This window comes from Tenrec ecaudatus, chromosome 10 (genome assembly GCF_050624435.1).
Source record: "Tenrec ecaudatus isolate mTenEca1 chromosome 10, mTenEca1.hap1, whole genome shotgun sequence".
Taxonomy (NCBI): Eukaryota; Metazoa; Chordata; class Mammalia; order Afrosoricida; family Tenrecidae; genus Tenrec; species Tenrec ecaudatus.
Window position 1 is genome coordinate 84,920,007 of NC_134539.1, and position 138,157 is coordinate 85,058,163.

Here is a 138,157-nt window from a genome sequence, read left to right on the forward strand (position 1 = left end):
GCACAAATCAAAATGTGTATAAACTGCCGATGGGAAACTAACTTGCTCCGTAAGCTTCTTTTTGTGAATGCTCACCTAAACCAATCGATCGATTTGAGGTTGGGGGGAAATGGGGAGCTAATAAATAGGAAAACAAGAATGAAGAAAATGTTCTAAAACTGATTGTAGTGGTGACTGTACACCTCTTCTTGATGTGATTGAACTACTGAATTGCACGGTATGTTAATTATATGCCAGTAAAACATCGGAAAAAGCAGAATCAAAATCCAAACCCAAACCAATCAATCTGCCGTTGGCAGTTCTGTAGTACAGTTGTTATTGGTGATAACAGTTATACACCTGACCAGCAGTTTCATTTTTCATTCCTTTAAAATTCTAGCACCTCCCCTTGATTTAAAAGTTGTGTAGTGGGCAGTAGAAAGAACATCAGACTGGAAACTGGAAGATATTAGTTCAAATGCTCTTCCTGCTCCTAATTATTGCTTAATCTTAAGCAATCCTTTTACCATCTTGGTTTCTGTCCCGGTTTCTGTACCTATAAAGCAGAATTATCTGGAAGCTTTCCACAATCTAGTACTGATACCACTGAAAGCAAGCAGGATGCTTTTCTTTATAATAATTATTGATATTTTAAATGAGGGAAGATATAATTGCCATATCAAATCATGTATTTCTGGATATTACTTCCTACTATTATAAAACTTACTTTCTTCAGAGACATTCGTGTCCATTGCAGGAGAAGTCACAGAAAAACATGGTGCATATGACACAGGTGGCAGAGAGATAAACTAAATCATGAGTATGAAAGATGAAGGGCTCCAGCGCTCTCTCAAAAACCCTTCAACTTGGTTCTGAGCGGCAGATCTTACTTCAGACAGAGAGGGAATGTAAAATGTCAACAACAAATGGGAGTGGCCCACAGCAGGGTGTTGACTTCCTACTGTGCCAAGGATGGGTGGTAAGGGCAACAACGGCGGCGCACACATGGGCATCTCCCCATCAGTGCATTTCGTTAGGATAAAGCGGCGCATGTGTGTTGAGATTTCCAACTGCACACAGGAGGAGGAGGCGCTCTCTCTTCCAACCCTTTGCGCATTTCCTCCCACAGATCTAGTCAAGTTTGCAAAAGAGGTCAAAAAAGTCCATGACGCTAAAGCACATAAACAATTTTCACTTCACATTGATTACATTCATCATGGTCTTCAACCATTACCACTATTACTTCCCCTATCATTCTATCATTCTTAACGGAAGCTCAGTGCTTCCTAAGCAATGACTTCCATTTTCCCTTCCTCCTTACCCCTGGGAGCCCGTAAGCTTAGGCCTCGTCATTTGCCTACTTCATCAAAGTGGGATCCGACAGTATGTGTTTTATAAGCGGCTTATTTCACTAGGAATGGCACTTTAAAGTATGTTGTTAAATAAATATGAACATGATTATTATACATACACATAAAATCTATAATCTCAGAATAAAAGGACAGGTAGCAACCATAATTTCACTAAGCCATATGGAAACCACTGGTTTAGATGATTTTCCACCCTTCAAATTCCATGATTAGATCTAAGACATCCTGAACATTTATGCTTTTCGTTCCTCACTAACCTATTCACATTTCAAGATGACTAGGAAGCTCTTTAGCAGAGACTGCACCGCCTCTTTGCAGCCCTCCAGTCTGCTTGCTGCGTGCAGCCAGGTTTGTGCTTCATCCATCACGCTCAGTGGGCTCTCTCCAAGGGTCTCAAACTAGGGTCCATAGGGCTAGGTTCATATCATGAAAACAAACACATGTGATATTTTGGGTATATACTTTGCTCCTGGGAATGGATTTCTAGCTTCCTATGGTGCAAAGTAAGTTAGAAATGCTTGCTTTAGTAAAGTGTCTTGCTTTTGTTTGAAACAGTCTCTTTTTTAGCGAGCTTTCAGTCCCTCTGTGTTTTGTTTTGCGGGGGTGGGGCGTCTAATTTCTGGCTCGCACCGCACAGCTGCATCTCTTATCTGCACCTGAAGTCTTATGGAAAGAATATTGTGAAAAGGCACTCTCCACAGCCAATTAGTCAGATGGGCTTTGAATTTCTTATTTCATTTCTGTGTCGAAGCACAGAAAGGCAGAAAAAGACAGAGAGTTATATCTACATGGAAGGTGACAGGCAGGTAGACAAGAAGCTGGAGACACTGAGCTACCGTGGCACAGATAGAAGACCTGTGGATACAGAGTCAGGCAAAAGATACAGAGAGAAACCTGGGAACAGGGAAGGAGAGATCCCAAGGACAGAGCAGAGAAGGATAGCAGGAAAACAGACAGATTGCCAGGGAGAGAGAATGACTGAAGGAGAAGCAGGCAAGCTCTCAAAAAGGTACAAAGACAAGCCAATAGAAATCGGCAGAGAGAGCGGTCGGCAGCCAAAGGCGGAAAACAACAAGAAGGAAGACAGTGATGATGTTTTATACTACACAGTGCTCTATAAAGTACTATCACATACATTATTGCAGGCAGATGGGGTGATGAAGGGATACAGGCCAATCAGACGGAGAGAAGGGAAGTGGCCAATCAGAAAGGGAGGCACGAATGAAGCCCAAGATAGATGCATCTGAGGATAGAACCAAGGAAAGGGAAGGAAAGGGCACGAGACTGGCAGAAACAAAGGCGACAGCAGTTACATATAGGAACACAGACACTGCCCCGGGGAGACAAGTTTTATTCTTACTCTTCCTGAAAGCGATCTGGATAGAGGCTGGGGCTGTTTGACCCACCAAGAGGTTGTAAAATCACTAAGGTAGGATGGGAGAGGGGCTAAAAGGAGGCATGAGAATGGAGACCAGTAGTTGTCAGCAGCAAAAGCTGTAGCCGAGGAGAAAGACAAGCTTCTGGGGCAGGCCTAACTCCCTGTGCCTTGAACAGGGAATACGCGTAGACTAAGAGAAGCAAGGACGGCCTCGATCCACTGCGTGTTCATGGTAACGTGTCTTGAGAGCGCCCAAGTCTTTTCTCGATGAACACAAATGTCCACGACGAAGAGATCCACATTAAGACAACTGACTGCAAGGAATAGAACAGGTCAGGAGAAAGCAAGCCTTCTGACATTCTCTTCAAGGGCTGGAGGTAAATGCACAAACTAGCAGCATGGAAACCAAAGTTAAACGCAATCGACTCACGACGCCCCAGGAGTTACAGCGCAGAACTGCTCCACCGCGTGCTTTTTTAGGTGCATTCTTGCCGGCAGCAGACTGTCAGGATCTCCGTCCACGGCACTGCTGGGGGGATCAGAAGCACCATCCTTTAGGCTAGCAGCCGAGCACAAAAATATCTGTGCCAGAAATTAGCACCCCGCTAAGTGTCATAATGTGAAGTCAAAAAGACAGGAGGCAAGGAGGGCAGCCTCCTAATGTAGGAGGCTTCTGACCAAGAACTACGCATCCAAACTGGGAGGAGGGTGGCCAGAAGCAAGGCAACTTTTGTTTGGCATTGTGTCCATTTCTCTGGAACCATGTCCAAGAACTGTGGGCCAGGGGCTGCCTTTGGGGCGAGAGAGGGATAAGTGAGAGTCTTACTCTTCGCTGTCAACCTTTTAAAAATCTAACACTTTTCTGTCATGTGCATTTGCCACCTATTCAAGGGTTGGCTGGGGACAAAAAGAAAAGAAGAGAAAAGGCGCAGGATGTAGACAGCAAGGGCCTGCCAGACAAACAGACAGTCAAAGGTGGGAAGGCAGGGAAGATGACAGGAGATTGGCAAAAAGGTGCATTGAGGCACCAACTGTCTGAACAGTCAAAGGAAAAAAAACCAGACAGACAGAAACAACTGAGAGTGAAGGGAGGTGGCTGGAAAACGGCAGGGTAGGGGATATGGCAAGATGATAGATCGATCAAGAGTTTTGGGCAAAGGGGAACAAGATACAATAAGAAAAAAAAACCAAGATTAAGAGATTAAATAGTGGGGTAGCAGCAGGAGAGTAGACAGGCTGAAGAGAGAGAAGGAAATTAAGGAAAAATCATGAACAAACAGGAATAATTAAGAGGGGGAGTGAAGAGACAGCAAGGTCAGCTAAGAGGCAAATGAAGATAGGGAACCATGGCAGGGCTTGGGAGGTAGACAAACCAAGAGAAGCAGGCTAAAAAATGATAGAGACAGGCAGGCGGGGAGACAGATGGCTATAGAGAGAGTGGTGGGCAAACAGCCAGAGAAGCAGACAGGGAGAGAGAGAGGCTGCCAGCCAGCGAGGGAGGAGCAGACAGGCAGGCAGACACCATAATAGGACCAAGCAGGTAGAGATGCAGATGGAAAGAAAGCAGGCTAGAAGAAAAATCCAGAGATCAGTAGGGAGGACGAAGAGAGAAGAGACAGGATGGCAGGGCAGAAAAGGACAGGGGGAGAAAATCAGGCAAATCCAAATAGAAAGCACACTCTCGAGAGCGCATGACTAATGCTTGCACAAGGATGCACACAGCCACCCCCAAACCCATCCTTAGCCACCCTCACCTGCGGGTCATGGCAATGTGGCAAGCAGGCAGAAGCACGTACTAGAGAGGGCGAAGGTCAGAGGCAGAGACAGCGGCGCACACGATGCACCGTGTGCCCCCCTACTCACCCACCACTACCACACACGTGGAGGCCCTCTTCACAGACACAGTATGATCCAGACACACACCAGGTGAGGCAAAAAGAAGAGAGCATGCCAGGCACTCAGTCACAGACCGGAAACCAGAAGTAAACAGAAAACAGAGATGGAAAGTCACTGAGAGGTGACAATGCCTGAGTCAAAGGGATGAAAAAGACCATCTCAGTGAGAGAGAAAAAAGACACATACACACACACACACACCACCCCTCCCCCCCCCCCCCCCCAGTCTACAGAAAGAGGGGAAACCCAGACAGACTCGTACAGAGACTGAAAGGACAGAACAAACTCTGGTGGAAGACGCAGATGAAGAATCGGACCCAGTACAGGAATGCTATGGAGAAGGAAGAGCATTTCGAAGCCAATATTGAGAAAAGATGGAAACCAATGCTCGATAAAAGTACGTCGGTGGGAGGGGAACCCTAGAGTGTTTTAGCCTCTATAATAAAAATGTGCACATTATCCCCTATCACGAACACTTTCTGGTTGCTGCCTACCCACTCCTGCCTCCGAGGGTGCTCTGGGCACTACAGAAGCTGTGGGGCTGACAGCTCTATTGAAGGAGCAGAGCTCCAGCCCCAGAGAAATGATTCCATAGGCCTGGGCCAAATGAGATCCAAAGGATGGACGATAAGAAGGAAAAAGGGGAACACAGCGACCACTACCCTCTGTCACTGCTGGAAAAGGGAGAAAGACAAGGCGCTGTTCCCCTTCCAACCGGCAAGCTTCCTCTTAGGTCTAGACCTCTCTGGTCAAGTCTGTACAAGAGGAAGTTACCTCCAGATGCCTTTCCTACCTTCCTTCTGATGACTGGTACCATTCGATGAGATACCCACTAGAGCACAGGTGCAAGCTGCAGTTTAGAAAGACAGATGCACACGCCGGGGCACAGGGATCTCCCCCCACCTGTCTCTCAGTCCAGTTACTTTCCTCGTGCACGCCCCTCAGTTTCTTCTACGCTGTCAACGTTGGAGAAGAACGTACTAAACTAGGAGACAAGAGAACATCATTTCACAATCTTCAGACTTGACTCTTTCCTCCTTATCTACAAATTTTGTTCTATTCACATCAAATCAATTGCCTAAATCAAATGAATTTTACATCCAAACAATTAAGGGAAAGGTGGGGGTGGGGGTGGGGGATGGTGTCAAGGTAGAAAAGAGTGAAGATAAAATTTCCAATAATTATAAATCACTAAAAAGGCCGAGCAAAGGGAAGAATCAAACATGGACTCCTTTGGAAAAAAAACTCAATCATTGTATCTATTCGTATCTTTCCCCCAAAAGTCACTGAAATTTCTATCACTTTTTTCAAAGAAAGAAAAATCCCGTACCGCTTTCTCACTTAAAAGATACGTACACAATTAAATGCGTTTTTACTTCAGTGAGGTATGCAGACACAGATTTATATATAAACATATATTTCATCTTTTCCTTTTCAATGCCTGAAGGGGGAAAAAAAAACCTTCACATCAAACCACTCCCTTCTGAAGTATTCAGAAAAAAAAAAAAGCTTTTCTTTAGAGAAGGGAGGTGGGGAGGAAGAGACTAGTAAAGAAAATAAAAAAATTAAATCTAGTTGGACTAGTATTTAACTAGTTAACCTTTAACAATTTATGCTGATGTCAGACTGAGCATGAGTACTGATTAATGCCCCCCCTCCAATATTTTTTCCAAGGGGGGAGTTAAGTCACAGCAGCCATTTTTGTTTTATGCAGAAATCCTTCATGCCCCCCCAAAACACACACACACACACACATTCAGTACACAAGAAAATATATCTATTAATCTGTGCACTAATCAGTTATGAAAAAAAGGAGCAATTCGTGGGTTTCTGGGTAGAGGCTAGGAGATGGGGGTGTAGCAGGCAGGAGGAAGGGGGGTGAAAAATGAAATATTAAGCCAGCCATTTTGTTTTAAAAGGGGATTTTCCCCCCTCTCCCTTTCTTCTTGGAGGGGGTGGCCATCCTGGAGGGGGGGTTGTTTTAAAAATAATTTCAAGGCGGCCATCTTAGTGCCTCAGCTCAGAGAAATATTTCTGAGCGCCCCCCTCAGAATTTAAATATATTTAAAGCAACGGCGAAAGGGGTAGAGAGAAGTCGAAAACTTTTATATCTATCTATCTATCTATAATTTTTTTGAATCCCCCTTTCTTGCTCTCTTGGGAGGAAGGAAAGAGGCCCCCAGTCTCCCCTGCCCTGAAATTTTTGCAAGAAAATTTTTGGGGGCGGTTTGGCCCCCCTCCTCAGACGGCGGCCCCGAGGGTGGGGGTTTTGGAGGGGGTGGCCCAGGGGTTTCGGGGGCTGGGGGAGGCGGTGAGGAGGAGGAGGAGGAGGCCGCCCGCCGCCGTCGCCGAGGAGGAGGAGGAGGAGGAGGAGGAGGAGGAGGAGGAGGTGGTGGTGGTAGCGGTGGGGGAGGCGGGCGGGCGGTGGGTGGGGGGGTGGTGGGGGGGCCAGAGCCACAGGATGGCTTCCCCTCTGAGGGACGAGGAGGAGGAGGAGGAGGAGATGGTGGTGTCGGAGGAGGAAGACGAGGAGGAAGAAGAGGGCGACGAGGAGGAGGAGGAGGTGGAGGCGGCCGACGAGGACGACGAGGACGACGACGAGGAGCGAGTGCTCGGGCGCCGGCCGGACCTCGACCGGGGCCGCGACCGCCACCGCCCCCCCGGCTGCCACCTCTTCCCGCCGCCGCCGCCGCCGCCGCCGCCGCCGCTGCCCCCGCCGCCGCCGCCGCCAGGTAAGCGCCCGCCGCCCCGCCGAGCCCCCGCGGGCGCCGCGACGCGAGGCCGAGCGCGGCGGGACCCCCACCGCGCGCCCGGCGAGTCGCTCCGGGGCGCGGGGCGCGCCTCAGGCCGGCCCCCTCCCCCGCCGCCGCCCGGCCGGAGGACGCCGGGAGCGAGCTGCGCGCGCGGACCGGGCCACTTGGTCGCGGCTTTCGGGGGAGGAGGCTTTTTTTCACGCTCGGCGGGGAGGGGGTAGGCAGGAAACGGCCGCGGCGAAGCCGGGGCCCCCTCCCTGGCCGCGCGGGGGGCCGCCGAGACCCGGGCGGCCGGACGGCGGCGTGGGGGAGGGGCGCGTGGGGGAGGGGCGGCCGCGCGCGCGCCCCTCGGGCTCGGGCCCCGGTGGGGCTGCACCGACGGGAGTCGGGGGTGGCGCGGACCGCGGCCCTCGCCCGCCCCCCCGGAGGACGGGGGAGACTGTCCGTCAGGTGCCCCCCCACCTGCGGGGACTTCGGCGCCGCCAGCTGAAGGGCGTGCAGTGGCACGTGGGGACCGGTCGCGGGGTGCTGCGGGCGGCTGATGGCCGGGGGCAGGTGGCGGCTACGCTCCACACAGACCACTTCCTGGAACCAGCGCTGCCCCCCGCCCCCCAACTGGCGCCGGGGAAAGCGGCGCCCCTTCTCGGCCCGAGCGAACAAGTACCTGGGGACTCCAGGGCCCCCTCCCCCACGCCCGCGCCGCCCCCTCCGGGCTCTTTTGTGTCAAGTGCGCCCCCGTGACCCCGTCCGTCCGTCCGTCCGGGCTGGCCGCGCTGCCCGGCTGTGGCTGTCCCGTGGCCGCCAGCCCCTGTCACTGGCGCCGGGGGCGTGAACTGCCCACCCCGCCGCGTGCAGCTGGGCCGCCGCGCCGAGCCGGTCACCCGGCGGCACTCCACGCCCGCTACCTTCTAGTCTTTCTCCTCCTTTAAGAACGCATTGTCTTAGTGTCGGCCACACGCCCTGCGGGGCAGTGCCCACCCCAGACGCTGCACCCGTGCACCCGACTTCAGCTGTACAGCCGTGCGTTGCGTCTGTGTGGCGGACGCCCGCGTGCCGTCGGAGGGGAGGCCTGCGGGGCATGTCCGAGGGCAGCGAGATAACGCCCCCCCCCCCATTTAATGCCCAGGCTGGTCTGAAAAGGGAAAAGTTTGTTGTTGGGGTTTGGTTTGAAAGTTGCCCCGGAGCGCCCACTGATTGTGCTGGAGAGAAAGGGCGGAAAGAGTCGGGGGCCCAGGGGTGCCCGCAAAACAACAGCGGGGCTACCTGGGGGCCAGAAAGGATGTCAGGTTTACTGCAGGGATTGGCCGCTCCGCCTGCTGGCGTTCTGGGCTTGGGGTGTGGTGATGATGGGGAGCTTTTTGAACCCGGACTCGGGGCTGAGAGGGAGGCGCCTGAAAGAATGTTAAGGTGGACATGGGCCGGCCTTTGTGTCAGTATTGCCTCCCCAGCCCTCTCTGCTTTCTGAGTAGATGAGGAGAAATGTCCCATGCTTGAGAACCCCCCTCTTCTATTTGAAATGAAAACCGCCCCCCTTTCTCCCAGGGCAGTTCTCTCTCCCAGTCAAATGGGTGACCCAGATACACCCCCGCCCCCAGATGACTTTCCGAGGTAAAACTTTGGGGAAACATCGGTCGTCCGTTAATTATTTCTGTCCGTCGAGTGCGGGGGAGAGGAGCCTCGCTCGCCCTTTGCTACAGTGTGGAGTTTCGCTATTCGAGGCTCCCATTGTTTTTCAGCCCGTCTGCTCTGATTCTCACCATTTTGTTTTACGTCCGTACTCCAGACCGATCTTATCCCTCCCCCTCTCCTCCAGTCTCCGTACATTGTTAAACGTTTAAAATCAGAGCCCTCGAGTTGGTGGGGGAAGGGAGCAGGAAGCCCAAAACTCGTTTCGTCTCCCTCCCCCTTCTGGCAAGTCTAGAGAAATAATATCACATAATATATAGACGCGATTCCTCCGGAGTGGGGGTGGGGAGTGATTGTGGGTGGTGCGGAAAATTCTGGTAGTTTCTTTGCAAAAGGCCTGAAAATACAAACCCACCCCCTGGCATGCAATACGCATGTGCGGCAGACCTATTATGGTGGTTCGTTGTGGGGGAGGGAGGGGAATTTGAGAAAAAATAAATATATGTGTGAGAGATTGATGGTGAGATTAGAAGAAGAGGGGGCGGGCGGGGGGCGAGGCTTTCCCAGAGGCTCCGCCTCCTTTCCCTGGCTGCCAGGCTCCGCCCCCCGCCCCTCGCCCGCCCTCCTCCCGCCGCGTCTTCCCCAGATCCGAGTGGGAGATGTGGGAGAGTCTGGGCTCTGGGCCAGCATTGAGTGGCTGGTGAGACGGCGAGGTTAGGACTTAGATTCGCTTGCTTTCCCTCTCTTGGCCGTCGACATCTCCCTGAGTTGGAGAACCTCTGGGTGGTGCCGGGAGAGGAATGAACAGGCCGTCAAGTCCCAGGACGGCTGCCCTCCAGCTGGTGGTGCCCCCAGGCCATTTCGCCCCCTCCGTAGCCAGTTGTCCTGCCCTCACCGCTACCCGGGCAGCCTCCGTTTCCATGCTCGTGCTACCCGCAGTCCCTGGGGCTAGGGAGGGCGGGCGGGCCTCCTCAGAGCGCCTTACTACCCCTGCCCAGCAGGCTCCCAGACACCCTGAGGACGACCGAGGGGATGCTGGTGTTGGGAGAAGGTGCCTTGCAGGAGGGAGATGCCTGGCTTCTGAAGCAATGGAAACCGGGCCTGCGGTGTTAATTGTTGTGGCTAACTTTCCGTTGGCTGCCAAGGGAGGAAGGATTGTGTGTCCTGGAGCGAGAGGCTGGGCCAAACCTGGAGCTCTCGCCCTCCCTCTGCCACCCCTGCCTCTGCCTGCACAGGACAGGTCTGGCTGGTTAGGCTGGTGCTTGCTGGGGAAGGGGGGCAGAGCAGGGCCCCAGGTCTGTTTGGCAGGCAAGCAGGGCCTTTCCCAACTCGGGGTACCGCCACAGGCTGGCAGTGGTCAGGGAGAATGAAGGGGGACTGCAGGGACGAACTTGACCTGGGCCTTCTGACAGAAACATGTGGAGAGAAAGCCAGGGACCTAGCCCTGCTGACAGCAGGTAGACTGCGTCTATGTCCATGATTCTGGGTGCATTTGAGAGGTCAGTGCTATGCCTCTGCCCAGGGCTTCATTTGAATCTCCCTAACTATCCATTAAGCTTAGGTAAGGATTTCTGGACGCAATGTGGGAATGACGAGTGAGTCCAGGGGGGCAAAGGGCAGGCCCCTGAGTTCTCAGAGGGGTCAGTGGGGGATGGGGAGTGGGGAGAGCTAGGACCCGCAGGTTCTAAGCTCCTTGGAAGCAGGTGGCAGGTGTAGGTCATCCTGGAGACCCCCCCCCCCCCAGAAGGTGTGATGATCAGCAGGGAAGATGGGGAAATGACCCGCCAAGGCTTTCTTTTCCTTCAAGGCTATGCTGAGATGACAGGAGACTTGGGGATTAGCTGCGGAAATATAAATAGAGGCTTCCCTGGTCCCAAAAAAGGACGTCAGGGCCCCAGGGGGTTCGTGTGAGAACCCAGGTGTCCAGCCTTTGGCTTGCCCTCCTCAGCATCTGGCTTCAGGAGCTGCCAGTTTGTGTCTCCCCACTCCAAATTTTGGGGTCAGGCCAGGCCAGCAGCTGGGCATGGCTTCCCCGGTTGCTGGGCAGAATGCCAGCTGGCGAAGTGAGGGGGAAGGCAGGAGGCGCCCTGGCGGCGACTAAAAGGACCTGCCATAGTCAGAGCCCATGGCCTAGAGCCTGGTCCCTTGTTAGTAGGAGGAGAGAGAAGGGAGTGGCTTGGCTGAGCTTCCCTTCTGACCCCTGACTTGCCATCGAGAGCCAGAGCAGCCCCAAGGGCTCACAGCACTCTGCACCCAGGGAAGGGAGGTGGGGTTCCGAGGAGTAAAAGCCCCCAGTTCCTAGAGAGCGGGAACTGAGGGCCGAGAAGGGGTGTGAGGCCCCAGAGACTGGGAATGCAGACGCTTAGGCTGTGCTGGTGCTTTCTGTTCCAAAGATAAGGAAGATATTCGGCTGCTGCCATCGGCGTTGGGTGTAAAGAAAAGAAAACGAGGACCTAAGAAACAGAAGGAGAACAAGCCAGGAAAACCCCGGAAACGGAAGAAGCTTGTAAGTAGCAGGGAATCCTGGCTCTACAGCCAGGCTCTGCAGAACCAGCCCTTGCTTTCACCCAGCTCCCTCTCTGGAGCCTTTAGGGTACTTTTGGGGTCCTCTAATTATGGCCTAGAGAGACCGAGACTGATATTTTCTCTGGTCCTGATTACTGATGAGGGGGGAGGGGGAACCTCTGAATTCAGGAAGGCGGGAGCCGCTGGCCCCTCCCTCCCGCTGTCTGGTAGCTAAAGCTCACTACAACCTAGTGAGGAGCCCAGATGTGGGGTATGCCTTCCCTTCCCCGAAAATGGAAGTGGTTGAAAGCATAGGTCCCAGAAGTGTCCACTGTGCATTTGGGGTCTGGAAGCACACTTGTTTCCTTGGGCAATGTCTGTTAGCTTGCTGAGCCGCAGTCCCTCATCTGGAAAACGTAAAGAACCATATCACAGTACTCGTGCTAAGAACAGCTCCTGGTACGTGGATATTGCTGAGTAAATGTTCTTATTTCCATCCCTTCCTTAGGACAGCGAGGAAGAATTTGGCTCGGAGCGAGATGAGTACCGGGAGAAGTCTGAGAGTGGGGGCAGTGAGTATGGAACCGGACCAGGTCGGAAACGGAGACGGAAGCACCGAGAAAAAAAGGAGAAGAAGACCAAGCGGCGGAAAAAAGGGGAAGGAGATGGGGGACAAAAGGTAAAAGTCTGGTGTGGCTTGATCAAGGGCGATGCAACCAAGAGGAATTACTGAAACCCAAATGAAGGCTGAGCATGATAGTGGGACAAGAGGAAAGCCAAAGGAAATAGAGGAAAGAGCTAGGAGGCAAAGGGCATTTATAGAGGTCTAAATAAAGGCATGTACATATGTAAATATGTGTGATGATGGGGAAATAGATCTATGTGCAGGTATTTATAGGTTTAGTAGCAGATGGACACTGGGCCTCCACTCAAGTACTCCCTCAATGCAAGAACACTTTGTTCTATTAACCTGGCATTCCATGATGCTCACCTTCCCGACATGATCACTGAAGACAGAGCGGGTGCATAAACAAATGTGGTGAAAAAAGCTGATGGTGCCCGGCTATCCAAAGATATAGCATTTTTAAGGTAAACAAGTGGCCATCTAGCTCAGAAGCAACAAAGCCCACATGGAAGAAGCACACCAACCTGTGTGATCATGAGGTGTCGAAGGGATCAGGTATCAAAGAGCAAAATACCATATCATTGTGAATGAGAGGGAGAGCGGATTGAGGACCCAAAGCCCATCTTTAGGCAACTGGACATCGCCTTACAGAAGGGTCTCGGGGAGAAGATGAGCCAGTCAGGGTGCAGCGTAGCAGTGATGAAATATACAATATCCCTCTAGTTCAGGGATCCTCAAACTTTTTGAACAGGGGGCCAGTTCACTGTCCCTCAGACCCGTTGGAGGGCCGGACTATAGTTAAAAAAAAAAAGCTATGAATAAATTCCTATGCACATATCTTTATTTTGAAGTAAAAAATAAAATGGGGTAAAAACACTTGGCGGGCCGGATAAATGTCCTTGGTGGGCCACATCTGGCCCACAGGCAGTAGTTTGAGGATGCCTGCTATAGTTCTTAAATGCTTCTTCCCACCACTATCATGACCCCAGTTCTACCTTACAAATATGCCTAGACCAGAGGATGTACACTGGTACAGACAGGAACTGGAAACACAGGGAATCCAGGACACTGGTGAGAGTGGCGATACCGGGAGGGTGGAGGGAGGGTCGGGTAGAAAGGGGAACCGATCACAAGGATCTACATATAACCTCCTCCCTGGGGAACGGAAAACAGAAAAGTGGGTGAAGGGAGACATTGGACAGTGTCTAAGACATGACAAAATAATAATGATTTATGAATTATCAAGGGTTCGTGAGGGAGGGAGGGTGGAAGAGGGAGCGGGAAAATGAGCTGATACCAAGGGCTCAAGTAGGAAGCAAATGTGTTGAGAATGATGATGGTAACAAATGTACAGATGTGCTTGACATAATGGATGTATGTATGGATTGTGATAAGAGTTGTACGAGCCCCCAATAAAATGATTTTTTTTTTAAAAGGTAAGAGTTAGGGGGCTGAGGAGAGAAATCAGCATGAAAGGCAAGCCTAAGTGAATGGTGCTTAGTGAAGAGGCCATGTTTTCTGAGGGGTGGAGATTGATCCAGAGAAGGGGGCAGGAAGCCAGAAAGCCCGGGGAAGCTGGCCAGGGAAGTGGAAGGGAAAGTGCAGCAGCACCAAGACGGGGAGCCGAGGAATGAACAGCCACCTCACTGAAGACTCCTCTCTTCCAGCCGGTAGAACAGAAGTCATCGGCCACTCTGCTTCTGACCTGGGGGCTGGAGGACGTGGAGCATGTGTTCTCTGAAGAGGATTACCATACGCTCACCAACTACAAGGCCTTTAGCCAGTTCATGAGGTGCGGTAGGACTGGCGCTTCCTCTCTGAATTTGCGGGAGGCCCTGGACCCTCTGGAGACTGATGAGAGCTAAGGGTGTGTTCCATAGAGAAAACCCACAGATCCTGCACCTGAAATTCCATCTGTCATTTCAGTTTCAGGTAGCTCCTCAACTTCCAACGCTCCAAGGGCCCTAGCTCACTAAGGACCCTTCAACAAGGGGTTAAAGTTCCAGTACTAAGCTGGGAAACTCCATACCAGCAGACTGTAGCCGGGACTCGTGACGCCTCCTTTCGCCCTGAGTTCAGTTTTCCCAAATGACTCTTGTCTAGCTTAGACTTGAGAGCATCGGTGTTTTCAGAGTTTCTGTTGTCCGTTATCACGCGTCCCCTCCCGTCCCCTTTAGGCCCTCCTCATAATGGTGGATGGATTACTGGCCGGGGGGCCCAAGATCCACTGAGAACAGCAGAGATACTTTTTGGAGAGGAGGCCCAGTCCAGGGCTCTGGAGGCAGCCTCTGGAGGTTCGGGCCCTATCTCTTTCATTCATTCTGTTATGGTAACTTCTCTGACCTTGACCCTCAGTCTCCTCATCTATCACAAAGGCGCAGTAGCGGTCAGTGTGTGTGTGCTTCATGGGAGTCTGCCGTGGACTGGATCAATGGAAAGCATAGCACAGTCAGTGCGCAGTCCCAAGGAACTGGTCCCAGTCGTTGGGACATTTGTCTCACCACCTCACTCTGTTTATTTATTGATTGATTGGTCAGCAAGACGTAGGCGGTGTGAATGAGCCAAGGGTTACCCGTGCTCGCCCGGGAGCTTCCCGTCTCACCCCAGAGCAGAACCAGCACAGCCCGGCTCCTGCCCATCCCCCCTGACGGGCACCTTTCCTCGGTGCCCCCAGGGCCTGTTCGTAATGCGGAGAACCATAGCAACGCTTGTAGTGTTGTGAGGATGAAATAAGACGTCATATGAAAGTGCTCTCTAAGCAGTCACGGAGTATGCACAAGACCGTTTCTACCCAATATTTTTTGTTTCTGTGCTTTTCAAATTTAGTTTTCTTTTTCCCCCCCTCGTTTAGTTTTCTCTTTCATCTTAACGTGCGTTTGGTTCGTTTTGCTTTGCTTCGCAGGGTTTTAATTGGTTTTATTCCTTTTTTACTTGGGCTTTATTCTTGCAGGGACATGTTTTCACCATGCAGGATCTTGGCATGTAGATAGGCTTACTGATGAGAGGAGATGGCAGGATTCTCAGGCACCGCAGGGGGTTGAGTCTTCTCTGTATCTGTTTACAGGCCCCTCATTGCTAAGAAGAATCCGAAGATCCCGATGTCCAAGATGATGACCATCCTTGGGGCCAAGTGGAGAGAATTCAGCGCCAACAACCCCTTCAAGGGTTCAGCAGCTGCTGTGGCAGCGGCGGCGGCAGCAGCGGCAGCAGCTGTGGCTGAGCAGGTGTCAGTGGCTGTCTCGTCAGCCACCCCCGTAGCACCTTCCGGACCCCCCATCCTTCCACCACCCCCTGCTGCTGATATCCAGTCCCCACCTATCCGAAGAGCCAAAACCAAAGAGGGCAAAGGTAAGGAACCTTCTTCTAAGATTGTCCCCCACCCTGTGATTTTCTCAGCCCTCGTTTCTGAAGGGGAAGCTCGTTCCAGAAAGAGGGGTCTTAATGGCACCGTACCTCCGAGATGGGCCCAGAGAGGCCTCTTGTGACCTCCTGTGTTCTGGTGTGCCTTGACCTCTGCCTTTTCCACCCTCACCCCCACCCTTATCCAGGTCCAGGCCATAAGAGGCGGAGCAAGAGCCCCCGAGTCCCGGATGGACGGAAGAAGCTCCGGGGAAAGAAGATGGCCCCGCTGAAAATTAAACTAGGACAGCTGGGCAGCAAGAGGAAGAAGGGCGGCTCGGTGCGTGGTCCCTGCCTGTCTGCTACTCCTTTGGGGAGCCTCAGGCAGACACATGGGCCCCGAGGGGAGCTGGGGAGGGCAGCGGGATCACGGTGGCCGAGCTGACCACCGCGGGGCTGTGGCAGTATATTTTACAGAGCGATGAGTGCCCCGAGCCTGAGGCCGAGGAGTCAGACCTGGACAGCGGCAGTGTCCACAGTGCCTCGGGGCGCCCTGATGGGCCTGTGCGCACCAAGAAACTAAAGAGAGGCCGGCCGGGACGCAAGAAGAAGAAGGGTAAAGGCGTGTTCCTTAACTGAGTGTGATCCTGCTCACCTTCACCTCATTCCTTCGTTGCCTTTCTTATTTTCAAGTTTGACTTCTCCATTCAACCCGTGTCTCTCTTTTCCTCTCCCTCTTCCCGCTTCCTCCTCTGGGGTGTGTGACAGTCCTGGGCTGTGCTGCAGTGGCCGGGGAGGAGGAGGTTGATGGCTACGAGACGGACCACCAGGATTACTGTGAGGTGTGCCAGCAGGGTGGGGAAATTATTTTGTGCGACACCTGCCCTCGTGCCTACCACCTCGTCTGCCTTGATCCTGAACTTGACCGGGCTCCTGAGGGCAAGTGGAGCTGCCCGCACTGTGTGAGTACCAGGCGCCCAACCTCTTGCAGCCCTCACAGACCAACCTCTGTTTCCCCCTTGGATCCGCTAGTCCTCTTCCTCCCCAGATGCCCAGTGTCTCAGTAACGGTGTCTAAGTGTCCCCACCTTTCTCCCATCCCTCCAGTCCCCCAAAGCAATGTGTTTGGAAACGGAGGTGTCCTGGGCCTTAGCTCCCACTAGTTCTCCGTGCACGGCTAGGATTTCAGTGTTCTGTTTTTGCCTCTCTGTTCCGAACTGGTTCCTTATCTCTTCTGTCTATCTCTGTGTCTGCCCTTGGCCTCCTAGGAGAAGGAGGGGGTCCAGTGGGAGGCCAAGGAGGAGGAAGAAGAATATGAAGAGGAAGGAGAGGACGAAGGGGAGAAGGAGGAGGAAGACGACCACATGGAGTACTGCCGTGTGTGCAAGGATGGTGGGGAGCTCCTCTGCTGTGATGCCTGCATCTCCTCCTACCACATTCACTGTCTAAACCCTCCGCTGCCTGACATCCCCAACGGGGAGTGGCTGTGTCCCCGGTGCACCGTGAGTATAACTGCCTCCCCTTCTGGTCACGTCCAGGTTCTGGGCCCCAGACGCCGAGCCCTTGTCTTGGCTCTGTTCTCTCCACACCTCACTTTTGCGTCCCTTGGGGGACCCTGCTCCCCTGGCTCTAACGATGGGTTCTTTCTGCCTCGTCCCTTCCCCCTTCCTCTGAAGTGCCCGGTGCTGAAGGGGCGCGTGCAGAAGATCCTGCACTGGCGGTGGGGAGAGCCGCCTGTGGCCATGCTGGCTCCCCAACAGACCGACGGGGATCCCGACGCCCCAGCCCCCCGCCCCCTTCAAGGCAGATCGGAGCGCGAATTCTTTGTCAAGTGGGCAGGCCTGTCCTACTGGCACTGCTCCTGGGCCAAGGAGCTTCAGGTACGAGTGACCTCCTGTCGGAATGTCCCTGGATCCCTACTTTCCTTCGCCCCTTTCCTCTCCAGTCTGCTGTACGCTTTGCTTTTGCTCATGTCCTGCCTCTCACTCTGGTGCCCTACCTCCTTCCTTGGTTCCTTACGTGTGTCTCCTGGCTTCCAGCTTTCTTCCTGAAGACTCAGTGTAGCTAGCTTCTCCCGTTCATCTTGTTCCCTTTTAAATCAGTATTCCCAGTAGTGGTTTCTTTGGTTTCTTCCACCCCCACCCAGGCCCACCTTCAGCTCCGTCTCCCTCCTGCATCCTCCCTTTGTGCCTCTCCTTCCACTTCCCACTGCCCTGCTGACCTCTTCCCTACCCGCCGTGTGTCTCTTTCCCATCTCTGTTCCCCATCAGCTGGAAATCTTCCACTTGGTGATGTATCGAAACTACCAGCGGAAGAATGACATGGACGAGCCCCCACCCCTGGACTACGGCTCTGGGGAGGACGAGGGAAAGGGCGGCAAGCGCAAGGTGAAGGACCCGCACTACGCCGAGCTGGAGGAGAAGTTCTATCGCTTCGGCATCAAGCCAGAGTGGATGACTGTCCATCGCATCATCAACCACAGGTGACTGACTTCTCAGCCCCTGGACAGGTCTCCTTTTGGTGGACTTCGCTGATCCAACCATAGCAACCCTGATCCTGCCCCGGCCTTTGTGGCCTGGTCTCGTCTATGGAAGGAGAGAAACTGAGAGGGCAGTCCCAGCCCAGCACATGCGCTCTCTCCTGCTGCTTCCTCCCCTCTCCCAGTAGCACTTGAAGAAGTGACATGAATTGGGGCAGGGCCATGAAAGCAAGCACGAGACACACGATTCACTCAGATCCATGCTTCAGCATTCTTTTCTTCGTCGGGCTTCTTACCATCCAACACGATGCCACTTACTTATTTTGTAGTTCCTTGCCACCTTCCTGGGTAGTTTGTGGGTGCCATGAGAATAGGATCTTTCCTCTGTCTTGTTTACTGCGGAATCTCTAGTGCCTGGAGCGGTGTCCGGCACCTAATTGATGCTTCGTAAGTACTCGCAGGATGATCAAGTGGCAGCAAAGCCAAATACTGTACTGTGGTGGCTGATTTCCAGGCTGTCGTTCTGAGAAAGGGTAGCATTTTAGCCATCCCACACCCCCTTGCAGTAGCCCATCGTCGAGAACCAGGTGAGATAGTCTGCGTGCTGACTGATCATTGTGTTAATAGGACTCGCTTTCAACTTGTGACCCATGTACATTTTTCTCCTATGGCTCCTCTTGGCCCTCTGCCCTACAGTGTGGATAGAAAGGGGAATCACCACTATTTAGTGAAATGGAGGGACTTGCCATATGACCAGTCTACGTGGGAGGACGATGAAATGAACATCCCTGAATATGAGGACCATAAGCAAAGCTACTGGAGACACCGGTGAGGGAGCCAGGCCATGGCTTAGAGAGAGACTGGGGCTTGGGGCGTGAGAACCAAACCTCCCATCATCCAAGGACATGTAGTGGGGACATGACTGGGTCATGAGTTGAGGGCAACGGGAGCCTGGGTTTGGGAAAGAGGAAGTGGAGGGAATAGAAATCAGCCCTGGTCTAGGTGGTGGGGAAGGGGGTGCTCATGTTCAGGGACCATTAGCTGTGAAGTTGAAAACCAGGAAGTTGGGGAGCAGATCTAGGTTATGGAAAGCAGAAGGTAGGTCTGGAATGGATTTGGAGGGGCGAGGCGCTTCCTATACACAGACTTCATTCAGGCTCACTCTTCTCCCAGAGAACTAATTATGGGGGAGGATCCCGCCCAGCCCCGCAAATATAAGAAGAAGAAGAAGGAGCTGCAGACGGATGGGCCTCCCAGTTCTCCTACTAATGATGTAAGTCTTCTCACTTGGACTTTCTTCCAAGTCCAGAGCCGTGGTGATGGGAGAGTTCCCTGGGGCTCCCAACAGGCCTTCCCAGAGTTTCAGTCTTCCTTCTCCAAGAGTGGCTGGGAAGTTTGACATGAACGTCCAAGAGCTCGGGGAAGTGGCAGCACTCGGGGAGCCCTTCCCTGTGCTGGGTATTATTTTTAGGAATGGGGGCTGAGAGGGAGCTAAACGCTTGAACTTTTCTCGGCTCAGCCTGCGGTAGAGGGAACCTACCATTCCAACCCAGTCAGAGTGCAGGGGGTCAGAGGCCAAGCCCAAAGGGCTTGTCAAAGACAGACTGTAAGGTTGTGTTGGACGGAAAACCAATTTGTTCACTAACCTTTCACTCAGACAAACAAATGAAAACACCAAAAGGGCTACTGACAGTTCTTTGCACTTTCACTTCTTGACACCACAGCCCACAGTGAAGTACGAGACTCAGCCACGGTTCATCACCGCCACAGGCGGTACACTGCATATGTACCAGTTGGAAGGGCTGAACTGGCTACGCTTCTCATGGGCCCAGGGGACAGACACCATTCTGGCGGATGAGATGGGACTGGGCAAGACCATTCAAACCATCGTCTTCCTCTACTCGCTCTATAAGGAGGTGCCTAAGTGGGACAGCCCTGCTGAGGCTAGCTTGACCCATGGAAGGTGGGGGGTGGGGGGTGGAGGAGGAAGGGAGTCGGGGCTGGGGAGGGGCATGGCGTGGCAGGCAGCGGGCTGGAGTCTAAGAGCCACAAGTCACACCGATGGTTTCCCCTTCCCGCTCTTGACTGCCAGGGCCACACCAAAGGTCCCTTCCTGGTGAGTGCGCCACTCTCTACCATCATTAACTGGGAGCGGGAGTTCCAAATGTGGGCACCCAAGTTCTACGTGGTGACGTACACGGGTGACAAGGACAGCCGGGCCATCGTCCGTGAGAACGAGTTTTCCTTTGAGGACAACGCCATTAAAGGTGGCAAGAAAGCTTTCAAGATGAAGGTGAGCGCCTTTATGTCTGTCTTAGCCTCAGAGATGCTCGAATACGCCCTTTCTCTGCCCGGACCAGCATTTCAGCCCTCCATTCCCCACACAGGGTCCCCCTCCTTTCTTTTACTCATCTTCGTGCTTCCTGCGCCCCGAAAGATGTAGCAGGTAGCCCAAGGAGCTTGTACATAAACCAGCTCTGTAGAGAGTGTGGAAGAATTCCATTCTAATTCCATTCCCCACAAACTTTTTGAAGCTCCCTCAAATTGGCACTCAATTTGTGTGTGTCCTACTAGACGTGGGGCCAAGTTTGAGGATCCAAGTTCCTTGCTCCCTGCTTGGAATCAAAGTTGGAGGACAAGACCATCGGTTCCCTTTGGGAGTCCCAGTCAGGACGGGGCGTGTGGGTGCAGGATGGGGGCTGGTGAGGCGCCCGGGTGTAGGGTGGCAGCCCGGTGGACCACGATTGTGTTGGCAGAGGGAAGCCCAGGTGAAGTTCCATGTGCTCCTGACCTCGTATGAGCTGATCACCATTGATCAGGCCGCGCTGGGCTCCATCCGCTGGGCCTGCCTCGTGGTGGATGAGGCCCATCGGCTCAAGAACAACCAGTCCAAGGTGAGCCCCCAGAAGCCTGATCCTTTCAAACAAACAGCGTTCTGTGTGAAGCTCAGATGATCAGGAGGGAAGCCTGAGCTGTGGCAGGGCAAGTTCTATATGGTTGGCCGACCATTAGCCACTAACCGGCTCTTTCTCCTGCCTCCCTTGCGCCATCTTCTAGTTCTTCAGGGTCCTCAATGGATATAAGATAGACCATAAGTTACTGCTGACCGGCACCCCGCTGCAGAATAACCTGGAGGAGCTTTTCCACCTGCTGAACTTCTTGACCCCCGAGAGGTTTAAGTAAGTAGCTGGAACACCGGAGTGAGGCTATGGGGGACTGACAGAGAGCTGGCAGAGGAGGAGGATTCAGAGTCATCCTGGAACCGGGGCCACACAGCCTGCTCACCCGCTCCTTTCCTGTCTCCTGGCTGCCAGCAACCTGGAAGGCTTCTTGGAGGAGTTTGCTGACATATCCAAAGAGGACCAGATTAAGAAGCTGCATGACTTGTTGGGGCCGCACATGCTGCGGAGGCTCAAAGCTGACGTCTTTAAGAACATGCCGGCCAAGACGGAGCTCATTGTTCGAGTGGAGCTGAGCCCAATGCAGAAGTGAGATGCAGCGTGGGCTCTCGGGGCTCGGGTTGGGAACCTGGCGGCCCTTTCCAAGAGGTGGTGACCAAGTGCCTCATTGTCACCGTTGCTTTTCCTGTCTTTTATCTTTGTGTCCCCATCCTGGTCTTGAAGGAAATACTACAAGTACATCCTGACTCGAAACTTTGAGGCCTTGAACTCGCGAGGTGGTGGGAACCAAGTGTCACTCCTTAACATCATGATGGATCTTAAGAAGTGCTGTAACCACCCGTACCTGTTTCCTGTGGCCGCCATGGTGGGTGCCCTGCGGCGAGAACGGATCAGACACCTGGCTCTCGGGGAACGGGGCCAGCGGAGCCCGCCTGGCAGCAGTGGCGGTTCCCCTCGGAGGCATGGGAGATGTCGTCTGGATTGGGGTGTCCAGCTCTCTGGGCACAGCGTCAGTGGGGACACATTTTATGACTCTCCTTTTTTCCTCTCGCTTCTTTTCAGGAGTCCCCCAAACTCCCCAGTGGGGCGTACGAGGGCGGGGCACTGATCAAGTCATCGGGGAAGCTTATGCTGCTGCAGAAGATGTTGCGAAAGCTCAAGGAGCAGGGACACAGAGTGCTTATCTTCTCACAGGTGACCGCCCCGCCGCACTGCCCCTGTCCTCGCTGCCGCTGTTCCCTTGCCCACCGTCCAGACTCTCATTCCTGCTTTCTGAATGGTTAGGAGGTGACTCCCTGAAAGATTGCCGGTGAAGGGAGTTCATCCTTGACCTCTCATCCCTATTCTTAAAGGCTCTGGGAAACTATAGTTTCAGCTTCTCATGAGCAGAGCGGGAGAAGAGGGAGCCACCTGGCGCCTCCCAAAAGTTGCAGGTCTCTGGGGCTGGCCCCGTTTCCTCACTTTGTAACAGACCCTTTGGACACGTGGCGACATCCATGGGTCTGCTCTCCCCCCAAATGCACGTAGAATGCTGTACAGATTTTCAGGGGGTGGTCAGAGGGTCCCTAAAATCTTTAAATGGGCATCATAGAAGCATTTCTGCCATAGGAGACTTGCCCTGAAATCAAGAGTCAGACCAGCGTGTACAGTAATGAGGAACTAGGGTCCAGAGCACGTTTGGTGGTGTATTGGGTTATGGCTTTGGGCTGCTAATCACAAGGTCAGCGCTTCAAATCCACTCGCCACTCTGTGGGAGAAAGATGAGGCTTCCTGCTCCCATAAAGGTTTCCAGCCTCGGAAACCCACAGAGGCAGTTCCACTCTGCCCTGCAGGGCTGTTACGGGGTGGAATGGACTCCGTGGTGGTGGGAATGAGTTAGGAGGGATGTCCAGGTGCTCGCTTCGGCAGCACATATACTAAAATAGGAGGGATGTCCAGGAAGGAGGCCCGAGGGTCAGTGGGTGAGGCCTAGGGCCGCAAAGCCAGCAGCTGCTCTATGGCAGAGAGAGGGTGTGGCTGGTGCCACAGAGAGACACAGCCTGGGAAGTCCAGGATCCAGCCCCTCTGATCTCAGTGGCAGCGAGCGAGCGTGGCCGGTAGCAGGCGCAGACAGGCCTGGGGTGGAAGAAGCGGTACAGGGAGGGCCCACCTCACCCGTGGCCTCGTAGTTCTAGACTTCTGCCTTTTCTCTTGCTCTAGATGACCAAAATGTTAGACTTGCTAGAGGACTTCTTAGACTACGAAGGCTACAAGTATGAGCGCATTGACGGTGGCATCACCGGAGCACTGAGGCAGGAAGCCATTGATCGGTTCAATGGTGAGGGGGAAGAGATGCTTCCGTCCCTGTCTGGTGTGGGAAGCCCAAGCCACTGGGTCCCTTGGGATGAGAGTGGGGGACATTGGAGCTGGGGGCGTGATCGTTTGGAGTCTGGGAAGATCTATGAGGAAGTAGGTAAACTGCTGGGTGTGGAAGAACCTGATTCCTATTTCTCACTTCCTAGCTCCTGGGGCCCAACAATTCTGCTTCCTTCTGTCCACCCGCGCTGGGGGCCTGGGTATCAATCTGGCCACTGCTGACACGGTCATCATCTTCGATTCTGACTGGAACCCTCATAATGACATCCAGGTAGGAATTCAAATCCTGGGTAGGGGTGGGCTGGGGGGTGCTGGACTGGGGTGGGGGTGGGGTTGTCATCTGGCAAGGAGACACAGGTTCATGGAGGAGGGGGCTGTGCTCTGGGCACAGAAATAAGGCTCCTACAGGCTGGAAGACCCTCCCTTACCAGCCCCCTCACCTCCGCTGCTGGGTACTTTCTCCCCTGACCACGGACTTTCTCCTGCCCTGTAGGCCTTCAGCCGGGCTCACCGCATTGGCCAGGCCAACAAGGTGATGATTTACCGGTTTGTGACACGCGCGTCGGTGGAGGAGCGGATCACACAGGTGGCCAAGAGGAAGATGATGCTGACACATCTCGTCGTGCGCCCTGGGCTGGGCTCCAAGGCCGGCTCCATGTCCAAGCAGGAGCTGGACGACATCCTCAAGTTTGGCACCGAGGAGCTGTTCAAGGATGAAAATGAGGGTGAGCGCCTCCCCTTTCAGCAGGCCTGGCTGCCCACCTAGGCACTCTGTGCCTCCTCCAAATCCAAACCGACGGGCTGCCGTTGAAAAACCCCTCTGCAGGAAGCAGCCGTTCCCTCCAGAGTGCCCACGAGAAAGAAGCAAAGTGTAGGCCTGTCTTTTGAGCGGGCTGAAGTTCTGCCCGAGGTTCTGGTTGGCATTTCTTTTTGTTCCCTGCCGCTACCAGGAGACAACAAGGAAGAAGACAGCAGCGTGATCCACTACGACAATGAGGCTATTGCTCGGCTCTTGGACCGGAACCAGGATGCTACGGAAGACACTGATGTGCAGAACATGAATGAGTACCTCAGCTCCTTCAAGGTGGCCCAGTACGTTGTACGGGAAGAAGACAAGGTGAGAGGCTCGGGGGCCATACACTGTTAGCTCCAAGGTCATTTCTGGAGGGCCATGTCCTCTAGGGGCCCTTAAAAGCAGGAGGATCCCCGTACCCCTTTGCTCCTGTTTTTCAATGTAATACCTTATAACCAAGAAAGAGTAATAGTGGCCCTCAAAGGGGTGGGGTCCGACTTTGGAGAGAATCGTAGGCCCAGAAAGTGCAGATCAACCCAGAAGGACACCTTCTGAATGAGTGGAAGAACACAGAGGTGATTGGAGGTGAGACTTAGAAAAGAAGAGGGAGCAGGATTTCTCAGATGAGCGCGAGGGGGATGTGCCGCGTCCAGCAAAGGCAGCCACGTTGACAAGAAGCAGGAGGAACTGTGAGCCCAGATGGAGCTCAGGCAGGAGAGGGAAGCGCCTGCCACAGTCCTGCTGCTGCCCTTCAGATTGAGGAAATCGAACGGGAGATCATCAAGCAGGAGGAGAACGTGGACCCGGACTACTGGGAGAAGCTGCTGAGGCACCATTACGAGCAGCAGCAGGAGGACCTGGCCCGGAATCTCGGCAAGGGCAAGCGTGTTCGGAAGCAAGTTAATTACAATGATGCGGCTCAGGAGGACCAAGGTGAGGGCGGGCTGCCTCCATGTGAGAGAGAGATGGGACGGTGAATAAGGGCTTGGAGACTGTGGGGTTTGGAAGGACGAGAGCCTTAAAAGTTAGGACCCTGCTCGAGGAAGGGAAGAGATCAGGTCGGTAGGAAGCACCTGGAGGCTAGGTGGGTGTGAAGTCATTTTAAATGATCCAGTGATTGCAGAAGGGTCTGGGTGGGCACCAAGGGCTCATTGCTGCAAGTAGGCTTTACAGGAGTCTGGGTGGCAGAGTAGGGGCTGCGCAGAGACGGGAGGTATGTAGTGAGTTGAGACGGTTCAGAATCTGTGGCTCGTGGTGGCCCCACCTCTCCATGACAGCTACAGCCAACGGGAAAGAACCCGCATGTCAGTGGAAAGGGCCCTAGCATAGGCTTGCCCAGGGAGTCACCAGTAACCTCTGACCCCCACAGATAACCAATCAGAATACTCAGTGGGATCAGAAGAGGAGGATGAAGACTTCGATGAACGTCCTGAAGGTAGGATCAGTTTTCCTGCCTAACTGTCTGACGTCTTCTGATGTTCTTTCCCAACTCCAGTTAAACGCACTGTTTTTGTGCAGATCCAATATGTTTTCTCATGGGAACGTGGCAGATAAGCACAAAAGAACACACCTGTCCTCTCTCGAGGCAGAGGTAGCCAGACGTTGTGCACATGCTGAGTATATAGAAGAGGGGTCGAGCTCAAGGAAGGCTAGTTTGTTTTCCTTTCCCGCCAATGATCATGTTTGCATCAAGGATTTACTACTGATGCGGCTTGATTATATGATGCACACTGTGTGGGTCAGTAGTTCTGAAAGTGTTGGGACGAAGGTGAGAGGGAGCCCTGGCATGAAGGAGAAAGGCCGAAGCACGGAGCGGGGGAGATGGACCAACTGTTGTCCTGTACCCCCGCCCACTCCCCTCCAGGCCGTCGCCAGTCCAAGAGGCAGCTGCGGAATGAAAAAGACAAGCCGTTGCCTCCATTGCTGGCTCGAGTTGGGGGCAACATTGAGGTGAGAGCTGGGCCCACGCCCCCCCCCCCAAGTACCTCTGCAGGAGAGAATGAGGGCCACGGGGTTCAGACAGTGAGGCCTGGGTGGCTGCCCCTTCACCCCCTGCCCCGTCTGTGCCCCTCCCAGGTACTGGGGTTGAACACTCGCCAGCGGAAGGCCTTCTTGAACGCTGTGATGCGCTGGGGCATGCCCCCTCAGGACGCCTTCACCACTCAGTGGCTGGTGCGGGACCTGAGGGGCAAGACTGAGAAGGAGTTTAAGTGAGTGTGGCTGGTCAAAGAGGTGTGGGGGGGGGTGTCGCTCCTTTCCTCTTGGCTGCCCTATGATGAGACCTTACTCAACTGACCGCCACCCTCCCTGCTGTGTCGTGTTTCCTGGCTCTGTTTCCTGGGCAGTGGGCTCAGCCGCCTCCACCTCCCCTCAGACGAGCCTAGAGTAGAGAGGCCAGGCTTCCTCCCCTGGGAGCGCCTTTCAAGAAAGGAGCCTCGCCAAGGCTGTCCTGGCCTCACACTTAACCTTGACCACGCCAGCCCAGCAGTGGAGCTGGTGAACAGGATGACAAGCTGACTCTGAGGGCACGGAGACACTGGGCATACAGGGGGAGGGGGAAATGGGGGACAGGCTTTGGAAGGCTGGAAAGAATGACATTGAGAAGCCCAAGGGCATTTGGGGGTCCAGGAGCCTCTGTACCTCCCTCACCATCCTGGACTGCTTCTGAGGCGCTCCTCCCCTTCTGCCACCCCATGCCCCTTAGGGCCTACGTGTCTTTGTTTATGCGCCATCTCTGTGAACCGGGGGCGGACGGCTCCGAGACCTTTGCCGATGGTGTCCCCCGGGAGGGACTGAGTCGCCAACAAGTGTTGACCCGCATTGGAGTCATGTCCCTGGTCAAGAAAAAGGTATCTGTTTCCCCTACAACTCAACAAGGCATCAGCCTAGCCCCCTAGGCCAGCCTCTTTCTCCCCGCCACCCCCCATGAGTTCTGGACTCCAGCTAGTGGGAGCTGGTGCTCGGAGCTGAGCCCCGCCCCTCCCCTGCAGGTGCAGGAGTTTGAGCACATCAACGGGCGCTGGTCGATGCCTGAGCTGATGCCTGACCCCAGTGCTGACTCGAAGCGCTCCTCGAGAGCCTCCTCTCCTACCAAGACATCTCCCACCACTCCTGAGGCTTCCGCTGCAAACAGCCCTTGCACCTCGAAACCTGGTAATGGGACTGGTGGGTGAGGCCACCGCGGGCTCCAAGGGTTGGTCAGATCCAGAGGGGTTGACGTGAAGGTGCCTTCCGCCCCTCCCTCCCTCCCTTGACCTTCCCCCAACAGCGACTCCGGCTCCGAGTGAGAAAGGCGACGGGATAAGGGCACCTCTTGAGAAAGACGAAGCTGAAAACCAGGAGGAGAAGCCAGAGAAAGAGAGCCAAATGGGGGAGAAGATGGAGACAGAGGTGTGTGTTTAGCTGGCTCCTCACGTGGGTCTTGGAGGCCACGAACCTGGGAGTCCACTGACGGATTCTGATGCCATTGTTTCTTGCTAGCCTGACGCTCCCAGCAGCCCAGTCCCTACACTGGGGGAGCGGCTGGAGCCAAGGAAGAACCCTCTGGAGGATGAGGTGCCAGCGGTACCTGGAGAGATGGAGACTGAACCTGGGTACCGGGGGGACAGAGACAAATCAGGTAGGCGTATGGTCCTAGGAATGATGGGAGATTAGAGTTTGGGGGTTCCCTCTTCTGGGGGTCAAAGGATGAGGGTGACATCTTCCCTTCCTGTCCCCTACCGCCTCCCACAGCCACCGAGTCGACGCCAAGAGAGAGGGGGGAGGAGAACCCGTTGGATGGACAGGAGCACAGGGAGAGGCCGGAGGGGGAAACGGGGGATTTGGGCAAGAGAGGTAATGGGTAGGAGGTCTGGCCACATGGGTCCCTGAGGGAGTCAGGGGAGGTGGAGTCTGGGGACAAATGGCCAGCTGGGGTCCTGGGAGGGTAGCTATTCGAGGGCCAGTACAGTACAGGTGGTAGAGAGGAGACCGCCCAGAGGCATGAGCCACTCCACTGTCCCCTCTGCCCTAGCAGAAGACGGTAAAGGGGACCGGGAGCTTCGACCAGGCCCTCCGCGAGATGAGTCGCGGTCCAACGGGCGACGGGAAGAGAGAGCCGAGAAGCCGCGGTTCATGTTTAATATCGCCGATGGTGGTTTCACAGGTACAGGGCCTCTCAGTGCCTCCTGCTTCCTGCGTGGACTTTGTGTTAGTGCCCGAGGCTTCAGGGGCCTCTGCCACCCCTTCCTTCAAGTGTCCTCCAGTGATACTTATGCCGACCCATCATTGACCTAAGTCTTCCTAAAGTGGCCGTTAGGATCCCAACACCTCCTTCAGTCCAACCTTTTCTTTTTCTTCCCATTTTCATTTGCTCTGTTCTTGTGGGGGAAATGTACACAGCAAAAGCATACAGCGGTTCAAGTTCAAGTTTCCTCATGAACGTGAAGTTGATGACAGTTTTCAGGTCACCCTCCTCTGTTGAGTTGTTCTTCCCCATCAGCATGAGCTCATTGCCCCAAGGCTCCTCTCTCACCTTGAGTTACTGTTGGCATTTAACCCCATGTAGATCGCCATTGCAGAGCAGAGTGCTCAGGACAGGCCTTTTGAACTCCCTAAGCTAAGCTAAGTCCTCTTCCATTTGAAGAAGACTTCCAGATGGCGTGTTTGGCGTGAGGTTTAGACTTTATCTCAGGACAGTGATCTCGGGAGTTCAGCTACCCTCCCTGGCTCGGGGAAGTCCAAAGCCCATGAGACTTTGAAATTCTCTTCTGCATTTTCCCACTCTGTTCACAATGTCAGTCGTGATGGCCAGCTGCCATCCAGTCTGGCCTCTCGAGGCTGAGGAGGCAGTCGTGCCCGAAGGCCATTAGCCACACACTGTCTGTCCCCATCCTAGTCTGGACCCTTTCCCTTGCTCCAGATAAAGAGCCACCAAATGTTTTGTTTTGCTGTTTCACGTTCTTGGTAATGTCTGTTGATGCACAGTGGTTTTTCATGTTTATGAAGTGCCATTTATTTAGTTTGTCTTCTGTGCCTTAGGCTTTCGTTTATACTAGATTATCCAGTGTTGAAGACTGGGCTTTACAACGTTCCCCCTGCTGCTTGTTGTAAAAAAACTCCAAAACGTTATGGTTTTTAGTTGCACATTCAGGTCCTTGATCTACTTTGAATTTGTTTTTGCTTTTGATTGAAGGCAAGGATTCTGTTTCCGTTTGTGCTGCATGTGGAAGGCCAGTTTCCCCGGTACCACGTACTGAGAAAACGATTCTTTCCCTGTCGATTGGACTAGCAGCCTTGTCAAAACTCCATTGACCACAAATGTGTGGGTTTATTTCTGGACACTGATGTGTGTGTCTGTTGTCATACCCTGTGTTTCAGTTTGTTTTGATTACTGTAGATGTATTAAAAACAGAACAAAACCCCGCTCCCACCGAGTTCTCACTCATAGGGCGCCTACCTGGGGTCTGAGACTGGAATCCTTTTAGGAGCACGGACGGCCTCATCTTTCTCACCCAGGGTAGCCGGGGTGGTGGTTTAAACCATCTACATGGTGGTTGGCAGCTCAACCCGTAACCTCGTATGCCACCCCCCATCCCCCGGCTCTTCCGTCCTCCATCTGTGTAGGAGGTTTCAAAATCAGGAAGTGTGCGTCTGACTTTGTTTTTCTCTTGCAGCAATGTTGTAACTACTCACCTCGCTAGCCTCTCCATCTAGAGTTGAGGACTAGCTTTTCTGTTTCTACAAAGCCCACTCTTAGAATTCTGTGTGAGACTGCGTGGTTTCTATAGCTAGCATTCAGCAATATTGATATCTTACTGATACCGAGTCTTCCAATCCAGGAGCAGGGACTATCTCTTCACTTACATAAGTCGTCTTTAATCTCTTCTCAGCAGTGTGTCTTAATTTCCATTGTACTTGTATAACCTTTCCCCTTCCTGGGCATTTTATTCTCTTCGGTGCTACTGTGAATGGAATTGTTTCCCGAAGTTTCCTTTCAGATTTCTCACTGCTGGAGCATTTTTGCTTGTTGTTAGCACTAGCAGCTTGCTTGTGTAGCCGGGGGTTTTCTGTGTTTCAGATCATATCATCCACAAATAGAGATGATTTTACTTCTTCGTCCATCTGAATAGACTTATCACTCCTTTTTCTTGTTGTATTGCTCTGGGCAGGACTTCTAATAGAACCCAAAATAAAAGTGTGAGAGCTTGACCTTTGTTCCTGATTCCAAAGGGAAAGTTCTCGGTTGGCCATTGACTTTTCATATATAAAAGGACTTCCAAAAGTTCATAGAAATCTTGCATTATCTTTCCATTTTACTTGTTGATGTACTTTTTGAAGCCCCCTCTCCCTCCCGCACCCGTAAGCCATTGACTCATATGGAAGAAATGTTCCTTCTCTATGCGTCTTTAGGGTTTGTTTTCATCCATAAATGGAGTTAAGATTTTCAGATGCTTTTTCTGTGATTCTTTTCCTTGGTTCTAATGATATGGTGTCTTGCATTTATTGAGTTTCTGGTTTGTTTTTTACATTCTTATATTTTTGTTTAGTAAATGTTCCTGTGATTCCGCAGAAGTATTTTGTGACTTATCCTTGTGTGTATGCATTGTGTTAGTCTGGGTCCTCTAGAAAAATAAAACAAGTGAAGCTTACATACATACGTCTATGTAGATACATATAAATATAGCTTAGGTGTCATTGAGTCCGTTCTGACAGATAGGGACTCGTGCACAACAGAGCAAAGCACTGCCCAATCCTGTGCCATCCTCACAATTGTTGCTGTGTTTGAGCCCATTAAGAGATACTTCTTTTTCATTGTCCCTCTCCTTTACCAAGCCTGGTCTCTTTTCCAAGGGACTGATCTCTCCTGATAACATGTCCAAAATACATGAGACACAGTCTCACCATCCTGGCTTCTCAGGAGCATCTGGCCGGACTTCTTCCAGGACAGGACTATCTGTTCTTCTGGCAGTGCATGTATTGTGTGTCTAATGTTGAGCCATCCCAGCGTTCTGCTGTCAATTCCACTTGGTCATGGGATATGGCTCTGGTAATATGTGGTTGGACTCTGTTGGCTAGAATCTTTGGGGTGTTTTTTTGCTTTGTTTTTAATCTATGTTTGTAAGAGATGGTATCATGTAAGTTTTTCTTTTTGGCGTCTTTATGTAGTTTGGGTGTCTGGTGTGTTTGTGTCATAAATGCATTTGGCTTATTCCTTCTCTTTCTGTCTCTCGGAAGAGTTGAAACTATATTGGTGTCAACTTGTCTCAGAATATGTAGTCGACGTCCCGCGCACCCATCTGGTCTAGCATTTCGTTGTTGCTGTTGGGAGCTTTATGGTCACTGATGTGACCCCATCACCCGTACGTAATTCTGTGAAGATTCCCTTTGGGTCGGCTGTGGAAGAATTTCATCTAAGTTACCCAGTTTGGTAGGAGCCCTGGTGGTGTAGTGGTTTTGTGTTGGGCTACTACCCACCAGGTCAGCAGTTTGAAACCACGCTGCTCCCCAGGAGAACAAGCGCCCTCTCTGCTCTGAGGAAGAGTCGTCTCAGACGCCCACAGGGGTGCTGACCCCTGTCCGGCAGGGTCTCTGAGTCAGCATCACCGCCATGGCAGTTGGTTTGGGCTGGAATCCACTGTGGTACCATGTAGTTGTTCATAATACTGTCACAATTCCCTTTGTTTCCTCGGATTCGTGGCCACGTTGCCTCTATCCATTTTTGCTTTGTTTAGTTCCATCTATTACCTATTTTTAAAAATGGTTTTTGCCAGTCTAGCTAAATGGTTTGTCGTTGTTATTGAGTAAAATCAGGAACCCACTTCTGTTTTTGTTGTTTTTCGGCTTTCAATTTTACTTCTGCTCTGGTGCTTGTTTCCGTTTCCTGGTTGTTTTAGGCCTGGCTAGACCCTTGGAACAGTTCAAACTGCTTGTGCACCCACCCCTCATCCAGTCTTCCATCCCACCCACCTTCCATCTTAATTCCATTTTCACGCCTTGTTCTCAAGTGATTTTTATGCCTAACCCCTAACCAAACCTCCACCCCTTACTCTGAAAAAATCCTTCACTCTCTACCATTTCTGCCTGCCTTATACTGGAGTCGCGCTGGGCGTGCCTGGTTCACAGGCCCTGAGTCCTTGTCCGTCTGCTGTCCTTTCAGAGCTTCACACGCTGTGGCAGAATGAGGAGCGGGCAGCCATTTCCTCTGGGAAACTTAACGAGATCTGGCACCGAAGACACGACTATTGGCTTCTGGCCGGGATTGTCCTGTATCCTTTGACACCCACGCAAGGACAAAGAGGAGCTTGCACCGAGGGCAGGCAGGAGGTGCCGGGCCACCCCTTTGAGAAGTCCCTCCAAAGGGACGATGTTTTGATCACCAAGTGCATCCTGTTCAATTCCTTAATGGTCCCCTTTCCACCGTTGGCAGCCACGGTTATGCACGGTGGCAGGACATCCAGAATGATGCGCAGTTTGCTATTATCAATGAGCCGTTTAAAACTGAAGCCAATAAAGGGAACTTTCTGGAGATGAAAAATAAGTTCCTGGCCCGGAGGTTCAAGGTGAGGACGCTGGGGTGAAAAGGACAGGAAAGAGGGTGGGATTCTGAGGGAGCGTTCAGGGCAGTGAGGCCGAGAGCAGAAGTGCCCGCTTGTGTTGGAGACTGGGGTCCAGCTTAGGCTGATGCCAGGGTTGCAGGTGTGGAGCTGGGGGTGGGGCGGGGTGTTCACCCACAGCTGCCCGCACTCATCCCCCCCCCCCATGTCCTGTGCCCTCAGCTCCTGGAGCAGGCGCTGGTGATTGAGGAGCAGCTGCGGCGGGCGGCCTACCTGAACCTGTCACAGGAGCCGGCGCACCCCGCCATGGCCCTCCACGCCCGCTTCGCCGAGGCCGAGTGCCTGGCCGAGAGCCACCAGCACCTCTCCAAGGAGTCGCTGGCGGGGAACAAGCCGGCCAACGCTGTCCTGCACAAGGGTAAGGGCCGCGGCGGCCCCGCGCGGGGGAGGGCCCACAACGCTGCGTAAGTCTTCACCCCGCACCCCTCAAAATCTTCCCGCCCCTGACCCCTGTACCTTCCGAACCATCCCCTCTGCCTTCTAACCCCACCCCTCACCCATCTGACACCCCCTTGGTGGTTAGCCTCTGGGACTTGTGCACGCCAACGCTGGCCCCTACCTGGCAGTGTCTCCACCAGTGTCTGACCCAGGGGCCTGCCCCCCAAACTAGGCGGAACTCCCCTGGGTTCCCTAGGGACAGTGGGACTTCCCCACTGTCCCACACGCTGCCAGACCCATGGAGCCCGCCTCTCCAGGGCCTTGTCCTGAGTGTGCTCCACAAAAGCCCTCCCCTGCCTGCCCCCATCACATTCCCTCCCAGCCCATTCACCCACGAGGCAAACCGACCACCTGCCACACCCTGACGCCCCTTCAGCCCTTCCTCCCAAGCCCTCAGCTGGAGAATGACAGACCTTCTAAAGCTAATCCTACTCGCCTTTGATTCCTCTTCTAATTCCTCGACTCCGTAATGCAGACCCTCACCTTTGCCTATGAAAACCTTGATTCCCTAATCTTTGCTACCACTTGCCACCTCCCATGCCTCCCCCCTATTTCCTCCCCGTCATCCCTACCCGTAAAAGCCTCGCTTTTCCAGTGTGGGATGTTCTGACGACTCCTTGCCCCATGTCTTCCAATGTCCTTCCCTGTCTTCCTCTGTGCCTTCTTTCTTTCCATCTGCCTCTGTGCTGGTCTGGCCTCTGTCTCTTCGCTTTTTCCTGGAGTTGCTCCTTTTCTGTCTGCGCTGCCCCTTTCTGTCTCTCTCTCGCTCGCTCTCTCACTCTACCTGTCCGTCTGACTCCTCATCTCGTTTCCTGGCTGCATCTCCCTTTCCCTTGCTCTTCTTTCTCCGTGGCCCGGGCCCCAGTTCTGAACCAGCTGGAGGAGTTGCTGAGCGACATGAAGGCGGACGTGACCCGCCTGCCGGCCACGCTGTCCCGAATACCCCCCATCGCAGCCCGCCTTCAGATGTCCGAGCGCAGCATCCTCAGTCGGCTGGCCAGCAAGGGCGCAGAGCCTCACCCCACGCCGGTAACCCTCTCCCCGCACTCCAGTTCCCCTGCTCCTGCACACAGGAACACACTCCCATCAGAGCCCTGTGCACTGTGCTGAGCACCCAGCCAGCACACACTCACCACCCTGTGGGAGTCCCACCTATTCTCCGCCCCCTCCTAGTTTGGGAGCCTGGCTGGTAGTGGCTCCCCTCTAGCGTACGTCTTGCCACTCAGCCGGTGGCGGACTGTCTAACTTCAGCTTGTACTCTCTCCCTCAGGCCTTCCCTCCGGGTCCGTACGCCACACCTCCGGGGTACGGGGCAGCCTTCAGCGCCGCCCCCGTAGGGGCGCTGGGCGCCGCAGGCGCCAATTACAGTCAGATGCCCGCAGGGTCCTTCATCACAGGTCAGCTGGTCAATTTCCTCCCTCCCCGCTCGCTCTCTGCCACAGTCCAGCAGCATCCCTGCCAGCTGTTGCTGCTCTAGCCCCCTCCTCTGCCACCTACGGAATGGCACAGTGCCAGGCTCTGCCCTCACTCTCTCTTAAGCCCTCACCCCGCCAACCCCCATCTTCGAGGGTTCTCCTGGTTCTGGGCTGGGGGGTATCACCCACCCAAGCTGCCTGCACCTGGGACCTTCCCGGGGGAAGAGATGAGGACCCCAAAGAGGTCTGCCAAGAGTTGGCACCTCAGGAGGCACACAGGGGTGCCTCGGGGGTGGGGCAGGGGTGCTCCTCCCTGGTCTTCCCACCCTTACCCTGGGAGATCTGGAGTAGCAGTCGGGGTTCTTGTAGCAGGACCGGGCTGTGGTCAGGAAGCGGTGTTTGGGTGCACTGTGGAGACTGACCCTTCCTCATTCGCTTCCTACACAGCCGCCACCAACGGCCCTCCAGTGCTGGTGAAAAAGGAGAAGGAAATGGTGGGGGCAATGGTGTCAGACGGGCTGGATCGGAAGGAACCCCGAGCCGGGGAGGTGATCTGTATAGACGACTGACCGGATCCCAGGCCTGCCCTTCACCCAGGCCCCGTTCCCGAGGCCGACCCCCAGTCCAGGCTCTGGGGCCTGCTGCCAATCCTCCACCTTCCCCACCCCTTGGGCCACCATTGGGCTAGAAGCCCCTTTGCCCCTCTCTGCAGGAAGGACCTTAAGTCTTTCTCCATTCCCATGCACCCTTCCTGCTGAGCTTTGAAGAGTGTGCTGGTGAAAAGAAGGTGGGTGGGAGATGGTTAGCAGGGTCTTTCAAGTACCTTTCTCCCCTCCCCAACCCCCAACATACACAACTCCCCAATAAATGGTGTAGGGAGGACAGAGGTGGCGCCTCCCCAGTCTTTTTTCCTGCAATATAAGCACCACCATCTCCTGCAGAAGCCGGGGAGCCTTGCTTGGCCTTTAGGAACTTTTTTGGGAGGGGAGGGGGAGCTTTGAAGAGAGGAGGACTTTCGAGAAGGGTGGCGAATGAGCCCTGGAAGGGAGCAAGGGAGAAGGAGGAGGGCTGCATGTTACCTTCCCCCACCTCTCCCAAAATTGAGGTTTAAGCAGTCAACAGGGAGGGAACCCATTGCTGACCAGCCTCAGAATAAAGGTGCCGTCCACTGGCTTAGTACCTCCTGTGTACCAGCATCTCGTGGGGGCCACCTTCCTGCTGTAGGGACCAAGGACCACCCTACAAAAAGAACAGTGGTTGGGCGCCACCCTCTCAAGCCAAAGAGGAGCTCCCCAACCTGTTCTAGGGACCATGTCACCTAGAAAGGGCGGCAGAGAATACTGCGGACCAGATACAGGGGAGCCACCACCTTGGGTTCATGTCCCTAGAAGGCTTGGGACCTCCTCAAGGACTAGATACAGACTACTTGTGAGTGGGTCATACCAGGGGGTCTAGTCAGGAGGTCATCTTGCCTCTTGACACCTCTAAAGCAAAGCAAAAGAGTGGTGGAGGGCAGGCTGGGGACACACGGGCACATCCCCTTCCCAGGAGGAGCCGGGGAGAGTGGCAGTTTGCATGGCGAACCCCCCACTTCCTCTTCGCTGCCCCTTCACTTTCTTGCTGCCCCTCTCCCAGTCTCTCTTCACACCCACTCCTGGTCTGTCCCGACCCCTTCTTCTGTATCAGGTTTATTGGTTGTACATATAAATTATACTTTCCTTTCCGTGTGCTGTGTTTTTTGAGTGCAAGAGTCCTTTGGCTGTGGGGAGGGATAAGAAAGAGTGTTGGGCCCTGCCATTTCAGATCCATCCTTTTCTCTCCTGTCATCTTGTGACTTTCCCTTGTTATCACTTGGGTCATACCCTAAAACTGTCTCAGGCTCTCCCTTTCCCAACCCCGTGTTGGCCGCTCAGTGTTGTGATGGGCATGCACAGCAAGGGGATGGTGAGCAGCTGAGAGGAGAGATGGCCAAGGGCACTGCCAGAAACTGTTGGAGGGAGGAGTGCCTGACAAGACCCAGAGCTTTCCATTCATCCTTTTGAATTCCATTTCCACTTCCAAGTTGCCTAGTTCCTCTCAGTCAGTAGAGGTCACTACAGGCCCGCCAGTTCTAACTGTTCCCACCTTAAACAGAGGCACACCTGTTTTTGAGCACCTGGAGGGATCAGACCGCGGTTTGCCACAGACTGGAACCCTGGACTCCTCCTTGACACAAGTGCTGTTCCTCCTGAGAGCCTCTCAGTGGTTGATCAAAAGGCCAGACATAGTTGGAGGGGCTGTTCCAGAAAGCACAACACGAAGTGTCAATGTAGCAAACGTTTATTGGGTGGGTCATCGACATGAACTACATGGATTCCAGCCCTGGAGATGCAAAAGTCACAGTCACGTGTTGCATTCCAGGAGCTGAACACTAGTGTGTGTGTGTCGGGGGGGGGGTGGGGGGGGCACAAAACACACTTGAGAAAAGCAATGGAAAGGAGACACGGCGACAGAAGTTGGAAAGGATTGCACTAGGCTGAAAGCGGACAAGTCTCTCCAAAAAGGTGCCATTTGGGACTTCATGACAGGCAAACACTAAGACAGGGTCACAAAAATAGGAATATATATTTTTAAAATTCACATTTGTCCAGAGAACGTAATACCATCTATTAGTGATGGATACAAAGGATTAGGGAGATTTCTTCAACAATAAGTTTATCATTTTAGAACAGGGGTCCTCAAACTATGGCCCGTGCCCACCGGGTGTTTTTGCCCCGTTTGTTTTTTTTAGTTCAAAATAAGATATGTGCAGTGTGCACAGGAATTTGTTTTTAAACTATAGTCCTGCCTTCCAACGCGTCTCCGGACAATGAACTGGCCCCCTGTTTAGAAAGTTTGAGGAACCCTGATTTAGAACTTTCAGTATCAATGATACTGATGGTTTCAAATATCCTATTCCCAGATAGTGAGCTCCCAGAGTCTAGGAAGTAGACCAGTACATCTTCAATGTGGACTCGCACACAGGCCACCTGGGATTTTTGTTATAATGCAGACTCTGATCCGATCACAGCAGCTCAGCGTGGGGTCCTGGGATTCTGTGATGCTTCCAACAAGCGGCTCCCCCAATTATTATGAGCTAGTTAGCAGGTGTTAAAGCAGAACTCCTGGCATTCAATAGGTGATGTTCAACCACAGGAGGGCATGTTTAAAACGGTACATTGTTTCCCTTGGTGTCAGTGTTTCCCCCGGACTGACAATACAGATAACATCAGAAGCCACTTTTACCCAAGGGCTTGCCCCTAATATCCTTGAGAGGCCCCCATTTATGTGCCTCAGCAGTCTTGGATCTTTTGATCTTCGCCCTACATACTGAAAAATTCTGAGATACGCAAGACTCCTAATGGGCGACACAGCATGGCCATCATTTTAGGAACACAATACTGTGGGTAGGGCGAAGGTGGGGTGTTCACAGCTACCAAACATGCCAGCAAAGTGAGATATAGCACAAATTCGCCTCTTCTCTCCCGCTTCATTAAAAAAAAATTAAAAAAACACAATCTCAAACCATTGACACAGAAATGCTAAAATAGGACCTGTTGCTCTCCCACAGACACACTCCAGCACTGCCCTGGACAAAAGCCAAAAATCACAGCTAAGGGGACCATCTGTCGTCTTCCCACGGCAAGGAAGGCTTTGTTTACATCAGCCCTGGCCACTCCATCGAACGAACGGGTTCCGGCTGGCGGTCGGTCGGGAGGCGGGGGCCATTTCGGCTAGGACGCCCTACTGCAGGATCAGCACCTCCCGCCCTGGGCTCCGCGGCCTCACCGAGTGCCAAGCAGGTGTCGGGGAGCAGGGGAGCTGCAGCGGCCACCTTCCCTTGGCCGTAGCTTCTGCGGGCCTCCTCAGTTACAAGGTACAGCGCGTCAGGTGGGCAATGTCTTTGACCTCCGGGCAGTACAGCACTGGGGGGCGGGGAGAAGAAGGGTTAGTGACCGCAGCTGGACGCTCCGCACCCGGGCTCCTCCAGGCGCTCTGGGCCCTGGGGCCGGCGCGCGCGGGCCCTCACCGTTGCTAGGCAGCGGGCGCCGCCAGCGGCGCGCGGGCGCCACGACCTGGTCCAGCAGCCTCCGGAGCGTGCGCCACCCCGCGCTCCGAGGCCCCGCCCCGCGCTCGCCCGGCGCCTCGGCGTCCTCCTCGGCGTCCGCGCCGGCGCCTCCCCTCCCCGGGCGCCCCGCCTCCTCCGGCTCGCCCTCGGCGCGCGCTTTGTCCTCCAGTCGCCTCCACACGTCCCGGTCCACGGGGATGTCGGTGACCCCGCCGCGCGGAAGGACGGAGGGCGCGCGGCAGAAGGGGCACGTGACGACGCGGCGCCGGCGAACCACGCGCGCGGCCCCGCTGCCGTCCCCGCGGGCCGCCAGCTCGCGCACGCAGCCCGTGCAGAGCGTGTGGCCGCAGCGGGCGCGCGCCGTCCCCGGCAAGCGGCGCGGCGCGCGCGCCCCCAGGTTGAAGGGCCGGTAGCAGATGCTGCAGTCCAGCTCGCCCAGCTCCGGGACCGAGGGCACCCTCATCAGGAGCTGCATCGTGGCCGCGGCGGGCTAGGGCGCGGCGTCGCTAAGGCTTGGTGCGCCGACGGAGCGCACCCGCTCCCTTGCTCGGGTCCGGTAGTGGGGCGGGGGCCGCGGCCTCTTGCCCCATTTAATAGGAGGACCCCGCCCCGTCGGGGCGTCACACCGGCCTGAGGCCGCTCCCCCTCGGTGACACGCCTGGGGGCGAGGAAGGTGTGAGGCCCGGAATGCCAGGGATGGGGAGGCGGTGCAAGTGATGGATGCCACCAGGACTGGGGGCGTGAGGGTGGGCCACCCGCATCTCCCTGTGGGCCTGTTCATCAGGAGCACACCCCCAAAGCCCCTCCACCACGTTCCCACCTTCAGATCATTTCCTGCGCCCCGGCCCTCCAGCTGCAGGTCTCGGAAGCCCGCTGGGTCAGTTCATTGAGTTGCAGGACTCCCCAAGCCAGTGGCACTGCCCATTCTGCCCTTGGACATTTGGACAAATGCTGCAGTTCAGTAACTTATTCTTTGAACCTCCCTTGGGTTTTCCAAATTCCACACCCCCCCTCAGGCTGCTCAAGCCCCAGCTTAATGTGAGGGGAACCTAGATTCCAGGACCTTGGCCAGAGGAATGCTGGGAATCCTTTCCTTCCGGAATAGCCAGGCCTGGACACCCACACACCATGATGGCTCCAGCAAAGCCGCCCAACATGAGGTGTGACTCAGGTCTGACTCCCCCACCGGTAAACAGGACATGGTTCTCACAATCCACATTCCCTGTGGTGCCACGCCCAGACCTAGCTGCCTCCTCATCCTCCTGCCCTGGACCTGCAGGTTCAGCTTCTCTTGGGGAGTGTAATAGAACAGAAGCTGGGGGGAACAGGCTGGAGTCCAAGTGTTAGTTTCACCACTTGCCCAGTTGTGAAATTTTGGACGAGTTACTTAACTTCTCTAGACCTTGGCTTCCTTATCTATAAAATGTAGATAATCATAGGACTGCATGAACTTAGGCATGCCAGGTGCTGAGAATAGCACTTGCCACCCGGTAAACACCTTATCTTTATTAGCTGCTACTATCCTGTGCCACAGCCTAAGTTGCGTTTGCTTTGATTTCTCAACACAATCCCACTCTCCATCTCTCTTGGTCAATACAAACGAGCTTCTCTACATCCATGGCATTTACTGGTTATACTAGGCAAAGTAGACTTTGTTTTATTTTTAATGAAATTGTTAGAAACTCCAAAAACCAAACCAAACTAACTGCCATCAAGCCAATTCCGTCTCAGAGCGATCTCCTGAGAACAGGAGAACTGCTCCTTTGCCTTTCTGAGAATTTAGATATTTACGGAAGTTGACGGCCTCGTCTTTCTCCCAACAGAGCCACTGGTGGGTTCAAACCACTGGCCTTGTGGTGTTAGAACCTAGAGGTATACCGTGAGACAAAAAGTACTTGTAAACACATTGAGGAACTCCAGGGTTGCCTGCATAGTCGGTGGAAGAAGCTAGCTATTCCAGTGATACTCTCATAATTAAAAGCTTCTTTGAAACTTCTCTTTAGAATGATGTTCAAAGGTCTTCCATCTCTTACTATTTTCAACTGGTAAATATTTTTCTCTTACGTTAGATTTGATTATATAAATGCTCCCAAAGAGTGTGACAACCACGGACCTTCCAAGCTTTTAAACCTGCACCTCCGGTAGCCTGTCTGCCACCCATCACTTGTTTGTGTCCAAACAAACCCCTCTTTCGGTGTTTTCTGTCCCATTCTTTGACCAGCTCTAGAAGCCTAGGTATCACCCATGACCCTGCCACTTGCTCTGGCCTTCCTTTCCCAACTCACCACCAAGATTTGTTCATTATGTCTGAAGAGCTTTCTCATTCACCCACTTTTCTCCATCTCTAGTACACCACCCCAGCCCTGGCCGCCATTATCTCTCCTTTGCACTCCAGCAGGGGCTTCCTCGCCAGTCACTCCCCAGCCACTCTGGCTTTCTGGAGGCTTCCCTCCCCACTATGTACAAGTGACCTACCAAGTCTCAATCCCAACCAGGTCCTACCACACATCTCTTCTACTCTTGACCATTTTATTTGACTGCAGCTTGTTTCATGCCCCCAGGTTCCTTGACAATACATCTTTGCTACTTCTCTCATTCAGAAAGGGAGTGCTTGCCCCCTATTTCTTGAATCTAGGAGCTCTGGTGCCATAGTGGTTACTTGTTGGGCTGCTAACCAAGAGGTCAGCAGTTTGAAACCAGCAGCCACTCTGAGGGAGAAGATGGGGTTTTCTACTCCTTGGAGAGCTACAGTCTCGGAAACTCACCATTCTGCCCCTATAGGGTTGCTATGAGTTGGCATGAACTTGATGACAGTGAGTGAGTTTGAGTTCTTGAATCTGGGCTGGCCTGATGACTTGGGCATCCATAGAATGTGACAGAAGTAATGTCTGTGAGGTCTGGTCCTGCAGAGACCTTTGCCCTCTGAATGCTACTCTGTGAGCACCATGTAAGGGAGGAGGTAGTTATGTGACGGAGGCCACAGGGAGAACTAAGGAATTCCAGCCAATAGCACTGTCAGGCACGAGTGAGGTCACCTTGGAGGCCAGCTCAACCCATCTTCCACGGGAACAAAGCCACACGAGTGAGCCCGTATGAACACAGCAGAGGACCCTCCTGGTCAGCTCACAGAATCAAAATTTAAAGTTTAAAAAGAACAAGGTTATGTTTTAAGCCACCAGGTTTGGGAGTGATTTCTTGTATAGCACTAAATAAACTTTATTGTGTTCAGGATAAAAGATGTTGTCTGCTATTGTGAACCCACCTGTGTTTTACAGTCCACTTCCATCCCCTCTCCAGTCCGTCTGACTTGAGAGACCCCTGGTGCGCAGGGTCCTTTGGGTCACATAACCTTTGGTCTCACAAACCTGTTTTCAGCTAAGCAACACACATCTCATCCTTCAGCTCCCGCTGCTGCCTCAGCATGGCAGATACCCACCCGACTCTGGAAGCACCATAGCCTTGGACACGTGGGATTTGTACATGAGTCAGGTTCTTGTCTCTCCCACCAGGAAGCGCCTCAAAGGACGTCCTGCGTCTAGTGTGTCCGCTGGACTCCTGGTAGAGGGTCTAGTGTACAAAGATTCAATAAAGACTTATTATTGAAATGGATGAACGAATAAGGTGACTGATGATCATAGCATTAATGTAGCATTGGAGTAAAGGAAGGATTTGAACAAGTGCTTTTAAAACGACCTCTGAAGGTAATTCCAGGAGAGATTGTGCTTCATCTGTTGAGGAACTGGGGAGGCAGTGATCACAATGAGTGAATGTCCCCTCCGAGGTGACTGACTGTTTCAGGACAATGCTATTTACGATTTATAAATTCTTACACGTTTGCCACAGAACGAATCATGGCTTAGTCATGCATTTTACTTCTTTGTGTTCCTCCACGGTCTTCCAAAGTGAGTGGGAGATGATAAGGGCGGATGGAACTACTCATTAGTTGATCCTGTTGGTTGCTAACCTAGTAAATGGCATGCTGCTGACTTTCTGGTGGGCTTTTTTTGGAAATTATTTTACTCTGTTCTCTCAGCTTTAGGATCAAGGAAGGGTGAAGAGGGGTAGAAGGAAGAAGGTGAGGGTGTAAGGCTGAGAAACTAGTTCTTCCGCGGCCTTGAGATCTTTAAAGATTGTAACTTACTCCACCCACTTTCCGTCCGAGGAAAATCATTCTTTGAGGAAGAAGGGCCCAAATGACTCAAACCCACTGCCTGGTGGGTTAATTCTAAGGACTTGGAGCCATGGAATATAGGACCTAGTTGAGAGCCCTGCTCCACGTGGTTTCTGGGGCTGCCAATCTACAGACGCTGACCGCCTCATTGTTCTGTGGAGCAGTTGGTGGGTTTGAACTGCCCACCTTCCTCTTAGCCATCCATTTGCCATTGGACGGACTCAGATTCCTGGCAGCCCCGTGTATGTCAGGGTGGACATGTACTCCATAGGGTGTTCACTGGCTGCTACTTCAGATGTCAACTTCTGGGCATTTCTTCTAAAGCCCCTCTGTGTACACTGGGGAACCATTCAGAGAATCCACTGGTAATGTGAGGGAGATTCCAGAAATTCGCTAAGAAAGAGAATGAAATGATCATGGATTTTCAGATTCTGGCAGGGTGGGGTAGTGGTGGTGGTGGTGGTAGTTAATAATAATGGATACCAGATGAAAACAAAGTTCTACAATTGATGAAGGCACAACCCTAAACTAGTGTGTGGTTTGGTATGTAAATTCTATATCAGTAAAACTTTTTGTTTTTTAAAGATAATCAGAATTTCCCCACAACCTTTTTGAAGCCCCCCTCATATACTTTTATTTTGTTTTGAACACATCAAAAAAAGAAAAAAAAGAAAAAGCTAGTCAACCAGGTTTCTGGATTCTGAAGAACTGGGAACTGAAGGAAGAAAACAGGCCTGGACCATCAGGTGTCTGGGTTCTTGATGGCAGGTCAATGCCTCAGCCTGAGGGAAAGCTCTCCGACAAACGTCCACTGCCATCATGTTGTCCACGTCATGGAGAAAGCTCCTGTGGGGCCTGTACTAGTCCCAGGAGAAGAGGTGCTGTTCCCAGCCAGAATCCATTCCATCTCACAGTGACCCCATGTGAGAGGGAACTGCCCCGGAGTGGCTTCTAGATGGTCATCTGTATGTATTTCCAGGTTTTGACCCCCCACTGAGCCACCAGAGGACTTGAACCACCAACCTTCAGTTAGCAGGCGAGCTTGTCAGTGTGGCACCAACGGGGCAGAGGGTCAGGTACTTGAAAAGGAGCCCATGTCCCTCACCCCCTGCAACTTCAGACGCAGTGAGGATCAAGCTGAGAGTTTTATTTACAGTTCCCTGGGAAATCTTACACATGAGGGGCCATGGTTATTGCTTTAGGATTATTGCCAGGAGGAAGGCTGCAGCCCCCCCCCCCCCCACTGCCAGGCAAGAAGCCCTGCTCAGGGCTAGTCAGCCCAGCCCCAGTGCCACCTGGGACCCAAAGGCTGTCACTAGTTCCTGTGAAGCACAGCCAACTTTTGCTCCCCAAGTGCCACCTGGCTGCTTCTGCCAGGCCTTGCTACACTTCTGCCATGGAATGTCCCCTCCTTTGAGAGTGCAGTGTCACTCTATCACACAACAATGTGCTCCTAGTTTACAGCCCTCTTCCACCTCCTGGCTGAGAGACGGGCCCTGGATTCCCATCACTTCCCTGCCAGGACCAGCCTGGCGTCCTATGTTGTGGTGTGGGGGATAGGGAGAGAAAGAACCCCATTTCCCGTGGCCCTGGTGACGTTAACTCTCTTATTGGGCACCTCAAGGCCCACTATTGAGCATGTCTGTGCACGTTCCCTGGATCTACTGGATTGCATTTTTTTTCTGGGTCTCGGCGATAAGGGAAGAGAGACGGGAGCGAGACCAGGGCCATAGAGGAGATGACCCAGTAGCTCAAGCCCCGGGTTAGCAAGAAGGCCTAGAGGAGATGCAGCAGGAGCGGGTGGGAGGACTCCTTTCTCTCCCCAGAGCCACCGCGGAAGGATATGGCTTTGTCATGCGTATTGCTACTCGAAGCAGGGCTTAGGTGGGCGGGGCTGCCCGAGGGGCGGGGCTGCCCGAGGGGCGGGGCTGCCCGAGGGGCGGGGCTGCCCGAGGGGCGGGGCTGCCCGAGGTCCCGAGCGGGCGAGCGGCAGCTGCAGGGAAGCGGTGCTCTAGACGCGGCAGGCGTCCAGTTCGGGCTCCCTGCGCCCCCGAAGGACTATTTCTTGGAATGTGCTTTGCTTCCCAAGAGCCCGTCGATTTCCATTACCGTCTGCGGGGTCAGCTGGCTCAGCACCTGCAGGACAAAGGGGTGGTAGAGGGCAGCAGACGCTGGGTGGCTGAAGAAGGGAAGGGGCTGGGGGGCTCGAGGACCCAGGGAAGCAGCCAAGCGGTGCCAGGTGCCAAGGAGTGGCTGTGTCGCCCTGAGACCTGGCCTGCCAAACGAGGTGACCTCTGGGGCCCTTTTGGCTTGGACAGCTAGGCACTGAGCCCTAGGGAGCATACGGGGAGTGCTGCCTACCTGTCCCTGTCCCCAGCGTACCTGTAGGGCCCCTAGGTGTTCTATCAACTGCTCCGCACTGGACACTCCCAGCAAGACGGAGCTGACACCCTCACTTCGGAGACACCACGCTGGAAATGGAGGAGGAAAAAAAGCAACCCAATGGGGCAAGGAGAGCACACGGCCCCCAGAGGTGCCCGAGGATCCAGTCTAGGTCCCACGCCTGATTTAAGCCCCTCCCAGGAGGAGCAGGGGACCTGTGGGGTCCAGCCCTGCTGGTGGCTCACCTATAGCAAGCTGGGCCACCGTGCAGCCCAGCTGGTGAGCCATGGGCAGGAGATCCATGAGTTTGGCCTGTTGCTTCTTGCCATCCTCACTCTGCACCTTGTCCTTGAGCCACTGGTAGCCCTGGAGACCAGGGGGGAGTCAGCAAAAGGCAACTGATGGAACTACCCCGCGGCCCCACCTTCATCGAGCAATCCAGATAGCCCTGCCCCGCCCCGTCCCCTCACCCCCTCCAACCCCACTATCTCACCTTGATGGTGGCCCTGCTTGTATCTGGGACTCGCCCATCATACTTGCTAGTAATCAGGCCACAGGCCACAGGAGACCAGGTGACTGAGCCAACACCTTCGAGGAAGAGGATTTGGTATGAGTAGGGATCTAGGGCATGAGAGCAGTTGGGGGGGGGATGTGGGGGTAAAGGTTGCAAACCAATCTTGTGGTAGAGTTCTGGCAGCTGCATCTCCACCTTCTCCCTCTGAAACAGGTGGTGCTCAGCTTGTTCACACACAGGAGGAATCAGATTGAACTGCCTGGCCATGGAGTAGGCCTCCTGTGTTGGGGTGAGGAGGAGACAGGGTCAAAGCACTCCTTCCATTTCTTCCCACGCGTTCCCCCTGGTCAAGTGGGGTTGGTGTGGTTGTGTGGATAGGGGGGACTGGTCGTGGGGTGGGGGAGGTGAGGGTACACTCACCATGATTTCTGCAGCCCCCCATCGAGATGTCCCCCAGTACAGGGCCAGGCCTTGGTTGATGACGTACGTCATGGCTCGTACAATCTCTAGGCATATGGGAGAGAGCGCGCCTCACTGTCAGATCCCCGGAATCCAGGGGTCCACATTAGCAGTGACCTCCACAAGGCCTTGGGCATTTCAGAGGTTGGTCCCTGGCTTCCTGCCGAGCACGTGGAGGAAGTACTAGGTTTTAAAAGACTGTTTAAGGGGGGGGGTCGTTGGTTTTACCCTCCATGGGACTGTTGGGGTCTGAGCGATTGGCAAAGACGATGTCCACATAGCCCAGCTGGAGCCGTTCCAGAGATCCTCGCAAGCCTGGGGGTGGGAGTGGGGAGTGGAAGGAAAGCCCCTCAGTCCCGAGTTTTCTGAGAAGTCAGACCCTACCTGTTGCCATGACTCCCTCCATCCCATTTCCCCTTGTTCACACTCTCGAATCTAGAACCTCAGAGAACGCTCCTCCGCTTTTCACTACCGAGCCACTTTGGAGTCCCACTCCTAACTCTCACCCTCAATGATGTGTTTGCGGCTCAAGCCCCTCTCGGTTTCGGCCCTGTAGAAAAAGGCATGTCAGAGATGAGGTGTGACAAACCTAGGGAAAAAGGGCTAGCCTAGAGCCATGAGGAACTGGGACTGAACGAGCCCTCACAAGCAGGAAGGGACAGCTGCCCCATCCCCATTCCATCCACCTTCACACATTCTTTGTGCATCTTCCTCCCCAATGGTGGTGGGGCAGCCACTTACTGTCCTCCCCAAAAAATCTTGGTGGTGATGACATAGCTTGATCTCCTGGGAAAAAAGAAACGTAGGAACCAGCAAGAAAGGGAGCACTGAAAGATCAGGTATCAGGACCCCAAAACACAACCTCACCTCCAACCTTTGCTCTTGAGGATGTTTCCTAGCGTTCTTTCAGCCCTGGAAGGAAGACAAAGGGGAGATGCTAACCCTCTGACCCAATCCACAAACACAGCCACTGCCCTCAGTTCTGACTCATGGATCGATCAGTTCCCTTCCATGCCTCCTCACCCTTCCTTTCAACGAACTTCTTTTCTCACAGACTAGGACCTAAGTCAGGAATCCATTATGAACTTGGCCCCATCCAGAACGGAATAAAAGTTGGGCATTGTTTTCCTTCCTTCCTTCATTCCTTCAACAAATACCCATCACCCATCAGCTATACATCGAGTCCTCTTCCAGGTGCTGAAGGGATATAGTATGAGGAAACAATCAGACGGCGGTGAAGTTCCGACCATCTAGGTTGCCTTCCCCCATCTTTGAGCTTCTGAAAAGTTTACCCAGCCTCCAGAATTTTGCTTGCATTCTGCCTCACCCATAAAAATAGCATCTGACTGTCACAGTTTATGGCTGGTCCTTCTTGGCAGCCTCCATAGCTCTGATTGGCTACACCATTATTTCGCACTGAATTTGAGTTATTTTAAGCTGCTAGAGTGGACTATTACTGAAATGCTTTACTGTCGTGCACTTTTTCATATCTCCCTATCTCGTCCGGCAAGCCACTTAGATTGTGGCCTTTCTTGGATTTGTCCCACTCGCTGTACCTGCTCTGTGCTAGGCTCGGTGTAAACGCTTAGGGTGACGTAGGGAGAAGAACCTCACAGCGGAGCAGTGACCAGAGGGTACCAGAACGTGCCCTGGGAGCTCAGGGGAGGGAATAATGGAGGAGCTGATGCTTGAGCTAAGTCTTGAAGATGAGAAGTGTTCGCCAGATCGTGAAGAGACAGGGTTGGGCCATCCCAAATTTTAGCTATTCCCAATGTAGAGCCACAGGTCTATGATGTGGTATGCTATGTTTGGAAATACAGCTTCGAAATCCTCTCATCATTGCACACAGCCGACACCCAGGATGTATGTGTCGGCTCTGCTTTACTCTGTCTGCCTGCACACTATGTCCATTGCCCTCTAAACTAGTATTGGGACTACAATTCCCATCATGCTTCAGGGTCCATCTACTGGAAGGATGGAACGCAGTGTTTTCAGAATTCCCAGGGTTCCTTGGAAGGACAACCCGAATCCTTGGTGTCTTCTCAGCCTTCCAAGTGTAAGTCAGCTCCCTCACCCCCATCCTTACTTTCCTGCTGCGTACACTTCAGCAGTGTCGAACAGGTTTATGCCATGCTCATAAGCCACCGTCAGCACATCCTCTGCTGTCTAGGGAGTTGAGAGGAAAAGTTAGGGTTCAACCACGGACCCCTCTTACACCTCCCTCCCTGTCCATGCCATTGCGCCCCAGCCCTGGTCTCCACATTCTTCCCCCTTTCCCATCCTCCAGCCCAGATCCAAGTCTCTTTCTCCACCTTTTATCTGGGTCTCTCACCCGACCCCACCCCCTCCCCCTGCTCCCAGGCTCCATTAGTTATACCTCATCAGAGATCTGAGACCCAAAGGTGACCCAGGTGCCTAGAGGAGAGAAGCGGGACTTGTGAGCACCATGGGAGACAGCCGCTACAGAATGCCCCCTCCCTTAACCGTCTAACTCACCCAGGCCAAGACAGGACACCCGGAGACCTGACTTTCCTAGGTTCCTACAGGATGCAGAAGAAGCAAGAGGTGGGTGGAGCCCTCATTAAGAACCTAGATTATCCGTCCCAGGTCCTTTCCTCCCAGTCTGAGAAGCCTTCGGAGTGTCTTGGTCCAAAGCGACCAGATCCCGTGGGAGAGCCTCCAGGATTGGAACAGTCGCTGTAAGCAAAACTGAACGAAGCAACGAGTGTTCCCGCAGGGGCCGGGGGGCGGGAGGCGCTGTCCCATGAAGATGTGGCGCCTGCTCTGCGTTTGCCCCTGGTGTTTCTTCCGATGGGGTCTTGGGAGAGATGTGAGTGGCTAGTTTGTGAGAGCAGGTCGCTCTGACCCTGACCCACAGTGCTCCCCTAAAGGCAGATGCCGGGAGGGAAGGGTCAATCAAGTCGCAGGCACACAGGGATGCAAGGGTCCCGAGTAGCTTAAGCAAATGGGAGGACGCACTTGTAACAAACCCAGGTAGGAGAGTCGGTGGTGAATGTGGCCGGTTCCCCCCACCCCCACTCTCTTCTGGAGCCTCACTAACCCAGGGACAACATTCCTCCCCGCGCCCCCTACCAGAGTAGGCAGTCCGCTTCCCACCAAGGCTGCCCCACGGAGGGGATCGGACTCCTCAGGGGACAAAGCCGAGTCAGATCACTCCAGGTGAGATCCCTCCCCTCCCCCCTGCTGAAAGCCCGACCACCCCCCACGACCCCCACCTCAGCCCCAGGTTCACTGAGATGAACTCATCTGCATTTCAGTCCACCTTCCTCTGTCTCTCAGCATGGGGCGGGTGAGATTCACCCACCCCCAAACCCCACTACCCGCGCCCCCCACCCCAAAGGTCTCAGGATATGTAGGGGCAGGAGGGGATAGTATTTGGGTCAGGTTCCCAGAGCTGGCTAGAGCGACACGCCGTTTCCCTCCCTCTCTCGCTTCTCCCCAGGTCGCCAACCCAAGGGCACTGGATTGGGGGCGGGGAGGGGACGGCGCAGCCTGGGAATCCGTGCATCCTCCGCTTCTCTGGGGGGTAAGGAGGGACGCTGAGGGCAGCCCTGGGTCTGACAAGACCCGGCCAACCGTCCCCAAGTTGCTCCGCTGGTCCTCCAGGTACGACGGCGACCAACGGAGGGACCGCAAGGAAGGCAATGCTGGGGGTGCGCCCAAGAGTAGGGACGGAAGCGGGACCTTTTCGGCGAAGTTTGCGGGGACCCTGGAGGCTGGTCCGGGAAATCTCCGGCGTCTGGGAAAGGATGGCGCTGGCTGATGGGCCACCCCCCTCCCCGTACCTGTATTTCATGCCGGTGCTCCGGCCGGTGCTCTCTCGGAGGGCGCCAGAGGACGCTGGGGGCCGCGGGACCAGCGCGGCGCGGGCCTTGGGGCCCGACCCTCCTCCCCCTGGAGGATTCCCGTGCGCCCCGCCGGCCGGCCCGCCATTGCCGCCCCCGGGGCCCGACCGGGGCCCGCACAGACGGTCCTCGCTGCTCCGGCTGCGAAGGTTCTGCTCGGTGCAAGCGATGGACACCTGCATGCCGGCCGGCCAGGGCGGGGAGCGGGGCTCGCTGGGGGCGGGAGACGGGGGGCGCGGGGAAGCCCGAGGGCGCGCGCCCGGGGGCGCGGTGGGGCGAGCCCCCGAGGGCCGGGAGGCGGAGGGGACTGCGGCGGGAGACGCCGGGCAGGAGCAGGCCAGCGGAGGCGGGCTGCTGGAGGTCGCGGGGTTTGCGGCGGGTGGTGGGAGACGCTGGGGGCGCCAGGATATTGGGGTCCAGGGACACTGGCACAGGAACGAGCGGGGGTGAGATGATGGAGGGCAAAGGTCGAAAGTGGTCCTCGGCGGCGAGTAAGAACCTGGCGGCCAGGGAGCCTGGAGCCAGCTCCGCTCGAACCGCAGCGGGACCCGCTAGACTCCCAGCCGCGTCGGCAGCGGGCCCAGCTCATCAACATGCAGGCGCCGCCCCCTCGTTTGCATATGCCCGCCCGCCTCCCCGGCGGAGCCCGCCTCTCGTCAGCCTTGCACGGGATTGCTACTTCAGAATGCTCCAGGGAGCAGGTGCTTTCTCACCCCTCTGGGGTCAGGCAGGGGTAGCTCAGGGGTATTTGACTTTATCTGGTGGGGTGGTGGTTACACGTGGGGTTGTGATCCATATGGTGGGCAGTTCAAAACGCTCTGTGAGACTGGGCTTTCTACTCCTGTGGGTCCTTGGAAACCCACAGGGCGTCACCCAGAGTTAGCATTGACTGGATGACAGTGAGTGAGAATTTGACCTTTATAAGCCCTGGTGGCCCTGTGTGTTAAGCATGGGGCTGATAACTTCCGGGCCTATGGTTCAAATCCTTTAGCGACTCCGAGGGTCTGCTCCCTTAAAGATTTATAGTCTTTGAACCCCTATCCAGGGTCGCTCTGATCCTCGTGACTGAGATGATGCTGGTGGGACCTTGTGAGCAGAGGACAGAGAAGCTGCTAAAACCCTGCCATGTCCAGGTCCGCACTGGACTCTCCTCAGCTTCTAACTAAACAAAACACTCACTGGCTCAAGTCAGGAGCCCTGATGCAGTAGTGGGTTACAGAGTTGGACTGATAACTGCAAGGTCGGCAATATTCTCAGAAACTCCCCGGAGCAGGGCCTCTGACCTGTAGGGTCACTATGAATCGGAATCAACTTGATGGCAGTGAGTTTGGTTTGGTTCACCATGGAGTCAATTCAGCTCCACAGCAACCCCCTAGAAACAGAATTGAACTGCCCTGTGAGTTTCTGTGCAGTAAAGCTCCACAGGAACAAAAAGCCTTCTCTTTCTCCCATGGAGTCACGGCTTGGTTCGAAAGCCTAAACCTGCGGTTAGTAGTCCAAAGCATCATTGACTACCCCACCAGGGCTCCTTTACCAAAGAATTGCCTGGCCTGGAAGATCATGAGTGTCATTTTAGAAACCCATAGGAAGGCCTCTTGGCAGGCCTCAGGGGGTGTGGTCTCTTAGTTCCCACCTTCCTGAGTACATGAGGACCGGGACCACCCATTCAAACGACAAACTTAGGCTGTAGAAAGTAACAACAACTTTATTGTGTGCCTCCCAGAGGGTCAGGACAGGAGGGGATAAGAACTTTCCAGGAAACAGCTGGCCTCTCTTTGCCTGAAAAACTGTGGGCATCACTTGGCAGTGGGGGAAAAAAAATTAAAACAAAAACTCTCCAGGAAAGAGGCTCTGGTTTGGCAATGTGGGGTCCCTTATGGGCATGCTTCCAGTGTTGCAGAGGGCACCAGAGAGTGGGTTACACTGTTGCCCTTGAAGGATTTTGGGCAGGGTGGCCTTTAATGGGACCCTTAGGTAGCACAATTTAGGAAGGTCCTTAGGCAGACACAGAGTCTCTGCAGCGTGAGGGTGCATCCATCAGCCAGCCCTGGCAGAGAAGAAGGGCAGAGAGCGGATGTAGGAGTCCAGTTGGGATCGGAAGAGCTCACTTTGCACAGTTTGGCCCAAAGGGCACAGAGGATTCTTCACCACCAGTTCCACGTACAGCTATGGAGAGGGAGAGTGTTTAGAGCCTACCTTTGGGCATGTCTGTTTCCAATCCCAAATCTAGCATAACCTGGGGGTGGGGTAGGGAATGGGAGGGTATGAGGATACACAAGGAAGGGTCAGTGGAGAAAAACTGAAGATGGGAGTGTTTAAAGACTTAAACAGCCCACAAGAAAATTCTGACTTCATTGAAGATACAGCAGGGTGGGAGTGGGCGTGGAGGGGAGCTGAGAGTCTAAGAGGCCATGGTTGTTGGGGGAACTTTGGGGGAAAACCCCAGGGGCTGGCACTGACCGCACTGTAAATGTGGTGTAACACATCCCGGATGGGTCCCACGCCCAAATCAGTATTCATGACCACCTTGATCCCAGTGGGCGTCTCATAGTAATGGAGTTTGTAGCGGCTAGTTTGGAAAGACAGGAAGCCGTCCTTCCTGCAGAGAACAGCAGGATGTTAAGGGATCGAAGCGAATTTCTCCCAAAGAGATACTTCTGATCCACTCGTGGTGGCTCGTCTCTAGTTGCAGGAACTTGGTTGATCAGAGACACCTCTGTTTGTAGGAGCTGAAATGAAGCCACCTCCCGTCCTCACCTCTCCTCCCCGTAAGTCCCAGGACCTTCAGAGCTCCCCACCGCCACACTTGCAAGCTCCCAGACTCTTATTCCACACTGGGGTTCCTAAGTCTCCTCCTCCAGAAGTTACCCTCACTCCCAAACTCCCAAGGCTCGCCCTCCTCCTCTCGACAACCCTTCCGATTTTGCGTACATGTCCAGCGGGGACATCTTGCTGACAAACGACCGAATAGAGAACAGCATCCCGTACATCAGCTTGTATTCCTGGGGGGAAGAGGTGCAGGATAAGCGCTGTTGTAGAGAGAGATGGGGCGGGTGGGGGCGGGGTAGGGTTTGGAGAGGGGGTCGGGACTGGGAATAATTGTGTTTGGATATCGAGGTCAATGGGGATCAGCCGGGGCCCCTGCGTCACCTCCTCTTTGGGGATCCCCGCTTGCTTCTTGCGGTGCCACTCGCTGTAGTGCAGACATACTCCATTACGGTCAAACAAGTACAGATTGTGGACTGTCATCGATAGGGCCCGGAGTAGGAGCCTCGCTCGGGAAACGTCCCCACTCGGTGGGCTCCGGCTCTCGGCTCAGGACTCTGGTTCAGGTGGGAGGTCTCTCCCCGGAAGCACCGGAAATGCTCCGAGCGCCCGTCTCCGGTCACTTCCGGTTTCTGCGGCACCCCGCCCCAACTCCTCTCGCCAGACTCCGCCTCCTTCCTGGTCGTCAAATCAGGGAGCGCCGGAGCCGCGCACGCGCACTCGGGCGTCGGGAAAGCTACGACGGGCGAGGGCTCGCGGGTGGATGACGTCACCGGAGCGAGGCGGGGCTGCGGACGGTGGGCGGGAGGCTGCCAACGGTTTTGAGGGCACGGCGCGAAGCAGGGGTGTCTAGGCCTTCCCGAACCCGGGCTCGTGGGAGGGTACAGTTCCCTATTCCTCGCCCTGGCAAGTCGCGGGGTGAGGTGGGGCACCGTGGATGTGGAGCTTGGTCGAGGTTGCAGGTTTTAGGCGAGACTCGAGGGCGGCGTTCGTTTGGGGCACCGTCTGAGGGCGGCTGAGGTTTAGACGGCTTCTTTGGGGGTGCTGGGGAGAGAGCCCTAGTATGGTTCTTTTGCCGGGAGTAGCAGGGCGTCTGCAGGACCCAGGGTGGAACGGGCGGAGGGTGGGCCAGTGAGACTCTTGGCCTCGTTGAGACTGAAGCCGGTTGAGGCGAAAATAAGGCGTCTGGGCGGCAGCGAGGCCCCCATTGGGTCTGTTTCAGTTGGCACGGTCTGGGTTTGAGGACTCCAAAGAATTCCTGGTTGGGAAGAGGTGCTGTTAGCGCGCCCTTCCGCGCCCACCTCCTCCTCCATGCTCCATCCTCCCAGCCACCCACCCCGCTTTCCAAGAGCCATGGGAAGGAATCCTTTGAACTCCCATGGCCTCAAGAGTCCGAGGAAATCTTTCCCTTAACCCTAAAAATCTCCCACCCTGGTGGCACCTAGGATCCTTGTCTCGAAGCCTCTGCCCTCTGAAATCTTCCCCCTTGTCCTTTCCCCTGGCCCTCTGCTCCCTCCGCCCCCCTCTTCTTCCTTGCGCCCATGACAACCTCAGCTCCCAGCCCCAGCTCCCCTCTGCGCTCAGAGGACCTCCTAAGTGATTCCTCAGACGCCCCGGTGCTGAACCCCGTGTCCTCTGAGGTGACCGCCCAGCTCTATGCTTCTTTGCGCCACAGTCGGCAGGCGGAGGCCACAGCCCGAGCGCAGCTGTACCTACCCCCCACCTCCCCGCCTCCTCTGGGGGTGCTAGCAGGCTTGCCAGAGCTGAGCCGAAGCTTGTCGGGACTGGAGAACAACTTGAAGAAAAAGGTGAGGGACGCTTGTGTTGGGAGCCTTGAAGGTACTAGACACCAGCGTCAGGAGGCTGAGGGTGGTAAAGACAACAAAAACTAGCCCCCCCCCAAAAAAAATCCACCTGCCAAGATTTGTTCTATTACTAAGTTTCTGGTGGCACTGATGGCTAAGCATTGGGCTGCTACCTTCAAGGTTAATGGTTCAAACCCACTAGCCACTTCTTGGGAGAAGGGTAATTGTGTCTGCTCCCATAAAGATTTACCGCCTTGGGAACCCTGTATAGGATGGCTATGAGTCGAAATTGACTGAATGGCAGTGGGTTTTTGGTTTTATTATTGGATTTAAGGCGCAGTCATGCTTCTTGGCAGCAAATGGTTATGAGAGAGTGTGGTCTATGGCACTGTACTTGGGGAAATAGTGACAGTTCCTAATGGAATGTTTATAGTTGGTTATACTCCACACCTGCACGGTGGAGTAGGTGGATGCTGTGTTATCACTGAGAGCGAGGATAAGGCTCCTTAATCTCAAGAGGGAACCTAGGTACTTAATAATTAGCAAAATATGCTAAAATCCTTTCTGCTCAAAATGATTCCACTGTGACATGTAAATCATTAAAGCATACTTCACTCAACTGTACATGCTATAGAGAAGATCTTTTGGCCAGGAAAGGTGTCATGACAATTTTCAAGCTGTTAACTCTAATCAAGTTTGGAAACTGGTGAGTGACACGGTCTTTGGGCAAGAGTGCTTGCTCTCTAATGGGCCAGACTCATGCCTGATACCTTCCAAGGTTCCTTCTCTACACCACCTGGCTGCTTCTGTAGGCATTTGAATGTCCCACTCAAGGTGAACACACCCTATTGGGTCAATTCTGTTTAGACTTTGCCTGATGCTGGGACAGAGACTCTTGGCTTTCCGTGGAAATCTGAAATCAGCTAGGGCTCTTTGGCTGGTACAAATGGCTAAACACTCAACTATTGACTGGAAGTTGGCAGTTTGGACCTGCCCAGAGGCACCTCTGAAGAAAGGCTTCGGAAAGACCATTACAACCCTATGGAGGGCAGCTCTGCTTTGTAACAGATACTGCTGAGCATAGATCAGAAATCTCCATGGCAACTGGTTTAGTGTTGTTCTGGTTGTTGAGTGTAGAATACAGATAGGCAGTAGGTAGAACACAGATAGATCACGCAGGCTGCCACTGATATCTGTGTTGCTTTATCTCCTAGGATGGTTCCAAGCACATCTTTGAGATGGAAAGCGTCCGTGGCCAACTCCAGACCATGCTCCAAACCTCACGTGATGCAGCCTATCGTGAGTGGACCCCTGCTTAGAGCTCTGAAGGAGCCCCTAGATTTAAGGGGTGGGAGAAAGTAGAGAGCAGAAGCTGAGGGGAAACCTGGACCTCAGAGACATGCAGCTTCAGGAGAAAAGCCTGGAATGCATTCGTCTGGATGAGGCGGAAAGGAAGGTGCCTCTCTGCTGTCCGTATGTGACCCCGGCTGCTGGGTCCCTCTGGCTGCCTACAGGGGACTCCCTTATTCCAGGGATAGAGAGACGGGAAGAGGACTCCTTTGACAGTGACAGCACAGCTACTTTGCTCAAGTGAGTTCCCCTGGGGTTTCACGAGCTTGCTTTCTCAGAATCCAAGCGAGTCTCTTCCTTTAGTTCTCCCTTTACTGGTCTTCTACTTCTTAAGGACCTAAGAATGTTTTTTTTTTTTCCTTTAAAAAATCATTTTATTGGAGGCTCATACAACTCTATCACAATCCATACATGCATCCATTGTGTCAAGCACATTTGTACATTTGTTGCTCTCATCATTCTCAAAACATTTCCTTTCTACTTGGGCCCTTGGTATCAGCTCCTCATTTTTCTCCTCCCTCCCTGCCCCTCCTCCCTCACGAACCCTTGATAATTTATAAATTATTATTATTTTGTCATGTCTTACACTGTCCAACGTCTCCCCTTACCCACTAATCTGTTGTCTGTCTCCCAGGGAGGGGGTTATATGTAGATCCTTGTGATAGGTTCCCCCTTTCTCCCCAAATCTTCCCCTTCCCCTCCTGGTATTGCTGCTCTCGTTATTGGTCTTGAGGGGTTTATCTGTCCTGGATTTCCTGTGTTGCCAGCTCTTATCTGTACCCGTGTACACGCACTGATCTAGCAGGATTTGTAAGGTAGAGTTGGGGTCATGATGGTGGCAGTGGCTGGGGGCAAGGAAGCATTAAAGAGCTAAAGGAAAGTTGTGTGTCTTGTCGTTGCTGTACTGCACCCTGATAGGCTCCTCCCCTCCCCTCAGGGACCTAAGAATCTTGGCCCTGAGCTTTTGGTGTTCATTTTCCCCGTCATGCCATCTTAGGAGTACTTTCTGCCTAGTACCTCCTTCTCTTTCAGCTGCTCTTCCTTCTTCCCCCAGAAGAGCTGTCTTGTGTCTTCGGAGATCTTCACTGCACCGCGCTGAGGCGGAGGCAGTCACGCTTTCGAGAGACTCCCAGAGCCTCTGCTCTCGTTAGTGCCCCCTCACTGCCTAGCTTTATGACTTTGGACAAGTCTCTGGCACTCTCTGGGTTTTGGTTTCCTTGTTTGTAAAACATCACACTTCACCTGTGAAGCTCACAAGCCTTCCCAGGCCCCAACATTCTTTACCTGATCTCCTCAGCACCCGGCCTCTGCAAGATTTATCCCCATCTGGTTCAGCCCAAGCCCTGGAGGAGCTGTTTCCCCGCTACACCAGCCTTCGACCAGGGCCGCCACTCCATCCCCCGGATTCCCAGGGCCTCAGAGATGCACTGGAGTCAGAGTATGCCCGCCGTAAGGTAAGCTCGGACACTGGGACACTCCTGAGAAGGGCTGAGCGGTAAGGGCCTGGCAGCTGGGCCTTTGCTCAAATGTCTCTTCAGGGAGACCTCTTTTGACTCCTCTTATCTCACATGTTGCCTGAGGTCACTGTGGGTTGAAAATAGACCCTGTAGCACCACCACCAACAATATCTAAAATCACTGTTATTTGCGTCTGTACAGTCAGTCTGTATGGTTTGTCACTGGTGTAGTTCTGCCCTGTCTTGTCGGGTCTCTATGAGTCGGTATTGACTCGATGGCAGTGAATTTGGCTTTGGATTTGGCATTGCCATCTGTTATATCTTCTCTCTCATCTTAAATAGAAGCTCCCCAAAGATCAGTCAATACCTTGCCTGTCTTGTTTTGGGCCTGACTCCTTGTGGTCTGGAGTACACCCAACTCATAGAAGCTCTCCAACCATGTGTTGAATATGGCTCGTTGATTGAGGCTTTGGAGCTCTTGCAGTGAGCCTCAGCCTTCATGTCTGAAGGGCACAGGGCACAGCCTGTCATTCTGGGGCCCGTGCCTTGGGCATGGGTGAGAGGCTGTCCCCTTTGTCTTCACTGTGTTGAAGCCTTGCAACCAAGGGGCTACTTGAAGGCAGGCGTACCTTCCCACTCTGCAGCACAGGCTTCCCGTGTACGTCTGCAAGAGAGTGCATGGGGATTTTTCTCAGGAAAGGGGCGTGCTGGAAAGCTGAGCATTCATGTCTGGAGAAGGTAAAGAAAAGTACTGGCAGCCTCACTCCAGAATCCCGGTTTCCCTGTTACTGGGGCCTGGAGGCTCGCTGTCTCCAGCCTGTTTCCTTGTGAAGGAGGTGCCGAGTCTAGAGCTGTGGTGGCTAGGCAAACCTCCTCTTCCTTCCTTCCCAGCACTGCGAGCGCCACATTCAGAGCCTGCAGACGCGCGTGCTGGAGCTACAGCAGCAGTTAGCCGTAGCCGTGGCTGCCGACCGCAAGAAGGACGTCATGATCGAACAGCTGGATAAGGTACAAGGGGAGCAGCATGCAGGTGGGTCTTTATGAAGGACGTAAGGAGTAGGAAATGAGAGGGTGGCCAGGGAGACATCGGTCAGTGGAAGACATGAAAACAATGGTAACAATTTATAAATTATCGAGGGTGGGGAGAGAGGAAAAAATGAGCAGCTGATGCCAGGGGCTCAAGTAGAAAGCAAATGTTTTGAGAATGATGATGACAACTAATGTACAAATGTGCTTGACACGATGGATGGATGGATGGATTGTGATAAGAGCTGTATGAGCCCCCAATAAAATGATTTTAAAAACAAGGGTAAACGCCAACATTTCGTTGTACATGCTTCGAGCTGAGATGAAGAATGGGTTTACTGACTAACGTTAGACAAAGATGGCTGTTGAAGGAGGCATACGCTATTTTGAATCCCACCTTCCTAAGACCCTGGCCCGTGTGGTGGAGGGCTGGAACCGGCACGAAGCGGAGCGGACAGAAGTGCTTCGCGGTCTTCAGGAGGAGCGCCAGGCAGCTGAGCTCAACAGGAGCAAGCAGCAGGAGGTAGGCAGCCCAGGTCAGAAGGCATTAGAACTTAGGTCACTAAATGGAATAGGTCAGAAATAGATCCAGGGTCAGGGTTTCCAGCAGACTGACAGGACTGTCCTGCCAATTCATCTTCTCCCGTCGTGGTTTCTATTGTCAGTTGATAAACTCCCCATTTTCCCCACACTATGTAGTCGTCTCTTTGTCCCCCAGGTCACCAAGTTACTTGTTAGTGCTTTTTAAAGTGTTCTAGACAGACATTCCCTGAAGTTCTTATGTTCCATGTTCCTCTCTTCCTGAAAGACAGTAACCCGCCTTGAGCAAAGCCTCTCTGAGACCATGGAAGCCCTGAGTCGGGAGCAAGAAGGTGCCAGACTGCAGCAACGGGAAAGAGAGACGCTGGTGAGAAGGCTAGACTGGGTTGAGACCAATGGGGAGTGTTAGTTGCTTCTATGGAGCTGTGGACGCATAGTGGATTGTGGGAGTTTATAGTTGTATCAGGGCAGTGTTCCAAAGTGTGTTCCTTGGGACAAGGATTCTGTTAGACAATCGACAATAAAGGGGTTCTGGGAGCGAGAAAGTTCAAGAGATTCTGCAAATTGTCACCTCAAAGCATTAGAATCGTCTGTGAAATGATAAACTCTAGATTCCTGAGAATCATCCCTAGTCTTTGATTCAGTAGCTCCTTGGTAAGGTTGGGAACCTAATTATTGTTAGAACTTTCCCAGGCTATTTGGTTGAGCCAAGTTCGGGAACTCTGCTCCAGGATATAACCTAAAAAGGTGTGAGCTGATAGCTAACATTCATTATCATTGCTGCGTGCGTAACACATGCTTGCTGCATGCCTGCTGGCACTTCCAGTCTTAACAGGCCGGAAGGTTTGCTGCTTGAGCTGCTAGTCTGCATGGAATTTCTTTGGAGGATGGTGATAGCTATTGTCTATGCCTGTCCGTGTTAAGTACTTACTGTGTGCCAGACACTGTGCTCAGTCCTTTACATGTCTTCTTAAACTCTAATCCTGTTACCTCCTCCAGAAGAGGCACACAGCAAATGACGGGAATGGCATTCAAAGTGAGCTTTGAATCGCTACACCTGAGTCAGGAGAACAGGCGCTTGCATGTACTGTAGTAGGTTGACAGTCCTGGCAGTGCCCCAAATAGGGTAGCGTAAGAGGCATCAAGCTTAGCAGGCACATCGTGTGGGAGAGGCACCAATGGTTGGTCTCTGGCAAACCTGCTAAGGATCTTGGTTTTTCTCCTGGGCTCTAGGAAGAGGAAAGGCAAGCCCTGACTTTGAGCTTGGAGCTAGAGCAGCAGCGCTGCCAGGCCCTGCAGAAAGAGCGCGATGAGGCGAGGGCTGGGCAGCTCAGCGAACGCCGGCAATTGGAGCTGCTTCAGGCTGCCTTAGAAGATGAGCGTCAGAGGTGGGCCCAGCAAGAACACCAGCTGAAAGAACACTGCCAGACCCTGCAAGAGGAGAGACAGGCTCAGTTGGATAGGGAGAAGGTAAGAGCAGCCGATGGAGGAATTGGGGGATGGGAACCGATGAAGACAGAATCATCAAGTAAGAGGATATCATCAGGTATGGGGGCAAGATGGAGAGTGAACTGTGTGCCATGTTGATTACTCAGTAAGCAAGATAAGCATGAGCTTACTTGAGCTTATTTACTAATCTCTAGTGAAGAGTTTCACATCAGAGAGGGAGGGGAACAAGATTGAGAATGTCGGGCTTGCAGAAAGCGCTGGGGCATCCAGTTTGTGGAAGGTCATGGAGTTGAGATTAAACAGAAACGGGGAGATGAGACAAATGTGAGGAACCAGCGAGATTGGGAGGCAGACTAGAGGCAATCAGGAGACGGGTAGTAGGGAAACTGACTACTCGAGTGTGCATTCTCTCTCGCAGGGGAACACCCAGAGGGAAGCCCAGGTGGCCAGAGAGGCCCAGCAGCAGTTGGCACTGATACAGTCTGAGATGCGGCGCTTGGAAGGAGAGCTGGACACAGCTCGGCGAGAGCGCGATGCCCTGCAGCTGGAAATGAGCTTGGTGCAGGTCAGTCAGGAGGCAGAGCTCCGGAGGGTTTTCCCTGGTTGAAAAGAGGCCGTTCTGGGGCAGAGGGACCTCTGCGTCCAAGGCAAGCACTGCCACTTCAGAATAAGTGCAGGTTTCTTCCACCCACAGCGCCGGTGCAGTCAGGCACCGTTCTCTCGACAACTCACTCCCATGCTGCGTGTGTCAGACTGACCTAATGACAAGTAGAGTACCTCTATTAGAAGTATCTTCTGCTATTTTTAAAGAAATGACACCGCACTCGGACACTTCACCCACGCGAATCTGAGCTGTGGAAAGTTTTCGTCGGAGCTTTGGCTGCAGTTACACTAGTCTGCTTTGTATTCTCATGACTTGAAGAACTTAGGTTTGTTTTTCACAGGGAGCCCTGCTGACCAAGGAGTGTACGCTCAACTATGAACTGAAGGGCTGGTGGCCCGCTCCCTGGAAGAAAAGTGTGGCAGTGGGCTTCTGTTGGGATTCCTAGCCTTGAGAACCGTGTGAGGGCAGCCCTGCTCTGTCCGGGGGGCTCTTCTTAGCTGGAATCAATTCCATGCTTCTGGATCTGGAGACCCAAGAGGGCAGTGGTTATTATATCTCCCTCTGAAATTACAGAACAGCACTTGGCCTGGTGCGCACTCGCTCCCCAAATTATTTGTCAGACCTAATCTTACTTGGAAAATCATTTTCCACATACCTAGCTCTTTGAAGCTTTTAAAATGGAAGTGAAATTCAACAGCATAACATTCACCATTTTATTTCTGTTGATTCCTCTATGTCAAGTTTTGCTTTCCATGTTTAAGTCTTTATATAAAAATTAGTTTTGTGAAGATGATTAGAAGTGAAAAAAATGTTTTTCTGTTGTAAAACTCCCCATTTGCATGGTCTTGACTTGTACAATTGATTGGCACTTGGGGTGTTGGCAGTATTATGCAGCCGTCACCTCTGTGTAGTTCCGGAACGTTTCCTTCAGTCCCAAAGGGAGCCGGGACCTTTCATTAAGCCCTCATGCTCCAGGTCCTTGCTTTCCGTCGATGAACTTGCTTGATGTAGCTATTTCCTATGAATGAGATTCTACAGTGCTTGTCCGTTCACATTTGCTTACTTTGTTTAGTCTGACGTCCTCAAGATTCATTTATGTTGTGGCGTGCATTTCTCTTGACACCGTATGTGTGCACCATATTTTGTCTATCTGTTCATCTGTTAATGCCAGGTCAGCGCTTCCCACACGTTTGCCCGCAAGAGGCCTGCAGTGCGTGCGCGTCTGTGCCTTAGACTGAAAGTGCTGGCTGGTACTTCCGTGTTCAACTTTTTGAGGAACTGCCTAACTGATTTCCAGTTTTCACCAGAATGTGCTGCTGCTGCTTTTTGATTGGGTTGTTTTCTGATGACTGAGTTTCGGGAGTTCCTTGTAATACAGATACAAGTCTTTTATGAGATACGAGGGGAATTGTGTAGATTGAAAGGTGAAGTTCTCCACATACTTTTTGGAGCTTCCTCTTGACTTCTCCCAGCCTGTGACTTGTCTTCCCTTTATTTATTTATTTATCTATCTATCTATCTATTTATTTGTGGACTTACAGCTATCTTTTTTTTTTAATTTAAATCATTTTGTTGGTGGCTTGTACAACTCTTATCACAATCCATATATACATGCATCCATTGTGTCAAACACATTTGTACATTTGTTGCCCTCATCATTCTCAAAACATTTGCTTTCCACTTTATTTTCTTAATGGTGTCTTTTCAAGAACAAGGTTTTAATTATAATAACGTCCTACTTATCTTTTTTTTCCTTTCATAAATTGTGTTTTTGGTGTTGTATCTGAAAACTCATTATCAAACCACAATCACTTAGGTTTCTCCTATGTTGTCTTCTAGAAGTTTTACAATTTTATATGTAGGTCTATAATCCACTTTGAGCTAATTTTTGTGAGAGGAAAAGTGTAAAGTCTACCTCAGTTTCTTTTGTTTTAAATCATTTTGGGGGCTCATACAACTCATATCACAATCCATACATATATCAATTGTATAAAGCACATTTGTACATTCGTTGCCCTCATCATTCTCAAAACATTTGCTCTCCACATAAGCCCCTAGCATCAGCACCTCATTTTCCCCCTCCTTCCCCACTCCCTCATGAACCCTTGATAATTTATCAGTTATTATCATTTTGTCATATCTTGCACTGTATGATGTCTCCCTTAACCCACTTTTCTGTTGTCCACCCCCCAGGGAGAAGGTTATATGTAGATCCTTGTAATCGGTTCCCCCTTTCTACCCCACCTTCCCTCCACCCACTCTCACCACTGGTCCTGAAGGGTTCATCTGTCCTGGCTGGGTTCCCTGTGTTTCCAGTTCCTATCTGTACCAGTGTACATTCTCTGGTCTAGCCAGATTTGTAAGGTAGAATTGGGATCATGATAGTGGGGGGAGGAAGCATTTAGGAACTAGAGGAAAGTTGTATGTTTCATCATTAATACATTGCATCCTGACTGGCTCATCTCCTCCCCCAGACCCTTCTGTAAGGGGGTGTCCAGTGGTCTACAGATGGGCTTTGGGTCCCCACTCCACACTGCCCCTCATTCACAATGATTTGATTTTTTGTTCTTTGATGCCTGATAACTGATCCCATCAACACCTCGTGATCACACAGGCTGGTGTGCTTCTTCCATGTGGGCTTTGTTGCTTCTGAGCTAGATGGCCACTTGTTTACCTTCAAGCCTTTAAGACCCAGATGCTATATCTTTTGATAGCCGGCACCATCAGCTTTCTTCATCACATTTTCTTATGCACCCGTTTTGTTTTCAGCGGTTGTGTCAGGAAGGTGAGCATCATGGGATGCCAGTTTAGTAGAACAAAGTATTCTTGCATTGAGTGGAGCTCCAATGTCCATCTGCTACCTTAATACTAAACCTGTAAATATATGTGCATAAATCTATTTCTCCATCCTCATATATAAATATCTTTGCATATGTACATGCCTTTATTTAGACCTCTATAAATGCCCTTTGCCTCCTAGCTCTTTCCTCTATTTCCTTTGACTTTCCTCTTGTCCCACTATCATGTTCATTCTTCATTTGGGTTTCAGTAATTCCTCTAGGTTACATTACTCTTGATTATGCCCTACCAGGCCTCCCACACCCTCCTCACCACCGATTTGGATCACTTGTTGTTCCCTTGTCCCTGGGTTTGTTAAACATTGCTTCCTTCCCCCTCGCCCCCCCATGTCCCCCGGACCTGTCGGTCCCACTGTTTTCTCCTCCAGATTGTTCATTTAGCCTATCTTATTTATACAGACCTGCTCAGTTTCTTTTTTAAAAAGTCTGTAGATATGCAGTTGTTCCAGCACCATTTGTTGAAAAGAATACCGGGTTTTAAAAATAATTTTATTGGGGGCTCTTTCAGCTCTCATTGTTCTTGAAAAGACACCATGCATACATCCATTGTGTCAAGCACATTTGTACATTATGTTGCCATCATCCTTTTCAAAACATTTTCTACTTGAGCCCTTAGTATCAAGTCCTCATTTTTCCCTCCCTCCCCGACCCTCCCACTCTCATGAACCCTTTATAAATGATAATTTTTTTTTATATCTTACATTGTCCCCTGAGCCCCTTCACCCATGTTTGTTGTTCATCACCCAAGAATAGCCTTTTTCGACTGACTTGCCTTTGCTCCTTTTTCATAAGTCAGTTTACTCCATTTGTGTGATTCTGTGCTGTTCCATTGGTCTGTTGTGTATTCTCTTACCACTTTGATTTGACTCCTAGGGCTTCGTATGTCCTGGAGGAGAGGAGTGACTTTCCAGTCTTTTCCGCTTGCCTGCCGTGCTGCACTGGCTCATAGCTCCGCACAGTGGGCCACAGTGGTGCTGGAAGTCCTCGTGTGCCCCCACCCTGTGGGACAGACACCCTTCTGTGTTTCCCCAGTGTGATGGGAGTGGTAGGATTTTGTGCATAAGGTTGCTAGTAATCAATACAGACTCAGTAGCATCTGACAGCACAGCTCTTTATCAGATTCACAGTTTGCAGGCTGAACTTCATGTGTGGGGTTGTACCATGAAGAAGGATTGAGGTTAATTAAGTGTTTTTCTGCATATTTGGATCACATGGCATCATTTTTTTAAAAATTGAAATGTAAATGATACTGATTGGTTTACACATGTTAAACCAACCCTGCATTTTTGAGAAAAAACTACTTGGTCATAATACAGTAACTTTTTTTTTACATTTTTGTTTCATTCTATTTGCTCATATTTTTGTTTTGATATCCATAAAGGATATTGGCCTGGAATTTCTTTATTCAAAATATCTTTGTCAGGTTTGGATTGTCAGAGCCTGCTGAGGAGTCGAACAGTCCTGAAAGGGGGAGTGAGGATTAAGGGAAAAAAAGAGATAGAAAGTATTGGGAGGGCAACAGTGAATACTGAAGCCTGAAGTTTATTCTACACACTCCTTATATCCATGCAGAAACAACCCGGGGTTAATTATCTCATTGTTAAGCAAGCACATTTGATACACATAGCAACTCTATCTTCTGCCAAGCCAGGTATCCTTGAGAAAATTAAACCACCTGTTTTTCCAGACCTTGCATGCTTTCTTGTCCTTGTTCTTGACAGTCTGTTCAAAACGTTAAGCCGCAGAAGAAATCAGCAAACACTGACATAGATCATGAGACTTCTCAGCCGTTTCAAGGCTGAGTCTTAATGGCCTTCAACATTGGATCAGGATTATGTTAGTCTCATAGGATAACACTGTTCTCTGGGAAAATATATTAAATTATCTTATTGTATCCCTTCCTTAATTTTTTTTTAACAATTTATTGGGGCTCATACAATTCTTATCACAGTTCATACATATACATACATCAATTGTATAAAGCACATCTGTACAGTCTCTGCCCTAATCATTTTTTTCTCTCCCTTCCTTAATTTTTAAAACTAACTTTTTTGTGTGGATTAGTTGAGGGTTTACATACCAGATCATCATTTTTGCATTCAGCAACTTAAAATAACTTAACCCTCTCCATGACTTGTCTCCCCACGCTCCCCCACCCCACCCCACCCCCAGCACTTCTTCCTGAATATTCACAAGTATTTACCAGTGAAGTCATCTGGGCTTTATGTTTTCTTTGTAGAAAGGGTATAAATAAGAAATTTCCATTGTGTTTTTAAATAAATTTACCCAGTTCATTTAAGTTATCAAATTTATTGGCTGAAGTGACACCAACCCTCTGTGGCCTGTGTCCCACTGAGATGTATTAAACATAAATAAATAAAATTCTTTGCATAAAGTGTGTTATATTTGTAATATTTTATGTTAAATATTGTAATACTTTTCAGATTCAGAGTAATAATTCCCTTCTCTAATTCTGATGTCAGTAATTTGTCTTCTTTTTTTAATAAAGAAAAGTGTGATCTTAAAAATCTATATCTTTTAGCTAGCATATTGTTCGTTTACGTGTGTCATAATTATTGATCTTTTTTCATCTTAATTCTACCATTGTACTTTGCCTTATTTATTCCATTGTTCCAATGTTTCCTTTCATCTCTTCTTATTTTGGACTTTTAAACTCATTCACTCCACCCTCCACCACTACCACCCCTTACTAATTTGGATGCTGTTCACTCTTTCTCTCTGGGTGGTCGTCTTAGAAATCACAAGTTACAGGAAACAGAATCGAAAGATTAAAAGTAAAACATGTAAACTTTATTTCTCAGTATAGCTCTATCAAGTTCAACATAATTTTGTAAGCAATGATACCAGCTAGTTAATCAATTTCTAAAGAACTGAAGGTTTTGAGAATTTAACTGTATCAATGTAGTCTTGTTTACATTATTCATTTAAAGTTTCTTTTGTTTGTGGGGTTTTTCTTTGTTAAAATAAAATCTTTATTAAATACAATATTCAAAATATGAAGCTACTGTTTCTAGACTTATGTTCCACATTGCTCTTTACTTCTGAAGGCAGTGTTCTTATCTCTCTCTTTAACCTTTCCATAACAACATCTGTGTTCTTGTATCACATCTAAAAAAACAAAGAAAGAAAGAGAAACCGTTTTAGCATTGAGGGATTCAAGTTGTGTTCCTTTTCAGTGTGCTTTGAGTTTTGAGGACAAAAAAGTCTGACGGGGCAAGACCATGGGTGTAGAGTGGATGGAACCAGTTTTCTTAGGACAGTTTCTATGAATGAGAAGGGGTCTTGTCACGATGAAGACACTTCCTTGACACAATTTGCCTGGTCATTTTCTCACCATTCCAGTCTCCAGTTTTCTTTATAATATAAATATAATTCTTTATAATAACCCTCCATGATCATAGCTATTATGTTCTTTGAGAAAATCTATTAAGACCAACCCTTGGGGTTCCCTAGAAAAGAAACCAATCACTGGAGCCTTCTGAGCTCACTTTCCTGAAAACCTTTTCCTGGTAAACTCCCTTAGAGAAAAATCTATCAAAATTACACCATTTGGAATCTCAAAAAAAACCATAATTTTCTGAGCTGACCTCTTGGCCTTGAGTTTAACTGGCCCATCAGATCCCCTCAGAAAGCCATTTTTTAAAATTCTTGCTCTCTCGATCATATTGGTAAATCCAAAGCTTGTGCCAAGTTGCATGTCATCCCAGGAAATGGTCCTTGCTAGCTTGGCTCCTGCGGTTCAGGCTTGCTGGAGAGAGCGGCTCCTGCAGCTCGCTGGTCTCCCCTCGGGCGTTGTTTGTGGCGCCCGTCGAGGCTGAGGTTCTCACTAATGGACCACGCCAACTGTGTCAGATCGCAGGTCTGCATCTACTGCCTCAGTGGCACCCGCGGGCCTCTTCCACCTGCTTCTCAGCTCCAGCCAGTTTCTTCGGTCAACGAGCTTGATGGTCCTCCAGGCTTTCCTTGAAATACCTACTTGATCCACTTAGTCTAGCATCAAAATTGGTTTTGTTTTGGTTTTTCCCTGTGGCATAAAAAGTATCCTTTATGAAACAGGGATCCTCAAATGACTGAGCCAAGTGTATCACTGAGAGAACTTATCCTTTGGTCACTAAGACCCCGTGTATAAGTCGAGTTTTCCAGCACATTTTAATGCAGTTTTTGTGGTAAAATTAGGTGCCTTGGCTGATATTCGGGTCGGCTTATACTGGAGTGTATGTGGAATGTTTAAGTATGCCTTGTTTGGAATAAGTCTAGGTGCCGGGTGTTTTATCTGTGTCTTTCAGTTTGATATTTGTGCTGTTTAATCATCTTATAGCCCCATAAGATATTTTTTACATCATTTTATTAGGGGCTCATACAACTCTTATCACAATCCATACATACATCAATTGTGTAAAGCACATTTGTACGTTCATTGCCCTCATCAGTCTCAAAATCTTTGCTCTCCACTTAAGCCCCTGGCATCAGCATAAGTTACTCTTTCTGCTAAAACGTCACTGAGTGTGGATTTGCCTGTGTATCCTTTTAGTCTGTTGATTTTTTGCTTTATACATTTTGGAGCTATATATTAAATGCATATGAATTCGAAAATCGCTTTGTTTTCCATGGTAAATTGAATGTATTATCCTTAATGAAGCAACTATCTCTAGTAATGCTTTTGCCTTAGAGTCTATTTTTGCTTGATATTAGTGGAGTTATGTCAGCTTTTTAAAAAATGTAAATTTTTTTCATTGTTTTTACTTTTAACCTTTATGTACTTGCCTTTTAACTGAAACATTACGTTTATTTATATTTAATTTCTTTATTCGTACTTGGATTAATATCATATTTTGTGTCTCCTGTTTGTCTTGCCTATTTGGTATTTATTTTCCTCTGCTTTCTTGTCTTTTATGCTAAAATGTTAAACAAACAAACAAAAACCAAGCGAGTGCAATTCAGATGTATTCTATTTGAGATGTATCCAAATAGAGTAGGTTTTTCAGGTTAGTAGGTTGCTAGGTTTATGGGATGAAAGATATAGGCTGAAGAGAAAGAGGAAGCTAAGTCTAAAATAGTAACAAAAACCTGCCCAAAGTGTATTATACACATATGAAAGCACTGATGGCTAAGCGTGCAGCCTATGACAGAGATACATCTGAGGACAGAACTCCAGGAAAGACCCTCCTTCCTCTTCTCCCAGAGAATCGGGTCAGCGACCAGTGCTTCGCCGTTGTTCCAGCAGGACCCCTTCCAGAGGAAGGGCCACTGACGTTCCTTGAATGCTGCTGTTCTCTCAAACACCTGACAGCAGATTGGTTGTCCCTGCCCCCGCTTGTTTTCCAAAGTCATTTCTACTTTTGTCTACAGAGAAGATGTGGACACTCTGTGGCTTCTTGAAACCTCTTTGATTGCAGAGAGTCGTTCTTTACACCAGGGGTGTCGTGCCCTCCATCATCTCATAGGCCCCAACACAAGGATGACCTTATGCCACCTTCTTTCACTCCCAGGCTCGGTATGAAAGCCAGAGGATCCAGATGGAGTCAGAGCTGGCGGTGCAGCTGGAGCAACGGGTGACAGAGCGGCTGGCCCAGGCTCAGGAGAGCAGCCTCCGGCAAGCAGCATCCCTAAGGGAGCACCACAGGTACGTGGGACTCCTTGGCTGCTGCTCTGCCCCGGTTTCAGCAGATGTTGAAAGTACCAGAAAGGCCTCACCCGGGTCTCCTGGCTTCCCCTTCCCCTGCCTTTGTCAGGCACACTCGCTCCCGTTTCACTCCCTCCTATAAGCCATCACCTCCGTCTCTCTTGGAATGTAAGTATTCCTTGAGGCGGACAGTGCTGAGCTGTGATGTACATGCTCTCCCGAGCTTCCCCCCGGGACTGAGCATCCTTCCCTTCCAGCAGACACATCTCGCTCCCACTCCTCCACCAGTGTTTCGGGAAATGCTTCCCAAGGAAATCACTTTTCCTTAAGTCTGTATTTCTTCTTACAGACCCCAGCTTTGCTCTTCCCTCTGCTGTGAACCCACGCTCCTCCGCGCACTTGGGCACTTCTCGCTCCAGACTCAGGCCCCTTTCCTTCCCTCTCAGGAAGCAGCTACAGGAGCTAAATGGACAGCACCAGCAGGAACTGGCCTCTCAGTTGACTCAGTTCAAGGTGGAAGTGGCAGAACGAGAGGAACGGCAGCAGCAAGTGGCTCAGGACTATGAGCTCAGGTCCTGGTCCCCGGTGTCTCCCTCTTAGGCCTCAGCCCCTTGCCATGAGTAGCACCAAAGCAATGTCGCTGTCCTCTGTTCAGTTGACCCAACTCCTTTTAGAATTTCAGCTGACATTCGGTTCTGGCTTTTCCTATTCCCCATGTCTCTGCGTTTTTAAAGACCCAAGTCAGAGCTCCTTCTTTTCCTCAGACTGGCCCGGGAGCAAGCCCGAGTGCGGGACCTGCAGAGCGGGAACCAGCAACTAGAGGAACAGCGGGTGGAGCTGATAGAACGGCTCCAAGCCATGCTACAAGCCCATTGGGATGAGGCCACGCAGCTGCTTAGCGCCACTCACCCCTCTCCCAATCCACCGGTACGCTTGGTCTCCGCGTCTCACAGTTGCTGTGCTCCAGGTTCTCCCTTTGGCCCCGTGACTCCCTCCCAAGGAGGGCATGTGTCATCGAGCGCCTTCTTGGTAGCCTTCCGGACATTTCATTTTAGCAACTGCTTACAGTGAACATTTAAATTGTTGTCTCCATTTTGCTTCTGTAACAGTGCTGCAGAAAATAATATATACCTGTGTGTAAGTATATACATAAAATAATCTAGAAGTTGAATTGTAAGATAAATATCATCAAGAATGAGTTGGCCCGAAGGTTGTGGGTTATTGTTTAAAAAAAACCATCGTCATCGTCAAGATGTTAGAATTCCCCACTATTCATTTCCAGACCTTTCATCACCCCGGAGAGAAACTCAGTGCTCGTGAAGTAATAGCTCCGGTTCCCTCCTCCCCGAGCCTGTGGAAGCCACTACGCTGCTTTCTACCTTTGTGCAGTGGCCTTTTCTAGATTTCTCATACTGGTGAACTTCTATGCTAGGCGTCTTTTTAGTTGTCTAGCTTATTTCATTAGCATGTTTTCAGATTCCACCCATGTTGTTACATGTGTTTGAAGTTAATTTATCCCTATGGCTAAAGCGTGTCCTTGTACTGTTTATATGTATCATAAGCCCTGGCTGTGCTGCTGGATCAGCTTTGGCTGTTCAACAACAGCTCAGTGGTTCAAACCTACTAACTGCTCTGTGGGTGAAAGATGAGGCTGCCTTACTCCGAGCCACGTTCACAGCCTCAACACCCCTCGGCAGGGTTCCTCTGAGGCAGAATGAAGTCGAGGGCAGTGAACTCTGGAGTGCGTGCAGTAGACACTGTGTTTATCATTTCATGTGTTGGTGGGCACCTGTGTTTCTCACCTGTTGGCTGCTGTGCGTGTGCTGCCTGAGCACTGGTGTCCGCGTAGCTACTTGAGGCTCTACTCTCAGTTCTGTTGGGTATGTCTGCAGGAGTGGAGCTGCTTGGTCATGGAGTGATTCCAATTCCAGCTTTTGAGGAACCGCCAAACTGTTTTCATAGTGGCTGCACCACTGACATTCCTATCGATGGTACATGAGAATTCCAGTTTGTCCACATCCTTGTCAACACGTGTTACTTTCTGACTGTTGTCACTGTTTTTTTGCTTGTTTTAGTAACAGTCATTCTAGTGGGTGTGAAGTGGTATTTCTTAGTGTGTGTATTTCTTTTTTTTTTAGTAAAACAAAATATATAACAAAACATTTGCCATTTCAACATTTCTTATGTGTGTTGAGGTTTTGATTTGCAATGTCCTAACTATAACAGAGAAAGAAGAGAGTTTCTACTCCCGTATAGAGTTCCAGTCTTGGAAACCCACAGGGCCAGCGCTCTGTGGACTTAGTGGCAGTGAACTGGTTTGGGGTTTTGTTTAACTGTAAAATATTTAAAGTCCGCCTGGGCTTTCCCGCACTGAAGGGTTGTGGGGAGGAGACGAGCCAGTCAGGGTGCAGGGTAGCAACGATGAAACATATAACTTTCCTCTAGTTCCTAAATGCTTCCCCCCCCCCCCACTCTCATGATCCCAATTCTACCTTACAAATCTGGCTAGACCAGAGGATGTACACTGGTGCAGATAGGAAGTGGAAACATAGGGAATCCAGGACGGATGATCCCTTCAGGACCAGTGGTGAGAGTGGCAATGCCTGGAGGGTAGAGAGAATGAGGGGTAGAAAGGGGGAAGCGATTACAAGAATCTACGTATAGCCTCCTCCCTGGGGGAGGAACAGCAGAGTAGAGGGCAAGGGGAAACGTTGGACAGTGTAACGTGACAAAAAAATAATAATTTATGAATGATGAAGGGTTCATGAGGTAGGGGGGAGTGGGGAGGAAGGGGAAAAATGAGCAGCCGATATTAAGGGCTCAAGTAGAAAGCAAATGTTTTTAGAATGAGGATGGCAACAAATGTACATATGTGCTTGACACAATGGATGTATAGCTGGATTATGATAAGAATTGTACGAGCCCCCAATAAAATGATTTTAAAAAATAGATATCAAACAAAAAAATTGCTTCTGGTGCAAAGTTGAATAGCCATGGTAAAATCAGGTAGCCTAGTTTTGTTCCTGATTTTAGTGGGGGTAAGCTTTCTGTCATTTACCATAGAGTATGATGTTAACTATGGGTTTTTCATTAATGCCCTTTATTATGTTGAGGAGGTTTCTTTCTATTCCTAGTTTGTTGAATGTTTTTTTTTTTCAGTATAGGATGTTGAATTGTGTCAAAACTCTTTTCAATTAAGATGGTGGTTTTATATTTTTGCCTTTGTTCTGTTACTGTGGTACATTACATTAATTGACTTTCTTATGTTGAACTGCCCTTGAATTCCTGTGCTATATCACACTTGGTTATGATTTTTTTTAATACACTGCTGGATTCAGTTTGGTAGTATGTTTTTAAATATACTTTTGTCTTTAGAAAAGACATTGGTCTGGTTTTCTTTTCTCATGGTATCCTCTCTGACTTGGGTATCAGAGCCTCCTGACTCTGATTCTTTTTTCTGCCTCTTTCTTCTACATAGGTTCCTACCACAAGGCCCTCCAGTCCTGGGCCTCAGGAGCCAGAGAAGGAGGAGAGGAGGCTGTGGACTATGCCTCCAGTGGCCGTGGCCTTGAAGCCTGTGCTGCAGCAGAGTCGGGAGATAAGGGATGAGCTACCTGGAGTGCCTCCCGGTCTCTGTAGTCCTTCACCAGATCTTAGCCTCCTGTTGGGTCCCAGTTTCCAAAGTCAGCATTCCTTCCAGCCTCTGGAACCAAAGCCAGATCTTACTCCACCCACAGGTAACTAGGGGCAGACAGAAGCCCTTGGGGTTCGCCTTCTATCCAAGAATTGGCTCCCTCTTACCTAGCTTCTCTTGGTGGGACTTGAGCATTTCGTCCTTCAGATCTCTTAGTGTTGTTACAAGTGGCAGATCCTCAAAAGTAGTTTCCGTAAGAGGAGGGAGATTGTTAGGGAGCTGTGGGGCGAGGGGCTTGGCGAGCCTTGGAGTCAGTCACGGCAGGCCCCCAGTCCGCCTGTCCCTGCCTGGTGTGCCTTTCTCGTGGAAACCAGCGTTCTGTGCTCACTCAAGGTTATTGCTCCCTTGCTGCACATAAGTTTGGCCAGCCATGCCACTTACTCCATCCCAGACCCTGAAACTGCATCGAGACCTTGGTGTCTGCATGTCTTAGAGCCCATGTGAATGAAGAGCGGCAACGGGTGGAGAACCATCGCCGGATTGGCTAACGTTTGGGGTGGTTTCCTCTGCTGGTTGGTCAGCTCCGACATGGGCGGGGTGGGGGATTATATTATGGCACAAATGTGTCTCTAGGTGGGATCAAGAATGATATCAATTAAAAAAGTTTAAACTACGTAATGGTTTTTTTTTTAAACATTTTATTAGGGGCTCATACAACTCATCACAATCCACGCATATACATACATCAATTGTATAAAGCACATCCATACATTCTTTGCCCTAATCATTTTCTTTTCTTTTTTTACATTTTATTAGGGGCTCATACAACTCTTATCACAATCCACACATATACATACATCAATTGTGTAAAGCACATCCATACATTCTTTGCCCTCATCACTCTCAAAGCATTTGCTCTCCACTTAAGCCCTCTGCATCAGGTCCTCTTTTTTTTTTCCCCTCCCTCCCCGCATAATGGTTTTTTAAAGTATGAGAACATGTACCAGTGAAGGGGCCAAACCTATCTATGAATCCCAAAGTAGTCTGAATATTGATTTCAGTTCTGTAAGGAGTTTGTATTTATTTAGAGTCTGGTGACTGCAGCGTTCCCCTCTGCCTACACTCTGCCTTAGGCTCTCTCTGTGCCGCTGCCTAGTCACCAGAATGTGAGGCGTCTGTTACTTTCTCCTCTTAGCTGTGCTGGCTCTCTTATGTCGTGGGCCTCTGTTCCTGGACACTTGTGAGGCACACCCCTCACAGCAGCTGTGTTGCACGTGTACGCACATACACAGGCTCTTTTAACACATGCACACGTATCTCACTTTCAGCAGGCAGTGGGCTGCTACCCACCAGGGGGACAGCTGAACCCCCAGCTGCTCTGCTAGAGAAAGACAGAGCTGTCTGCTCCTGTGAAAATGTAGTCTCAGGAAGAAACCTTCTGTAGACCCACCGGGAGCCACAGCCGACTCGCTGGCGGGAGGCGTGGCTTGCGTTTGTCAGACCTTACAGCTGGAGCCCTCTCCTCTGCAGGTGGGGCCTTTGATCCTGATCACAGGGCAGAGCGTCCGTTTCCTGAAGAAGATTCTAGAATCGATGAGGATGGCTTCCTAAAGCAAGGGCTGCCACCTCCTTCTCAGCTCCATGGTCTTAAGCACTTTTTACAGCAGGTAAGGAAGTGCTCGTCCAGGCCACTGTTGTCCCCTCCCTTGGTTCCTCTTGCTACTCGAGAAATCTGGGGCTCTGGCTTCGTTCCCTTTTCTGTGATTAATGCTTTGTTCCAGCTGCTAACTCTCCCGGTCCATCTTATTGCTGCTCCAGAATGCCCTTCTAGATCCAAGGCAACCAACTCTAGCTCTGACATCCCTTAGACACGTCTCTTGATCGATCCTAGAGGACCTTTTTTCTCTCCCCAGCTGCTGGAGGCAGTACCCCAGAGCACTGAGAACCCCTCTGTGGACCTCTTACCCCCTAGGTCTGGTGAGTGCCAACGCTGAAGAAAGGCGGGGCTGGGGCCTGGAAAAGATGGGAATTGAAATGGGTGTCCAGGTGAATTTTCCGATGCCGCCGAGGGTCATAAGGCCTAATAAACGTTAGAGAGGTAGCACTTCCCTGGCTCTTCAACCCCAGTGGCTCATTCCTGAATCTGTGACCTTTGCTAGGTCCTCTGACGGTTCCGTCTTGGGAGGAAGCCTCCCAGGTGCCACGCCTTCCACCTCCTGTCCACAAAACGAAAGTTCCCTTAGCCATGGCTTCTAGTCTCTTCCGGGCACCAGAGCTTCCTTCAACCCATTCACAGGGCAGTGTTCCCACTGGTGGCTCCCCAGAAAGAGGTAAGCCACTCATGGTTTCCTGGGTCTGGAACCAGAATCTGGAGCTTCAGGACGCTCGGGAGCCGGGATGAGGCCGGGAGAGCAGCCCCAGAATGACGCCCACATTTCTCCCTCTCAGGTGGTGACGGACTACCAACCCCAAGGCAGCTGATGGAAATGTCTCAACTGTTAGGACTGTGCCAGACTCGGGGCTGGGGGGCCCTGCCTGCTGAAGATCTCCTGCTCTACCTGAAGAGGCTGGAACCCAGCAGGTACAAGCCAGGGCGTGAGGGGGAAGGGCTGCGAGCTGGAAATGTGGGCTGTGGGAAATGGATCCATCAGGAAAGTGGAGGGTCTGGTATTGTTCGCCGAGAAGAAAGAGAAATGAGCTCTAGCTGGAACAGCTCTCTCCCTCTCCTGCATCTCACTGCTCTCCACCTTCATTGCTTTCCTAAGAAATGGAGGTGTGGTCCGTGTAGCATCAAATGAAGCCAACCACTCCGTCCATTCAGTCTTGCGGAACTACCGCCCCATCTGGTTTTAGAACATGTTCATCCCCTCGACACCTGGCTAAGCAGTTATTCCCACTCCCTTCCCCCTGGTCGCTTGTCGCCCCGTGCCTCTTCGTGTCTCTGTGGGTTCACCTGTAAACGGAGTCCCACCATGTGACCTTTGACGTCTGACTTCTTTGATGTGTTCAGGTTTGTCTCTGCGTGGCATGTATCAGAACTTCAGTCCTTCTCTTTTTCAATCGTTTTCAGAACGTACACAGTAATACATGCCCAGGTGAGCGGGTGCTCGGTATAAATGCAGGAACACCGATGACATTCTAGAACTTGTGCAGCCATGTGCACCGCCCGCTTCTGAGGTACTCCTCCTCGGGAACAGACTCGCGGTCCTCTCGTTTCCTGCGGATCTTTTGAGTTGCTGCTGTCAGTTTGATCACATAAGGCTCACACCAGACATTGGTTATTCAACTGAACTATTGGCATTTAAGTGGACTGTAGGGAATACTTTTGGTTTGAGGCTTAAAGATCTCAAAGTGTCATTAAGCCTCCAAGGTTCCAGAAAATCTGGAATCTATAAAAATTAGAAAATTTTCCCTTTTAAGGAAGGATTCTTATATAGAATTGTTGATCAAAATGTAGAACTTCATTCACATGTTATGACTCACTTATCTTCCCCTTGTGTGGCTGCCATTTATCCATTCAAGGACACCTGAATAGTGCTTTCTGCGGCTTTTTCTTCTTGTAAGCATGAATGGACAAATCTCTTTTCCACATCTCTGTACCTGTTCTTTTTTCTCTTTCTCCTATAGCTCAGAGTCTTAAGGTTTAAGTTTTCTAGTACAGTGTCTTCTTTTAATCTACGTATGTCTCCTGGCCTTTCATCTCTGGGTGTTTGCTGTTTGCTCTTATTCTTTTAAACATTTTTTATCAATAAATCATTTTATTGGGAGCTCTTACAGCTCTTAGAACAGTCCATACATCAGGTGTGTCAAACACATTTGTACATATGTTGCATCATTTCCAAAACATTTTCTTTCTGCTTGAGCCCTCGGCATCAGCCCCTCTTTTTTCCCTCCCTCCCCCATCCTCCCACCCTTGTGCACCCTGACAAATGATAAATTATTATTATTTTCATATCTTACACCATCCAATGTCTCCCTTTGCTCATGATTCTGTTGTTCATACCCCCCCCCCCGGGGGGTTGGCGGGTAGGGGTCAATCATTGTAGTCGGTTCCCCATTTCTCCCCCTTCTGCCCCGCCTTCCCCCCACCCTCATGGTATCTCTACTCCCATTACCCTTCCTGAGGGGTTTATCTGTCCTGGATTCTGTGTGTCGAGAGCTCTGATCTGTACCAGTGTGCGTGCTCCGTTCTAGCTGGATTTGTAAGGCAGAGCTTAAGAGACAGAGTTGGGGCGCATTCTTCCACCCAGACTTGGGTAGAATGGGGAAATAACTACCCCACTCACACTTTTGATTTGTGTGGCAGGGCTGATGGCCAAGGAGATAATGTCCCCCGAAGGAACACCGACTCCCGCTTGGGTGAGATCCCCCGGAAAGAGGTGAGGGACTGGTGGGCAGGGACCGGGGATAAAGGCTCTCACTGACTCCTTCTCTCAGCTCTGCGTGCTCCTGCCTGGTTTTACTCCTCTGTCGCTGCCCGCCAACTTCTCTTCCCGTATTGTATGTTCCTTTGCCTTTGTTGATTGTTGGGGCTCCCTCCCTGCACTGTCTTTCCTCCGCGGAGCTGGGGGATTGAGAGGACGCTGACTCTTTTCTCCCCTGCCAACCCCCCCTCCAGATTCCCCCCCAGGCTGTCCCTCGTCGCCTTCCCACGGTCCCTAAGACTGACAAACCTCCAGGAAGGAAGAAAAGCGGGCATCCTGCTCCCAGTAGCGTGAGGAGTCGAGGCGGGGTCTGGCGATAGCTCTCTTCTTTGTTGTATTATGATTTTAACAAATGTTTGCTAGTCTATATTAGAGTCTCTGACTCATAGGAATTTGGAAAAAGGAAACAACTTTGTAAAGCAAAGTAGAAACTCCTTTTGTAGGCAAGTCCTTTGTAAAGAGACGTTCATTCTGTTTGCATGTGTGTTTCTAAGTGTTGTATTCTGTGGCCAAAGACCTGGCTGCCTTGAAGGAAGGCAGTCTCTGTCTCTAATAGACTGTAGTCCTCTGAGGGAGCTAAGGGGGACTGCGTAAAGAGTAATATCTGGTTGGTGTGAAATGATGGAAGATGTTTATTTTCTCATGTACATTTCTGTATTTTCTAAAATGACTTCAATAATCAGAAAAAAGGAACTTTTAATAAAGTGCTACGTTAGTGTATAAAAATTTTGAGTCCCTATTTGATTATTGAGGAGAAAGTTGTTTTTTAAAATCATTTTATTGGGGGCTCCTACAACTCTTATCACGATCCATACATACGTCATTTGTGTAAAGCACATTTGCACATTCACTGCCTTCATCATTCTCAAAACATTTGCTCTCCACCCAAGCCCCTGGCATCAGCTATTCACTTTTCCCCTCCCTCCTTACTCCCCCCTCCCTCATGAACCCTGGATAATTTATAAATTATTGTTTTGTCACATCTTACACTGTCCGACGTCTCCCTTCACTGTTCTGTTGAGGGAGAAAGTTTTCTCTAGAAAGCGTGAGTTCTTCCCACTCCCAGGTCCTGCTAAAGCCAGAGACGCATCAGGGATACAGTCTTCACTGGCCTCTGGCTCGACGCCTATGAAAAAGCCTAGAGCGCTGGTGAAAAGAAAAGCCAGGTTTAGCCCAGTTCCATCCTCATACTCACCAAAATGAGCAGGTCTTACAGGAGACGGTGACATCCCCTGGCACCCAGAAAAGGCCCACCTGACAGCCCCGCCTCGGAGAAGCAGAGTAGAACTTAGAGGAACTTGAAAGGTGGTGACGTGACCACTCCCACTCCCCAGGTGGTGATGGTAAGCAGCACAGTGTGGAAGGGCTTGTCCTAGATGGCGTATTGGATGCTATGAGTGGATGGACATCAGAATAGACTCAAACAGGATGTAGACTTCCCACAGTGTTACATGTGAATAAGCTTTTCGGTTCATAGACTGTGACCTGATTGATAGGTTGGACTCTACCTATATCTTCTTACAGGTACAAAGTTAGCACAAAACTATTACAATGGAGACACTTGATTCCTAGGGGTGTACCCGAGACAATCCCTGCCTCTGAGAATGCCCTAACAGAAACCTGTGCACACTGAATGCTCACGGACAGCATTGCAAGTGGATGCACTAAAGTTACGTGCATTGATAGGGACGAATGGCCTAAACATGTTGAGTGAAAAATGTTATAGAAGAAAATAGTTAGTCCCCTATTTCTGTAAGTTCCGAAATAAACACAAGGCACTTAAAATCCACCATGGGGTATTGGAGCCTGAGCATATAAGGAGAGGGTCATGGGGAACGGACCCTGGCTCAGAGCACTGGAGAGGTGAGTAGCATGTTAGTCAGCAAGGTGTTACAGGATGAGTCAGGAGACACAAGAGTGTGTCCATTGGGTAGGGTGTTCTGGCATTGACAGGTGCAAAGGACCGTGTGCTGGAAGATTGTTACATAACAAAGAGACTGATCAGGCATAAGAAGAATGAGATGTTACAGACAATGTACTAATGACATCCAGGTGGACAGCCATCATAGGAAGAAATATTTACGTTCATTAGCTAGAAGAAAAATACAAATTAAATCAACAATGGAAAACACATAATAAAACAATGAGACACCACCTTCCACTGACATTCAGCAAATGGTAACTGCTGGGGAGAATGGGGAGAGATTGAATTGCTCACACGTTGCTGGTGGGATTGCAGAATTGCACCACCACTATAGAAAACAGGACGGTGCTTCCTTCAACACAAGCAATGACGATACCTTAGAATCCTGCAGTCTCTCTATTTGGGATCTACACTAAGAAATGAATGGAACATCTATCTAGATAAGATAGAAGGAGAAAACAATGGGAACGATGGCTCTGGGGGGACATGGGAGAGGGGAGACGGGAAAGGAAGTGGTGATAACAAACCCAGGGACAAGGGAACAACAAGTGATCCAAATCGGTGGTGAGGAGGGTGTGGGAAGCCTGGTAGGGCGTGATCAAGGGTAATGTAACGAAGAGGAGTTGCTGAAACCCAAATGAAGTCTGAGCATGGTAGTGGGACATGAGGAAAGTCAAAGGAAATAGAGGAAAGAGCTAGGAGGCAAAGGGCATTTATAGAGGTCTAAAGGCATGTACATATGTAAATATACATTAGGATGAGGAAATAAATTGATATTCATATATTTATAGGTTTAGTATTAAGGTAGCAGATGGACATTGGGCCTCCACTCAAATACTCCCTCAATGCAAGAATACTTTGTTCTATTAAACTGCCATTCCATGATGTTCACCTTCCCGACACAATCGCTGAAGATAAAGTGGGTGCATAAGTAAATGTAGTGAAGAAAGCTGATGGTGCCTGGCTATCAAAAGATATAGCATCTGGGGTCTTAAAGGATTGAAGTAAACAAGCGACCATCTAGCTCAGAAACAACAAATCCCACATGGAAGAAGCACACCAGCCTGTGTGATCACAAGGTGTCTATAGGGTCAGGTATCAAGCATCAAAGAACAAACATATTGTGAATGAGGGGGAGCGCAGAGTGGGGACCCAAAGCCAATCTGTAGGCAACTGGATATCCCCTTATGGAAGGGTCACAGGGACTGACCCAGCCAGTTAGGGTGCAGTGTAGCAATGATGAAACATACAACTTTCCTCTAGTTATTAAATGCTCACCCCCCCTTCCGCCATTATCATGATCCCAATTCTACCTTACAAATCTGACTAGACCAGAGTAGCAGATAGGAACTGGAAACACAGGGAATCCAGGACAGATGACCCCTTCAGGACCAGTGGTGAGAGTGGCGATACCAGGAGGGTGAGGTAGAAAGGGGGAACTGAATGCAGGGATCTACACATAACCTCCTCCCTGGGGGGCGGACAATAGAAAAGTGGGTGAAGGGAGACGTCAGACAGTGTAAGATATGACAAAATAGTAATTTATAAATTATCAAGGGTTCGTGATGGAGTGGGGAGCAGGGAGGGAGGGGAAAAATGAGGAGCTGATGCCAGGGGCTTAAGTGGAGAGCAAATGATCTGAGAATGATGAGGGTAATGAATGTACAAATGTGTTTTTTACAATTGATGTATGTATGGATTGTGATAAGACTTGTATGACCCCCGAATAAAATGATTTTTTAAAAAGATGAATAAGATACAAATAAAAGAAAAATCTTCCACACAAAAAAAGCAATGACAATACCTTATTATCCTGTAATCACTCTAATTGGTATATACACTAAAGAAATTAACATAACATCTATGTAGATAAGATCGGGGAGACAAACAATCTGGAAGAGAAACAATGGCTCCAGGGAGACATGGGAGAGGGGGAGGTGGGGAAAGGAAGTGGTGATAACAAACCTAGGGACAAGGGAACACGTGACCTAAAATCAATGGCAAGGAAAGTGTAGGAGGCCTGGTAAGGCTTGATCAAGACCAGTGTAACCGAGAGGAATTATTGAAACCCAAATGAAGGCTGATCATGATAGTGGGACAAGAGGAAAGTAAAAGGAAATAGAGGGAAAAACCTAAGAGGCAAAGGTCATTTATAGAGGTCTAAATACAGGCATGTACATATGTAAGTGTATTTATATTTGATGATGGGGAAATAGATCTATGTACGTTTATTTATAGGTTTAGTATTAAGGTAGCAGATGGATGTTAGGCCTGTATTCAAGTACTCCCTCAATGCAAGAACACTTTGTTCTATTAAACTGCCATTCCTTGATGCTCACCTTCCCAACACAATCGCTGAAGACAAAGCAGTGCATAAGCAAATGTGAAGAAGGCTGATGGTGCCCGGCTATCAAAAGATATAACATCTGGGGTCTTAAAGGCTTGAAGATAAACAAGCAGCATCTAGCTTGGAAGCAACAAAACCCACATGAAAGATGCACACCAGCCTGTGTGATCACGAGGTGTCAAAGGGATCAGGTATCAGGCATCAAAGAACAAAATATACCGTGACTGGTGGTAGTGCAGATTGGGGACCCAAAGCCCACTTGTAGAACACTGGCCATCCCCTTACAAAGGATTGTGGGAAGAGGCAAGCCAGTCAGGGTAGCAATGATGAAACATGCAACTTTCCTCTGGTTCTTTAATACTAGCCCCCACCCCCACCCCCACTATCATGATCCCAATTCTACCTTACAATTCTGGCTAGACTAGAGGATGTACACTGGTACAGACAGGAACAGGGACTCCAGGACGGATGATCCCTGCAGGACCTGTGATGAGAGTGGTGATACTGGAAGGGTGGAGGGAAGGTAGGGTGGAAAGGATGAACTGATTGAAAGGCTCTACATATAAGCCCCTCCCTGGGGGACAGACAACAGAAAAGTGGGTGAAGGGAGACGTCAGACAGTGTAAGATATGACAAAATAAAAATTTATAAATTATCAAGAGTTCATGAGAGAAGGGGGGAAGGTGGGTGGTTGAGTGAGGGGAAAGAATGAGAAGCTGATACCAAGGGCTCAAGTAGGAAGAAAATGTTTGAGAATCATGATGGCAACACATGTACAAATGTGCTTGACACAGTGGATGGATGTATGGATTGCGATAAGCGTATGAGCCCCTAATAAAATGATTAAAAGAAAAAAGTTATAGCATCTGGGGTCCTAAAGGCTTGAAGATTAAAAAGTGGCCAGCTAGCTGAGAAGCAACGAAGCCCACATAGAAGTAGCTCATCAGTCTGTGTGATCTTGAGGTGTAGACAGGATCAGGTATCAGGCATCAACGACCCAGAACAAAAAATTATATCATTGTGAATGAGGGGGAGTAGGGAATGGAGACCCAAAGCCCATCTGTAAGCAATTGGACATCCCCTTACAGAAGGGTCACGGGGAGGAGACGAGTCAGTCAGGGTGCAGTGTAGCACAGAAGAAACATACAACTTTTCTCTAGTTCTTTAATGCTTCCTCCCCACCACTATCATGACCCCAATTCTACCTTATATATCTGGCTAGACCAGAGCATGGACATGTGTACAGAAAAGAGTTGGAAACACAGGAAATCCAAGACAGAGAAACCCCTCAGGACCAATATGGAGAGTAACCATACCAGGAGGGGAAGGGGAAGGTGGGGGAGAAAGGGTGAACCGATCACAATGATCTATCTATAACCTCCTCCCAGGGGGGATGGACAACAGAAAAGTGGGTGAAGGGAGACATTGGTCAGTATAAGACATGAAAAAAAACAATAATTTATAAATGATCAAGGGTTCATGAGGGAGGGGGATGGGCAAGTGAGGTGAAAAATGAGAAGCTGATTCCAAGGGCTCAAGTAGAAAGAAAATGTTTTTTAAATGATGGCAACACATGTACAAATGTGTTTGACACAATGGATGGGTGAATGGATGGATGGATTGTGAGAAGAGCTGTAAGAGCCCCCAGTAAATGATTTTACAAAGGAAGAAAGAAATGAACAAAGCACAAGCAGATATGCACTTCCATGTTTATTGCAGCAATTTCTATAATAGCCAAAAGATAGAAACAAAATTCCCGGCTAGGGAGGAATGGATACACTTTGGTCCATATACACAATGGGAGATTATCCGTCTTTAAAAAAGCAACGAGAAGAACGTCAAACACCGCACGACACAGACAAAATTGGAGGACACTGTGTTCAAAGTTAGACAATCTCATAAAAATAAATATTTCAGCCAGTGCTCCAAGATGTGAATGCAACATGCCGGCATGGAGTAGGGAACCAGTGGAGAGGTCTGAGGGGCCAGCCCCAATTGCGACTACTGTATGGACGCCTGCCCCTCCCCTCAGAAGAATTTATTTCAAAGGACGGCACTGAATCTGCAGCTCTGGGAGAGGGACGTATCTGATTGGAGCACACGTGAGGAGATGAAGGAGGAGGAGGAGAGAGTGGAGCACATCCTGGCCACCAGGCCTAGAGGACAATGTTCCCAATTAGAGTAGCTAGTCCACAGAGGAACACATGGCCAGCCCCACTATGAGACATGATGCCCCTCACTGACCCATAGCCCTACAGGGTACAACACCGAAGACACAGTGTGGGAATTGCACCCGATCAGATCCCGCCACACTGAGGTAACACTAAGGGGTGCAACAGAACAGCAAGGGAACAGAGCGGCGAGGGAATGCTGAAGGTGGACTTTGGGGCCAGGGCATGGTGCCCCAACAGACTGGACTGGAAAACACTCCTAAAGGCCAACAAACAATCCTTGAACTAACTACAAGCTTTTCTTTCTTGTTGTGTTTTGGGTTTTTTTTTTGTCATTGGTTTGTTGTTGTTGTTGTTTTGTTGTATATTGTTGCTTGGTTTTGCTCTGTCTTGTTGTGCATGTTATTTCTCCGCAGGTCTGTCTAAATAAGATAGGCTGGATGAACAATCTGGAGGAGAAAACAACGGGACTGATAGTTCCGTGGGGACATGGGAGACGGGGAGGTGGGGGGAAAGGAAGTGGTGTTAATAAACGCAGGGACAAGGGAACAACAAGTGATCCAAATCGGTGGGGAGGAGGGTGTAGGAGGCCTGGTAGAGTGTGATCAAGGGTAATGTAATCAAGAGGAATTACTGAAACCCAAATAAAGTCTGAGCATGATAGTGGGACAAGAGGAAAGTCAAAGGAAATAGAGGAAAAAGCTAGGAGGCAAAGGATATTTATAGAGGTCTAAATAAAGGCATGTACATATGTAAACATATTTATATATGAGGATGGAAAAATAGATCTATGTGCCTATATTTTATAGGTTTAGTATTAAGGTAGTAGAAGGACATTGGGCCTCCATTCAAGTACTCCCTCAATGCAAGAATACTTTGTTCTATTAAACTGCCATTCCATGATGTTCACCTTCCTGACACAATCGCTGACGATAAAGTGGGTGCATAAGTAAATGTGAAGAAAGCTAATGGTGCCCGGCTATCAAAAGATATAGCATCTGGCGTCTTAAAGGCTTGAAGGTAAACAAGTGGCCGTCTAGCTCAGAAGCAACAAAGCCCACATGGAAGAAGCACACCAGCCTGTGTGATCACCAGGTGTCAAAGGGATCAGGTATCAGGCATCATCAGAACAAAAAATCATATCATAGTGTCATTCACTATGTACTGAGTACAGAGTGGAGACCCAAAGCCCATTTGTAGGCCACTGGAGATCCCCTTACAGAAGGGTCTCGGGAAGGAGATGAGCCAGTCAGGATGCAATGTAGCAATGATGAAATATACAACTTTTCTCTAGTTACTCACTTTCCCCCTCCCTCCCCGTTCCTCACTCCCTCATGAACCCTTGATAATTTATAAATTATTATTTTGTCATATCTTGCCCTATCCGACGTCTCCCTTCACCCACTTTTCTGTTGTCTGTCCCCCAGGGAGGAGGTCACATGTAGATCTTGTCAACTTTCAAAGATTATTTCACTGAAATAGTGAGTTGGTTAGTTTATTGTGCCAACCTGGCCAATAAACATATGTGGGGTTAATTGAAGGGCGGAGGGATAAATGGCTCAATAAACTCGCCTTTCAAGTTTTCGGGTCTCTTGCTTTGTGATGGTCAGACCAGGGTGCGGCGGCCTTAGCAGTTCCTGCTTCAGCTGGCAAGGCTGACTTCCTGCAAGACATCCCTGAGGAGAAGCCACATGGACCTTCCCTGATGCAGCCCTGGGTGCTGGAGCAGCCATGTGGAGACCCCTGCCAGTGCTGAGATGCTTACACGTTCACTGACTCAGTTTTCCTCCTGCAGTCGGCATCATTGCAACTGTTTTGTGAGACGGAGGAGGACTTTGTGGATTGGTGTTGGACATATGGGTTAATGTTGCATTTGTGGGCTTGGGCAGCACTTGGTTGGGATGTTTTCTTAATGCGCACTTAACCTTTATATAAAACTCTCTCATACATGAGTTTCTGTGGATTTGTTTCTTTAAAGTACCCAGACTAACACAAATAGTTTCAGGGGTCCACCCAGTTCCCTTGGCTCCAGAAAGTCCATTAGAATTAGAAATTCTGTTCTGCACTTTTCCCTTTTAATTAGGATTTTTTAAAAATTAAATACTCTTATTGGGAGTAGGATTCTTTTATAAAATATTTCATCAAAATATTCAGGAGTTGGACACCTTGTAATTCTTTTGGTCTCGTGGCAAAGGAGGCTATTCTTCATTTAATTCCTTCCTTCTATTCTTGATTCTCCTTCCTCTATTGATCTAGGGCTATAGAAACCAATTACTCTGCCCTGACTTTCCACTTGCAAGCTTTTAAGATATGCACAATGCAAAGAAGTAGGTAGAACAAAACATTAAACATGGTATTGGGCCAATCAATGGGGATGTCCCATGTAACCAGGACCCTACATGATATAGGATTTTAAGGTCGCACCTACTTTATGTTCACATCAACAGTGCATGAAAGTAACTCCCCTTTTTGTCAACTGGAATGACTGTAAAACTCATTGTCACTTTGTTGTTTGTGGACCACACTAGTGTTTGATTTAACTTTCTTTTTCCTAGTGAGGCTGAACTTCCAAAATTTTAGTTGCTGATTTTGTAAATTATTTCATATCCTTTGATGAAACAGATTATGATCATCCTGTGAAGAATAGCTAGAAAAGAAATTCATATGATAAAGTCACGAATTAAGAAGCTTGTAAAAATTCTAGATAAAATTTCAATAAACTGTATAATAAAACTTTAAAAGAAATGTATTTTATAATTTGTTCTCCAATAAAACTCACCAATATAATAAAAAATATTAGGAAACATATTTTAAACTTATATAATTATTTCCAAAAATGCCCAAAGGGGATTCTTCATTGAAATGCTTTCTGAGAACAATAAAGACTTACCTCCTGAGCATGATAAAAAAGACTCTTAAAAATCAAACTCACAGTTACCCAAATGGAGACGTGTTCAGTATTCCTCTCTACAATGGGGACAAGGACATTACTGTCATCACCACTTTGCTGAGCTCTAAAAATTCCTGCAGCTATTTAAGAAAATGAAGATATGCATTAAAAAAGGAAGTAATAAAACTTGTGTCCTGTAAATGACGTCAACAGTATTCAAAATGACTAGAGATAATAGACGAGTGCAAAAAAAAGAAACCAGATCTAGTGGAATTTAGGAGACTTTTCATCTTCATAATAATGCACCTCTGTGTTCTTTCTCTCCGTTTGCCCATTCCTGCCGTGACCCTGCAGTTCCTGTCATTGTCCCGCTGGGGTTTTCACATGTTTAGTGCTGTTGTGGATAGAATTTGTTTTTTTATTGCATCCACATTTTGGCTCTTCAGTGTTTAAAATAAGACAGTTCTATTCTTTTCTTCTCTTTTTCTGAATAAACACCTTTCATGTATGCACGAGGACAGGGGGTGGGGCTGGCATTTGCCTCTTTGGACCTGGATTTTCCTCAGCTCGAACCCCAGCTCCCGGACCTTGGCCTCACTGGTCTCGCCTCAAGGCCCTACATCAGCGGTTCTCAACCTGAGGGGTCGAATGACCCTTTCACAGGGGTCACCCAATCATCACAATAGCAAAATGACAGTGATGAAGAGCAACGAAAATAATGTTATGGTTGGGGTCCACCACAATAGGAGGACCTGTCTGAAAGGGTCGTGGCGTGAGGAAGGTGGAGAACCACTGGCCTGCACAGAAAGAAGTGGGCCCTCAGCGACTCTGCTGAGTTTTCCATCCTTTTTCCTATCATCGTTTTTTAAAATACAAATCATTTTATTGGGGGCTCGTACAATGCTTATCACAATTCATACATCCATACATTGTGTCAAGCACATTTGTACATTTGTTGCCATCTCAAAACATGTGCCTCAAAACATGTGCCTTCCACTTGAGCCCTTAATATCGGCTCCTCACTTCCCCCTCCCCTCCACTCCCCCTCCCTCATGAACCTTTCATCATTCCCCCCACCCTCTTCTCTGCTCTCCATCCCCCAGGGAGGAGGCTATGCGTAGGTTCTTGAAGTCGGTTCCCCCTTTCCACCCCACATTCCCTCCACCCTCCAGGCATCGCCACTCTCACCACTGGTCCTATCATCATTTTTTCCTGAATTTTCTTTGATCGCTTCTTATTTAATTTCTCTTTCTCTTTGGGAGTCAACTTACCCTCTTCTTGTGTCTGGTTGCAGCACCACTCCCAGTGAGGTGAGCAGTCAGTGAGCACAGTGTAGTTCTTCCCCAGGTCTTGGCAGCAGCCAGCTCCCTGCTGAACATAGGGTCGGCAACACGGATCATCCTCACTTTGCACATACAACACGGGTCGGTGATCCCTGTTTTGTGAGCCCCGGGGACAGTGACATTCCCACATCCATCCCTAGGGCTGAGTTCTTCCTGTGTGGGTGAGGATCCGCGAGAGTCAAACTGACTGTTGGTGGCCAGGCGCAGCAGTCCATGCTTCCACTTCTGTGGGAGGGCTTTCTCTTGGCCCTGGTCTTCGGTTTGTCATGCCAGTTGTCCCGGGGGATGTCCCCAGCTCAGCGCACTACACAGACACACGGTGGTGGTGGTGGCGGTGATGCTCTGTGCAGTGCAAACAGCCCGGTCCTAAGCCCTCCTGACTGTCCTTCCTGCTCTGTTGGAGCCCACAGGGGCAGCCACGGGGTCAGTCCTCCCATCCCAAGCCTTCCTCTCTCTCGCTGCCCGCCCCCCACTTTTTTACTGTCCTTTCCCTCCCCTCATTTTCTTTGTTCACTACCTTGAACCAGGTAATTGATGGATATATTAAAAGGTTTAGCTAATAAATTAGATTACATTTTTAATCAACAAATGAGCGATACCTGATATACTGGACAACAATAATTATTTTATAGTTACAGATGTTTTGCTAGCCATGAAATCTAGTTTTGGGTTTTTTTCAGATGATAGGTTGTTAGATAACCCAGCTTCTAACAATATCACGGGGTTTGTAGGTACAGTTATACAGCTATAATATATAAAGATTATAGTAAAGTCATTGAGAATAAGAGCGGCAGGGGAGAAGGTAAAATAAAGGAGTAGACACATTTCATTGTAGCATGTTCACCTCAGCCCCTCTGGGTGGTCCGCATGGAGGTGGGAGGAGAGAGGGAGTCTTTACTGTCTCGGGATATTTGCAGGCAGCCATAAGACACGCATATTCAGGAGTTAACACACGTCACAACATGAGGAACTGTATGGAAGGGTCGTGCTGTTAGGAAGATTGAGAACCACTGTTCTGTAGGGAGACAGAATCAACCGTGTGCTCACTTTAAGGCAGCATAGCTGTTACAGGCAACTCCGTGGGCATGATATTTAAAGCAGGATCATGTACTCGGACTTCATCTCTAACTCACCAAAGTGGAGGCTTTCCTGCCGTGGAATACTAGCTTTCCAGATTCCCTCTGTCATAAGTTAGGGAATAGAGTCCCAGTCATATTTCCCTCAGTGTTACTTTCCCACAATAGGTCTCAAGGGAACACTTTTTCCTATTTATATATTGCCATGTAACAAAATGTAGGAGCCCTGGTGGAATAGTGGTTACGTGCTATTATCCACATGGGCTGTGATCCACGTGGTCGGCAGTTCGAAACCACCAGCACCCCTGTGGGAGAAAGACTGGGCTTTCTACTCCTGTAAACAGTTACAGTCTTGGAAAAGTACACGGAGTCGCTATGAGCCAGCATTAACTCCGTGGCAGTAAGTTTGGGGTTTTTTGGATGTAACAAACTATCTCAAAACTTCATGATTTACAAACAATGCCCCAAATTGTCCCTCTTAGTTCTGTGGTTGACTGATCAGTTGTCACTGGAATTGAGAATCCAGTGATGGCTGGGGATAACAATTCTGCAGCTCAAGGAGGCTGTCCATGACCAGAACAGCTGTCCATGACCGACCGTCGGATGCTGACTGTCGGCTGGAAGCTCAGCGGGGCTTGGGCTTCTCTGAACCTGGTGGCTGGATTCTGAGCAGGACTGGCCAGTGTAGAAGGTCCCACGGAGCCCAGATAAAAATGACAAGCCTTCTCTCGTCTTGAAAATCCCAGAACATCACTCTGCCACACAGAATTGGTTAACCAAATCTCTAGAGGAAATCTAGACTAAAAAATAGAGGGGCCTGCACCCACCTCTTCGCGCGAGGCGACCCTGTGCTGGCAGAGAGGGAAAGGAGGGAAAGCCATCTCCGGAGACCACACTTGCACACATTGCAAAACTCCTTCAGGCAGGACAAGGACAAGGAGGGGTAGGGTTTTCTTTATTGTTCCCACTGTGTGGTATTCTTTGCTCTGCTGCTTCTCAGTCTTCCTTGCGAATACAAATTGCCCGTGGGGCTCATTTATATGCACCTCTGATTCCTTTGTCTGGCTGGTGTCTGCATTTCTGGCATGTCTCAGCTTGGTCTAAGCCTTGGTCTTTGAGCTACACTTTGGGGAGTGAGCGTCTGCCGTAGCCAAAGAAAGACCAGTTTCTAGTTCCACAGCTAGATAAGGTTTCCTTGTAGTCTGGGGAGGTTTTACTGCCCCGTGTAGATGGAAGCCCTCTGGGACTCATTTTCTAATTGGTTATCCTAGTTCAGGGAAAAATACTGGGTTTTTTTGTAGATTGATCTTGTAGCTGACCAATTTGCCACTTGATTCTCTTGGGTTTTCTAGGAAGGGAACTTTATTATTGCGTTTTTTCATCAACATTGTAACATATATAAATATACATCTATATGCCAAACTCAAATCATCGCCCTCGCAGGAGTCCTCACTCATGGTGACCCGAGAGGACAGGGTAGAACCACACCCATGAGCGTATGAGACTGTAATTGTTTACAGGGGCAGAAAGCCCCGTCTTTCTCCCACATAACTATATAGTGAGGTGGTTAGTTCATTGTGCCAACCTGGCTGATAAACACAGGTGGGGTTAACTGAAGAGCGGAGGGATAAATGGCTCAGTGAGTCTCACCTTTCTAGTTCTCGGATTTCTTGCTTTCTGATGGTCGCACCAGGGTGCAGTTGCCTTAGCCAGTTCCCTGCTTCCGCGGGCAAGGTTCACTTCCTGCAAGACATCCCCAAGGAGAAGCCACATGGACCTACCGTGATGCAGCCCCGGGTGCTGGAGCAGCCGTGTGGAGACCCCTGCCAATGCTGACATGCTTACCCGTTCCTGCAGTCAACATCATTGTGTGTGTTTTGTGAGATGGAGGAGGACTTTGTGGATTGGTGTCAGACATATGGGTTAATGTTGAACTTGTGGGCTTGGCCAGCACTGGGTTGGGATGTTTTCTTGATGTGCTCTTAACTTGTACATAAAACTCTCTTAGACATGAGAGTTTCTGTGGGTTGTTTCCCGAGGCTACCCAGACTGACACACCACTCCAGTAAAAAGGGAGTCTCAGAAACCCACATGGGCTGGTCTGCCCTGTCCTATCAGGTCACTGCGCATCCGCACAGGGAGGTAGTGTGGATAAAACACGTTTTGTTTCCCCCTCGTCAGCTGATGAACTCTTGGGTTCTTTCCGTTTGGGGCTCTTATAAATAAGACATATTTCTGTGTGAACATGTTTCCAATTCTCTCGAGTATATACGTCGGAGGGCCACGTCATATGATAACTGTTTCACCAAAGAAGCCATACTATTTCCCATCCCCACCATCGGTGAGTGAAAGTCCCAGTTTCTCAGCAGCCTCACCGACGCTGGTGATTTTGAACGTCTTTCCCGGTGCTGAGTGGCTATTTGCATATCTCCTTTAGAGAAGTGTCTATTCAGATACTTTGCCCATTTTAAAATTGAGTGACCTTTCTTTTGTACACAAAGTTGTGTTATCTATTATACACAATTATTACACATGGCAATATGCAATTCAGTATCACAAAAGTTTTAGAGAAGACAAATTACTAAGTTCCTGAATTTCCCAGATGCTAAGTTCTTGGTCATTTCTAAATCTGCTTTAGATGCAGGATAGGCTCCCCCCCCCACCTATAATTAATAAAAAAATAATATTGTATTGTGTTTTCCATGAACTCTTTTTTTAATTAATCATTTTATTGGGGGCTCATATAACTCTTATCACAATCCATACATCCATCCATTGTGTCAAGCACATTTGTACATTTGTTGCTCTCATCATTCTCAAAACATTTGCTTTCTACTTGAGTCCTTGGTATCAGCTCCTCATTTTTCCCCTCCCTCCCTGCTCCCCTTCCCTCGTGAGCCCTTAGTAATTTATAGATTATTATTTTATCACAGTAAGCTCCTGGGACCCTGTGGCTCGCAGAGCGCCACCTGGGCATCTCAGTTATTTATGTTCGGATGATTTAAAGAAGAGGCCTGGGTTAAAGACTAGTTGGTTGGTCTAGACTATATGAACAAAATCCGTGAAAGTCTTCAAGCTCAGAGAGGCCTGGGGAGAAACTCAGATGAGATAAATAGCAAGGAGAGTGGATCTTTGACTCAATTAGGCTGAATCAATCTTGTCATTGAGTTCCCAAGGCAATTCAATTACAGGTCAAGTGGAGGAAGCCCTGTAATTGAGGTTTAAGCAGCAGATATGATGGGCGATCGATTGTAGCCTCGGGATGTTTGGCTTCAAAGGCCCTGAATCACCACTGGGAAGAAAAGGCAGGAGAAGATGGGAGGAAGAGGCTCAGGAAGTTCACCAGGCATCAACTTTCGCCCCAGACGAGGGGCCCTGGATAAACAGGGTGCTGGCAGTGGCAGTGCAACCTGGAAGTGTCTTGCCCTGACTGGGTGCTTATTGTGGGAAACCAGTGAGGCAAAGGGCTCAGAAGCCCCGAGGAGCCTCTAGCACGGCATCCTGTATGAGACAAAAGACCTCATGTTCAATGATAGCTTCTATTATTTTTAAAATCACTTTATTGGGGGCTCATACAATTCTTATCACACTCCATCCATCCATCCATCCATCCATCCATCCATCCATCCATTGTGTCAAGCACATTTGTACATTTGTTGCCATCATCATTCTCAAAACATTTACTTTCTATTTGAGCCCTTGGTATCAGCTCCTCATTTCCCCCCCTCCCTCCCCGCTACCCTCTCCCTCATGAATCCTTCCTAATTCATAAATTATTATTTTATCATATCTTACATGGTCTGACGTCTCCCTTCACCCACTTTTCTGTTGTCCATCCTCTAGGGAGGAGGTCATATGTAGATCCTTGCAACCGGTTCCCACTTTCTACCTCACCTTCCCTCCACCCCCAAGTTATCACCACTCTCACCACTGGTCCTGAGGGGGTCATCTGTCCTGGATTCCCTGTGTTTCCAGTTCCTATCTGTACCAGTGTACATCCTCTGGTCTAGCCAGATTTGTAAGGTAGAATTGGGACCATGATAGTGCGGGGAGGAGGCATTAAAAAATCATTTTATTGGGGGCTCATAGAACTATTATCACAATCTATACACAAATATATCTTTATTTTTTTAATTAATAAATATTTTTATTGGGGCTCATACAACTCTTATCACAATCCATACATACATCAATTGAGCAAAGCACCCTTATACATTTGTTGCCCTCGTCATTCTTTTTTTTTCTTTTTTTACATTTTATTAGGGACTCACACAACTCTTATCACAATCCATACATATACATACATTAATTGTATAAAGCACATCCATACATTCCCTGCCCCAATCATTCTCAAAGCATTCGCTCTCCACTTAAGCCCTTTGCATCAGGTCCTCTTTTTTTTTTTCCCCTCCCTCCCAAATATATCTTTATAAAGACCTCTTTTTATTGTGGAAAAACCTATGCAGTGACTTCATGTAGAAAATTATAAGTATGTAATGAAATAGGGGAGTATTTAAGTTTTAGTTCATTAAGATTCCAAAGGAATATTTCAATGTACAATATTAATAAAAATGTAAATCTGGGAAAAAAAGACCCCTTTATTAAGCAACCCTTAGACAGGACAGAGAAAATACCAGGACTAATCATCTGGATAAGGGAAACCATGAGCAGGAAGCCATAATGGATCCAAATGATTGATGACTATGTTGCTAATTATAGAAGATAAACAAAAGAAAATTGTCCTGAACTTATGATTGATGGTAGATGAGTTCATCCCTGTCCCAGGTAGGCACACAGGAACCAAGATAGGACCATGATTGGGATGCACATGTGCTCTCGCAGAGTTGTCAAGGTTTGCAGGAATGGTTCTGGGGCCCTCCAACATGGGTCAGGGAGGACTCATGAACATGCGGCCCTGGTACCCTAACTCTCATGAAGGTCCCAAGAGGGAGACTGTCCCTCCGTAGGCAGGCTTGGACATCATAGTAACCTACTTCCAAACACACCCTCCCTGAGGCCAAAGCTTCTGACTTTGCTGCTTAATGGTCAGAAAGAACTCAATGGAGGATGAATTCACTATGTCAGGACTCAAAATGGAACTTGGGATCCTGCTGTAAATGGTAGCCTTCACACACCGAGTACTTTAGAATATAAACTCTAGGACAACGTCCAACTGAGTGGAGTCGCCTGCGTGGACAGAAACTGGATTACCTAGGCCAGGGGTCAGCAAACTTTGAATCAGAAGAGCCAATCCTGTCCCTCACAACTATCTATCTATCTATCTGAGAGCCATAAATATATATTTTTTCTTTTTTAAAATTAATTAATTAATTATGTTTTTACATTTTATTAGGGGCTCATACAACTCTTATCACAATCCATACATATACATACATCAATTGTATAAAGCACATCCGTACATTCTTTGCCCTAATCATTTTCAAAGCATTTGCTCTCCACTTAAAATGAAATCACCATTATCTGAATAATATCCTTTAAACATCTTCAATTTTACTTCAGAGCCATATGTGTTAGGTAGCAAGAGACAGAGACGGGCTTGTCCCTCTCCGTGCCTGAAGGCCCCTGCAGGAGGTTGGAAGAGAATCAGGCAAACCTCAGCCAGCCATGAAGATTAACTGGACAACCCAAACTAGCCCTAGGCAGACTGAATTCAGCCAGTGGGGTCAACCAGTAACTTCGACTGTGCCTCCCAGCCAGAAGCCTCAAATACCTTGACTGTGGGACCACCGGCACCCCCTTTTTGCTTCACCTTTTGGCTTCTGTCTGCTGGGCCGGGCCTTGTTCTCTCTGGCCTCAGGCCCCCACCTGTGGGTGAGCAGTCCCAGGCGCCCGGGCCCAGCGGTGAGCCCCAGCACAGTTAGTGTGCGGTTGGCCTGCTTCTCAATAGTGTGTCCTCTTTTGAGACTGTAAAACATGAAACTTCCATCCTTTATAAAAACCCACTTGGATCACAAACCAGGCTTCGGCGTGAATTCTCTCTTGTGTGAAGCCAGGAACCGAGGTAGCTCTGTGAGAAGTAGGCTCTGGGAGAAGAGCAAAATCATAATGCGAGCCCAGAGGCAACACTGAGGGAAGGGGCACCTTATGGAATCCCATTTCCCCACTCAACGAAATCTTTTTTTTTTTTGAGCCAAAATTCAAAAGTCATATAATTGATAAATTCTATATATATGAAAACAGTCTCTCAAAACCCAATGTCATCTAATCAAATCTGACTCATAACAACACTACAGAGCAGTATTCCTCAACCTAGGCGAGACTGGCCCCCAGTGGGGCAGATGGGCACTATTGTGGAATGGGCCTGCCTCTAAAGGGATGTGGTCCTACTCCTGCAGTGCAGAGATGGCTGCAGATAGATCCCACAGCTGATGATGCTTCAGATAACTCCGAAGAAAATCGTAAGGGAGGACGCCAATCAAGAAGCAATATGGAAATATCTTTACCAGTTTTATTGGTGCTTTTTTTGGGGTGTGTGTGTCAGGCATGATTTCATATTTTTCATTAATACTTAAAAACCCTTCCTTATAACATAATCTAGTTTTGTGTACTTCTCTTATTTTTCTTATGCGGGCGGTGCAGTGGTCACACATTGGGCTGCAGTCCCAGAATAGCTGGCAGTTCAAAACCATCCACAGCTCCTTGGGAGAAAGACTGGGCTTTTCTATTCCCGTGGACAGTTACAGTCTCGGAAAACCACAGGGGCCACTGTGAGTCTTATTGTTCTTATTTAAGTATTAACTATAGGAAACAATAAACTATCTTTCACTGTATATGTCGTTTCGACCTAAGAAGTGGCCATTAGGGCAGGAATTTGTGGTTAAATTGTTTGAATCCTACCCCTGGCTCAAAAATTAAAAAGTTGTGAGGGTGCCCCAGGACTGGTGGGTGTTCCCACTGATGGACAGAAATTCACGCTGAGCCATAGCCTACTAAACGCTCCTAGCAACTAAGCACAACAATGCACGCACGCAGTCTCAGGGCAAGGCTATTCCCGTTGCCAGTTAATTAAAACAACAACAGCAACAAAAACTTTACTACTTTTGATGGATTCTGATTCACAGCAACCCTCTAAGACAGAGTAGAACCGTTCCTGGGGGTTTCTGAGACTGTGACTCTACGGGGGTAGAAAGCCTCATCTTGCTCCCATGGGAGGCCTGGTGGTTTCAAACTGCTGACCTTGTGGTTAGTATCCAATGTCTAACCCACTATGCAACAGGGTTCCTTCCACTGAACCCTTGCACCCAAATTTCCATCAAGGACACACTAAGACAAGCCCCAGAGGGGGAGACTGCCCCATCCCACCATGCACACATGGGCCGGCTAGACAGGGGTAGTAATCCACGTTCTAATCCAATACACTCTGCCTGCCATAGGGCATGGTATTCATGTAGTTTTGATGGTCAGAAAGAATCCAATGGAGGCTGAGTCTCTGTGGAGACTGGAAACTGTACCCTTCTGCAAACTTAGTATTCAGGATTTTAAACTCTAATACGGCTCTTCAGACTGCCTTAATTAGGGTATAACTCATGACCGTGCCATCCCAGTACCCTAATTTCCATCAGGGCAAGCCCAGGCAAGTTCCTGAGTGGGGAGATTGCCCCTCCCAAGGCTGGCCAAAGGAGAGCAGCAAACACGCCGCCCATGGGCAAAAGGTCCCCTTAATGGTCAGTGGTCTGCAGGAATTCCAGGGTGGCTGAATCTGTGTGGAGACAGAATAGAGTGGGTGCTCCCACCATGCACCCGAGCTTGCTGAAAACCCAGGGTTCGGAATCTAAGCGCTGACGCCAGCACAAACACCACACCTTAGCAATGAGGTGGCCCGTCCAAGTTACGGGGGGTTGTTATTCTTGTTGTTAGTGCTGTTAAGTTCCTCCCCTCCACCCCCTGCCCCATGGCAACCCTTAGCACAATGGGATGGAATCATGGTGACTTCATTGATTTTTCGGATATCGATTGCCAAGCCTTTCTTTCTAGTCCGTGTTAGTCTGGAAGTTCCACTGAAGCCTGTTGAGCATCACAGAAGCCTCCACGAACAAACAAGTTAACAAGCACCCATGTATATGGAGGGTTTAACAGGATATTGTTGTTGACTTCAATTCTTGAGATGGGCTGTGTAAATATATGCACTATGTTTCTTTTAAAACCAATAATAATAATAATCCCTCCAGATTCCTAATCCCTCAAATTTAAGCATTGGTTTGAGTAGCTTTAAAAAAAGGGGGAGGAAAAATAAAATTGAAATGGACAAAAAATTAATAAAACAAAATTAAAAAAAGAAATGGACTTGGGGTCTTTAGTCACAAACAAGTTCACCTCAAACAAAGAAACGAAGCCTCCCCTGGCAGACAGATGGTCACTGTGCCTGAGGCGCAGGGTCACAAATGGCAGTAGGGCAGCCAGTGTGGAAAGGGAGAATTCTCCCACCGGTACACTAGAACACAAAACCAAAACTCAAACCCACCGCCATCAAGTTGGTTCCGACTCAGAGCGACCCTATAGAAGAGGGTGGAACTGTCTCTGTGGGCTCCTCCACGGTAAGTCTTTAAGGGTAAGTAGGAAGCCACTCATAAAGACCCTGCAGATATCTGAGACCACAGATGCTTATGAGGCGCCCTGGTGGTGTAGTGGTTACATGTGTTGGGCTGAGATCCATATGGTTGGCTGTTCGAAACCACCAACAGCTGCATGTGAGAAAAACTGGGCTTTCTACTCCTACGAACAGGCACAGTCTCAGAAACCCACAGGAGGAGAATCACTATTAGAGGCAGTTAGAATAGGGAGAAAAGGGGGTTATGTCCACTGAATGATTATACTAAAGGGAAATTAGCTGTTCATGCCACACAAAGGGGTTAGAAAGAAATCAGGCACACTAATTAGACACCTATGGGAAAATCCAAACCTGGGCATGCTCAGAACAACGCACAAGTCACCTAAGCCCAGGTGGGTCCACACACAGAGAGACTAGACACCAGTTACATGACATCACACAGGCGCACCTAAACTCAGCCAATAACATCAGCCAATGCCCACAACCACGCCTCCCCAGCCAGTGGGGGCCGGAGGGGTGAATTACACAGGCTGGGCAGGACTCTCTTCCAGGCGTGCTCTACAAGCAGAGGGTGGGGGCTTTTCTGAGCGCACTGCACTGTGAGAGGGCCCACATTCTCTTGCCTCTCGTGATTTCCTGCTCTTGATCAGGTGTCCCTTCCAGGTGTTTTTCCGTGCCCCCTTGAAATGGCCATTTTCAGCCTCAAACTTTCCCATGCACCCCCCCCCACCCCTGCCCCATGCGGCCTTGCACACTTTCCATGGATGGTATGTACTCGCTGAGACTAGCACCTGAAACTTCCTTTCCCTCATAAAAGTCACCTGGATTTACAAAAGTGCTCCTGCCGCGTGAATTCTTCCAGCGCTGAGAGACAAGAACGGAGGTCAAGCACCCCAGAAGCCTTCCACCTCGGTCAGCACTTACTCAAGGGCAGTGAGGACAGCTGCTGATGGCACCTGAAAGCCTCATCTTTTTTCCTGGGCGCGGCTGCTCACCTGGGGGACAGCAGCCGGCGCATAACCACCCGGCGCCAGAGCTGCTGCACAGGTTGAATAACTGACCCCACTTTGTAAGGAAGTATTTCTAAAATCCTTCTTTCTCTTAAAAATCACAGCCACTGGACTTCACTCCACTTTCCCCAATGACTCAGCGCTGTCATCATAAAAATAGACTGCCCTGGATGTGACACAGGGCTGTCCCCAGGGACTCGTGCAGCAAGAGTGAGGTCTTTGCCCCTTACACTAATAGGCTCTTCCTCCTGAAATTTTGCATTTGCTATTTATAACCAGTCTGTCCTCCTGTCCTGTCCATCCTCCCAGCCCCATCCTAGGCTGCTGCCTCTGAGGGCCCATGCACGACTCTTTTTTAAAAATCATTTTATTAGGGGCTTATACAATTCTTATCACAATCCATACATAACAACAATTGTGTAAAGCACATTGTGTAAAGCTCCTCTGGGCAAAGCCTGCTCTGAACACATTTGCACAAAGCCTCTCCCTGTCCCACATTCAGGACACCTGAGTCCTTTGCTTGGCTGTCCTTTCAGGAGCCCTGGTGGTCTAGTGGTTAGGCTGGGGGCTCCTAACTGCAAGGTCAGCCATTCGAAGGCAATGGAGCTTTCTACTCATGTAAACAGTTGGTCTCAGGTTGTTAGGAGTTGACATCGGCTGGATGGCGGTGAGAGAGTGTGCTCTTGTCCGTAAGACCTGCTCACGGCAGTGCAGGCCCCGTTCCGTTGGGGCTCTCCCCTCTTACTTCCGTCTGCCCACATCTTGGGCCTCCTCTCTCCAAACTTTTCTGTTGGGCCTCTGTAATGCTGCCTAAGACCGACAAACGTCTCTGCAGAGAGGTAAGACATGGGTTCTGTAGCTAGCCAATCATGCATCCAACAACGGCAGCAACCACAAAACCGACCCCACTCCAACCGACCTCACTCCTATGGAGTCTGTTCCAACTCGTGTCACTCCATAGGACAGAGCAGGGTTGCCCCTGTGGGTGTCTGGGGCTGTCATTCTCTGTGGGAGCAGAGAGCCTCACCTGGCTCCCTTGGGACAGCAGCGGTGGGCTCAAACTGCTGATTGTGTGGCCAGCATCTCAACACAGAACCCCCGAGGCCGCCAGGGCCTCCTTAAATCTCACATGGTCTAGTGAAAATAACCAAGTGCAAGAAAAGAGTTACAGTGCAGCATCCTCTCCCAGAGACCGACAGGGCAGGGTGGCACTGCCCGGCCAGCTTCTGAGCCTGTGACGGTGCAGCATCCTCTCCCAGAGACCGACAGGGCAGGGTGGCACTGCCCGGCCAGCTTCTGAGCCTGTGACGGTGCAGCATCCTCTCCCAGAGACCGACAGGGCAGGGTGGCACTGCCCGTCCAGCTTCTGAGCCTGACGGTTTACCGGAGTGGAAGCCCCTTCTTCCTCCCAAGGCGCTGACTGGTGGTTTTGAACTACATACCTTTCAGATCGCAGCCCAAAGCGGACCCACCTGTGGTACAGCAGAGGGGTGTTCTAACTCACCCTTCCAGCTTGCCCCAGGCTGACTGCCCAGAGAGAAGTCTCTTTTAGCTGTTGCCTCTGCTCTTTGCTTCCACATTTTAAGTACTGTGCTGGTTCTGCTCTTTTTGAAATTGTTCCACTTTGGAAATGATCTTTTGATGTTCTAATATTGCCACATGACAAATGACTTCTCCTGTGCTCGCTCGCACTCTCTCTCTCTCTCTCTCTCTCTCTCTCTCTCTCACACACACACACACACACACACACACACACACACACACAGATTTCCTTCCCTCCTGTAACTGAAATTGGGGGAGCCAGCCCCCCACCACTAGTCACGGGTTCAGTAAGCATCATTGTACAGTTGAGATATAGAAAGATTATAGTAAAGTCCTCGAGAGCATGAGACATAGAAGAGAGAGTCAAATAATGGAGTCAGACACACTTCATGGCAGCATGCTCACCTCCTGATGGCCATGATCTTACCAGCCAGGTCCACACACAGCGTGGGCTGAGGGGAGGTGGGGCGTAGACCCAGCAGGAGGCTCGAGGACCAGGCAGGAGGCTGGAGGATCCCGTTAATTGTTAACCCAGGGTTATATCTACTTAGGGGGGGCATGAATATAGGTAACCACATGTCACAGGAAGGGGCAGTACCATAGGCATACACATTATAGTAAGGGGTGGAGACACAGTGGAGACAACACTGGAGACACAGTGTGAGAATTGCCCCTGATCTGATCTCACCACACGGAGGCAAAACACTAAGGGCGTGCAACAGAACAGCAAGGAGAAAAGAGCAACAAAGTCCCCAGGGAATACCAAAAATAGACTTTGGGGCCATGGCTTGCCACCCCATCCAGGGTTGTCCCCTGTAAGGCTATGGGTTAGTGAGGGATGTCATGTCTCATAGTGGGGTCAGCCATAGGGTCTTCTCTGTGGATTGGCTGCTCTGAGCGGGAATATTGTCCTCAGGGGTTGGTGGGCCAGGATGTGCTCCACTCTCTTCCTCACCCTCCATTTGCTGCCACGTGCTCTGATCAGACATGTCCTTCTCCCTGAGCTGTAGCTTCAGTGCTGTCCTCTGGAATAAATTCTTCTGGGGAACTTGAACTCAATTTTTTGGAATTGGTGGTCTCGCTTTCTCTGGCAAGTCTTCCTGTCAAGCCTCCTGCTTTCAGCTGTTCTCTGTCCCCCAATCTGGAAGGGCACTTAGTATGGTGGCAAATCCTTTGCCACGTTTTCCATTGAGAGGTAGATTCTGTTTGCTCATTCTTGATCTCTTCTGACGAAAAGAACATGATGGAAGAGACACGGTGACATTTTTAAGGTTGGGTCTTAAATACTTGGAGACTTCAAAAAGTTCATGGACATTTTGAGTTGAAAGATAGTAGATTTTCCCCCCATGAGCTTTTTGAAACTCCTCCATATAGAAAGGAAGGTGGTGCAAATGGTTAATCCTTTCCACCGCTCATCAGGAAGGTTTTGGTTTGAATCCACCGAGTGGCCACTGAAATCCCTAGGGAGCACCCTTCTCCTCTGACATGTGTTCCGTTGCTATGCAGTGGAATCCATCTGATGACAGCTGGTCCTGGTATCCTCCACTCTTGTGTGTTTGAAATGTTCCCACAATGGGACTCAGCCAAGAGGCTGTGAGAAGCCCAAGCCACAGGGTGACCTGCACATAGAAATTCAGAGGTCCCCAGTCAATGGCTCCAGCTGAGGTGCCGGGATCACAACAGCACCAGGCGCCAGCTGTGCTAGAGAGGCATCTGGAATGTTCTGGCACTGAGGTCTGCAGCCTCACAGGTACCACGTGGAACAGAAGAACTGCTCGGGGGAGCCCAGTTCACATGCAGATCGAATATCTGTCACTGCTGCTATTTCAAGCTACTATGTTTTGAAGTACAATACCACTTGACAATAAACAGAGAAATCACTTGATATAGCCATGTCTCAGAGCTTCCAGGATTCTGCTGCTGCTTGGTGGCCCCAGTCCTTTAGGCATGTGGCCTCTAGCTCTCTTCTCTGCCGAGTCAATCACTGCTCATCCACCCTCCTCCTGCTTTCCAGAAGGCTGACTTGCCTGCTGTCATTTCCTCCCCCGTTCTTCTTGTCCTTGTGGGCTTATGCCTTTTTTAACTCCCCAATGATAATTTTAGCAGGATTTCTGGAGGGGAGGGGAGCTAAATGGATCTGCTTAATCAAAGGTTCCCTCGTATGCTTAACATAGTCACACAATTCTCCCTCCACCCACTTCCTTATTCAAGATCTGGCTGTGTTCTCAGGCTCCTCCCAGATCCTGCCCCAGGGATGGGAAGTTGGGGGGGGGGGGGAGGGGAGTGTCCTCTTTGCTTCCCAGTGTGTTTTGGAAGGGTCCTTGTCAGCACCACCCCGAGTCAACCCCTCTTGTTCATGAGCTTCAGTCGCTCATTATGCAGACTTTAGTATCCCATGATCAATCCCATCATCACTCTGGCCTCTCAGTCCTCTGGTACCCTGTCTCATGTGACCTTCTCCCTCACTTCCTTCAGCCACCTACTAGGACCAAACTCCAGCTGCGTCACCACCCAGAACTGTCGCATCTCTGAAGTCACTCGCTCTATTTATCACACTAACTGCACTTATGAGGGCCTCTCCTCTCAAAAGGCCTCTTGAGCGGTGCTCTGTGACTTTTGTCCCACCTGGTCACATGCTATCCACTTGCAAGTCTCGCTACCCCCACCCCCACCCCCACCCTTGGCATTTTACTATCGCCGCTATGCTTTCTGACGACACCCCTGCCCCGTTCGCTCAGCTTCCAGTAGCAGGATCTGGTTTTGTCTGTGGCTCCTGTGCCTTCACCTCAGTCCATGTCAAGCTGGTTCTCGCCTCAGCCCCATGCGCCCCAGAACTGTCAAGCCACCCCGTTGCCTTGGTGGCCGAGATGCTGTTCGGAGTGGACACCTGACCAACGCGAGCTTGATCAAAAGGAATGACTCAAATCTCAGGCTGGTGCTTAAACCGTTGGGGAACCGCGCCTTCGCGGGTTGGATCTAAACCTGGGAAGACGGGCGCCAGAGCTGCTTGACGTGTGAATATAACACCAACCGAAGAGGAAGGAACACACCCGGCAGAGCCCTGCAGTCGTCTGTCCTTGACCCTGGCTGTGCCTGACGTCGGCCGCATGCCTCAGGGGCTCCGTGACAGGCTGCCCGTGGCTGCCTCCCGGGAGACTCCAGCCGGAAGTGCTCCCTTCCGGGAAGTCTGCAGACAGCCGACGGCTCCCCCTGGTGGACAGGACGGCCCTCCTCGTCTAAGCCACAGTCGTCCTGGTTGACAGGCCGCCTTTTCATCCACCACGGAGTCAATCCTCCTCGCAAATGTTGGTCAATTTCAGACAGATTCCTAGTTCGAAGACAGAAAAAATAATAATGTCGGCTCCTTATAAGTTTGGGAGAAATATGAGTCTATCTGTTACCCTAAAGATTTTCTTTAATCATTTTATTGGGGGCTCGTACAACTCTTATCACAATCCATCCATCTATCCATTATATGTCAAGCACATTTGTACATTTGTTGCCATCATCATTCTCAAAACATTTGCCTTCTACTTGAGCCCTTGGTATCAGCTCCTAATTTTTCCTCTCCCCGTCCCCGCTTCCCACTCCCCCATGCACCCTTGATAATTTATAAATTAGTATTATTTTGTCATATCTCATACCATCCAATGTCTCCCTTCACCCACTTCTCCGCTGTCTATTCCCCAGGGAGGAGGTTATATGTAGATCCTTGTAATCTGGTCCCCCTTTCTCCCTCACCTTCCCTCCACCCTCCCTTCCCCTTAAGATTTCTATACAGTCTCAGATATCCTTTTTCAGAGTGGCTGTGACTTAGAATCCGCTTGATAGGGTTTGGAGTTTATTTATAATCTGAACCACAGCCCATTCTGATACTTTGTTGTTCAGAAGTTAAAATATAACTTTCAACTAAACAGGTACCAAAATCATGCAGTAAATTAAAAGGTGCAAAACCCTGGATTGCCAAATTTATTCAGCATTACCCCTTCCTTTTTCAGGAAAAAAAAGCCCCCCCAAAATCAAACTATTAAAAAATTTTTCCTCAGATCCCGCCCTGGTAATGAAACGCTTTGTGCAGTGGCCCATACTCCAGGACCTGATTTTGCAGCCCCCCCTCAAAGGGCAGAATTTGGAAAACACTGTGGGAAACACTGTGTGAGACCATTAGAAATCACTTGTTTTAGGGAAATAGATCTATGTACATATAGTTATATGTTAAGTATTAAGGCAGCAGATGGGCATTGGGATTCTACTCAAGTACTCCCTCAACACAAGAACACTTTGTTCTAATAACCTGACATTCTGTGATGCTCAGTTTCCCGACACAATCATTGAAGACAAAATGGGTGCAGAAGAAAATGTGGTAAAGAAAGCTGATGGTGCCCGGCTATCAAAAGATATAGTGTCTGGGGTCTTAAAGGCTTGAAGGTAAACAAGCGGCCATCTAACGGAGAAGCAATAAAGCCCACATGGAAGAAGCACACCATCCTGCGTGATCATGAGGTGTCGGTGAGATCAGGTATCAGGCACCAAAGATCCAGAACAAAAAATCATATCAATGTGAATGAAGGGGAGCACAGAGTGGAGACCCAAAGTCCATCTGTAGACAATCGGACTTCCCTTTACAGAAGGGTCACAAGGAATTGACAAGCCAGTCAGGGTGCAGTATAGCACCGATGAAACATACAACTTTCCTTTATTTCTTTTTTCCCCCCCTATAGTTCTTTAATGCTTCCCCCCACCCCCGCCTCCACTATCACGACCCCAATTCTACCTTACAAATCTGTCTAGACCAGAGCATGTACACTGATACAGATAAAAGCTGGAAGCACAGGGAATCCAGGACAGATAACCCCCTCAGGACCAATATTGAGAGTAGCAATACCAGGAGGGTAAGGGAAAGGTGGGGGGAGAAAGGGTGAACAGATCAAAATTATCTATAACCCCCCTCCCAAAGGGACAGACAACAGAAAAGTGGGTGAAGGGAGGCATGGGCCAGTATAAAACATGAACAAATAATAACAATTTATAAATTATCAAGGGTTCATGAGGGGGACGGGGACGGAAAAAAATGAAGAGTTGATACCAAGGGCTCAAGTAGAAAGAAAATGTTTTTTAAATGATGATGGCAACAAATGTAAAAATGTGCTTAACACAATTAATGCTTGTATGGATTGTAATAAGAGTTGTATGAGCCCCCAATAAAATGATTTTTTTTTAAAGCTGATGGTGCCTGGCTTTTAAAAGGTACAGTGTCTGGGGTCTTAAAGGTTTATAAACAAGCAGCTATCTAGTAGGGACCAACAAAGCCCGCATAGAAGAAGCACTCCAGCCTGTGTGATCATGAGGTGTAGATGGGGAAAAAGTATCACAAGGTCAAAAACAAGCAACCAAATCGATATGAAGGGGCATGGATGTAGTGGAGTTCCCCAACCCCCCTGTAAGACAATTGGCAGTCTCTTTCAGAAGGGCCACACAGAAGGGATGACAAATCCAAGGTGCAGTATGGCACTGATGAACCACATAACTACCCTCTTTAATACTTGCTCCCCTTACTATTATGGTGTTTATTAGTTTTACCTCATTGATTATGTTATATTTAAGTATGTTTGTTTGTATATTTAAGATAATTCATACATGAAAGTCAAGATAGAAAACCCTTCTGAAACAGTAGCAGGAGTAATGGTTCCCTGAAGGTACAGGAAGAGAGGGAAGAAAGGGGGAAAGAGGAGCTGATAACATTGATGACTGTATAACCCCACTCGGTGGGATCAAACAACAGAAGTGTATGTGAATGGGTATATTGGATTGTGTAAGATATGTCAAAAAACGCACAAACTATTTTTAAAAAAGAAGGATTCCTGGGGGATATGGTGGGGGATGAAGGGATGAAGCTGATATCAAGGAGTTCAAGAACAAAGAAAATGTTTTGAAACATATTGTGGTAGCAATTGTACAATACTGCTTGATGTGATTGAACTGTGGAATGTTATGATAACTGCAAGAGCTCCCAATAAAATGATTAAAAAATAAATAAAAGTAATGTATTATTGAGGGCTTAGTAGCAAATATATTTGATAAGACAATGTCTCTCTATGGGCAGAGAAACTTCATTATAGCCTGTAGGTCCAACTTTCTCCTAGCAGACTGAATCTGCACTTTCAAGTCTGCCACATAATATATTCCCCAGTACAGAAAGACTTATGACTTCATTTCCTAGGGCTGCTGTAACTAATTACCATCAACTGGAGACTTACAGACAGTAGATAGCTGTTCCCTTACAGTTCTAGAGGTCAGGAATCTAAAACCAGTTTCACTGGATCGAATCAAGGGGTCAGCAAGGCTGCATTCCCTACTGAGGCTCCAGGACGAGTCGGTATCCTTGTCTTTTCCACTTGCTATAGTTACATAGTACAGATGGTCAGCACACTCTTCTGCTGACTCAAAGGATGGAGACTCAAGTCCACCAAGAGGCTCTTTGAAGGAAAGGCTGGGAGGTCTATTTCTGGGGGAAATATCATGCACAGAAAATCCTATGGGGCTCAGTTCCGCTCTGACACACACAGGCATGCCGTGATTTAAAACTGGGGAGCTCCAGTCCTTGGCTTCTGAACCCTTCCTCCATTTTCATAGCCAACAAGGTAAGAATGAAAAAAACTAAATCAACTGCCAAAGAGTCAATTCTGATAGAGGGTTTCTGAGGCTGTAAACCAATTGGGGAGTGGCAGCCTCATCCTTCTCCTGAAGAGAGGCTGGTGAGTTTGAACTTCTGACCTTAGTAGTGCAATGCTTTGACTTCTGTGTCACATCTCTCTTTGCCTTTTCCTTCTAAGCACATCTGTGATTGAATTTAGGGCCCCCCAGGTAATCCAGAAGAATCTCCCCATCTCAAGATTCTTAATTTAGCATCTGCAAATACCCCATCTCTTTTTTTTTAAGTTTCTATTCTTTTTTTTAAATCTTTTTATTGGGGCTCATAAGGCTCTTATCACAATCTGTACATACATCAATTGAGCAAAGCACCCTTATACATTCGTTGCACTAATCACTCTCATAATTCACCTTCCAATTGCGTTCTTGGAATCAGCTCGGTTTCCCTTTTTCCCCCCCCCCATCCCCCTCCCTCCCCAAATACCCCATTTCTATAGAAAGTAACATTCAGAGACCCGGGGATTAGGACCTGGATATCTTTGGGAGCCCTTATTTTATAATTTATAATAACCTATAAATGTCTCTTCGCTTCCATTCACCAAATTGGCCATGCCAATACTTTGGAAATATTAGAACATACAAACCCATTATTATTCCAGATGGCTCCTGCCTCTGTCAAGCTAGAGGTCTATCTAAAGAGCCTTTGGCACTATAAAGGTAGAAATATAAATAACCTTTGGTACTATACAAATAAAATAAGAGTTCCTAAGGGGTAGGGTGGGAGGTAGAGGGTAAATGGGAGCTGATACCAAGGAGTTCAGGAAGAAAGAAAATGTTTTGAATTGTGGTAGCAATTGTACAACACTGCTGGATGTGACTGAACTATGGAATGTTATGTTATCTATAAGAGCTTCCAATTAAAAAATTTTAAAGTAAAATAAATAAATAAAAGCCTGAGGCCACACCTGGAACCAAAGGTCACATCTCCTGTTATTCAAAGGAGGATTATCCCACCTCTGAGAGGGTCTGAACCTTCTTACTGACTTCCCCTCCAGTTTGCTCATGTGTCCCTTTCTCAAGTTCATGAGATTGGCTCTCGCGGCTGCCTTGTTCAGTAGCAATCACTGAGCTCTAGCTTTGTGCTACTGTCCAGTAACCCATAAAAAACACGGTCTTTCCTATGAAAAAACAACCACCACAAAACTCACTGCCACAGAGTCAATTCCAACTTATACCAACCCTACATTGGGAATTCTGTCTGGATCCCAGGGATAACACATGAAGGTCTGTGGAGGCATCCATCCCTTCTTGTTGATAATTTTTTAAAAATCACTTTATTAAGGGTTTATAAAACTCTGATCACAATCCATACATGCACCAATTGTGTAAAGCACATTTGTACATTCATTGCCCTCATCATTCTCAAAACATTTGCTCTCCACGTAAGCCCCTGGCATCAGCTCCTCATTTTTCCCCTCCCTCCCCGCTCTCCCTCATTAACCCTTGATAATTTATAAAGTATTATTTTGTCTTATCTTACACTGTTCAACATCTCCCTTCACCTACTTTTCTGTTGTCCATCCCCCAGGGAGGAGGTCACCTGTAGATACTTGTAATCGGTTCCCCCTTTCCAACCCACCCTCCCTCCACTCTCCCAGCATCGCCACTCACACCACTGGAACCTAGACCCTATATCTTTTTGATAGCTGGGCTCCATCAGCTTTCTTTACCACATTTGCTTATGCACCCACCTTATCTTCCCTGCTGATAATTTTTATCTATTTTATTTATTTTTTCTTATTTTACAAACCCTTGTGTTGAGGGCTGACTTTCAATAGATCGCAGCGAGGGAGCTGCTCTGCTACATATGAAACCTGGACAGAACCAATCTTTTAATACATGACCTTTACGCCCTATTGGAGGAACCCTGATAGTGTGGCAAGTTACACATTGGTCTGTTAACCACAAGGTCAGTAGTTCGAGCCCACCAGCTGCTCTGTGGGAGAAAGAAGCGGCTGAGCCTGTAAAAATTTACCCTGTCCTACAGGGTTGCTGTGCGTCAGAATAAACCTAATGGCAGTGAGGGGTTGAGAAAGTAGCTATTAAAAAGGAAAGTTCTGGTCGTTTTTGCCCACAGGAAAATTATAAGGTAGGGCAAAAGACAAAACTAAATAGAAAGGCAAAAGACAACCTAGGGGGCGGACAGTGTTGTCAACATAAGGGGGAAACATGCAAAGACAGATAAGCCATTTGTAAAACGGGAAAATTCAAGGAACAGATGGTACACCGAGAAGAAAATGCAAAAGACCAACCGCACAAAAAAAGAACGAGCCTTTTTAATAATTAAAGAAATCAACATTAAAGTAAGGCTCTGATTTGCCCAGTGGGATGTGCAGTCCAGCCCATGCAGTACAGTGGGATGTGCAGTCCAGCCCATGCAGTGCAGTGGGATGTGCCGCCTAGCCTAGTGCAGTACAGTGAGCCACTTGTATCGCAAGCCTCCTGGGAGGCGGTATCCTTCATTGTGTGAAATATGAATTGGTGCAGTCTTTTGGGAGGCTAATTTGGCAGGAACGATTAGAATTTTAAATGTGTGTGTTTTTCACATAGCAATTTCACATCTAGGAATGTATGCCCCCCCCTCCCCTCCCCACCCGGCACACACACTATTCTTTATCTTGTGCACACTGCATTTCAATCAACTCCTGCCTTTCCTTCTTGGTCAATTCGATTCAGTGCTCTTTCCTAACTCACTTGGATGCTTTTGATTTTAGAAGCAGACTCCCCCAGGACCTGTCTGCTTCTCTGGGACTCGGGCTAAATTGGTTCCCCAAGTGTTTGTGCCTTATTTACACAGAAGGCATCATTTTTCCTTATCTGCTTCTGGTGCATTCTGCAGACAGAAACTTCCAGTGCCTTCTCCCACCTCCTCTCAATTTCTTGGCTCTAAGGGGTCAGGGGAGAGACTTAAAAACCTCCCTGAAGAAAGGCAGTTTCTTTTTCTCCCTCTAAGAAGAGATGAAAACAAGACCTTCCAGAGAGGGAGCCTTCTCTGGCATCCCAGGCTATTTATAGAACCGGGATCTAAATATAATTCTGTCCTCTAGTAACTCCAGGGGAATGCTGCTTTCAAGGCTGGCCCCGCCATTTCTGTATCCCAGTGTTTGTTTCTTGCTTTCTTTTTTTTTTTACTTATTTAATAATTTTATTGGGGGCTCATACAATTCTTATCACAATCCATACATACATCCATTGTGTCAAGAACATATGTATATTTGTTGCCATCATCATTCTCAAAATATTTGCCTTCTATTTGAGCCCTTAATATCTGCTGCTCATTTTCCCCCTCCCTCCCCACTCCCCCCTTCATCATGAATCCTTCATAATTCATACATTATTATTATTTTGTCATATGTTACACTGTCCGACGTCTTCCCCTGCCTTCTTCTCTACTGTCCCTCCCCCAGGGAGGAGGCTATGTGTAGATTCTTGTCATCAGTTCCCCCTTGGTACCCCACATTCTCTCCACCCCCCTGAAGGAGTCATCTGCCCTGGATTCCTTGTTTTTCCAGTTCCTATCTGTACCAGTGTGCATCCTCTGGTCTAGACAGATTTATAAGGTAGAATGGGGATCATGATAGTGAGGGGGAAGAAACATTTAAGAACTAGAGGAAAGTTATATGTTTCATCACGTTTCTTGCTTTCAGTGCAGTACAGATGGAATGCAAATTTAGCAGCCAATGGGGAATCCTGGTGGGGTAGTGAGTTACAAAGTGGACTGTTACCCGGAAGGCCAGCTGTTTGAAACCACCAACCGCTGAGAAGGAGAAAGAGGAGGCTTTCCTCCTGTAAAGAGTTACAATTCGAGGTGTTGAAGGGATCAGGTATCAGGCATCCTCAGAACAAAAAGTCCTATCATTGTGAATGAGGGGGAGTACGGAGTGGAGACCCACAGCCCATCTGTAGGCAGTTGGACATTCCTTACAGAAGGGTCTCGGGAAGGAGATGAGCCAGTCAGGGTGCAATGTAACAACAATGAGGCATACAAATCCCCTCTAGTTCATAAATGCTCCCCCCACCCCACTATCATGATCCCAATTCTATGTTACAATTCTGGCTAGACCAGAGGATGCACACTGGTACAGACAGGAACTGGAAACACAGGGAATCCAGGGCGGATGATCCCTTCAGGACCAGTGGTGAGAGTGGCGATACCAGGAGGGTGGAGGGAGGGTGGGTGGAAAGGAGGAATGGATTACAAGGATCTACATATAACCTCCTCCTCCCTGGGGGGCAGGGTGGACAATGGAAAAGTAGGTGAAGGGAGATGTTGAGTAGTGTAAGATGTGACAAAATAATAATTAATAAATTATCAAGAGTTCATGGAGGAGGGGTGAGTGGGGTGGGAGGGGAAAATGAGGAGCTGATTCCAGGGGCTAAGTGGAGAACAAGTGTTTTGAGAATGATGAGGGCAACGAATATACAAATGTGCTTTATACAATTGATGTATGTATGGATTGAGATGGGAGTTGTATAAGCCCCTAATAAAATGATTTTTTTAAAAGGGGAAAAAAAGAGTTACAATTTTACTCAGTCCTCATCCCAAGGGCAACAAGAGCTAAGGAACCTAAACAGGCTCTCCGTAGGCCCCTGGAAGCGGGGTGAGGCAGTATGGTGCCTGGAAGCTGGCATGAGGCCCAGGACTGATTTGAAGCATGTTGCCTCTCCTCCTTGCCTACAGTGCACAATCCCTGCCAGGCCACTGGCCCTGGCCATTTAACCCAATCACCGGCATGGCTGGATTAGGTGGCCCTGCCAGGAGCACTCTTGTATCAGCAGAGGAGCTATGCCCCGTATGGAAGGAGCCCGGACAGTGCATTGGAGTAAGTGGTGGTTTGATCATCGAAAGCTTGGTAAGTTGAGCCCAACGGCTGTTTGGCAGACGAAAGACTAGGCAGTTTGTTTCTGTAAAGAGTTGTAGCCTGAGAAGCCCTATGAGGCATTTCTACTCATCTAATAGAGTTTCCATGAGTTAGAATCAACTGAGTGGCAGTGGGTTTGATTTGGGGGACTTGTTGAGCTGTTAGCCCCAGGATTAGCAGTTCGAAACCACCAGCTGCTCTGCGAGGAAAAGGTCTACTCCTGTAAAGAGTTACATTCTCAGAAACCCACAGGGGCAGTTCTACTGGGTCCTATAAGGTCACTATGAGTCAACATCAACCGGGTGGCAGTGAGTTTACTTGTTTGTCTGTTTAACCCTTTTGGACTTAACCCATGTGAACACTGACATTTAGTAGGTTTTGAGACTCTAAGTCAGAAGAAATATTCAAGAAAAATTCAATGGTAAAGCATTCCAAATATACAGAAAGTCCCCAAGTCTAGTGAGTATGTAAGGCTTCACCAACCAAAATAAAAGGTTTTAATATTTTGCTCAGAGAGAGGAATGGTAGTTCAAGGCCATCCAATTGACTCCAACTTCAGTATGACAGAACTGACACGTTTACAGTCCTGTACTAGCTTCATGACCAAGTTCATCTTTGCAGTTAATGTGCCAGCGTTCCACTCCCACTGTCATTAAACATGATGTCCTTCTCCAGCCATTGGTCCCTCCTGAGGACCTGTCCAAAGCAAGCGTGTTGGACGTGTGATCACTCGTGTGATCCCTAGGGTCTGCATGGGTGGATTTTCGGAACTGGATCGCCAGGCTGCTCTTCCTCATGTCCTAGTCTGGAAGCTCTGCTGAAACCTGTCCACCATGAAAGATGGCTGGCACAGCTTCCAGCATCACAGCAACACGAAAGCCATGGCAGCGACAAACTGACAGGAGGGTGGTAGACGTGGCTAACTACAAATAAAGCAAAACACCTAGCCTACTCCCGTAAGTGGGCCCTATAGGACAGAGTAGAACGCCTTAGAGTTCCAAAGCCTGTAAATCTTTACGGTAATAGACAGTCTTGTCTTCCTTCCTTGGAGTTTGAACTGCCAATGCGGGAGCTAGCGGCTCAGTGCTTAACTCACCAGGTTAGCAGGAGTCCCTTCCTTATCATGCTACCTCATCATCATCTCCATTTATCAAAAGGCTAATTGATTTTCCACTGACAAGAAATAACCTTTTTTCCCCACATTCATCAAATTTCCATTTTTGCTGGTTTTGTTTCAGGGGTTTCTACTCTTATCTCATTGGTCTATTTGTTTATGGCAGTACCATCCCCTAGTGGCATAGTAGGCTGGGCTGCAAACCGGGAGGTCAGCAGTTTGAAACCACCAGCTGCTCCTTGGGAGAAAGATGAGGTTTCCTGCTTCCACAGGTACAGTCTCAGAAACCCCCAGAGGGAGTTCTGCTCTGCCTTATGGGGTTACCTTGAGTCCACTTGGTGCAGTGAGTTTCACTGTGTGATTCCAATGTCATAAGGAGTGTGGGGGGTGTGTTGCTGGCCGGCAGCAGAGAGGAGGTCATCTGCTTCAGTACATGAGTCGCAGCCTCGGGAGCCTTACACAGGGTGACCACATGTGGAAATCCACTCTGCGACAGTGGGCTTTGCTTTACCTGGGTGTCAACACCATGGTGCCTTCATCTCGATAGCTTCAGAATAGATCTTGATAGCTGATAAGGCAAATGTCTTACTGTTTTTGTCCTTTTAAAAAACATTTAACAGAAAAGTGGGTGAAGGGAGACATCAGACAGTGCATGACATGGAAAAATAATAATTTATAAATTATCAAGGGGCACTGAGGGAGAGTGGGAGAGGGAGGGGGAAAATGAGGAGCTGATACCAAGGGCTCAAGTAGAAAGCAAATGGCTTGAGAATGATGACGGCAACACATGTACAAATGTGCTTGACACGACGGATGCATGTCTGGATTGTGACAAGAGCTGTACGAGCCCCAAACAAAATGATATATACATATAGAATATGCCAATATATATAGAATATTCTATATATATATAGATATATAAAGAATATGCCAATTTGAGGGCTAAAATGTGCCCATCTCAAGCTATAGTATTTTCTTTTGTTTTAAAAAAATCATTTTATTAGGAGCACATATAACTCTCATCACAATCCATACATATATCAATTGTGTCAAGCACATTTGTACATTCATTGCCCTCATCATTCTCAAAACACCTGCTCTCCACGTAAGCCCCCGGCATCAGCCCCTCACTTCCCCCCCACCCCCACTCCCTCACAAACCCCTGATAATTTATATATCATTATTTTGTCATATCTTACACTGTCTGATGTCTCCCCCCACCCACCTCTGCTGTCCGTCCCCCCAACTTTTTTCATACTTAAAATTATTTTCGCCATTCTTGTCAGAAGGGAATTAATTATTTTCATCATCACAGGCAATTTTCACAAGACCCCCTAGAGCAGTGGTTCTCAGGCTTCCTGATGCCATGGCCCTTTAATACAGTTCCTCACGTTGTGGTGACCCCCCAACCATAAAAAGGCATTTCTTTTTCTACTAAAAAATAGTTTATTTTTACCACTTTCACTGACATACAGTTCATATGTCATACATTTCAATAGTTCAATCACAATAAATTCCTGGACAATCCTTCTTGGCCTTTTGGCTAAGATCAAGTGTAATAAATTCCTGGACATTTCTTTTTGCCTGTACTCATCTTTGCTATGAGATCCTCACTTCCTCCCCGCCCCCCCTGTCATGTCACTTTGAATCTATTAATCCATTTGCTGTCTCTACAGGTCCCTAATCAGGACATCATCTACAGAAAGACAAACATTCTTATTTGGTTTTCGTTGCTACTTCATAACTATAATTTTGCTACTGTTATGAATCATAATGTAAATCTCTAATATGCAGGATGCATTTTCATTGTTACAAATTGAGCATCATTAAAGCATAGTGATTCATCACAAAAACATAATGTCATTCTAGATTGTGAAATATTTATTTCTAATGACGAATAAATGAAATTTTGTCTTGAAGCATGGTGTAGCAGGGGTAACAGTCTTCACACTGGGTACTCCTATGTGGGCGTATTTTCATGCGGGCGGACCTGCTTGGAGATGATAGAGGAGCGGCATCTCGGTTCCCAAGACCATTGGAAATATCGGAAATATGTCTGTGAAAGGGTCGTTTGACCCCCAAAGGGGTCGAGACCCACAGGTTGAAAACCGCTGCTCTAGAAAGATTTGTGACTCTCCGGAAGTCACAAAGTCAGGAGGAATTGGAACCCAGGTCAGCGGAAGGTCAGAGCTCTCTCTTACTTCTGTAACTCTCTCTTCCCAACGCCTCAGGGGCCGCTTTCCTAGCGTGGAGCATGGGATGCAGAGGGATACACGTGTGGGCAAGGGAGGGAAGAAAGGCCTGGAATGGTGTGAGTTTTGTCTTTGAGGACGCATTTGGCCCACCAAGAAATGGGACTTGGACGACAGGCTTGGAAACCCTGGTGGCAGGGAGTGGGGTTGGTAGCCCACAGGCCCGTGGGCACGCCGTGGTGCTACCAGGCAGGCCAGGGCAGGGTGGCAGTAGCTTGTAAGGGGACCGGACAGCATTTTGCCAGATCCGACTTCAGGGCAGTGCAGTCCAGGTTCCCTGACCCCTGACAGCCCCTCCCGGTCTGATTAGGGGCCCTAATCAGCTTGCGGAGATTAAGGGCTCCGGGCCTGCTGTTCCCACAAGCCCGCCTGTGCCAGACTGGCAGAGGATACCTGTGGGCAGGCATCCGAAGGGGGCTCAGCCTGTGACCCCAGACCCGGACCTTGGGGTGAGTGGCAAAGGCCCCTACTGCACACAGGGACCTGAGGGGGTTCCCCATGGACCCGAAGTCTCTGAGTACAGGGAAGGAGAAATCAAGGGGGTGGAGGGAGGGGTCAGGAAGCAAGAGAGGGCTTCTCAGGCCCTGCCTTTGAGACCCATCTCTTCTTCTAAGCCTGTGCAGGGGGCTGTGGAAGCAGAGGCAACCCCCTCCCGCTGGGGCGGGGGACCTAGTGGAGAAGCTCCCAGTGCGGGAGCGCTCTAGCGGACATCTGGGTCCCGTGTGTTCACAGATGCGGGCAATGGCCCCTGGCAGCCTCCTGGCCGGTGGGCTTCCGCACCTGCCGGCGCCCAGGCCTGAACCTCGGTTCCCACTGCTGCTGCTGCTGGCGCTGCTGCCGCCGCCGCCGCCTGCCCGCGCCCACTCGGCCGTGTTCACCGTCGGGGTGCTGGGGCCCTGGACCTGCGACCCCATCTTCGCGCGCGCGCGCCCGGACCTGGCCGCGCGCCTGGCCGCCGCGCGCCTCAACCGCGACCTGGAAGGCGGCCCCCGCTTCGACGTGGCGCTGCTGCCCGAGCCCTGCCGCACGCCGGGCGCGCTGCGCGCGGTGCCCTCGGCCCTGGCCCGCGTCTCGGGCCTCGTGGGCCCGGTGAACCCCGCCGCCTGCGGGCCGGCCGAGCTCCTGGCCCGCGAGGCGGGGGTGGCGCTGGTGCCCTGGGGCTGCCCGGGGCCGCGGGCGGTGGGCACCACGGTCCCCGCCGGGACGCCCGCCGCCGATGCCCTCTACGCGCTGCTGCGGGCGTTCGGCTGGGCGAGCGTGGCCCTGGTCACCGCCCCGCAGGACCTGTGGGTGGAGGCGGGTCGCGCGCTGGCCGCCGCGCTCCGGGCCCGGGGGCTGCCCGTGGCCCCGGTGACCTCCCTGGAGCCCTCGGACCTCGCTGGCGCCCGCGAGGCGCTGCGGAGGGTCCGCGACGGGCCCAGGGTCAGAGGTAGGACCCGGGGGCGGAGGGGGCGCAGGGGGCGGGTCCCGGGGACAGGGTGGGGAGCGCGGGCCGCGAGCCGAGGGTCTGTGTCCGCAGCCGTGATCATGGTGATGCATTCGGTGCTGCTGGGCGGCGAGGAGCAGCGCCTCTTGCTGGAGGCCGCCGAGGAGCTGGGCCTGGCCGATGGCGCCTGGGCCTTCCTGCCCTTCGACACGCTCCACTACGCCTTGTCCCCCGGCCCCGGGGCCTTGGCCACCCTCGCCAACAGCTCCCGGCTCCGCCGGGCCCACGATGCCGTGCTGACCCTCACGCGCCACTGCCCACTCGGGGACAGCGTGCTGGACAACCTGCACCGGGCCCAAAAGACCCAGGAGCTGCCCCCTGACCTCAACCCACAGCAGGTAGAGGGAGCAGGGAGGAGGGGAGGAGAGGGTGGGGGTGGCCAGGGACAGAGGGCAGGGAGCTTGGGACCTGTGGGAGGGAGGGAAATGGAGGGCTGGAAGAATAAAGACACGTGGAAAAGAAGGGAATAGCAGCCAATGGGATGAGGGATGAAAGACTCAGGGGTGAAGAGAAAGATGGAGTCAATTGGGAGAGAATTTCTTGCAGCTCTACTGCTCTGGAATTTTCTGGGTAAAGACTCTGGCTTGTCTTGGGGCAACTGAGTGTCTTGGGGGTGCCCCCAGAGAGGAAGCAGTGCCACCTCTCAAGCCCAGCTCCAAGAAGGCAGTGCCGAGGGACCCTTGAGCTGCCACACGTTTTGGCATTGGCTCAAAGCAAACCCATTCTCCACACCACAGCAGCAGGGAGTCCATAATAAGCATTGGTGTCCCCAGAGGAGACCTCTGGGGCTGCCACTGCTGAACAAGCTAGGCTGCTGACTAAAAGGTGGAGGTAGGAGTTCCCCCAGAGGCAGCTTTTTCTGTCACGTTTGCCTCCTAAAGATCATTGGAACCCATCCACTCTCCCCCTCCACACAGCCTCTGCAACAGTGTGGACCACAGCGCCTCTGGTTCAGTTCCAGAGACAAATAGTGACCCTGGGGGGGGGCGTGTCTCTGCTCGAATCCCACCTGCCCCACATCTTTCCCCACCCCCAAACCCAGTGAGTTTCTAAAATAGCAACGTGGCCACTGTCCTGTCCCTTTGTTCAAAGCTACCCCAGCCAATAGCTTCTCTCTCAAGGGAGAGATTCAGTCTCTGGTAGGCCTCTGTGTCCTCTTCTCTCCTTGATCTTTCCTGAACTCCAGGCTTCCGCCAGATGGAATGGCCTTGGTTCCTTTTCTTTTGTCTCTGAGCTGGGGGAGGGGCGGGTATCTCCTTTTTCCTGCCCTTACCCTCTTGTGATCTCCTGGTTAACTTGGTCTCATCCCTTGGGTCTTGCCTGGTGGCCACTTCCTGTGGAAGCCCCCTCCACTCTCCCTCCTCCCCCAGACTGAGTTTGGACCCCTTTTGTCTCTTAGCTCGCTGATTTTGCCCTCCCAGATTCCCTCAGCGTTGCTGCCTCTCTCTTTCACAAGACTGATGCACATTCTCCTTCATGTAAGCCAGGCTTTCTGATGATTTGCTCAGCACACAGATTGAACAAGGGTGGTCGAAGTATACAGCCCTGGGGCACACCTTTCCCCATGTTGGACCACGCAGTGCCCCTTGTTCTGTTTGCACCACTGCCTCGGGATCCATGCACACGGTCCATAGGAGCACAACGAAATGGTCTGGAATTCTCACTCTTCTCAAGGCTACCCATAATTTGTCATGGCCCACACAGTCCAGTGCCTCTGCCTAGTCAATAAAACACAAGTAAACATCTTTCTAGCATCTTCTGACATCAGCAACGATATCCCTGCTTCATAGCCAGTTAATATTTGTTAGCCTTTGATAGATGGGGACTGGCAACAACAGAGACATGATAAGATCAGAGAGCTCCGGGGATGTTGTGTGTTGGGCTGCTAACTGCATGGTCTGCAGTTGAAACCACCAGTGCCCTGCAGGAAAAGGATGAACTTGTTTATTCCTGTAAAGAGGTACAGTCCCAGAAACTCACAGGGACAGTTCTACTCTGCCCTCTGGGACTGCAGTGCCCCGGGATTGGCTACACTCTGCCCTCCGGGATTGTGGTGCCCCGGGATTGGCTCCACTCTGCCCTCCGGGATTGCGGTGCCCTGGGATTGGCTCCACTCTGCCCTCCAGGATTGCAGTGCCCTGGGATTGGCTCCACTCTGCCCTCTGGGATTGCGGTGCTGTGCGCCTGGAATGGCTCACGGCAGTTAGTTGAGTTGATGGTATCAGGTGATAGTCTGGATTTATTTTAAAAAAAAAAGAAAGAAGAAAGAAGGCAATCAAAGCATGGCAGGGTATGGGGCTGGGGCAAGGTTTCTGGGTGAATGGTGAACTGGAGCTACGGATGGAACTCACAGTGAGCACGTGGGTGTCATGGCAAAGCCAGGCCCCCGAGCTCTCAATGGCTGCTTATGCAGAAGCAGCTCGCCCGACCTTTCTCTGGGGGCCTGTGGTGTGAATTCAAGCTGCCAACCTTTTGGTGAGCAACCACACCTGTTTGTCATGTCCACGGCCCTGGGATTCCCAAACGATAGGTGACCCGTTGCCATCGGGTCCACTCATCGTGACCCCACCGCCGAGCAGAGCCGCTCCCCCAGCTTTCCAGGCCGTGATCTCTACGGAAGCAGACTGCCACAGCGTCTTCCCATGAAGCACGCTGGTGGGTTCAAATGGGTCACCTTTGGGTTGGCAGCCCAGCTCATCACCACTGCTTAGCCTCCAGAGGTGGTCCCTGTGGGAGGGGAGGAGATGGAGATGCACGCAGGGCAGCCAGAAGGAAGAAGAAGAGACGCTGTAGGAGATACAGAGAGTCAACCACTGGTGAGATGCGTCTGTCTGAGGGTCCTGAACCCAGGGTTGTTAGCCAATAGGGATGGATATGGGGAGCTGCTAACTAGCGGATGGGAACAGTCCCTACCTGGAGGACTTGGCCCAGTGAGCGGAGAAATCGGACCAGTGAGCTCACATCTGCCTGTGGGTTATGGTCACAGGACCCAGAGGCACCCTGCTTCTTCCCCAGGTGACCCCGCTCTTTGGCACCATCTACGACGCGGTCTCCTTGTTGGCTCGAGGTGTCGTGGGAGCAAGGGCAGCCGGAGGTGGTAGCTGGGTGTCTGGAGCAGCTGTGGCCCGCCATGCCCGGGATGCCCAGGTCCCTGGCTTCTGTGGGCTCCTGGGAGGAGTTGAGAAGCCCCCATTTGTACTGCTGGACACGGACGCAGCAGGGGACCAACTCTTTGCCACATATACATTAGACCCCGCCCGGGGCTCCTTCCACTCTACTGGGACCCCAGTGCACTTCCCGCAAGGGGGACGAGGGCCTGTGCCCGACCACTGGTGCTGGTTCGACCCCAACGTCATCTGCAACGGAGGTGAGGGTGTGCTTTCTCCCTTCCCCCATTCTCCCCTGTCCTGATTGGGGATCCCTGTGGACGGTCCATAGAGTGGAGAAAGAGAGTGGATGCCCCTCCTAGATCTCCTCTTCGAGACCAGCCCTCCTCTGACCCTGGCCTGCACAGGACTCTCTTTGGCTGAGTCCCCAAAGCTCCCCTGAACCTTTCACGAACTGCCCCTGGATCCTGCCCTGGAGCCTTCAGGGCTGGACAGGATCCCATGCCTCTGTAGAGAGGGTGTGTCCACTTTGCCAGGGTCCTGAGCCCCACTCCCCTACCACCCCTCCAGGAGTGGATCCCGGCCTAGTCTTTCTCGGCTTCCTTCTGGTGATTGGGCTGGGGCTGACGGGGGCCTTCCTGGCCCATTACCTGAGGTGAGTGGGGGGAGGTGAGTGCGGGGTGAGCTTGGCAATCCACCTGTTCAGCAAAGGCAGCAGGGCCTTTGGGGGTACAGGAGAGAGGATGGGAGCTCCAGGAGGAAGGGAAGAGTCCCCAGGGATGTCCACCCTCCAGTGCCCCTCCCTGAGACACCCCCTTCTCCCTAGCTAGCTCCTTCTCACGGGCGTTGGTCGCCCTTTTCTGAGATGGCCTCCTTCCCCAACCAGGCACCGTCTACTTCACATCCAAATGGTGTCCGGCCCCAACAAGATCATCTTGACTTTGAATGACATCACCTTCCTCCACCCACAAAGAAGCAGCTCTCGAAAGGTGGGAGAGGCAGAGAGCTGGGATCTAGCTATCCTTGCCTTGCTTAGCTGGGCCTCTCCCTGGGACAGCCCTCACCCCAGCCTTCACGTGGGAGGCTTGGGTCCTCCCAGCTCTGCTCCAGGTCTGAGCTCTGGGAGCAGCATCCTCATCCATATGACATGGATGACACAGTGTTAACTGCGTGCTCGAGGGCTGTGAAGCTCACCCAGAACAGGCAGGTAAGCGTGGCCTGTGAACTGGAGAGTGCTGTGCGCTTGGGGAGCCAGGTCATTATTACCTTCCGGCGATGCTATTCCTTCCTTCTTTCCCTTGCCAAGCTCTAGAATTCAGTGTAACCTCTGGACTCTGACCCCTGGCACACCCCGATATCTTCTAGGGAGTCCAGGGGAGTAGATCAAGTCTTGCAGCCCGCAGCGCTTCAGACCTCCGCAGCGTCTCCAGCCAGCCGGCTGACAGCGCCAACATTGGCATCTACGAGGTGAGCCTAAGCTCTTGCCAAGCCACGCTTTACTCCTTGGGGGGTGGGGGGGGTAGGGGAAATGCTAAGGGCCTGGACCAAGTGGAGGCCCCTTCCTCCGAAGAGGCATGGTGTCATGCCAAACCTGCAGCCTCGCGGCAGGGGTGGGCGTCTGAGCGCCATCTAGGGGAAGGCCATGGAATCTCTGGAGATTCCCCCTTCGTCATTACCCTGGCCAAGGAGCCTGGTGATGTCCTGGTTACACATTGGGCTGCCATCCACCGTCAGCAGTTTGAAACCACCAGCAGCTCCTTGGGAGAAAGACTGGGCTTCCTCTCCCTGTGAACCGTTACAGTCTCGGAAATCAGCACTGGGTTGCTGAGTGGGCACTGACCCCGGGCAGCCAGCGGTGAGTATTACCCAGGCAAGGCCTTCTCAGCAGTTGTCAATCTGCTCGAGGCTGAGCTGGGGGCAACCGAGAAGGAGCATCCCTGGGACTCCCATGCAGGCTGGTGTTGCCTCTGAGTTCACCCCGTACCTTGTTTGGGACTCCTGGGCCCTGCCCATCGATGATCCTAGGTTTCCAGATACTGAAGGGCGGAGGCCTTCTGGGAAAGTTTGAGGCAGAGAGGCTACCCAAATGCAGTCTCCTGGTCACATAGAAAACCTTCCTGCCAGTAATGAGAATAGCGATACCAGGCGGGTAAGGGGAAGGTGGGAGAGAAAGAGGGAACCGATCACAATGATCTACATATAACCCCCTCCCAAGGGGACAGACAACAGAAAAGAGGGTGGAAGGAGACACCCCGTCAGTGTAAGACATGAAAAAATAATAATAATTAATGGATTTCAAGGGTTCGTGAGAGGGGAGGGTAGGAGAGGGAGGGGAAAAATGAGGAGCTGATACCAAGGGCTCAAGTAAAAAGAAGATGTTTTGAAAACAATGATGGCAACATATGTACAAATGTGCTTGACACAAGGGGTGGATGTATGGATTGTGATTAGAACACTACGAGCCCCCAATAAAATTATTTTTTTTAAAAGTAAAACTTCCTGGATGAGGCTTGTGCAGGACGGGGAGCTTCCAGAATGGGTCCAGCTCTCCTTGACTCGACCGTACCATGTCGTGGCCCCTCCAACCCTTCCACCCGATTCAGAGCGAACTCAGAAGCAAGGAGCCTCAGAGGAGATGGGAGGGGTCCCCCAGAGCAACAGGACATTCACTGTGGGCTCCGCCGTTCTGTACGTGGTGGGATGGATGGACGATGAGGGGACACTTTCAGAAAGAACTCAGCTAGTCAAGAGGAGAACCCTGGCGGGCTGCTCGTGCTGGGAATGCACAGACCCTTAGTATGTCCCCTCGAGAGGGTCACAGCTGTTCCTCAGCAGGACACTTTTGTTGCTGTGGGCAAAGTGCTCTTGGCGCCGCTGGGGACCGACTCTGGGCATGGCTGGCTGGGCACCTCCCCCCCTGAATGCAACCCTCAGGTTTATGCCAACAGCCCTGGTGGCACAGTGGTCACGCGCTGGGCTGCAGTGAGCAGTACAGGACAGAGACAGGGTTCTCTGCACTCACTGAGTGACCGTCTTGGAAACGCACAGGCCACTTCTACCCAGTCCCGTGGCGTTGCTATGAGTCGGCGTCACAGCGAGGGCAGTGAGTTTCTTACACGCATTCCACAGTTACGTCCACACCTCCAGAAGTTTCTTCTAGTCCAAACCTCTCACCACAGGCAAGTTCAGCCACATGATAGTTTTCAGGATCCATAGAAAAATGAAGGAAGGTGTGGGAGGGCTCGTTCACTGAAGACAATCCTAAAGCAGATCATTTAACCAATACCACGGCCTTCTGAGCACAGGGCCCGGGCGACACCATGGAGTCTAGCCCCTTGATGCCCAGAGCCCACAGGGGAGCTGCCTGTACTTCAGTTTCCAGCACAGCCAGGCTCAGCTTGAGCTCGGGCTATGGCTGAGGACATCTCGGCCAGCGAGGACAGCCATACACGCCTTTTACGTCTTTCTCACTCAGGGGCCGGCTATCACCAGTTGGCTGTGAACTGGACAGGCGGATATGAAACCTCCTGTTTCTTTTAACATGGGAGAAGGGTGCTGGGGCATGGCAGCAAAGGAAACATGGGGCCGTAGAGCTGCTCACAGGGACTCCTGGTGGTGCCGTGGGTTAGAGTTGGACTGCTAACTGTAAGGTCAGCAGTTCAAACCCGCCAGCCACTCTCCAGGAGAAAGATGAGGCTTTCTACTCCCGTAAAGATTTACAGTCTCAGAAACTCACAGGGGCAGTTCAACCCTGCCCTAGAGGGTCCCGCGAGTTGGCACTGAGGTGATGGTGGTGAGTTTGAGGACTTCTCACACCATGGGGCTCTCAGAGACGGGGCTTCTAACCCTCATCCTCCCTGCTCTAGGGAGACTGGGTTTGGCTGAAGAAATTCCCAGGGGATCAGCACTTAACTATCTACCCAGCAACCAAGACAGCATTCTCCAAGGTGAGGGTTGGGTCATGATGGATTGAAGGGTACGGGGTGGCCATCAGTTTGTCCCATCATGGGTAGAGCGCTAGACCCCAAGGTGGGAGAGGCCCCAGTTAAGCGGTGCCCCTCTCTCCAGTGCATGTTCCATTATCCGCTCTTCCTTTGGCGGCTCTTCTCACACTTTGTAACTGTGGGTTCACCTGTGTGCTCATTGAGTCTCTTTCTCTCTCTTCACTGGACTGGAAGTTGAGTGAGGATCCTCAGCTCCCCACTACATTGCTAGATTCCAGCAGTCTCCAGAGCACTGGAGAAACCAGCAAACGTTTTCAGCTGAGTTGACTCCAACTAGCAACAACATTATGGCCACTGGTCCTTCACTGGCTGCCTGATCACTGGGATGCTTGAGCCCATGTCAAGTGAAGGAGAGAGAAGAATGGGCCTCCCTGAACTGAAGCATAATGAGGGGAGTGGAAGGCTGGGAATGGGGCTCTGGATTGGCTTACTCTGGCCCTTCCAACTGGAGGGCTTGCCCCTAACCCCCATGTTACCATGCAGCCTTGGCCTGGCCACTTCCTGTCAGAAGCTCATGGCCACAGCTGCAGAATGGCTTAGGTGGACTACCGGTATGGTTAGCAGGAGTCTCTTGAATTGGCATCTTGGTAAAAGTTAGAAAGGTCACCAGTCACCAAGCTGGTTCTCATTTCCTTGGCATGGCCAGATTGGGAGGACACTGTCCTGCAAAGGGGGGGGGGTTGCCTGCCACACTCTCTGGGCCTGTGGCTTCCCTACTCTGTGGAGGTGGAGGTGGATGAGGTGGTGGTGGAGGTGGAGGTGGATGAGGTGGTGGTGGAGGTGGATGAGTTGGTGGTGGTGGTGAAGATGGAGTTGGTGGATGAGTTGTTGGTGGAGGTGGATGAGTTGTTGGTGGAGGTGGATGAGGTGGTGGTGGTGGTGAAGATGGAGGTGGAGGTGGAGGTGAAGATGGAGGTGGAGGTGGATGAGTTGGTGGATGTGTTATTGGTGGAGGTGGATGAGTTGTTGGTGGTGATGGATGAGTTGTTGTTGGTGGTGGATGAGTTGGTGGTGGAGGTGGATGAGGTGGTGGTGGAGGTGGATAAGGTGGAGGTGGAGGTGGGGTCACAGACACTCTTGACCCACTGCTGCAACAGCAAACGAAGCAGGTGCAGGCTGGATTGCTTGCCCAAGTCCTTTCTGGGGTTCCTAGGCTGCAAAGCCAACTTCCCTTTGCCCAAAGGCTGTTACATCTGAAGGGGAGGGGCATGGGCGTACCAGGGCTTTCTACGTCATGAGCTGTTGTCTCTGAAGATCTGGCAGCACTAAGCTTCATGGGCAATAAGTCAGGGGCTTCCTGGGTTCCAGTTACCAGTACAAGGTAGTCTTTTTTATTCATACCTTTTAAAAATACAGTTTTATCAGCACCTAATCCACATATCATACAATTCAATAGTCCAATCATATCAAGAATTGTACAATCATTACATCAACTTTAGAATGTTTCCTTCTTTCTTGCACCCCTTTTTATTAGCTCCCCATTCCCCCAACCTCCCCGCCATACCCCTAAGAAACTATGCATCCAGTTGCTGTCTCAATGGACTCATTTCATAGCGAACGTTAAGCGAAACCATACTTGGCACCTGAGCCTGGCCTTTGACTATATCGCCTTTTCCAAAGAGACAAGTCTCCGGCAAGATGAAACACCCCCCCCCCCCCCCCCCCCCGCCGCCCAGGTGCCCTGCAATTTCATTTGTTTGTTTGTTTTTTAAACCCCATCTTCCGAGCTGGAGAGTCAACCACAGCTCCTGAATGAGGGCCTTCTCCCCACGCTGCCCCTGGCCAAACCATGCAGGCGAACCTTCCTCTCCTCCCAACTCAGATCCTGGAGCTGCGGCACGAGAACGTGGCCCTCTACCTGGGGCTCCTCCTGGCGTCGGGCGTGGCGGGAGGCTCAGCGCCCCGGGAGGGCATCCTGGCTGTGGTCTCAGAGCACTGTGCCCGGGGCTCCCTCCAGGACCTCCTCGCCCAGAGAGACATCAAGCTGGACTGGATGTTCAAGTCCTCTCTCCTGCTGGATCTCATCAAGGTGCGGCCGTGGGGGCGGGGCTGGGTGGGTAGGGGTGGGTAAGGAGGGCTTCTGGGGGCGGGGAGCTATAGCGGCTGGAGCCGCCTACCCCTCCCCCCTTTCCAGGGAATGAGATACCTGCACCACCGAGGCGTCGCCCACGGGCACCTTAAATCCCGGAACTGCGTGGTGGACGGGAGGTTCGTGCTCAAGGTCACCGACTACGGCCACGGACGGCTGCTGGAAGCTCAGAGGGTCTTACCAGAGCCCCCAAACGCGGAGGGTAGGAGCCCTGGAGCATGCCCTTGGACACCCAGAATTTTAAGGGCTCCTCCCTCCTTCCCAGGGAGCCTGGGTAACCATAGGAATTACTCGTTGGGCTACTAACCCCACTCCCCACCTCCCCACTGCTTGGTCTGTCCCCGGAGACCTGCAACTATCCCAGAGCCATTTCTGAGAAAACCAAGTAGGTGCTGTATGGGAAAAGGAGCCCTGGTGGAGTCGTGGTTACGGACTGAGTTGCAAGGTTAGCAGTTTGAAACCCCCAGCCCACCCGCGGAAGGAAAACGAGGCTTTCTACTTCCAGAATGAGTTACAGCGCACAGAGGCAGTTCTACCCTGTCCTCGAGGGTCACTGTAGGTCGGAATCGACTCAATGGCAGTGAGTCAGGTTGCTTTTTGGTCTCTTTCCCTTTCTCTGTTCGCCTTCGCCTTCTTTCACATCCACTAGTCATAGCTCCGGCTCCCAAAATGGAGCTGTGATTTCAGAACGGTGCAGGACGTGGGTTCTGCACCGGGAACGTGGGATGTGTCCGGGGGCGGAGCCTGCTTCCAAGGGGCCGGAGTGTCATGGCCCCGCCCCCTCTCCCCGCCCCATTCTGGGCACCACCCATCTGAAGATTCTTCCCCGCCAAAACAAACAAACCCAGTACAGGAGGGGACTCAGCGACTCGAGACGCACAGCGTCCCAATGCCCCTTAGAGAAACAGAAAGCCGCGTCTTTCTCCTGAGGAGCTGCTGGTGGACTCACCAAGGCAGGGGGGAGGCGGGGAGCGGAGGTTAGTAGATCTCATGGAGCAAACCCACGCTGAGATGTGGGGGTCTGTCCCCCGCACCCCCTTGCCTCCGCGTGCCTATGGCCCCTTCCCTATCCCTAGACCAGCTTTGGACAGCTCCGGAGCTGCTCCGGAGCCCGGCTCTGGAGCGTCGGGGGACTCTGGCTGGGGACGTCTTCAGCCTGGCCATCATCATGCAGGAAGTGGTGTGCCGCAGCGCACCCTACGCGATGCTGGAGCTAAGCCCCCAGGGTACGACCTCACCTCAGCCCTGTGACGTAGTAGTCGGGATCAGAGGGGCACCCTGCGGTTAGGGCTCCCCTTTCTCCTCAAAGCCCACCACGAGGCTTTATGATGCACGGCTCCCCAAAGCTAGGGTCTGAAGGGTCAGGACCACGGAGAGCGGAGGTTCTGGAGGATAAGGGGTCCCGGTGGGGAATCTGACCCAGCAGGCTCCTCTCAGATTCCCAGGGGGAAGGGGTCACACCCCCCCCCCCCGTGGAAGGAACCTGTGGGTAAAGTACCTAGTTCATGGGAGCTATGCAATGAATGCTAGTGTCTTGGCCTCTGTCATCTGGCCCCCCCTAGGCCACCGCCCTACCCCCACCCCCAGCCCCCAAGGGTCAGGGTCTTCTTGCTGCTCCCCTCCCATCTCCTCTAAGTTCTTGGACTCCCTGCTAGTATCTCTAGCTCAGCCTTCAACCATCAAGCCATGGTCAGAAGTGGCTTTGGTTCTAGGGGGCCCACCCTTCACAGTTCCCTTACCCCCCCAGAAGTGGTGCAGAGGGTGCAGAGCCCACCCCCGCTGTGTCGGCCGTTGGTGTCCATGGATCAGGCCCCCGTCGAATGCATCCGACTGATGGAACAGTGCTGGGCAGAGCAGCCAGACCTCCGGCCCTCCATGGACCGCACTTTCAACCTGGTCAGGCGCTGGAACTGGGCAAGGGCTGGGCTGGCCACCGGGACCCCGACCCTTGTCAGTAACCCAAGGAGGTGGCAGGCAGGCAGGCACAGCTGACCTCTGACTTTGTCCTAAGGAATAACCTGAGCATGGACAGCTTGGTGGGGCCTGTAGAGGCCTCAGAGAGGGAGACAGATCTCCAGGTGGCTAAACCATTCTATTCAACTGGGTTACCATTTAGTGAGAGCTAAGTTATGGGGCCCCGATGACCTAAAAGTTAGTCAGCAGTAGGAACCCACCAGCAAACTCCTTGTGAGTTTATTCCTGTAAAGAGTTAGCAATGGTTCTCAACCTTCCTAATGCTGCGACCCTTTCATACAGTTCCTCCTGTTGTGGTGACTCCCCCAACCATAACATTATTTTTGTTGCTACTTCATAACTGGAATTTTGCTACTGTTACGAATCGTCATGTAAGCATCTGATATGCAGGGTGTATTTTTATTGTTCCAAATTGAACATAATTAAATATAATTAAAGCATAGTGATTAATCATAAAACAATATGTAATTATATATTGTGAAATCTTTATGTGTTTTCTGATGGTCTTAGGTGACTCCTGTGAAAGGGTCGTTCGACCCCCAAAGGGGTCGCGACCCCCCAGCTTGAGAAGCGCTGAGTTAGAGTCTCAGAAACCCACAGGGACAGTTCTACCCTGTCCTAGAGGACTGCTTTGAGTCAGCAGTGAGTTTGAGAAGTTATGTGTTTGGCAACATGACACTTGGCCTGGAAGTCCAAATACTGGACTGGGATTCAGGGCCCTGACTTCTCTGAACCTTCCTGGCCTATGTACCCCTGGAAACAGTGCCCAGCACCGAGGCTTCTTGATAAGAAGCAGATGAAGTATGCGCTGGGGGCCTGGAGGCAGGGTCAGGCATGACCCAGCCCCATGGGATCCTCAGCAGTCTCTCCAGCTTCTTGCCTCTCCTAGTTCAAGGGCATCAACAAGGGCCGCAAGACCAATATCATTGACTCGATGCTGCGCATGCTGGAGCAATACTCCAGCAACCTGGAGGACCTGATCCGGGAGCGCACGGAGGAGCTGGAGCTGGAAAAGCAGAAGACAGACCAGCTGCTCACCCAGATGCTGCCTCCGTGAGTGCCCGTGGGCAGGGCGGCCTGGGCCTCAGCACACCAGTGGCCTCTAGGTATCTTTACCGCATGCCACCCGCAGGTCTGTGGCTGAGGCCCTGAAGACCGGGATGCCGGTGGAACCTGAGTACTTTGAAGAGGTGACGCTGTACTTCAGTGACATCGTTGGCTTCACTACTATCTCAGCCATGAGTGAGCCCATCGAGGTGGTGGACCTGCTCAATGACCTCTACACACTCTTTGATGCCATCATCGGATCCCACGATGTCTACAAGGTGACTGCGGAGCAGGGTCCCCACCCCCAGTGTAGTCTCACCGCCTCCCCCAAGCTTCTACTGCTCAGCCTCCAGTACACCCATCCCACCCACTCTTCTCCAGCCCTCTTGCCTCTGAGTTCTGACCCCCAGTGCCCAGCTCAGGCCCCCAACTTTCAGCCTGCTTTTGCCCAGGGTCTCTGCACTGGTCCAGATTAGGTGTCCTGGGGGGCACTGCAGGGCACAGAGGGGTGGGGGAGGAGCGCCCAGTACTGAAGGAAGGCCACCATCCCTTCCCCAGGTAGAGACCATTGGGGACGCCTATATGGTGGCTTCGGGGCTGCCCCAGCGGAATGGGCAGCGGCATGCCGCAGAGATCGCCAACATGTCGCTGGACATCCTCAGCGCTGTGGGCACCTTCCGCATGCGCCATATGCCGGACGTGCCCGTGCGCATTCGCATTGGCCTGCATTCAGGTAACTACCCAGGCTCGGGGCCACGGCTTTTGCTCCCCAGACCACTCTGCGGGCAAAACCCAACTGCCCTGGAAGCAGAAAGCCTCCTTTCTCCAAGAGCCGACTTGGCGGCTAGCAGCCTGACGCCTAGTCCTCGACGCCGCCACCAGCCACTATCGGTTTCCTATGTACCAAAGGGCTTCCAAAAAGTTCCGGGAAAGATGCCCTTATCTTGAAGCGGCCTTAGCATACCAAGGCCCTGGTTTTAATGGGTGAGACTATGCTGAGCGGTGTGTGTTATCTGGGGGGGACTGGTGTAGTTTATGGGGGAGGGATAAAGAGCGCCCAAGGCTCCACTCGCCTGCCAACCTGCAAACCTCCACAGGCCCGTGCGTGGCGGGCGTGGTGGGCCTCACCATGCCCCGGTACTGCCTGTTTGGGGACACGGTCAACACCGCCTCTCGCATGGAGTCCACCGGGCTGCGTGAGTGTGTCACTGGGGCTTGGGGGGCGGCGGGGAGGGGCGGGGGCGCGGGGCAGCCGGAGCTCTTGACGTTCGGCCACTCCGCAGCTTACCGCATCCACGTGAACAGGACCACGGTGCACCTCCTCCAGGCCCTGGACCAGGGCTTCCAAACGGAGGTTCGGGGTCGCACAGAGCTGAAGGTCAGGCCCGTCCCCCTCAGCCCCCCTCACTCCTCCCCACTTCCTTCGACTAGAAGTTCCCCACCTGGGGTGGCCCCCCCCACCCCCCTCCCCGCCTCCCAGACCACCCCCTCCGCCCCAGGCTGCCTAAGTCCGCTGCTCCCCGTGTCTCTCCAGGGCAAGGGCGCTGAGGACACGTACTGGCTGGTGGGCAGACGTGGCTTCAACAAACCTATCCCTAAACCGCCTGACCTACAGCCAGGGTGAGCGCTGGGTGTCTGTCGCCGAGGGACAGGCCTGGGCCAGGGCCAGTGCGCCCGCCCTCCTGTCTCTCCCTCCCGCCCGCCAGGGGGCTGCCTGGCCTCCCCTCTGTCCCCGCCCTGAGACGGCCACCCTCTCCTCTCCACGCAGGGCCAGCAGCCACGGCATCAGCCTGCACGAGATCCCCCCTGAGAGGCGCCAGAAGCTGGCGAAGGCAAGGCCCGGCCAGTTCTCTGGACAGTGAGGCCGCCACGGGGCCAGGTGCTTCAGATCCCATGCCCACCTCTGGGTCCCCAATCTCCGGGGTGCTTGCTGCTTCAGGGGGGCTGGAGTAGGCCCAGGAATCCAGGCCTGGGTGCATGAACCCCTGACCCCTCAAATGGAACTAACAAACCAATCTGGGCACTGTAGGGGCAACATCCACCAAACAAGCGTGGCAAACTCTCTGTAGAGCAGAAGCCTTGTCCACACCCTCCTACCTCTGATCCCTAACCCTCCTCTTGCTCAGGGAGCCCATAAGCCCTTTGCCATAATCTCTCTCTAAGACATTATTCTTTCCCTCAGGATTATTCTGGAAGGCCCGTCTACTGAAAGATGCTGCGCTAGATGATCAAAAGACTGGCTGATGCTGGTGGTTTCCATCCAGCTCTGCCCCAAAGGATTCTGGACCTGCTGTGTGACCTTGGGAAAGCCTTAGGCCCTCTCTGGGCTTGGGCGCCCCTCAGTCGTGAAAGAGAGGTGGCCCAGGGGGCTTCCACAGCCCCTTCCAGCTTTAACTGCAGGCAACCTCAGCATCTAGGGCCCTGTGGTGTCTGGCCCACAGCCGTGAAGGACCCTGAGCTCATCAGCGATGTCAGAATGTCAGAAGGAGGATCTCCATTTTCCAGGGGCCCTCAAAACCCCGGAAGGGAGGACCTGGGGTTGAATGCTTCAGCCCCAGAGGAAGCAGACCTCCCGATCCCTCCCTAGGCAGGGTTGGCTCATGGCCTGAGGAGGAATGGAGTTTGCTTTAGGCTTGCGTCTCCTTCTCAATTCCACCTCCTCCTTAGTCGGCTCCCTCTCAGGTAGGCGTGACCAGGTGACATTGCTTCCCAAGTGCAGAGAAAAGCTTGCTTCGAGGCTTTGGGGGAAGGGAAATGAAGCAAACAGCACCAAACGTTTTCTAACCAGAACACACGAGAAATAGCCTTCTCTCTTCAACTAGGCCCTGCGGGCAGGTGGTGAGACAGAAAAGTCCTCTGCTCAGATCTTGGCAACAAGGGCCACCCTCTGTCCTGAGAGCCTCCAGCTGAAGTTCCCTTGGTGGGGGAGCACAGATGTTCCAGAGCCTGGGCCTGGGCATTTTTGATGGTTGGTGCCCTTTGCCATCGCTGTGCTCACTGAGAGAAGTTGGCTTGCCACGTACGTGGTGAGTGTCCGGTATGTGGAGACAATATTGGCGTCCTAAGTGAAAGGATGGACTGGAGCCTCAGAAGAGCAGCACTGCCATCAGCTGGGGGCTTGTCCCCAGTGCCCTCCCTGGACATCTGTGTCTGCACTTTGACATATCTCCTTAGACTATTTCTGTGCCCTGAGGCTTTTTCAAAGCATGGAATGAAATGATCCTAGGTGGGGAAAGAGATCTATGTGCATATATTTATAGGTTTAGTATTAAGGCAGCAGATGGACATTGGGCCTCCACTCAAGCACTTACTCAATGCAAGAACACATTGTTCTATTAAATTGGTACTCCAGGGTGCACACCTTCCTGACACTGAAGAAAAAATGTGTGCATAAGCAAATGTGGTGAAGAAAGCTATTGGTGCCCAGCTATCAAAAGATATAGCGTCTGGGGTCTTAAAGGCTTGATGATAAACAAGTGGCCATCTAGCTGAGAAGCATCCAAGTCCACATGGAAGAAGCATACCAGCCTTTCTGACCATGAGGTATAGAAGGGACCAGTTATCAGACATCAAAGAACTAAAAATCATATCAGTGGGTGCCCACCTTCTTGATACGATCACTGAGGACAAACAGGTGCATAAGCAAATGTGGTGAAGAAAGCTGATGGTGCCCAGCTATCAAAAGATATAGCGTCTGGGGTCTTGGAGGCTCGAAGATAAACAAGTGGCCATCTAGTTCAGAAGCAACAAATCCCACATGGAAGAAACACACCAGCCTGTGTGACCACGAGCTGTAGAAGGGATCAGGTATCAAGCATCAAGGAACAAAAAATCATATTATTGTAAATGTGGTTGAGTGTAGAGTGGAGACTCAAAGCCCATAGGTAGCCAACCGGACACCCCCTTAATGAAGGGTTGTGGGGAGGAGATGAGCCAGTCAGGGTGCAGGGTAGCAATGATGAAACATATAACTTTCCTCTAGTTCTTAAATGCTTCCCCTGCCCCACTATCATGATCCCAATTCTACCTTACAAATCTGGCTAGACCAGAGGTTGTACATTGGTACAGATAGCAGCTGGAAACACAGGGAATCCAGGACAGATGACTCCTTCAGGACCAGTGGTGAGAGTGGCGATGCCTGGAGGGTGGAGGAAATGTGGGGTGGAAAGGGGGAACTGATGACAAGAATCTACATATAGCCTCCTCCCTGGTGGATGAGCAGCAGAGAAGAAGGCGGGGGAAGACGTCGAGCAGTGTAACATATGACAAAATAATAATAATTTATGAATGATGAAGGGTTCATATGAAGGGTTCATGAGGTAGGGGGAAGTGGGGAGGGAGGGGAAAAACGGGCAGTCGATATTAAGGGCTCAAGTAGAAGGCAAATGTTTTGAGAATGATGATGGCAACAAATGTACATATGTGCTTGACACAATGGATGGATGGATGTATGAAGAGGATCTGATGCAAAGGGCTTAAGTAAAGAGCAAATGCTTTGAAAATGATGAGGGCAATGAATGTACAGATATGCTTTACACAATTGATGTATGTATGGATTGTGATAAGAGTTGTATGAGCCCCTAATAAAATGTTTAAAAAAAATAAAGCTAGTCTGTCAAAGTCCACTAAAAAAGAATTGTATGAGCTCCCAATAAAATGATTAAAACAAGAAAAGAAATGTTCCTAGGATCCCTAAAATCCAGGCTATAAACTATCAAATATATTTGCTGTAGCTTAGGGAATCAGGGTTTTTGCTGGTTTGGGCGTTGAGCCAGCATTTTTAAAATCAAGAGCTATCACATTTTAAGCATGCATGCTTGACATCAGAAGAGCTGGCCACGCAGGGCTTGGCCTGCCCCCTCAGCCTTGCCCTGCCAGAACTGAAGCAGGACAGTTCTTCACCCAGGACTTTCAACCCTCCGTTCTCAGTCCCCAACCTTCCCTATGCCCCCAAGAACGAAAATTGTCTGAACCCTCCGGAATCTGTAAGGCCCCTGGCCATTTGAGCTCAGGACCCCCCGAATATAAAGATGGCAGACTCGTGGGTAACCCTAGTGGCATCATGGGTTACAAACGGGACTGCTAACCACCCAGCCAGCAGTTCAAGACCACCAGCCCTCCCACAGGAGAAAGAGGCAGCTTTCTAACAGGAACATCCAGAGGGACCGTCTGAAACTCCCGGGGCAGTGTCCACTGCAGGGGTTGAGGTTTGTGTGGGGTTTTAGGCCCATGGGTGCCCCCTAGAGGTTGCTTGCTTGTTCTCTTTTTAAAAAGGAAGGCAGTTTCAAGACCTCCCCTTTCTGACTTTCCTCCGGAGGTGGAGACCAGGTGCGTTAGAAATGTCAAATCTGGGCTTGCAGGTTCTGGTGGTGACTGGAGGTGGTGCTGCTCTGTGAATACTTTAGTGCAATTTTGCAAATATTCTGAATTGAGTTCTGAGGTGAATTAAGACTAAAATTGATACTAGACGCAAACAATACTAACAAGACATTAGAGCTTTCTTTAAGATTTGCTCTGTACTTCGATCCTAGGGATGGGAGGGCAGATTCCACATTGCTGTCACTTGTTCCCACCCTCCCTTCCCGCACTCCTCTCCCTCCCCTTCCTTAACTTATTCACCTGCCCACCTGCCTGTAGGGGGCCCCCGGGAGGATCACGAGGTGTCATTCAGGGGAGCCTCATGGGAAAGTGCTGTCCAGGTTCGGTGGTGGGAGCTCCATGTGACAGGCTCGAGCAGGACACCCCACAAGGAGGAGGACCAGTCAGGACCTAGATGGTTCTAGACCTGGATACAGCTTGGAGTGGGGAGGGGTGGGGAGGGGGAGTCAGGGCCGAGCCTGTCCCTTCCCACCCTCCACTCCACAGTGTCCAGGCCAGAACACCCCACTGTCAAGTCAGCAAACAAGACTAGAGGGCAAAGCCTCAGGAGAATCCTGCCCGCCTCTCTAGCCAAGAGAACTCAGGGACGCCCCACCCCCATCCAGCACAGAGCTGACTAGTGAAGACGGAAGATTTAAGTGGCGTCTCCTGTCTTTGCTCCTCATCTCCTCTGTCTCTGCCTCAGTCTCCCCCATTGCTCTCAGTTCCCACCCTCTCTCTGCCTCAGGCTCCTCTTTGTCTGTTCCTCAGGGTCCCTACACTCTGCCCTGTGGTGTCTCCACACATTCCCTCAGTTCTGTGGAATCTTTCTCGCTGGGCCCAGCTGACGATCTGACTTAGAGCCTGTCCCGCCCCCACCCACTGGCCCTGTCACTCCTGGAAGCCCTACCTGAGAGCACCTAGTCTGGTCCTTAGGCGACTCCCACCTTTCCATGTGTTTACACTCCCTCTGCCAGTGGCCCACATGGGGTGCCCTAGACCCCATACTTGGGGCTGTCCTTGCCTTTGGGGTGGCTCTTCAGCAGGGACCAGTGACAGCCAAAGCAGGGGCCACCCTCAGCGGCTGCAGGGATCTCACTGCAGGGGTGGCACATCCTGGCCCAGGGCTCCCCTCTGTACTGCTCCTCAGGGTCTGGGCCCTGCCCCCACCCCATATGCAGAGGACCCCAGGCACCTTCCTTGTGGGAAGGGGTGGGGTCAAACAGCTTCTTGGTGGGGACTGGTGATGCTGCCCTGCTGGGCTGTGTTTCCCGGGATCTTCTGGTCCCCAGTGGTGGGCACCAGGCCATATGCTGAGGGGGTGGGTCCTGGGAGGGTGGGGGAAGAAATAAAGGTGTGCGTTTCTCCTTTTCCTAGTGTGTAGTCTTTGGGGCTTGAAGAAATGATCTGACCATACCTATCCCTGGCATGTTCAAAGCTGGCATTGCCAGAAAGGAGTTCAGGTTAGGGATGAACCTTTAAGAAGAACTGGGTGGGGTGGGGGTGTGAGCTGGACCTCCCATGCCAGAATCTCTCCTGATCAGGGGCTCTTCTCGAAAAGGGCCAGAATCTCTTGGAAGCGGTGGTGTGGCCTCATCCCTTGGTTGTAGGCATGAGGATGGAGGGAAGGGAAGGTTGGCATTTGGCTGGGGCCAAGACTGAAAGGACAAGCCCAGGTGGAAGAAGCGAATTGAGCTCCTGGGACTCTAGGCAGGACTTCACCAACATCCCACTAACCCACCGCGGAAACCATTTTTCCGTTGTTTTGAACATTTTATTGTGGCTCAGGTGAGAGTTGACAGAGCAAGTTAGTTTCCTATTTAACAATGTGCACATATTTTATTTTGTGACATTAATTTCCACCCCTCCTATATTTATTTCCATGAATTTATCATCACACCATTGTTTTAATCTCCACACAATGAATTTCCACATAATTTATACCTCATAATGTTAATCTCCACACAACTTCAGTTTGTGACATGAATTTCCATCCCCTATAACAGCACTCTCTTCACTCCCTCCCCGGGTCCTCTGTTTCCATCTGCCTGTCTTTGCCCCTTTCTTCCTTCTGCAAAGTTTGCCCTCTTGGTCTCTTAAGGTTAAGTGTCCTGAGAAGCGCGTTTCTTGTGGATGCTATTGCTCACTCACTTGACAAACCTATCTATAATTTGGCTGTGACGTGGTCCCCAGGAGTGGCTTCACTCCCAGGCTTGAAGAACCGTAGCCTCAGGGGTTCCACCAGTCTCTACCACATCAGTATATGTGGTCTTTTTAAAAAAAATCATTTTATTGGGGGCTTGTACAACTCTTATCACAATCCATACATACATTCATGGTGTCAAACACATTTGTACATTAGTTGCCATCATCATTCTCAAAACCTTTGCTTTCTACTTGAGCCCTTAATATCAGCTCCTCATTTTCCCCCTCCCTCTCCACTCCCCCCTATGTGGTCTTTTTAAAATGATGGTTTTGAGTTGGTTCTACATTTTCCCCCAAGCGGAGCAGTGTGTGGTGGAAGCCTGGCACCATCCATTTCTTATGGTCTCAGATAGTGAAATCTGTGATTGTGTGGTACGTTAGTCTTTTGGACTGTTTCCTTGAATCTTTGATTTTCTTCACACTTCTTTCCTGCTACTCATCAAAGTAGGATATAGAATGTAAGATTATAATATAGAGTTGAAATTGAACGGGTTCGAGAGGGCACTATCTGCAAAGAGGAAATGTAGAGGAGAGAAAAAGATAGATGCAGTTGAGGTGCAGGAGTCCCTGTCCAAATGCCCTTCCTGCAAGGTGAACAATGGGCAAACATGACAGTGGGGCAGGAGGAAAGAAAAAGAAAGTAAAATTATATATGTAGGCATAGACACAGATATGCATGTATGTCTATACATAACTATATAAAGATGGGTGTGTCTGTCTCTGTATGTACATCTATGTAAACACCGCAAGGAAGCAAGTGGACTTTGGGCTTCCACTTGCAAATCTTACCTCAGGACAAGAACAGTTTGTTCTATGATACCCACCTTCCCAACAGGGTCACTGAAGACAAAGCGGGTGCATAAGCAAATGTGGTGACGAAAGTTGATGGTGTCCGGCTATGAAAAGATATAGTGTCGGGGTCTTAAAAGTTTGAAGTTAAACAAGCAGCCATCCCAGGAAGCAACAAAGTCCACATGGAAGAAGTACACCAGCCTGTGTGATCATGAGGTGTCGATGGGGATAGGTATCAGAAGTTCAAAAACAATCAATCAAATCGATGTGAAGGAGCAGGGACAAAGTGGAGACCAAAACCCACCTGTAAGATAATTGGACAGTCCCTCACAGAAGAGCCACAGGAAGGGGATGATAGACATATATCCAGAGTGCAGTATAACACTGATGAAACTCATAGCTGTCCATCCTCTAGTTCTGTACTATTTCCTCCCCCTTACCATTATGGTCTTTGTTTTACCTCATTAATCTTGTTAGACCTGTGTATGTTTATTTGTATAATTAAGAGCATTCCATGCACGAAAGCTAAGATAGATAACCCTCCAGAAACAGTAATGGGAGTAATGGTTCCCTGAGGGTATGGGAAGAGGTTGAGGGAAGAGGGGAAAGGAGGAGCTGATAGGAATGAGGACTACATAACCCCACTTGAGGAGAAAAAATAACAGAATTGCAAGTGACGGATACAGTGAATGGTGTGAGATACGGCAAATAATAATATATATTATCATAAGAGTTCCTAGGGGGCCTGGGGGGGAGGGAGGGGATAATGGGGAGCTGATATCAAAGAGTTCACGAAGAAAGAAAAT

At 50.6% G+C, this 138,157-nt stretch overlaps 6 protein-coding genes, 1 long non-coding RNA gene and 1 other non-coding gene across 18 annotated transcripts; 4 read left to right on the forward strand and 4 right to left on the reverse strand.

Annotated features, from left to right (window-relative positions):
- Nucleotides 1–2,071: 2,071 nt before the first annotated feature.
- Nucleotides 2,072–5,904, reverse strand: LOC142458067 (uncharacterized). 2 transcript variants are annotated; one of them, XR_012786405.1, is made up of 3 exons: nucleotides 5,526–5,904; nucleotides 3,158–3,253; nucleotides 2,072–3,041 (listed from the first exon to the last, which is right to left on the reverse strand). It is a non-coding gene; the product is annotated as an uncharacterized LOC142458067 (long non-coding RNA). The 2 variants fall into 2 exon arrangements; XR_012786404.1 differs by having other exon boundaries at nucleotides 2,073–3,041; nucleotides 3,158–3,256.
- A 1,164-nt stretch (nucleotides 5,905–7,068) lies between these two features.
- On the forward strand, nucleotides 7,069–36,166 carry CHD3 (chromodomain helicase DNA binding protein 3). Of its 6 annotated transcripts, none has more exons than XM_075560887.1 (40): nucleotides 7,069–7,354; nucleotides 11,395–11,507; nucleotides 12,015–12,185; nucleotides 13,799–13,923; nucleotides 15,196–15,479; nucleotides 15,680–15,810; nucleotides 15,936–16,086; nucleotides 16,239–16,432; nucleotides 16,738–16,971; nucleotides 17,146–17,349; nucleotides 17,740–17,951; nucleotides 18,645–18,776; nucleotides 19,122–19,221; nucleotides 19,673–19,864; nucleotides 20,041–20,241; nucleotides 20,705–20,842; nucleotides 21,006–21,127; nucleotides 21,263–21,436; nucleotides 21,572–21,713; nucleotides 21,911–22,042; nucleotides 23,048–23,165; nucleotides 23,350–23,474; nucleotides 23,697–23,928; nucleotides 24,154–24,320; nucleotides 24,752–24,929; nucleotides 25,366–25,431; nucleotides 25,861–25,946; nucleotides 26,073–26,206; nucleotides 26,701–26,845; nucleotides 26,987–27,149; nucleotides 27,265–27,386; nucleotides 27,477–27,615; nucleotides 27,729–27,830; nucleotides 28,012–28,140; nucleotides 32,134–32,242; nucleotides 32,404–32,536; nucleotides 32,753–32,994; nucleotides 33,894–34,057; nucleotides 34,299–34,425; nucleotides 34,891–36,166. In XM_075560887.1, the coding sequence occupies exons 1-40, from the start codon at nucleotides 7,084–7,086 to the stop codon at nucleotides 35,129–35,131; spliced, it is 6,345 nt and encodes a 2,114-aa protein (XP_075417002.1). In that variant the 5' UTR covers nucleotides 7,069–7,083; the 3' UTR covers nucleotides 35,132–36,166. The 6 variants fall into 6 exon arrangements, with proteins under 6 accessions (XP_075417002.1, XP_075417005.1, XP_075417003.1 ...); XM_075560890.1 differs by having other exon boundaries at nucleotides 32,753–32,948; XM_075560888.1 differs by lacking the exon at nucleotides 27,729–27,830 and having other exon boundaries at nucleotides 28,009–28,140.
- LOC142460653 (small Cajal body-specific RNA 21) lies at nucleotides 26,322–26,459 on the forward strand. Its single transcript, XR_012786821.1, has one exon.
- Nucleotides 36,167–36,758: 592 nt separating the features above from the next.
- On the reverse strand, nucleotides 36,759–39,105 carry RNF227 (ring finger protein 227). The gene is made up of 2 exons (XM_075560893.1): nucleotides 38,492–39,105; nucleotides 36,759–38,387 (listed from the first exon to the last, which is right to left on the reverse strand). The coding sequence occupies exons 1-2, from the start codon at nucleotides 39,003–39,005 to the stop codon at nucleotides 38,332–38,334; spliced, it is 570 nt and encodes a 189-aa protein (XP_075417008.1). The 5' UTR covers nucleotides 39,006–39,105; the 3' UTR covers nucleotides 36,759–38,331.
- Nucleotides 39,106–44,552: 5,447 nt separating this feature from the next.
- Nucleotides 44,553–50,104, reverse strand: KCNAB3 (potassium voltage-gated channel subfamily A regulatory beta subunit 3). Of its 3 annotated transcripts, XM_075559121.1 has the most exons (15): nucleotides 50,026–50,104; nucleotides 49,863–49,962; nucleotides 48,553–48,596; nucleotides 48,434–48,471; nucleotides 48,143–48,222; nucleotides 46,924–46,968; nucleotides 46,798–46,842; nucleotides 46,563–46,606; nucleotides 46,285–46,371; nucleotides 46,018–46,103; nucleotides 45,756–45,876; nucleotides 45,577–45,671; nucleotides 45,329–45,449; nucleotides 45,084–45,172; nucleotides 44,553–44,837 (listed from the first exon to the last, which is right to left on the reverse strand). In XM_075559121.1, the coding sequence occupies exons 1-15, from the start codon at nucleotides 50,102–50,104 to the stop codon at nucleotides 44,760–44,762; spliced, it is 1,152 nt and encodes a 383-aa protein (XP_075415236.1). In that variant the 3' UTR covers nucleotides 44,553–44,759. The 3 variants fall into 3 exon arrangements, with proteins under 3 accessions (XP_075415236.1, XP_075415237.1, XP_075415235.1); XM_075559122.1 differs by lacking the exon at nucleotides 46,285–46,371; XM_075559120.1 differs by having other exon boundaries at nucleotides 49,863–50,104.
- Nucleotides 50,105–51,607: 1,503 nt separating this feature from the next.
- Nucleotides 51,608–53,295, reverse strand: TRAPPC1 (trafficking protein particle complex subunit 1). Its single transcript, XM_075559123.1, has 4 exons — nucleotides 53,073–53,295; nucleotides 52,854–52,924; nucleotides 52,383–52,521; nucleotides 51,608–52,088 (listed from the first exon to the last, which is right to left on the reverse strand). Exons 1-4 carry the CDS (start codon nucleotides 53,169–53,171, stop codon nucleotides 51,960–51,962), a joined length of 438 nt encoding a protein of 145 aa, XP_075415238.1. The 5' UTR covers nucleotides 53,172–53,295; the 3' UTR covers nucleotides 51,608–51,959.
- Nucleotides 53,296–53,469: 174 nt separating this feature from the next.
- Nucleotides 53,470–78,190, forward strand: CNTROB (centrobin, centriole duplication and spindle assembly protein). 3 transcript variants are annotated; one of them, XM_075560894.1, is made up of 19 exons: nucleotides 53,470–54,496; nucleotides 55,708–55,792; nucleotides 56,008–56,083; nucleotides 57,141–57,297; nucleotides 58,191–58,307; nucleotides 58,732–58,848; nucleotides 59,134–59,232; nucleotides 60,099–60,335; nucleotides 60,733–60,879; nucleotides 69,287–69,420; nucleotides 69,867–69,992; nucleotides 70,185–70,347; nucleotides 72,899–73,157; nucleotides 74,585–74,721; nucleotides 74,968–75,031; nucleotides 75,214–75,384; nucleotides 75,503–75,635; nucleotides 77,361–77,433; nucleotides 77,673–78,190. In XM_075560894.1, the coding sequence occupies exons 1-19, from the start codon at nucleotides 54,230–54,232 to the stop codon at nucleotides 77,796–77,798; spliced, it is 2,688 nt and encodes an 895-aa protein (XP_075417009.1). In that variant the 5' UTR covers nucleotides 53,470–54,229; the 3' UTR covers nucleotides 77,799–78,190. The 3 variants fall into 3 exon arrangements, with proteins under 3 accessions (XP_075417009.1, XP_075417010.1, XP_075417011.1); XM_075560895.1 differs by having other exon boundaries at nucleotides 56,026–56,083; XM_075560896.1 differs by having other exon boundaries at nucleotides 54,358–54,496; nucleotides 55,708–55,796.
- Nucleotides 78,191–116,030: 37,840 nt separating this feature from the next.
- Nucleotides 116,031–130,858, forward strand: GUCY2D (guanylate cyclase 2D, retinal). Its single transcript, XM_075559567.1, has 18 exons — nucleotides 116,031–116,718; nucleotides 116,809–117,113; nucleotides 119,791–120,142; nucleotides 120,453–120,537; nucleotides 120,769–120,871; nucleotides 121,248–121,349; nucleotides 123,749–123,829; nucleotides 125,709–125,915; nucleotides 126,021–126,177; nucleotides 127,052–127,201; nucleotides 127,723–127,871; nucleotides 128,839–129,002; nucleotides 129,082–129,274; nucleotides 129,555–129,729; nucleotides 130,094–130,192; nucleotides 130,280–130,374; nucleotides 130,531–130,616; nucleotides 130,765–130,858. The coding sequence occupies exons 1-18, from the start codon at nucleotides 116,031–116,033 to the stop codon at nucleotides 130,856–130,858; spliced, it is 3,285 nt and encodes a 1,094-aa protein (XP_075415682.1).
- Nucleotides 130,859–138,157: the final 7,299 nt, after the last annotated feature.

Excerpts from the sequence above, each read along its gene's own strand:
- CHD3 (XM_075560887.1), top strand. The coding sequence starts at position 7,084 with ATGGCTTCCCCTCTGAGGGACGAGGAGGAGGAGGAGGAGGAGATGGTG. Across the intron at positions 20,843-21,005 it reads TCAAGAACAACCAGTCCAAG|TTCTTCAGGGTCCTCAATGG; the intron begins GTGAGCCCCCAG and ends GCCATCTTCTAG. Across the intron at positions 23,475-23,696 it reads ACCCTCATAATGACATCCAG|GCCTTCAGCCGGGCTCACCG; the intron begins GTAGGAATTCAA and ends CCTGCCCTGTAG.
- RNF227 (XM_075560893.1), bottom strand. The coding sequence starts at position 39,005 with ATGCAGCTCCTGATGAGGGTGCCCTCGGTCCCGGAGCTGGGCGAGCTG. Across the intron at positions 38,388-38,491 it reads GCGCCCGCTGCCTAGCAACG|TGCTGTACTGCCCGGAGGTC; the intron begins GTGAGGGCCCGC and ends CCCGCCCCCCAG.
- KCNAB3 (XM_075559120.1), bottom strand. The coding sequence starts at position 50,104 with ATGCAGGTGTCCATCGCTTGCACCGAGCAGAACCTTCGCAGCCGGAGC. Across the intron at positions 46,843-46,923 it reads CTCAAGAGCAAAGGTTGGAG|GAGATCAAGCTATGTCATCA; the intron begins GTGAGGTTGTGT and ends CTTTTTTCCCAG. Across the intron at positions 45,877-46,017 it reads GGGGGGCTGCAGAAATCATG|GAGGCCTACTCCATGGCCAG; the intron begins GTGAGTGTACCC and ends ACCCCAACACAG.
- TRAPPC1 (XM_075559123.1), bottom strand. The coding sequence starts at position 53,171 with ATGACAGTCCACAATCTGTACTTGTTTGACCGTAATGGAGTATGTCTG. Across the intron at positions 52,925-53,072 it reads CGGGGATCCCCAAAGAGGAG|GAATACAAGCTGATGTACGG; the intron begins GTGACGCAGGGG and ends TCTTCCCCCCAG. Across the intron at positions 52,089-52,382 it reads TACACCACATTTACAGTGCG|CTGTACGTGGAACTGGTGGT; the intron begins GTCAGTGCCAGC and ends CCCTCTCCATAG.
- CNTROB (XM_075560894.1), top strand. The coding sequence starts at position 54,230 with ATGACAACCTCAGCTCCCAGCCCCAGCTCCCCTCTGCGCTCAGAGGAC. Across the intron at positions 57,298-58,190 it reads CAGAGTATGCCCGCCGTAAG|CACTGCGAGCGCCACATTCA; the intron begins GTAAGCTCGGAC and ends CTTCCTTCCCAG. Across the intron at positions 58,849-59,133 it reads ACAGGAGCAAGCAGCAGGAG|ACAGTAACCCGCCTTGAGCA; the intron begins GTAGGCAGCCCA and ends TCTTCCTGAAAG.
- GUCY2D (XM_075559567.1), top strand. The coding sequence starts at position 116,031 with ATGGCCCCTGGCAGCCTCCTGGCCGGTGGGCTTCCGCACCTGCCGGCG. Across the intron at positions 126,178-127,051 it reads AGAGCCCCCAAACGCGGAGG|ACCAGCTTTGGACAGCTCCG; the intron begins GTAGGAGCCCTG and ends CCCTATCCCTAG. Across the intron at positions 129,003-129,081 it reads CTCACCCAGATGCTGCCTCC|GTCTGTGGCTGAGGCCCTGA; the intron begins GTGAGTGCCCGT and ends TGCCACCCGCAG.